The sequence below is a fragment of the Bombina bombina genome, chromosome 7 (genome assembly GCF_027579735.1).
Source record: "Bombina bombina isolate aBomBom1 chromosome 7, aBomBom1.pri, whole genome shotgun sequence".
Lineage (NCBI taxonomy): Eukaryota > Metazoa > Chordata > Amphibia > Anura > Bombinatoridae > Bombina > Bombina bombina.
The window spans coordinates 467,761,389-467,894,907 of record NC_069505.1 but is presented as its reverse complement, the minus strand read 5'-3'; the positions used below and the strand labels follow the sequence as shown (position 1 = coordinate 467,894,907).

The following is a 133,519-nucleotide window of genomic DNA, read 5'->3' as shown; positions in this document are numbered from 1 at the left end:
GATAAACACTGGCATATTGTCCGCAGGGATCCAATCTTAAAAACCATTTCGGGGGAATATCCAAAAATAGTGTATTCCAGAGCCCCAACACTTAGAAGCAAATTGGCACCCAGTAAAAAGGTAAAACATACTATTTCCAACTCTGAATCTTCAATAAAGAATTCTAAGACACATAGGTATTTTTAAATGTGGACAGAAGAAGTGCCACACATGCAAATTTATTACATCTGGGAAGAAAACCTTTCAATCTTTCACGACTGGTGAGGTCTTCAATATAACCAGGTTTTTCAATTGCAATTCGGCTTTTGTTGTATATGTTTTGGAGTGTTGTTGTGGGGTCCAGTAAGTAGGCCGTACCTCTAGGAAAGCCAAAGTACGTTGAGGTGAACATTGGCGCAATTGTAAGAACTGCCGATAGAAAAAGATCAAACACAGCATTCCAGAACATTGTTTAAGCAAACATAATGGAAACCCTGAAATATTCCCCATATATAATATATTTTACCCCATTGATTACATTCCTCCATCCACAGACTACAACAGACTTACCCAACTTAGTATACGTGAGACCTTTTGGATCCACAAACTCAACACTTTGTATCCATCTGGTCTCAACTTCAATTTAGATCTGGCAGCTTTTAATTAAAATTAGTACATGATGACACTAACAGACAACATTTGGGTTTAACCCCAATCTAGATTTGGTAGCTTGCAACTTTAATGTGCATATGATGACACTAGAGATGATATCCCTGTGCACCGGAACATTTATATAGATGTACATTTGTTTCTAACTAAAAACAGAATTTATGCTTACCTGATAAATTACTTTCTCTTACGGTGTATCCAGTCCACGGATTCATTCTTACTTGTGGCATATTCTCATTCCCTACAGGAAGTGGCAAAGAGAGTACACAGCAGAGCTGTCCATATAGCTCCCCCTCAGGCTCCGCCCCCCCAGTCATTCGACCAACGGTTAGGAGAAAAAGGAGAAACCATAGGGTGCAGTGGTGACTGTAGTTTTACAAAAATAAATTTGAACCTGACTTAATTGCCAGGGCGGCCGTGGACTGGATACACCGTAAGAGAAAGTAATTTATCAGGTAAGCATAAATTCTGTTTTCTCTTACATGGTGTATACAGTCCACGGATTCATCCTTACTTGTGGGATACCAATACCAAAGCTTTAGGACACGGATGAAGGGAGGGAACAAGTCAGGTAACCTAAACGGAAGGCACCACTGCTTGCAAAACCTTTCTCCCAAAAATAGCCTCCGAAGAAGCTAAAGTATCGAATTTGTAAAATTTGGCAAAAGTATGCAGTGAAGACCAAGTCGCTGCCTTACAAATCTGTTCAACAGAAGCCTCATTCTTGAAAGCCCATGTGGAAGCCACAGCTCTGGTAGAATGAGCGGTAATTCGTTCAGGAGGCTGCTGTCCAGCAGTCTCATAAGCCAATCGGATAATGCTTTTCAGCCAGAAGGAAAGAGAGGTAGTAGTCGCTTTCTGACCTCTCCTCTTACCAAAATAGACAACAAACAAGGATGATGTTTGTCTGAGATCTTTAGTTGCTTGTAAATAGAATTTTAAAGCACGAACCCCATCAAGATTATGTAACAGTCGTTCCTTCTTAGAAACTGGATTAGGGCACAGAGAAGGAACAATGATTTCCTGGTTAATATCCTTATTAGAAACCACTTTTGGAAGGAAACCAGGTTTGGTACGCAAAAAAACCTTATCTGCATGGAACACCAGATAGGGTGAATTACACTGCAAAGCAGACAATTCTGAAACTCTTCAAGCCGAAGAAATAGCTACCAAAAACAAAACTTTCCAAGATAATAACTTAATATCTATGGAATGTAAAGGTTCAAACGGAACCCCTTGAAGAACTGAAAGAACTAAATTTAGACTCCATGGAGGAGCCACAGGTTTATAGACAGGCTTGATTCTCACTAGAGCCTGTGCAAACGCCTGAACGTCTGGTACTGCTGCCAGACGCTTGTGTAACAGGATAGACAGAGCAGATATCTGTCCCTTTAAGGAACTAGCTGACAATCCTTTCTCCAATCCTTCTTGGAGAAAAGACAATATTCTTGGAATCCTAATCTTACTCCACGAGTAACCTTTGGATTCACACCAACAAAGATATTTCCGCCATATCTTATGGTAAATTTTCCTGGTGACAGGCTTTCTGGCCTGGATCAGAGTATCTATAACTGATTCAGAGAACCAACGCTTAGCAAGAATTAAGCGTTCAATCTCCAAGCAGTCAGTTGCAGAGAAACTAGATTTGGATGCTTGAATGGACCCTGTATTAGAGGATCCTGCCTCGATGGCAGCTTCCATGGTGGAACCGATGACATGTCCACTAGGTCTGCATACCAAGTCCTGCGTGGCCACGCAGGCGCTATCAGAATTACCGAAGCCTTCTCCTGTTTGATTCTGGCTACTAGCCGAGGGAGAAGGGGAAACGGTGGAAAGACAAAAGCTAGACTGAAGGACCAAGGCGCTACTAGAGCATCTATCAATGCTGCCTTGGGGTCCCTGGACCTGGATCCGTAAAGGGGAAGTTTGGTGTTCTGACGGGACGCCATCAGATCCAATTCTGGAATGCCCCATAGCTGGGTCAGCTGAGCAAAAACCTCCGGGTGGAGTTCCCACTCCCCCGGATGAAAAGTCTGACGACTCCGAAAATCTGCCTCCCAGTTGTCTACTCCTGGGATGTGAATGGCAGATAGGTGGCAGGAGTGATCCTCCGCTCATTTGATGATCTTGGTTACTTCCTTCATCGCTAGGGAAGTCTTTGTTCCCCCCTGATGATTGATGTACACTGCAGTCGTGATGTTGTCCGACTGAAATCTGATGAATTTGGCCTCCGCTAGTTGAGGCCATGCCTGGAGCGTATTGAATATCGCTCTCAGTTCCAAAATGTTTATCGGGAGAAGAGATTCTTCCCGAGACCATAGGCCCTGAGCTTTCAGGGAGTCCCAGACCGCACCCCAGCCTAACAGACTGCCATCGGTCGTGACAATGATCCACTCCGGTCTGCGGTAACACATTCCCTGAGACAGGTGATCCTGAGACAACCACCAGAGAAGAGAGTCTCTGGTTTTCTGGTCCATTTGTATTCGAGGAGACAAATCTGCATAATCCCCATTCCACTGTTTGAGCATGCACAGTTGCAGTGGTCTGAGATGAATTCGGGCAAAAGGGACAATCGTCCATTGCCGCAACCATTAATCCGATTACCTCCATGCACTGAGCCACAGAAGACCGAGGAATGGAATGAAGAACTCGGCAAGCAGTTAAAAGCTTTGACTTCCTGACCTCTGTCAGAAATATTTTCATTTCTACCGAGTCTATTAGTGTTCCCAGGTAGGGAACCCTTGTGAGCGGGGACAGAGAACTTTTTTTTTTTCTACGTTCACCTTCCACCCGTGATACCTTAGAAAGGCCAGAACAATGTCCGTATGAGCCTTGGCTCTGTGAAAAGACGACGCCTGTATTAAGATGTCATCTAGGTAAGGTGCTACTGCAATGCCCCGCGGTCTTAGTACCGCTAGAAGGGACCCTAGCACCTTTGTGAAAATTCTGGGAGCGGTGGCCAACCCGAAAGGAAGGGCCACGAACTGGTAATGCGTGTCCAGAAAGGCGAACCTTAGGAACTGATGATGATCTTTGTGGATAGGAATATGTAGGTACGCATCCTTTAGATCCATGGTAGTCATATATTGACCTTCCTGGATCATCGGTAAGATTGTCCGAATGGTTTCCATTTTGAATGATGGAACTCTGAGGAATTTGTTTAGAATTTTTAGATCCAGGATTGGCCTGAAAGTTCCTTCCTTTTTGGGAACTACGAACAGGTTTGATTAAAAACCTAGTCCTTGTTCTGCAATTGGAACTAAGTGTATCACTCCCATCTTTAGAAGATCTTCTACACAGCGTAAGAACGCCTGTTTCTTTGTCTGGTCTGAAGACAAACGAGAAATGTGGAACCTTCCCCTTGGAGGAGAGTCCTTGAATTCTAGAAGATACCCCTGAGCAACAATTTCTAATGCCCAGGGATCTGGAACATCTCTTGCCCAAGCCTGAGCAAAGAGAGAAAGTCTGCCCCCTACCAGATCCGGTCCCGGATCGGGGGCTACCCCTTCATGCTGTCTTAGTAGCAGCTGCAGGCTTCTTGGCCTGTTTACCCTTGTTCCAGCCCTGCAAAGGTTTCCAGGTTGCCTTGGGCTGTGAAGAGTTACCCTCTTGCTTTGCGGTCGCAGAGGTTGAAGCAGGACCGCTCCTGAAGTTGCGAAAGGAACGAAAATTAGGCTTGTTTTTAGCCTTAAAAGTCCTATCTTGCGGGAGGGCATGGCCCTTTCCCCCAGTGATATCCGAAATAATCTCTTTCAATTTGGGCCCGAAAAGGGTCTTTCCCTTGAAAGGAATATTCAGTAACTTTGTCTTAGACGACACATCGGCCGACCATGATTTAAGCCAAAGCGCTCTGCGCGCCATAATGGCAAAACCAGAATTTTTCGCCGCTAACTTAGCTAGTTGAAAAGCGGCATCTGTGATAAAAGCATTAGCCAGCTTTAACGCCTTAATTATATCCATAATTTCGTCATATGAGGTCTCCGTCTGGAGTGACTCCTCCAGCGCCTCAAACCAGAAAGCCGCTGCAGTAGTTACAGGAATAATGCAGGCAATAGGTTGGAGAAGGAAACCTTGTTGAACAAATATTTTCTTTAGTAAACCTTCTAATTTTTTATCCATAGGATCTTTGAACACACAACTGTCTTCAATTGGTATGGTTGTGCGCTTAGCTAGGGTTGAAACTGCCCCCTCTACCTTAGGGACCGTCTGCCATGCGTCCCGCCTGGGATCAGTAATGGGGAACATTTTCTTAAAGATAGGGGGGGAACAAAGGGTACACCTGGTCTCTCCCACTCCCTATCCACAATATCCGCCACCCTCTTCGGGATCGGAAACACATCAGTGTATACAGGGACTTCTAGATATTTGTCCATTTTACACAATTTCTCAGGGACCACCATGGGGTCACAATCATCCAGCGTAGCTAATACCTCCTTAAGCAGCACGCGGAAGTGTTCCAGCTTAAATTTAAACGCTAAGGAATCTGATTCCGCCCGCTGAGAAACCTTTCCAGTGTCAGAAATTTCTCCCTCGGACAGCACATCCCTCACCGACACTTCAGAGTGTTGTGAGGGTACAACAGATAAATCCTCCAAAGCTTCTGATGGCTCATCCTCAAAACTGAGCTATCACGCTTTTTAGGAAAAACTGGCAGTTTGGATAAAAATGCTGCAAGGGAATTATCCATGACTGCTGCTAATTGTTGTAAGGTAATAGGGGCCAAAGCGCTAGAGGTACTAGGCATCGCTTGCACGGGCAAAACTGGTGTCGACACATGGGGAGAGGAAGGAGGACTATCCTCATTACCTTCCGTTAAAGAATCATCTTGGGCTACATTTTTAAGTGTCACTGCATGGTCTTTAAAATGTTTAGATACCTTAGCACACTTTAAACGCAAATGTAGCCATGGCTATTAAACACATAGAACAAGGTCTATCTGTAGGCTCAGACATGTTAAACAGACGTAGACAGCACTCAAATACAGTAAAATACAATTTTTGAAAAAACGGTACTGTGCCTTTAAATAATAAAAAGTGCACACTTTTTTACTAAATCTCCAAAAATCATCCAATCTTTATGAAATTTTCACCATATGATCCTAATGCTTTGAAATGATTGCACAGTAAATTTCAAGTCAATTAACCCCTTACTGCCCAAACCGGAGCAAATTAAAGCTGGCAACCGGTTAGCAAACTACAGCACCATGCCACAGCCTCTGCTGTGGCCCTACCTTCCTTGGGGATTAGTTTTGATCGAAAATAAGCCTCTCTGAAGTCCTCAGATAATCTCTGGACTCTTCACATGGAGATGCATGAAGCTGTCTGTAAAATCAACTGCACAACTGAGGCGCGAATTTCAGGCCCCCTCCCTCTTCACTCTGGAGATGTGGGGCCTTCCCAAGCCAAAATAGGTGTCTAAATAGATGCCATGCGGAATAAACCCAAAAAAGTGTTACAAATGTAATATAAACTTGTATAAATATCAGATTTTTGTAAAAAAATAATCGATTGCCCCTGAACAGTGTCCACCAGTGTTTGAGCCCTTTCAAATAAGCCTTCCTTCTATACTAAGTCTCAGAATATGGCTTACCTTTCCCACATGGGGATTCTTGTGAGTCTTCTAGCATTACTAAGTCTTGACTAGAAAAAAATTACTGAAACATACCTTAAAGCCGTTAAGCCTGCAAACTGTTCCCCCCAACTGAAGTTTTCTGGTACTCAACAGTCCTGTGTGGGAACAGCAATGGATTTTAGTTACAACATGCTAAAATCATTTTCCTCTCAGCAGAAATCTTCATCACTTTCTGCCACAGAGTAAATAGTACAAACCGGCACTATTTTAAAATAACAAACTCTTGATTGAAGAAATAAAAACTACAAATCTAACACCACATTCACTTTACCCTCCCGTGGAGATGCTACTTGTTAGAGCGGCAAAGAGAATGACTGGGGGGCGGAGCCTGAGGGGGAGCTATATGGACAGCTCTGCTGTGTGCTCTCTTTGCTACTTCCTGTAGGGAATGAGAATATCCCACAAGTAAGGATGAATCCGTGGATACACCATGTAAGAGAAATCTTTCTTTATATACACAAGTATATCAATTTGTGCCTTTCATTCAGCAGCATTAGGTAGCTCTATTATCCCTATTTTTGGTGTTAGTCCAAATAAAAACAAAAATATTTATTTCTTATATATACTATAACTAATGATATCTGAATTATATAACTTCTATACATGGTTTTTATCAACTTTTATGTTTTTTCATTCATACATATTCCTTATCCCCTATTGGGGTAAATCGAAATTAAAAACAATTAAAATCAATTTTTATACACTTATTAATACATGATAGCAGAATTATCATTGATATATGGTCTTTCACCAAACCAGTTCAATATCCTGCATGACTGATTTTTCGAACTTTCCGTCACTTTATCATATTTTGAGTCACAGACATTATTTTACATATCTCCAGCAGTTAATCTCCCCTTTGTTACGGCTCTCTCGCAAGGAGCCATTGTGGTTTTCCAACATATTTTTTCAGCTATGTTATACAATTTAAACATTATTTTATGCTGATTGAGTTTGTAAATATGCTAATCAACATTACCAAGCTTTTTAACAGAAAATTAATAACTATCTTATCATATTTTGAGTCACAGACATTATTTTACATTTCTTCAGCAGTCAATCTCCCCTTTGTTACGGCTCTCTCGCAAGGAGCCATTGTGTTTTTCCAACATATTTTTTCAGCTTTGTTATACATTTTAGGTTGAAATACTTTTTTTAAAAGTTTCACAACAGAAATATCATGACAGCGTAGAATGCACACATACATTACTTCGGATTAGCCAAAATCATAAACCAAGATGTGACATAATAAACCATCTCCAGTCCCAATTTGTTTTTGTTTGTTATTTATATAAATTCCCTTTCCTTACCCCTTCCCCTCCCCCTCCTCCCAAATCCGTCTTTAACTCTTAAACTTCTGAACTTCATATAACTAAAAACCTTAAACCGTTCCCGTCAAGCAGTGCCCGTTAAAATATGCATTTTTTATTTATTTGTCGTGACCCTAAAGAGTGACCCAAGTCTCCCATTGCCTCAAAATTTGATTATACCCATAATTATTTATTCAAGGTCCAGTAGATCCAGATGTTATGAAAGCTTTCTACATTACCCTGCATCCATGCTGCCGATTCCGACATTTTGTAAATATCCTCTATCTTATCTAGTACTTCATTCCAATCCGGGGCTCCCACTATCCATTTCCTAGCTATGCATAATCTAGTAGCTGTGCATACTATATTAATCCATCTATTGGAGGCTGAATTTAGGGTATCTATGTGTGTATGCAGTAGGGCTTTTGAAATTGATAATGTAAATGAGTCAACCAATATTCTCCTAATTAACTGTTGCAATTTATCCCAAATTGGTTGTATCTTTGGGCACTCCCACCACATGTGTAGATAAGAACCCACCTCTGCACATCCCCTATAACATAATCTATTGCATTCAGGAGTGTAGTGTGAGGTCTTTAGCGGGGTCAGGTACCATCTGTAAGCTGTTTTAATTGAGTTTTCTATCAGATCTGCTCCTATCAGTCCTCTACTAAGCTCAGAGAAAATCTGTCTCCATTCATCCTCATTATGGGTTATGTCTAAGTCTTGTTCCCAACTATTATGAAGCCTCGGTTTTGTTGTGTTTTTCGCTGTTTGGATGGCTAGATATAAATGTGTGATCATTTTTTTGTGCCTGCCTGGAGTTATTATGAGTTGTTCCAAAACAGTATTCTTAGTGTTAGGGGAGCCCTGTCTGTACTTGTTTATGGCATGCGAGAGTTGGAAGTACATGAACCAATGTAAAGTGTCTGGGTAAATTTTGTCTTTCAATTGGTTAAACGTCAATATTTTCCCCCCGTCTATGAAATCTGCCACCTTTGTTATACATTTTAAACATTATTTTATGCTGATTTAGTTTGTAAATATGCTAATCAACATTACCAAGCCTTTTAAAAGAAAATTAATAACTATCTGCAACATACATCTCACAATGAATGGTTCTTTTGAGTCTCCGTAATTACCCGAATGCATTTACATTTATATGCAAGATTTTTACTCTTTTACATTCTAATGCCGTAACATAACTATGAGTATACAAGTACACCATCCGTTCTATTGACATAAGATTAGTTAGAGTATGAGACAACAGGTCCCTTTGAGTCTCCGGAATTGCCCGAATGCATTTATATTTATATGTAAGACTTTCACATTTATACGTTTCAACATAACCATTAGTATATAAGTACACTATCCGTTCTACTGACATATGATTAGCTAGAGCATAATACGACAGGTCCTTTTGAGTCTCCGGAATTGCCCAAATGCATTTATATTTATATGCAAGATTTTTACATTTATATGCCCTAACATAATCAATATATAAGTACACTACCCGTTTTACTGACACATGATCAGTTAAAGTATGATACAACAGGTCTTTTATTAATTTTATTAACGTTCAACAAGAGGACATTAGTTCTTTTTATTTTATTCAATTGTAATGAAACATCGCTGTTTAAATACATTTAGCTACTTTTGTCCGATGCTATATAGTATGTTATTTTATTAGTCCATTGTAAATTTTGTGTCCAATTGTTTTTAGAAGCGGTTTATTCAGTCATGACAATGTTTGTTTACAATATATACCAAGCCGTGATTTGTTCTAACCTGACCAATTGTATTGTATGACACCCTTTTTAAATTTGTCTGATTCTCACAGATGTAAATTAACTGAGGAAACGGCCAGGAGATTGCGGCCGAGAAACGTGTTTTTAAGCTTATTGTAATTAAAACATACTTTGTTTTTAACCATAACTGTTACGGTTTTTATCCAACTGTTTCTACATGCCTCGCAAGAGGTTCTTTTAACACACAAGTTGTTTGCACTGCATGCCGTGTTGCTCGACCCTGATACAAGAGGGTAAACTGTACTCTGACCTGGTGCTTACATTGAGGTTCCCGTGTGAGCTTGAAGGAGAGTCCACGGCTACATCACTAACTCTTTGGAAGATCGATCACTTAGCGTACTGACTGCTGTTAAAGGTCAGCCTGCACATTCGCACTTCTTTCCACAAGAGTGCCAGCTCCTTTGTGAGTATATTTTCATCCACTTTTCCAGTTTGACATCCACTTTTGAAGTTTGTCTGCACTATGAGGCGCTGTCTTTCTTTGTCTACTCTACAGATATACTGAAGGATCACTCAGTCACAAGATTAGCAGCCTAATGCCTTAACACTCTTACCATCTCATCAGAGACTTTATTAGAACCGTCATTTTTCAAGGTTCAGTTATACTGTTTGCACTTTTGGACTTGATCTGTTATATATAAAACTGAACTTTTAATCAGCCTTTTTTTTCCCCACTTATTTCACTATTCATTCAAATTAATTATTTGTTTGATTTTATTAACACAATACACAGTCATATTTTATGATCACTTGTTTTGTAGCTGGCGCACACTATTACTATATATTGCTGTATATAGTTTTTGCACACTTCATCCTAGTGGAATGAGCCTTAATTCTCTAAGGAGGCTGTTGTCCAGCTGTCTCATGTCAGGTTAGGAAAAGTCCAGAAGAAGACCCAAATGCTAGGGCGAACTTAAAAAACACCCTTGCACTCTGAGTTTAATCCAGGATGTGACCCCACGACAACCTCTAAAAAACAATGTACTCACGATATGGAGCAGGTTTAGCCTGAGTCCAAAGTAATTCAAGATATCAGCCAAATAGACTTCTGAGTAAGGAACTGGTTACAGGAAAAGTCTTCCACAGAATAGGGAGACAGGGATAGTCACTTATACTCAGACAGAGGAAGGGTAAACAAGAAACAGTTAATAATGCAGGAGTAGGTAACTTGTTATCAGGCAGTTTGAGGGTTAATACTGTGTAGTCAGTCCTTGAAGAGTTTGGCAACAGGTTATCAGGCAGTTTGTAGGTTTATACTGAATAGGCAGTACATGCAGAGTTAGATAACAGGATAACAGGTAGTTTGAGGGTTAATACAGATTAATCAGTACTTGCAAGGATTGGCAACAGGTTGTCATGCAGTTTGAGAGTTTCACAGAATAGACAGTCTTTGCAATGTTTGGCAACAGGATATCAAGCAGTTTGAAGGTTTACACTGAATTACCAGTACTTGCAGAGTTTTGGCAACAGGTAAACATGCAGATTGAGAGATTCACAGAATAAATAGTACTTGCAATGTTCGGCAACAGGTTATCAGGAAGTTAGAGGATTAACCCAGGATAGTCAGTCTTTGCAGAGTTTGGCAGTTAGAGAGATTCCACAGCGAAGTCCTCACAGGAGCCACAAAGAGAAACAAACAAACGGGCACTGAGGAAACAGGAAGCCCGGAATAAAAAGCCTGGTAGTGACATCATCAGGAAGGGGTGGCTCAGACTACCTGTCAATCAAGCACACAGAGAGGACAGCTGGCCGAGCGTGACAGTGCCCCCTCCTCAAGGACCCCTCCGGGGGACCCGACCGGGCCTGGCAGGGTATTTCTTGTGAAAAGACTTGACAAGAGCTGGAGCATGAACATGAGAGGCTGGTTCCCAAGATCGTTCAGAGATAGGATAGCCTTTCCAATGGACCAGGTAGTACAGCCGATTGCCCCGTAGCTTGGAATCCAAAATCTGGCTGACTTCAAACTCAGAAGTTCCCTCTACGGAAAGTGGAGGAGGTGGTCTACTCTTGATAGAGTACCGGTTGTAGATGACTGGCTTGAGTAAGGAGACATGAAACACTGGATGGATCTTGAGAGTCTTGGGTAAAGCCAGGCGGTATGCAGAAGAACAAACTTTAGAAACAATTCGAAAAGGTCCAATGTACCTAGGACCCAACTTAGTACAAGGTTGTTTTAGACGTATGAATCTGGTGGATAAAAATACTCTGTCTCCAGTACGAAGTAAAGGAGCCTTACACCTTCTGCGATCAGCATATCTCTTGTGTCTTAAGGAAGAGGAAAGTAGATTTTGACGAATGAGTTGCCAGTGGTTACTGAGATTTTTCACAATACGATCTGCTCCAGGGACTTCAGTAGAACTGGTAATCATAGGAAAGGTTCTAGGTTCAAAACCATAAGCTGCCTTAAAGGGAGAGGTCTGTAATGAGGCGTTATAGCGTGAGTTGTGAGCTAATTCCGCCAAAGGCAATAACTGAGACCAGTTGGAGTGGTGATGGTCTACATAATGTCTAAGAAAAGATTCTAAGGCTTGATTTACACGCTCAGTCTGTCTGTTGGATTGAGGATGATGTGCAGTAGAAAGAGATATGTTGATTCCGAAGTGCTTACAAAAAGACCTCCAAAACTTGGAAACAAATTGAACTCCGCGATCTGAGACTATGTCAGTGGGAAAACCATGTAAACGAGATATATGTAGAACAAAGAGTTCAGAAAGTCTTTGAGCTGAAGGCAAGCCTGGAAGTGAGCAGACTTGGAGAACCGATCCACCACTACCCAAATGGTCGTATTTCCAGCAGAAACAGGAAGATCTGTAACGAAGTCCATGGATAAGTGAGACCAAGGGTAATGAGGAATAGGAAGAGGGTGTAATAGACCAAACGGTCGATGAGAAGATTGTTTGTTCGAAGCAAAAGAACCACAAGCAGCAATATAATCCTTAACATCCCTCCTCATAGTGGACCACCAAACATGCTGCTTCAGTTTCCACAAAGTATTGGTTACTCCAGGATGACCTGCTGAAATGTTGTTGTGAGCCCAACGTAGAAGCTTAAGACGTAATCCTTTGGGTACATACAGGATACCAGAAGGTAGTTTGCAAGAAGATGGTACCTGGACTTGAGCAGCATGTAAAGCCTGTACTGGAAAAGAGGATACTTGAGCCAAAACTTTGACTGGACGTAGTATAGGTTCAGAATCCAAAGGAGAAGGCTCAGAAGATTGGAACTGCCTAGATAAAGCATCTGCCTTGGAATTTTTTGAACCAGGAACATAGGAAAGTACAAAATTAAACCTGGAGAAGAACAAGGCCCACCGAGCCAGCGAGGATTGAGACGAGTAGCTGTATGGAGGTATAAAAGATTCTTATGATCTGTCAGAATGAAAAAAGGTTGACTGGTACCCTCTAACCAATGCCTCCATTCCTCCAAAGCTAATTTTATAGCCAAAAGCTCCTTATTGCCCACATCATAATTTAACTTGGCAGGACTGAATTTTTTTCGAAAAGAATGCCACAGGATGTATCTCACGTTGGGAGAGAACAGCTCCAGCTGCTATAGAAGAAGCGTCAACCTCCAAAATAAACTGGAGATCAGGAATTGGATGACTGAGAAGAGGTGCTGAAGAAAATGCTGATTTTAGCGTTTCAAAAGCCTGTACTGCCGAAGTGGACCAGTTCTTACAATTTTGCCCTTTCTTAGTAAGAGAAGTGAGCGGAGACGTGATGTCAGCAAAGTTCTTAATAAACTTTCTATAGTAATTGGCAAAGCCAAGAAACCTCTGCAGGGATTTGAGAGTAGTTGGTCTGGGCCAGTCCTTGATAGTCGAAAGTTTAGCAGCATCCATCTCAAAACCTGATTCTGAAATGATATAACCCAAAAAGGGAATGGAGCATTTCTCCAATTTAGCGAAAAGAGAATTGTCTCGTAACCTCTGAAGTACCAGTCTTACATGATGTACATGTTCCTGTAATGTTTTGGAATAGATCAGAATGTCGTCAAGATAAATGATAACAAATTGATTTAGATAGTCTCTGAAGATTTTGTTAACAAAGTGCTGAAATACTGCTGGTGCATTGCACAATCCGAATGGCATTACTAGATACTCGTAATGACCAAATCTAGTGTTAAATGCCGTCTTCCATTCGTCTCCTTTACGGATTCTGACCAAATTGTAGGCCCCACGGAGATCTAACTTGGAAAAAATAGAAGCACCTTGAAGACGATCAAATAACTCAGGAATGAGCGGCAGAGGATAGCTGTTTTTGACAGTAATCTGATTCAAGGCCCGATAATCGATACAGGGACGGAGACCTCCATCTTTTTTCCCAATGAAGAAAAAACCTGCACCCACAGGTGATGAGGAAGGACGAATAAATCCTCTGGCTAAGTTGTCCTTTATGTATTCCTCAAGAGAGAAATTTTTTTGACGAGAGAGGGGATAGGTCCTTCCTTTAGGAAGAGGAGCCCCTGAAAACAATTCGATAGGACAGTCAAATATCCGGTGTGGAGGTAATGTCTCAGCCTCCTTCTTAGAAAACACATCACTAAAGGCATGATAGTAATTAGGCAATGAATCAGGAACTTCCACCATAGCTACGACAGGACCAGATGGTTTTGAGGGATTTTGCAGGCAATGTTTGAAACAGGTAGTTCCCCAGGAAATAAGTTCTCCTTTAGACCATGAGAAGACTGGATCATGAAGCTGCAACCAAGGTAACCCCAGAATCAACGGTATGTGGGGAGAAGTGATGACGTCAAAACGAATAACTTCAGAATGGAGTATACCCACAGACAAAAGAAGAGGAATGGTAGAATTTTGTATGATACCAGAACCTAAAGGCTGTCCACTAACAGTGGTTACCTTAATTAACTGTTTCTTGGCTTGAAGAGGAATCCTGAGAGAGTCAAAGTTTGAATCAATGAAAACTCCAGCAGCTCGAGAGTCAATGAGGGCTTGAGCTCGAAACTTGGTGTCTCCAAAAGAGATAGTTACAGGAACAAAAAGTTTAGAATTGAGGGAAGACATGGGATTCTGGCTTAACTCTGTCCCTCTATCAAAAGTTAAGCCTTGGCTTTTACTGGCCGGATAGGACAGTCCTTCAGTAAATGTCCTTTGGTACCACAATACAGACATAATCCAAAAGTACGCCTTCTATGGCGTTCAGCTTCCGACCATTTAATAGCTCCTACTTCCATGGGTTCCACAGACTCAGGAGATTGGGAATTATTATGAGACAGACTTCAGGTTCGAATAGGAGGACGAAAAGAAGATTTAACAAAGGATCTTCGATTCCTATCTCTCTCCTGAAGACGTTCAGAATGTCGGGCGTCAAGAGTAATACACAAATTGATAAGACCCTCCAATGAATCGGGGAGTTCCCGAAATACAAGTTCATCCTTAAGGCGTTTGCAAAGTCCCTTGCGAAAGGCTGCCCGTAAGGCTCCATGGTTCCAATCAGTTTCTGCGGCTAAAGTCCTGAATTCAATAGCATATTGAGCTACTGAAAGGGATCCCTGTCTCAGATCCAACAATCCTGCCTCTGCAGCTGCAGACCTCCCAGGCTTGTCAAAAACAGAAGAAAAAATGGACACAAATAATTCCACATCCTGTAGTAAAGGATCATTCTTCTCTAAAAGAGGAGACACCCGGGCTAGAGCCTTACCCTTCATGAGGGAAATAATAAAGGTGATCTTGGAAGTAGAATTGGAAAAAACTTGAGGATTGTTTCTGAAGTGTAAATGACATTGATTAAGGAATCCACAGCATTCTTCAGGATTACCGTCATATTTATCTGGAAGTGGGATTCGTGGTATATACTGTCCAACAGGTTGAGGTGGGTTAAAGACAGCATTGGAGCTAGTAGCAGCTGCAGTAGGAGTCACAGTAGCTAGAGAAGGAGCGGAGAGGTTATGTAGCAGAGCAGTAATCTGGTCAAGCTTGGAATCCAAAGATTGCAAATGAGCAGAATGATTTCCCAGAAGTTGCCCTTGTAGAGCCACAGCCTGGATAACTCATCAGGGTCCATATTATGGCCCGTTTGTACTGTCAGGTTAGGAAAAGTCCAGAAGAAGACCCAAATGCTAGGGCGAACTTAAAAAACACCCTTGCACTCTGAGTTTAATCCAGGACGTGACCCCACGACAACCTCTAAAAAACAATGTACTCACGATATGGAGCAGGGTTAGCCTGAGTCCAAAGTAATTCAAGAAATCATCCAAATAGACTTCTGAGTAAGGAACTGGTTACAGGAAAAGTCTTCCACAGAATCAGGAGAGCAGGGATAGTCACTTATACTCAGACAGAGGAAGGGTAAACAAGAAACAGTTAATAATGCAGGAGTAGGTAACTTGTTATCAGGCAGTTTGAGGGTTAATACTGTGTAGTCAGTCCTTGAAGAGTTTGGCAACAGGTAATCAGGCAGTTTGTAGGTTTATACTGAATAGGCAGTACATGCAGAGTTAGATAACAAATTTAAAACCAATAAGTGCACCGAGGTGCTTACTTTAGACACAAACGCGTTTCGGCTGTTTACTGCAGCCTTTTTCAATGTGGCGAGACAAGCCGAGGCCCGGGTGCCACCCCTTCTTATAGCACACTACTGCCGGTTCGCCAGCCAATCACAGGCGTTATACAGAACCGCCCTACTGAGCATCAATGACTCGGTTGTAAGTATGGGCTTGTGCGTTATAGGTAATTTGATTGGTTGATACATCTCGTGATGTCAGTGACTAACCCGTAATCATAACAATGTACACTTCAATGTTAATCCATTAATAACATTAGAGCTATGTATGTCTATCATGTTGTAAGTCATTGTTCACACCAAAGTATGGATACTGTTTGCCCTCTCTTGGTTAAAGGTGCTGGTTACTCATCGGTGTTAGAAAACTTTTCGATCAGCTGATATTAGAGCGAACCAATGTTTATACTCTGTGTGTTTAATTTTCTTTATTCACACTTGACTTTTTAAGTTTTTACAATATTTAGTGCGGTCTGATTGCACGTTGATCACTGTGTGTGCATGAACTTCAGATGGCCATAGTTATAGATCAAGAATTATTGTTCTTACGAATGTCACAGTTGTTTGTCAAAGTTAAGTTCGATCTGATTATAAGTTGATCACTATGTGAGCATGAACTTCAGATGGCCGTAATTATACATACAGAATTTAGTTCTTGCAACTGTCATTATTGTTCTACAGTTCTAAGTGTGATTCAGAGTAATACACTATATATAAAAACATCAGTTATTAAAAAATAAATAATACAAGGCACAGATTACTCATCTATATTAGAAAACTAATCGATAAGCTGATATTAGAGCGAACCAATGTTTATACTCTGTGTGTTTACTTTTCTTTTTTCACATTTGACTTGAAGTTATGTCAATATTTAATGCGGTCTGGTTACAAGTTGATCACAGTGTATGCATAAATTTCAGATGGCCATAAAGAAGTTTGTTCTTATAACTGTCACTGTTGTTTGTCAATATTTAGTGCGGTCTGATTATTTGTTGATCACTGTGTGTGCATGAACTTCAGATGATCATAATTATAAATAAAGAGTTTTGTACTTGCAACTGTCATTGTTGTTCTACAGTTCTAAGTGTGATTCAGAATAATACACTGTATATATATAAACATCAGTGAATAATAACCAGTACATTAGGGGGGCATGTACATTTTCATAACTGGTGAGCAAATTTAAATAGTGATGATAAGGTTAAGCCCATTTTGTTATATTTGTAAGTTGAAATCAAATGGAACTGTTGTTCTTCCCATCATTTTTAGTAAACCATTATTCAATGATACTTTCAACATGATTGTTGAGAATTACATTAGCTCATAAGCACTTTGCATACTTGTTGGTTAGGTCCTAAATTAAATCTTATAATGCTGATATATTTGTTCGTGGTCTTGGGTATAGCTAATTATTATACATGAACCATATTGGTACCACCAAATTAGTATGAAAATACATATCTGTGTGGTATATCATTAGGAACAATGTGTATAGTTCATATTTAGTAAAATAGGAAAATCCTAAGACCCATCTGGTTAGCATTATATGTGAAAGGCAGCTGGAGTAGTGTTAAATATGCTATGGGCGGCACAGAGACTATAATTCCATTTTGTGTGGGTATCAATAGAGTATCCATCATTCATCAAATCTCTTATAGTGTTTAATACAACAGCAGAAATTCCTCTTACAGGTGTAGTACAAGTAATATCACCTTAAGACTGGAATTGTACTCTCCTGAGGTTTGTATATGACTATAGTAATATGCGGATATCTATTTGTTTAATACCACAATAGAGTGGAAATATACTCAGATCTAAAAAGAATATATATCGTATCATTTACAGTGAGGGAGCCAAAAATATGACCTTACAGAAATACCCAATAATTATTGGCTTCATTCATTCCATGGGGGGTAACTGAATTTAGCCTAAAGATCCAACCTGTTTCTGTTTGTAATAGAACATTTTCAATGTTGCCACCTCTGATACCTGGTTTAACCCTTTCCAGGCCCCAGCACTTAAAAGAGGTGGTACTACCAGCATGTTGCAATAGAAAATGTTTAGCCACACTAGTAATCTGTTTGCCATCTTTTTGGTCTTTGTTGGCATTACGTATGTTACTTAAATGTTCTGTAATTCTGGTGCGTAGTTTGCGAGTGGTCATACCTGTGTAAATTAAATTACATGAGCAAGATAAACAATAGATTACATTGTCACTCTGACAATTTATGTGTGTTTTGATTATCCATTTTGTAATCCAGTAATGTAATCTTTTTTTGTCATGTATTGACATGTTTTACAGTGACCACAAAGGGTGGATCCTTAATAAATTGGTTTTTTATTTCTGTTTCTGTCAAAATGGTTTGTGGTGAGATTGTCCATTAGGTTTCTACCTCGTCTGAAAGTGAAAGAAGGTCTTTCTGGTAATAATTTTTTTAGACTCTCATCACTCTGTAGTATATGCCAATGTTTTTTGGGACAATTGAACTCACTTGCTCACTCTGTTTATTGTATGTCGATATAAATCTAATAGTATTAGATTCTGAGTCACATTTTTTGTTAGGTTTAAGTAGTTCTTGTCTATCTTTCTTTAGTGCTTTGTTATAGGCTTTGGCTAATAATCTCCTAGAGTAGCCTCTTTTTAGTAATCTTTCTTTTAATTCCAAAGCTGTCTTTTTAAAAGAGGAAATGTCTGTGCAATTTCTCCTTATTCTCAAATATTCTCCATAGGGGAGGCTATTTATTGTGGATGGATGGTGATTACTTTTTGCATGCAAGATGATATTCGTTGCAGTGGCTTTTCTGTATGTCTCTGTCACCAGTTTTTTATCACATTTAGAAATTGTTAGATCCAGCAATTCAACTTTCTCAGTACTCACATTGTATGTAAGATATAACCCAAAAAGATTTTCATTGAGTGACCTGAAAAACTCTCCCAATATTTCTATCGGACCTTCCCAAACAAGGAAAATATCATCTATATACCTGGACCAGTGGGAGATGTACTGTATATACTGGTTAAGATTGTCATTAAACACAATCATCTCTTCCCACCAGCCCAGGTATATGTTTGCATAAGTCGGTGCACAGGATGTGCCCATTGCGGTTCCACAAACTTGGAGACAGAAGTTATCATCAAACACAAAGTCTCAATTTGTTCCTCCTAGTCACATCTCACCTCAAGCTACTACGTTTTTGAATTTAGTCTGTAATGACATTTTGACTATTAAGGATAATGACTACTGTACTGGTAATATGAACAAACCTGAAATAGAGGCATTACAAGAAATGACTAAATGGACAGATGTTCAAATCAAAAATAGCGACAAAGGGAGTAACATAGTAATCTGGCCCACCTCAATGTATACAGAGGAAGCCATAAAACAACTATGTAATAAAACCAATTATAAAAAATGATTGGGTAATCCGACTGCAAACTTTCTTGAACTATATAAAAAACTTATTGATGCAGCTTTGGCTGACAAAATTATTGACCAAAAAGAACATAAATATCTAACTGTCAATAATCCTAGAGTAGCTACGATGTACCTATTGCCGAAGATCCATAAAAATATTTCCTGTCCACCAGGGAGACCCATTGTCTCTGGCATACGGTCACTCACTGAAAAGGCTAGTAAATATGTTGATGCCAGATTAAGAAATATAGTGGTTGCATTACCATCATATACAAGAGATACGATGCACATCCTAAACAAGATGCAAAATATTGAAATGACACAACATTCCATACTAGTAACTTGTGACGTTGAGTCCCTATATACGAGTATAAAAACCGAGTGGGGTATTAGAGCAGTAGCCCACTTTTTACAAAAGGAAAAAGATATGGACCAACAAACTAAAGACTTTATCATCAGACTACTTAAATTTGTATTAACACACAACTACTTCGTGTTTGATTATAACTTCTTTCTCCAAGTTTGCGGAACCGCAATGGGCACATCCTGTGCACCGACTTATGCAAACATATACCTGGGCTGGTGGGAAGAGATGATTGTGTTTAATGACAATCTTAACCAGTATATACAGTACATCTCCCACTGGTCCAGGTATATAGATGATATTTTCCTTGTTTGGGAAGGTCCGATAGAAATATTGGGAGAGTTTTTCAGGTCACTCAATGAAAATCCTTTTGGGTTATATCTTACATACAATGTGAGTACTGAGAAAGTCCAATTCCTGGATCTAACAATTTCTAAATATGATAAAAAACTGGTGACAGAGACATACAGAAAAGCCACTGCAACGAATATCATCTTGCATGCAAAAAGTAATCACCATCCATCCACAATAAATAGCCTCCCATATGGAGAATATTTGAGAATAAGGAGAAATTGCACAGACATTTCCTCTTTTAAAAAGACAGCTTTGGAACTAAAAGAAAGATTACTAAAAAGAGGCTACTCTAGGAGATTATTAGCCAAAGCCTATAACAAAGCAATAAAGAAAGATAGACAAGAACTACTTAAACCTAACAAAAAATGTGACTCAGAATCTAATACTATTAGATTTATATCGACATACAATAAACAGAGTGAGCAAGTGAGTTCAATTGTCCCAAAAAACATTGGCATATACTACAGAGTGATGAGAGTCTAAAAAAATTATTACCAGAAAGACCTTCTTTCACTTTCAGACGAGGTAGAAACCTAATGGACAATCTCACCACAAGCCATTTTGACAGAAACAGAAATAAAAAAACAATTTATCAAGGATCCACCCTTTGTGGTCACTGTAAAACATGTCAATACATGACAAAAAAAGATTACATTACTGACAGGTTCTCTAAAAAATGGATAATCAAAACACACATCAATTGTCAGAGCGACAATGTAATCTATTGTTTATCTTGCTCATGTAATTTAATTTACACAGGTATGACCACTCGCAAACTACGCACCAGAATTACAGAACATTTAAGTAACATACGTAATGCCGACAAAGACCAAAAAGATGGCAAACAGATTACTAGTGTGGCTAAACACTTTCTATTGCAACACGCTGGTAGTACCACCTCTTTTAAGTGCTGGGGCCTGGAAAGGGTTAAACCAGGTATCAGAGGTGGCAACATTGAAAATGTTCTATTACAAAAAGAAACAGGTTGGATCTTTAGGCTAAATTCAGTTACCCCCATGGAATGAATGAAGCCAATAATTATTGGGTATTTCTGTAAGGTCATATTTTTGGCTCCCTCACTGTAAATGATACGATATATATTCTTTTTAGATCTGAGTATATTTCCACTCTATTGTGGTATTAAACGAATAGATATCCGCATATTACTATAGTCATATACAAACCTCAGGAGAGCACACTTCCAGTCTTAAGGTGATATTACTTGTACTACACCTGTAAGAGGAATTTCTGCCGTTGTATTAAACACTATAAGAGATTTGATGAATGATGGTTAATCTATTGATACCTACACAGAATGGAATTATAGTCTCTGTGCCGCCCATAGCATATTTAACACTACTCCAGCTGCCTTTCACATATAATGCTAACCAGATGGGTCTTAGGATTTTTCTATTTTACTAAATATGAACTATACACATTGTTCCTAATGATATACCACACAGATATGTATTTTCATACTAATTTGGTGGTACCAATATGGTTCATGTATAATAATTAGCTATACCCAAGACCACGAACAAATATATCAGCATTATAAGATTTAATTTAGGACCTAACCAACAAGTATGCAAAGTGCTTATGAGCTAATGTAATTCTCAACAATCATGTTGAAATTATCATTGAATAATGGTTTACTAAAAATGATGGGAAGAACAACAGTTCCATTTGATTTCAACTTACAAATATAACAAAATGGGCTTAACCTTATCATCACTATTTAAATTTGCTCACCAGTTATGAAAATGTACATGCCCCCCTAATGTACTGGTTGTTATTCACTGATGTTTATATATTCAGTGTATTATTCTGAATCACACTTAGAACTGTAGAACAACAATGACAGTTGCAAGTACAAAACTCTTTATTTATAATTATGATCATCTGAAGTTCATGCACACACAGTGATCAACAAATAATCAGACTGCACTAAATATTGACAAACAACAGTGACAGTTATAAGAACAAACCTCTTTATGGCCATCTGAAATTTATGCATACACTGTGATCAACTTGTAACCAGACCGCATTAAATATTGACACAACTTCAAGTCAAATGTGAAAAAAGAAAAGTAAACACACAGAGTATAAACATTGGTTCGCTCTAATATCAGCTTATCGATTAGTTTTCTAATATAGATGAGTAATCTGCGCCTTGTATTATTTATTTTTAATAACTGATGTTTTTATATATAGTGTACTACTCTGAATCACACTTAGAACTGTAGAACAATAATGACAGTTGCAAGAACTAAATTCTGTATGTATAATTACGGCCATCTGAAGTTCATGCTCACATAGTGATCAACTTATAATCAGATCGAACTTAACTTTGACAAACAACTGTGACATTCGTAAGAACAATAATTCTTGATCTATAACTACGGCCATCTGAAGTTCATGCACACACAGTGATCAACGTGCAATCAGACCGCACTAAATATTGTAAAAACTTAAAAAGTCAAGTGTGAATAAAGAAAATTAAACACACAGAGTATAAACATTGGTTCGCTCTAATATCAGCTGATCGAAAAGTTTTCTAACACCGATGAGTAACCAGCACTTTTAACCAAGAGAGGGCAACAGTATCCATACTTTGGTGTGAACAATGACTTACAACATGATTGAAATACATAGCTCTAATGTTATTAATGGATTAACATTGAAGTGTACATCGTTATGATTACGGGTTAGTCACTGACATCACGAGATGTATCAACCAATCAAATTACCTATAACGCACAAGCCCATACTTACAACCGAGTCATTGATGCTCAGTAGGGCGGTTCTGTATAACGCCTGTGATTGGCTGGCAAACCGGTAGTAGTGTGCTATAAGAAGGGGAGGCACCAGGGCCTCGGCTTGTCTTGCCACATTGAAAAAGGCTGCAGTAAACAGCCGAAACGCATTTGTGTCTAAAGTAAGCACCTTGGTGCACTTATTGGTTTAAAATTATTAGTTGTCTCTTGTCTCTGTCCCCTGAAGCCGAGGGAGCAGTTATCGGCCAGGAAACAGGGGGACAAGGTATTATCTTTATATAAGGTCTTGTTGTTAAAATGTCCTTTTTTAACTAATACTTATTAAAAATTCAATTTTTTAATCTTTACTTATAGTAGGAATGAGTGCTGTCAAACCCCTTTCTTGACCTTTATCTATCTAGCTTATTATTTTTGTGGGGCTAGCACCGGATTGGTAATCCTTTTATTCCACTATCACACACTGTATCTAGTCCCAGTTTTCTACTCCTTAATATTACAAGTGCTGCGGTATCACATACTGTTTATGTTTATTACATGAGCTGCGGTATCACATACTGTATATGTTTATTACATGAGTTGTGGTATCACATACTGTATATGTTTATTACATGAGCTGTGGTATCACATACTGTTTATGTTTATTACATGAGCTGTGGTAGCACATACTGTACATGTTAATTACATGAGCTGCGGTATCACATACTGTATATGTTTATTACATGAGCTGTGGTATCACATACTGTATATGTTTATTACATGAGCTGCTGTATCACATACTGTATATGTTTATTACATGAGTTGTGGTATCACATACTGTATATGTTTATTACATGAGCTGCAGTATCACATACTGTATATGTTTATTACATGAGCTGTGGTATTACATACTGTATATGTTTATTACATGTGCTGCTGTATCACATACTGTATATGTTTATTACATGAGCTGTGGTATTACATACTGTATATGTTTATTACATGTGCTGCTGTATCACATACTGTATATGTTTATTACATGAGCTGTGGTATTACATACTGTATATGTTTATTACATGAGCTGTGGTATTACATACTGTATATGTTTATTACATGAGCTGCGGTATCACATACTGTATATGTTTATTACATGAGCTGCTGTATCACATACTGTATATGTTTATTACATGAGTTGTGGTATCACATACTGTATATGTTTATTACATGAGCTGTGGTATCACTTACTGTATATGTTTATTACATGAGCTGCGGTATCACATACTGTATATGTTTATTATACGAGCTGCGGTATCACATACTGTATATGTTTATTACATGAGCTGCGGTATCACATACTGTATATGTTTATTACATGAGCTGCGGTATCACATACTGTATATGTTTATTACATGAGCTGCGGTATCACATACTGTTTATGTTTATTACATGAGTTGTGGTATCACATACTGTATATGTTTATTACATGAGCTGCTGTATCACATACTGTATATGTTTATTACATGAGTTGTGGTTTCACACACTGTATATGTTTATTACATGAGCTGCAGTATCACATACTGTATATGTTTATTACATGAGCTGTTATATCACATACTGTATATGTTTATTACATGAGCTGCTGTATCACATACTGTTTATGTTTATTACATGAGCTGCGGTATCACATACTGTTTATGTTTATTACATGAGCTGTGGTATCACATACTGTACATGTTAATTACATGAGCTGCGGTATCACATACTGTATATGTTTATTACATGAGCTGCGGTATCACATACTGTATATGTTTATTACATGAGCTGCGGTATCACATACTGTATATGTTTATTACATGAGCTGCGGTATCACATACTGTATATGTTTATTACATGAGCTGCTGTATCACATACTGTATATGTTTATTACATGAGCTGTTATATCACATACTGTATATGTTTATTACATGAGCTGTGCTATCACATACTGTATATGTTTATTACATGAGCTGCGGTCTCACATACTGTATATGTTTATTACATGAGCTGCTGTATCACATACTGTATATGTTTATTACATGAGCTGCTGTATCACATACTGTATATGTTCATTACATGAGCTGTGGTATCACATACTGTATATGTTTATTATATGAGCTGCTGTATCACATACTGTATATGTTTATTACATGAGCTGCGGTATCACATACTGTATATGTTTATTACATGAGCTGCGGTATCACATACTGTTTATGTTTATTACATGAGCTGCGGTATCACATACTGTTTATGTTTATTACATGAGCTGTGGTATCACATACTGTATATGTTTATTACATGAGCTGCTGTATCACATACTGTATATGTTCATTACATGAGCTGCTGTATCACATACTGTATATGTTTATTACATGAGCTGCGGTATCACATACTGTATATGTTTATTACATGAGCTGCGGTATCACATACTGTTTATGTTTATTACATGAGCTGCGGTATCACATACTGTTTATGTTTATTACATGAGCTGTGGTATCACATACTGTATATGTTTATTACATGAGCTGCTGTATCACATACTGTATATGTTTATTACATGAGTTGTGGTATCACATACTGTATATGTTTATTACATGAGCTGTGGTATCACATACTGTATATGTTTATTACATGTGCTGTTGTATCACATACTGTATATGTTTATTACATGAGCTGTGGTATTACATACCGTATATGTTTATTACATGAGCTGTGGTATCACATACTGTATATGTTTATTACATGAGCTGTGGTATCACATACTGTACATGTTTATTACATGAGCTGCTGTATCACATACTGTATATGTTTATTACATGAGCTGTGGTATCACATACTGTATATGTTTATTACATGAGCTGCTGTATCACATACTGTATATGTTTATTACATGAGTTGTGGTATCACATACTGTATATGTTTATTACATGAGCTGTGGTATCACATACTGTATATGTTTATTACATGTGCTGTTGTATCACATACTGTATATGTTTATTACATGAGCTGTGGTATTACATACCGTATATGTTTATTACATGAGCTGTGGTATCACATACTGTATATGTTTATTACATGAGCTGTGGTATCACATACTGTACATGTTAATTACATGAGCTGCGGAATCACATACTGTATATGTTTGTTACATGAGCTGCAGTATCACATACTGTATATGTTTATTACATGAGCTGCGGTCTCACATACTGTATATGTTTATTACATGAGCTGTGGTATCACATACTGTATATGTTTATTACATGAGCTGCTGTATCACATACTGTATATGTTTATTACATGAGTTGTGGTATCACATACTGTATATGTTTATTACATGAGCTGTGGTATCACATACTGTATATGTTTATTACATGAGCTGTGGTATCACATATTGTATATGTTTATTATATGAGCTGCTGTATCACATACTGTATATGTTTATTACATGAGCTGCGGTATCACATACTGTATATGTTTATTACATGAGCTGCGGTATCACATACTGTATATGTTTATTATATGAGCTGCTTTATCACATACTGTATATGTTTATTACATGAGCTGTGCTATCACATACTGTATATGTTTATTACATGAGCTGCGGTCTCACATACTGTAGATGTTTGTTACATGAGCTGCAGTATCACATACTGTATATGTTTATTACATGTGCTGCTGTATCACATACTGTATATGTTTATTACATGAGCTGTGGTATTACATACTGTATATGTTTATTACATGAGCTGCTGTATCACATACTGTATATGTTTATTACATGAGCTGTGGTATTACATACTGTATATGTTTATTACATGAGCTGTGGTATTACATACTGTATATGTTTATTACATGAGCTGTGGTATTACATACTGTATATGTTTATTACATGAGCTGCGGTATCACATACTGTATATGTTTATTACATGTGCTGCTGTATCACATACTGTATATGTTTATTACATGAGCTGTGGTATTACATACTGTATATGTTTATTACATGAGCTGCGGTATCACATACTGTATATGTTTATCACATGAGCTGCTCTATCACATACTGTATATTTTTATTACATGAGCTGTTGTATCACATACTGTATATGCTTATTATATGAGCTGCGGTATCACATACTGTATATGTTTATTACATGAGCTGTGGTATCACATACTGTATATGTTTATTACATGAGCTGTGGTATCACATACTGTATATGTTTATTATATGAGCTGCTGTATCACATACTGTATATGTTTATTACATGAGCTGAGGTATCACACACTGTATATGTTTATTACATGAGCTGCTGTATCACATACTGTATATGTTTATTACATGTGCTGCGTTATCACATACTGTATATGTTTACTACATGAGCTGCGGTATTACATACTATATATATTTATTACATGAGCTGTGGTATCACATACTGTATATGTTTATTACATGAGCTGTGGTTTCACACACTGTATATGTTTATTACATGAGCTGCAGTATCACATACTGTATATGTTTATTACATGAGCTGTTATATCACATACTGTATATGTTTATTACATGAGCTGCGGTATCACATACTGTATATGTTTATTACATGAGCTGCGGTATCACATACTGTATATGTTTATTACATGAGCTGTGGTATCACATACTGTATATGTTTATTATATGAGCTGCTGTATCACATACTGTATATGTTCATTACATGAGCTGTGCTATCACATACTGTATATGTTTATTACATGAGCTGCGGTATCACATACTGTATATGTTTATTATACGAGCAGCGGTATCACATACTGTATATGTTTATTACACGAGCTGCGGTATCACATACTGTATATGTTTATTACATGAGCTGCGGTATAACATACTGTATATGTTTATTACATACTGTATATGTTTATTACATGAGCTGCTGTATCACATACTGTATATGTTTATTACATGAGCTGCCGTATCACATACTGTATATGTTTATTACATGAGCTGCTGTATCACATACTGTATATGTTTATTATATGAGCGGTGGTATCACATACTGAATATGTTTATTACATGAGCTGCGGTATCACATACTGTATATGTTTGTTACATGAGCTGTGGTATCACATACTGTATATGTTTATTACATGAGCTGTGGTATCACATACTGTATATGTTTATTACATGAGCTGTGATATCACATACTTTATATGTTTGTTACATGTGCTGTGGTATCACATACTGTATATATTTATTACATGAGCTGTGGTATCACATACTGTATATGTTTATTACATAAGCTGTGGTTTCACACACTGTATATGTTTATTACATGAGCTGTGGTATCACATACTGTATATGTTTGTTACATGAGATGCGGTATCACATACTGTATATGTTTATTACATGAGCTGCAGTATCACATACTGTATATGTTTATTACATGAGCTGTGGTATCACATACTGTATATGTTTATTACATGAGCTGCAGTATCACACACTGTATATGTTTATTACATGAGCTGAGGTATCACATACTGTATATGTTTATTACATGAGCTGTGATATCCCATATTTAAAATGTTTGTTACATGAGCTGCGGTATCACATACTGTATATATTTATTACATGAGCTGTGGTATCACATACTGTATATGTTTATTACATAAGCTGTGGTTTCACACACTGTATATGTTTATTACATGAGCTGTGGTATCACATACTGTATATGTTTGTTACATGAGATGCGGTATCACATACTGTATATGTTTATTACATGAGCTGCAGTATCACATACTGTATATGTTTATTACATGAGCTGTGGTATCACATACTGTATATGTTTATTACATGAGCTGCAGTATCACACACTGTATATGTTTATTACATGAGCTGAGGTATCACATACTGTATATGTTTATTACATGAGCTGTGATATCCCATATTTAAAATGTTTGTTACATGTGCTGTGGTATCAGATACTGTATATATTTACCTACCTTGGCTGGTACCTAATAGCATTTTACGTCTCGGAAAAACCAATATATTTGTGGCTCCTTGTACAGGAAGTTTGCCATGCTTCTGAATATCATGCCTTTCTTCACCTATATAAAACATTTAACTGTTTAGCGAGATAAAGAGAACGCCAATTAGCGATATAGAGAGAACGCCAATTAGCGAGATAGAGAGAACGCCAAATAGTGATATAGAGAGAACGGCAATTAGTGATATAGAGAGAATGCCAATTAGCAAGATAGAGAGAACGCAAATTAGCGAGATAGAGAGAACGCCAATTAGCGAGATAAAGAGAACGCCAATTAGCGAGATAGAGAGAACGCCAATTAGCGAGATAGAGAGAACGCCAATTAGCAAGATAGAGAGAACGCCAAATAGTGAGATAGAGAGAACACCAAATAGTGATATAGAGAGAACGGCAATATTAGTGATATAGAGAGAACGCCAATTAGTGAAATAGAGAAAATGCCCACAGATGAGACAGAAAGAATGTCAATTAGCAAGATAGAGAAAATGCCCATTAGTGAGACAGAGAGAATGTCAATTAGCGATATATAGAGAACGTCAAATAGCAATAGAGAGAGAGAAGTCCAATTAGATATCAAGAGAACGTCAATTAGCGAGATAGAGAGAAGGCCAATTAGAGAGATAGAGAGAATGCCAATTAGCGATATAGAGAGAACACCAATTAGAGAGATAGAGAACGCCAAATAGCAATATAGAGAGAACCCCATTCAGAGAGATAGAGAGAACGCCAATTAGCGAGATAGAGAGGCCAATTAGCAAAATAGAGAGAACACCAATTAGCGAGATAGAGAGAATGCCAATTAGTGAGCTAGAGAGAACACCAATTAGAGAGATAGAGAGAACACCAAAAAGCAAGATAGAGAACGCTAATTAGCGATATAGAGAGAATGCCATTAAGTGAAATAGAGAGAACACCAAATAGCGAGATAGAGAAAAAGCCAATTAGCGATATAGAGAGAACACCAATTAGCGATATAGAGAGAACTTCCTAGCCACTAGGAGGAGGCAAAGTTTATTAAAAAAAATAAAGAGAACTTTATTCCTCCTACCTCACTAGTATGTTAGATATACGTATAGCCAACCAAGGAGAGTACAAATAAAAAGGTAGGAAAGGACAAAGCAGGGAGAATAGGAACCATCAATAAAATACGTATTCTGTTAAAATTAGGTGGGGCTCGTGGGCTCTGACCACCATGAAAGATATGAATTTATAAAGGTAAGCATACATTTTGTTTTCTTTCATAAGGTGGTGAGAGTCCATGAACTATTACACATGGGAATTAATACAAACGATGTGGAGTCCACACGTAATCATGAGTGGGATAAAAAAATGATAATAAAAATAAAAATGGAACATATACATTTTCAAGACACTGTTGCCTGGAGGACTTTCCTACTAAAGGATGCTTCTGATGAATCAAAAACATCAAAATGGTACAAATTATTAAAAAGTGTGTTCCTGCCTTACAGATAGTTCAATTATCTTTTCCCCGGTTACATCTGCCTGTTTAATCAAAACTGTAAATGTATATTGTTCAGTAGCTGCCCAGAAGTTCTTTGATCAGACCAACAGCGTAAGTGTAATACTCTTTTAAGCATCAAGACCAAGTTTATAAAACGACGTCTCCTTCTGTACAAGGAAGATAACCTGATAAACGTTACTTTGTTCTAAGCCACTTAGTAATTTGATTCTAGCATGTGAATCCAATCAGGTGAATGAGAAGAGTATTTATTACATGAGTCTATCACCCCTGGTAGCCATTAGACCTAGGTGTGATGTATGCCTGGTGAAGTATCTGGTGAAGTATTTATTACATGAGTCTATCACCCCTGGTAGCCATTAGACCTAGGTGTGATGTATGCCTGGTGAAGTATTTATTACATGAGTCTGTCACCGCTGGTAGCCGTAAGACGTAGGTGTGATGTATGTCTGGTGAAGTATTTATTACATGAGTTTGTCACTGCTGATAGCCATTAGACCTAGTTGTTATTTATGCCTGGTGAAGTATTTATTACATGAGTCTATCACCCCTGGTAGCCATTAGACCTAGGTGTGATGTATGCCTGGTGAAGTATTTATTACATGAGTCTGTCACCGCTGGTAGCCATTAGATGTAGGTGTGATGTATGCCTGGTGAAGTATTTATTACATGAGTCTGTCACTGATGGTAGTAATTAGACCTAAGTGTGATGTATGCCTGGTGAAGTATTTATTACATGAGTCTGTCACCGCTGGTAGCCATTAGACCTAGGTGTGATGTATGCCTGTTGAGGTATTTATTACATGAGTCTGTCATCCCTGGTAGCCATTTAGACCTAGGTGTGTTGTATGCCTGGTGAAGTATTTATTTCATGAGTCTGTCACCCCTGGTAGCCATTTAGACCTAGGTGTGATGAATGCCTGATGAAGTATTCATTACATGAGTCTGTCCACCCTGGTAACCATTAAACCTAGGTGTGATGTATGCGTGGTGAAGTATGTATTACATGTGTCTGTCACCCCTGTTAGCCATTAGACCTAGGTGTAATGTATGCCTGGTGAAGTATGTATTACATGAGTCTGACACCCCTGGTAGCCATTAGACCTAAGTGTGATGTATGCCTGGTGAAGTATTTATTACATGAGTCTGTCACCCCTGGTAGCCATTAGACCTAGGTGTAATGTATGCCTGGTGAAGTATGTATTACATGAGTCTGACACCGCTGGTAGCCATTAGACCTAGGTGTGATGTATGCCTGGTGAAGTATGTATTACATGAGTCTGACACCGCTGGTAGCCATTAGACCTAGGTGTGATGTATGCCTGGTGAAGTATTTATTACATGAGTCTGTCACCCCTGGTAGCCATTAGACCTAGGTGTAATGTATGCCTGCTGAAGTATGTATTACATGAGTCTGACACCGCTGGTAGCCATTAGACCTAGGTGTGATGTATGCCTGGCGAAGAATTTATTACATGAGTCTGTCACCGCTGGTAGCCATTAGACCTAGGTGTGATGTATGCCTGGTGAGGTATTTATTACATGAGTCTGTCATCCCTGGTAGCCATTTAGACCTAGGTGTGTTGTATGACTGGTGAAGTATTTATTACATGAGTCTGTCACCCCTGGTAGCCATTAGACCTAGGTGTGATGTATGCGTGGTGAAGTATGTATTACATGAGTCTGACACCGCTGGAAGCCATTAAACCTAGGCGTGATGTATGCCTGGTGAGGTATTTGTTACATGAGTCTGTCACCCCTGGTAGCCATTAGACCTAGGTGTAATGTATGCCTGGTGAAGTATGTGTAACATGAGTCTGACACCGCTGGTAGCCATTAGACCTAGGTGTGATGTATGCCTGGTGAAGTATTTATTACATGAGTCTGTCACCGCTGGAAGCCATGAGACCTAGGTGTGATGTACGCCTGGTGAAGTATTTATTACATGAGTCTGTCACCCCTGGTAGCCATTAGACCTAGGTGTGATGTATGCCTGGTCAAGTATTTATTACATGAGTCTGTCACCGATGGTAGCCATTAGACCTAGTGTGATGTATGCCTGGTGAAGTATTTATTACATGAGTCTGTCACCCCTGGTAGCCATTAGACCTAGGTGTGATGTATGCCTGGTGAAGTATTTATAACATGAGTCTGTCACCGCTGGTAGCCATTAGACCTAGGTGTGATGTATGCCTGGTGAAGTATTTATTACATGAGTCTGTCACCGCTGGTAGCCATTAGACCTAGGTGTGATGTATGCCCGGTGAAGTATTTATTATATGAATATGTCCCCCTGATAATTATTTAGACCTAGGTATGATGTATGCCTGGTGAAGTATTTATTACATGAGTCTGTCACCCCTGGTAGCCATTTAGACCTAGGTGTGATGCATGCCTGGTGAAGTATTCATTACATGAGTCTGTCCACCCTGGTAACTATTAGACCTAGGTGTGATGTATGCGTGGTGAAGTATGCATTACATGAGTCTGACACCGTTGGTAGCCATTAGACCTAGGTGTGATGTATGCCTGGTAAAGTATGTATTACATGAGTCTGACACCACTGGTAGCCATTAGACCTAGGTGTGATGTATGCCTGGTGAAGTATTTATTACATGAGTCTGTCACCCCTGGTAGCCATTAGACCTAGGTGTAATGTATGCCTGGTGAAGTATGTATTGCATGAGTCTGACACTGCGTGTAGCCATTAGACCTAGGTGTGATGTATGCCTGGTGAAGTATTTATTACATGAGTCTGTCACCGCAGGTAGCTATTAGACCTAGGTGTGATGTATGCCTGGTCAAGTATTTATTACATGAGTCTGTCACCGATGGTAGCCATTAGACCTAGGTGTGATGTATGCCTGGTGAAGTATTTATTACATGAGTCTGACACCGCTGGTAGCCATTAGACCTAGGTGTGATGTATGCCTGGTGAAGTATGTATTACATGAGTCTGACACCGCTGGTAGCCATTAGACCTAGGTGTGATGTATGCCTGGTGAAGTATTTATTACATGAGTCTGTCACCCCTGGTAGCCATTAGACCTAGGTGTAATGTATGCCTGCTGAAGTATGTATTACATGAGTCTGACACCACTGGTAGCCATTAGACCTAGGTGTGATGTATGCCTGGCGAAGAATTTATTACATGAGTCTGTCACCGCTGGTAGCCATTAGACCTAGGTGTGATGTATGCCTGGTGAGGTATTTATTACATGAGTCTGTCATCCCTGGTAGCCATTTAGACCTAGGTGTGTTGTATGACTGGTGAAGTATTTATTACATGAGTCTGTCACCCCTGGTAGCCATTAGACCTAGGTGTGATGTATGCGTGGTGAAGTATGTATTACATGAGTCTGACACCGCTGGAAGCCATTAAACCTAGGCGTGATGTATGCCTGGTGAGGTATTTGTTACATGAGTCTGTCACCCCTGGTAGCCATTAGACCTAGGTGTAATGTATGCCTGGTGAAGTATGTGTAACATGAGTCTGACACCGCTGGTAGCCATTAGACCTAGGTGTGATGTATGCCTGGTGAAGTATTTATTACATGAGTCTGTCACCGCTGGAAGCCATGAGACCTAGGTGTGATGTACGCCTGGTGAAGTATTTATTACATGAGTCTGTCACCCCTGGTAGCCATTAGACCTAGGTGTGATGTATGCCTGGTCAAGTATTTATTACATGAGTCTGTCACCGATGGTAGCCATTAGACCTAGTGTGATGTATGCCTGGTGAAGTATTTATTACATGAGTCTGTCACCCCTGGTAGCCATTAGACCTAGGTGTGATGTATGCCTGGTGAAGTATTTATAACATGAGTCTGTCACCGCTGGTAGCCATTAGACCTAGGTGTGATGTATGCCTGGTGAAGTATTTATTACATGAGTCTGTCACCGCTGGTAGCCATTAGACCTAGGTGTGATGTATGCCCGGTGAAGTATTTATTATATGAATATGTCCCCCTGATAATTATTTAGACCTAGGTATGATGTATGCCTGGTGAAGTATTTATTACATGAGTCTGTCACCCCTGGTAGCCATTTAGACCTAGGTGTGATGCATGCCTGGTGAAGTATTCATTACATGAGTCTGTCCACCCTGGTAACTATTAGACCTAGGTGTGATGTATGCGTGGTGAAGTATGCATTACATGAGTCTGACACCGTTGGTAGCCATTAGACCTAGGTGTGATGCATGCCTGGTAAAGTATGTATTACATGAGTCTGACACCACTGGTAGCCATTAGACCTAGGTGTGATGTATGCCTGGTGAAGTATTTATTACATGAGTCTGTCACCCCTGGTAGCCATTAGACCTAGGTGTAATGTATGCCTGGTGAAGTATGTATTGCATGAGTCTGACACCGCGTGTAGCCATTAGACCTAGGTGTGATGTATGCCTGGTGAAGTATTTATTACATGAGTCTGTCACCGCAGGTAGCTATTAGACCTAGGTGTGATGTATGCCTGGTCAAGTATTTATTACATGAGTCTGTCACCGATGGTAGCCATTAGACCTAGGTGTGATGTATGCCTGGTGAAGTATTTATTACATGAGTCTGTCACCGTTGGTAGCCATTAGACCTAGGTGTGACATATGCCTGGTGAAGTATTTATTATATGAATATGTCCCCCTGATAATTATTTAGACCTAGGTGTGATATATGCCTAGTGAAGCATTTATTACATGAAACTGTCCCCCCTGGTAACCATTTAGACCTAGTTGTGATGTATGCCTGGTGAAGTATTTATTACATGAATCTGTCCCCCCTGGTAACTATTTAGACCTAGGTGTGTTGTATGCCTGGTGAAGTATTTATTACATGTGTCTGCCACCGCTGGTAGCCATTTAGACCTAGGTGTGATGTTTGCCTGGTAAAGTATTTATTACATGAATCGGTCCCCCCTGGTAACTATTTAGACCTAGGTGTGTTGTATGCCTGGTGAAGTATTTATTACATGAGTCTGTCACCCCTGGTAGCCATTTAGACCTAGGTGTGATGTATGCCTGGTGAAGTATTCATTACATGAGTCTGTCCACCCTGGTAACCATTAGACCTAGGTGTAATGTATGCCTGGTGAAGTATGTATTACATGAGTCTGTCACCCCTGGTAGCCATTTAAATCTAGGTGTGATGTATTCCTGGTGAAGTATTTACTACATGAGTCTGTCAGCGCTGGTAGACATTAGACCTAGGTGTGATGTATTCCTGGTGAAGTATTTATTACATGAATCGGTCCCCTGTGGTAGCCATTAGACCTAGGTGTGATGTATGCCTGGCGAAGTATGTATTACATGAATCTGTCCCCCCTGGTAGCCATTAGACCTAGGTGTGATGTATGCCTGGTGAAGTATTTATTACATGAATCAGTCCCCCCTGGTAAGTATTTAGACCTAGGTTTGATGCATGACTGGTGAAGTATTTTTGTGTGAGATTCTCTTAGGTTTGCACACAAATGACTAGATTAGAAGTGGCGCAGTAACTGTTGCACGTGAGCTAAAAGGGGTTTTATCGTGGCTCTTTGCATGCGCCGCAAGTAGTGCACGTTTTACAGGTTGAAAGTTAACACGTTTCTTCGAGTGCAATTGAAATTAACACTTGTTGGAATAGCACAAATTCAGAGCTCTGATGAACTGTTACGCAAGACAAAATAGTTGCACAAAAAGCATTAAAAGTACATTACAATGTAGAGTTAGTTATATTAACACTATCTAATAAATTGCAATAAAAAGTTATGAGGGCTCAAAGATATGAGGTCTTCAAAGGGCTTTAACATAGAGATACATACATATACATGTCTAAATATGTATATGTATGTGTCCATTGCCTGAAACTTACATGTTTACATACGAAGAGGCAGAGGAATTCCAGATTACTCCAGTGCTGGTATTGTGAGTCAGATCGGGGACGAGTATATCATAACATCAAATATATATATATATATATATATATATATATATATATATATATATATATATAGGGAGACTAGAGAGAAATGCACTCACAGGAACGAACAAACAGCTCAATATCATTGTTAGCCTGTTCTATGGTGATTCACCACCTGGGTGCAACTTCTTTTAGCCCAGTAATGCTTTTCACAGAGTAGAATTCTCCTCTAGTATATCAGTCTGACCCCGCCCATTATGGCCAGTCCAGCGCCAAAATACCAGGCAACTCCTCTCTGAACAAGGAACACAGCAACCCCAGACGATCGTTTCGGCCTTCATTGGGCCTCGTCAGTGAGGTGTAGCAGTATTCCTCTAAGCACACTGAGCAAGGGCTCCACGTCTGGGTTACCCTTTTTCACATAGGGAGACTAGGGAGAAATGCACTCACAGGAACGAACAACCAGCTCAATATCATTGTTAGCATGTTCTATGGTGATTCACCACCTGGGTGCAACTTCTTTTAGCCCAATAATGCTTTTCACAGAGTAGAATTCTCCTGTAGTATATCAGTCTGACCCCACCCATTATGGCCAGTCCAGCGCCGAAATACCAGGCAACCCCGAAATGATCGTCTGGGGTTGCTGTGTTCCTTGTTCAGAGAAGAATTGCCTGGTATTTCGACACTGGACTGACCATAATAGGCGGGATCAGACTGATATACTACAGGAAAGTTCTACTCTGTGAAAAGCATTACTGGGCTAAAAGAACTTGCACCCAGGTGGTAAATTGCCATAGAACAGGCTAACAATGGTATTGTGCGGGTTGTTCGTTCCTGTGAGTGCACTTCTCTCTGTGTGTATTTAGTCTCCCTATGGGATAAAGGGGCAACCAGACATGGATTCCTTGCTCAGTGTGCTTAGAGGAATATGGCTACACCTCACTGACGAGGCCCAATGAAGGCCGAAACGATCGTCTGGGGTTGCTGTGTTTCTTGTTCAGAGAAGAATTGCCTGGTATTTCGGCACTGGACTGACCATAATAGGCAGGATCAGACTGATATACTACAGGAAAGGTCTACTCTGTGAAAAGCATTACTGGGCTAAAAGAACTTGCACCCAGGTGGTAAATTGCCATAGAACAGGCTAACAATGGTATTGAGCTGGTTGTTCGTTCCTGTGAGTGCACTTCTCTCTGTGTGTATATATATATATATATATATATACATACATATATATGTGTACATAAGTATTTATATGTGTATATATGTATCTATATTGGAATGTGAAACATTTACAGTACATATACAATTTATTAAATATGAATATTGCATAAATACGCTTTTACATGTTTTCATCTACTTAACTGCAAAGGGCTCCAATGCACACACACACATACACATATAAATATATATACATAGATATACACACATATTTAGACATTTACATGTATGTATCTCTATGTTAAAGCATATACATATACACACTACTGTACTTTGTAATGTATTTTTGACGTGTTTTGTGACCATTTTTTGTTTTTTGCGAAACAATTAACCAGAGCTCTGAGTAATCATTCTAGCGTAAATCACGACTGCGCTCAAGCAATTGCATTTATTTTCAACTTGTAATACAATGGAAAAACCAAAGATGTGCAAGCAGCCACGATAAACCCCTTATCGCTCGTGCGTAACTGTTAACTCGTCCCTTGTAATCTAGCCCTAAGTATATGTAGCAATATGCATGATCACAATAATATATCTTCTGTGTCAATCTATATCAATGCTATAGAACAAAAAAAACAAGAGATTTGGGGGCAGATGTATCATGGCCTGAATGGGGCCAAATACATTTGTTACTTCTTAAGACCACTGCTCCTTAACTCGTACGCCTCCTCTGAGGTGGCGGACATCAATCCGCCTGATCGCATACAATCCGGTTGACTGACACCCCCTGCTAGCGGCCGATTGACCGTAAATCTGCAGGGGGTGGCATTGAACAAGCTGTTCACCAGAACTGCTTGTGCAATGATAAATGCCAACAGCGTATGTCTGACGGACATGATCTGCTGTAGATAAAGAGCCATTATGCTCTCAAGCGTAATACACAATAGTAGCATTAATAAAAAAAGAACGTCTATTAAAAACATAAATTATGCTTACCATCTGTATGAGGACAGTCCACGGCTTAATTCCTTACTTGTGGGAAATACTGAAACTGGCCACCAGGAGGAGGCAGACACCCCAGCCAAAGGCATAAATACCTCCTCCACTCCCCTCATCCCCCAGTCATTCTGCAGAGGGAACAAGGAACAGTAGTAGAAATATCAGGGTATAAATGGTGCTAGAAGAACAAACAAAAATGGGCGGTGGCCGTGGACTCTCCTTATACAGCTGGAAAGGAAATGATCTGGTAAGCATAATATATGTTTTCCATCTTAATATGAGAAGAGTCCACGGCTTCATTCCTTACTTGTGGGAAACATATACACAAGCTCTAGAGGACACTGAATGAAAAACGGGAGGGTAAAAGAGAATCAGACCCTATTCTGAGGGCACCACAGTCTGCAAAACCTTTCTCTGTCAGGTTCTATGCTGCCCCTTCAAGACTCTCATACAAGTCTATTTAAGGCTCCTCCTGTTCCTGTTCGGGGCTAAGTATTTTGTGTTCACAGGTCACTACCTTGCTGAAAACGTATCAGCTTAGCCCAGTTGCCAAAGGACGTCTAGTCTGAACTCTTTTTTCCTTTATCCAAACCCCTCTCAGGACTCAATACTTTCTTGGCAATTCATCTCTACAAAGTGTGTATCACGCTACCGCAACTTTGTTTCACTCTGAGCCATCTGGAGTGTGCTACGTCACGCAGTCTACGCTGCAAACGGATCCGGCTTCGGAACACAGACTGCAGAGCCGTGTAACTGTGACAAACCATCTGCTCACTCCATCAGCCTACGGAACGGCTCTCCCACACGCCGGACACTTACAGGCAAGGCTTTCCAACTACGGCTGTGTTAGGCAGCGTCACCACTTTCTGTGTCAGGCAAGTGCTCACGCCCTCTGCTCTCAGTTAAACACTGCACTGCTACAAAGTATCTACTATAAGCCTCCTCTTATGTTTGCCATCACAGCTTAAGCAAAGAATGTGTATTACCTTAAAGGGCTAGCTCACTTGGACATATTTACATCCATTTAGGATCTGATGTATATGTAATCTACGGGACTTTGTCAAATAACACTTATACCATAGGTATACTTTTCATAAGCTCTGCTTACTACTATTACGCAGTACACAGGTATCTGAGTCACATCCTATTATAATTGTACTCTATTTACATATATATATATATATATATATTACATTCTCCTGTCTCCTGTATACTACCTTTTACCTAACTCACTCTAACATCCTCTCTTTGACTGCTCTCAGTCCCCTCAGATCGATGAGCAAGAACTTGACTCTGATAAAACCTAGAGTCACAGGTTTGGTGTGAGACTGAGTGGGCCATTAGGCTGCATGCTTACATTTTTCTATACACTGGTTTAGCTCGAACCTTACACTCCCAAAAGCTGCTTCAGCTGAAGCAAAGACGTCAAATTTGTAAAACGTTGAAAAGGTATGTTAGGAGGACCAGGAAGCCACCCTGCAAATCTGCTACATAGAGGCCTCATTCTTGAAGGCCCAAGATGAAGCCATAGCCCTAGTGGAATGAGCAGTAATCATCTGAGGAGGCTTATGTACCGCTGTTTCATATGCCAATCGAATAATGCTCCTCAACCAAAAGGATAGGGAAGTGGAAGAAGCCTTCTGCCCTCTGCGCTTCCCAGAATAGACAACAAACAATGCCCAAGTCTGTCTAAAATCCTTCGTGGCCTGAAGATAGAATTTCAAAGCTCGAACCACATCCAGATTATGAAGTAATCATTCCTTCGAAGAAGAAAGATTAGGACACAAGGAAGGAACCACAATATCCTGATTGATGTTGCGATCAGACAAAACCTTAGGGAGAAAACCTAACTCAGTGCAAAGAATAGCCTTGTCAGCATGAAAAACTAGGTAAGGAGGCTCAAATTGCAAGGCCGCCATCTCAGAGAATCTACGAGCCGAAGCAATAGCCAATAGAAAAAGAACCTTCCAAGACAATAACTCAATGTTAACTGAATGCATGGGCTCAAACGGAGAGCTCTGCAAAACCTAAAGAACCAGATTTAAACTCTAGGGAGGAGCGGAATGTCTAAACGCAGGCCTTATTCTTGACAGAGCCTGAACAAAAGACTGTATATCCGGAAGCTCAGCGAGCCTCTTGTGCAATAATACAGATAGAGTCGAGATCTGTCCCTTCAAGGAACTAGCGGCAAGTCCCTTCTCCAAACCATCTTGGAGAAAGGAAAGAATCCTGGACACCCTGACCTTATGCCAGGGGAATCCATGCTCCTCACACCAGAATAAGTAGGTCCTCCACACCTTATAATAGATGGGATGAGTGACCGGCTTTCTAGCTTGAATGAGAGTATCAATTACTCTCTCACAAAAACCTCTCTTGGCTAGGACTAAGTGTTCAATCCCCACACAGTCAGCCTCAGAGAATCTAGATTCTGATGAACAAAAGGGCCCTAAATCCAGCAAATCTCTGCGACAAGGTAACCTCCACGGAGGAGATGAGGACATCCCAACCAGGTCCGCAAACCACATCCTTTGCTGCCACGATGGAGCAAATAGAATTGACGAAGCTTGCTCCTGCATGATGCGAGTCACTAGCTTGGAATTGAGTAGGGTCACCATGAGTACTGTCTTTGGCATCCCCCATCTGTTGCAAATCTCCACAAACACCTCGGGATGGAGACCATTCTCCCGGATTAAAGGATTGTCTGTTGAGGAAATCCGTTTCCCAGTTGTCCACATGCGGAATGTGGATCGCTGACAGCGAGTGGTTGTGGGCCTCAGCCCATTTCAGAATCCGAGATACTTCCCTCATTGCTAGGGAGCTCCTAGTTCTCCCCTGATGGTTGATGTAAGCCACCAAGGTAATGTTGTCCGATTGGAATCTGATAAACTGGGACGAACCCAGAAGAGGCCAAGCCTTCAGAGCATTGAAGATCGCTCGAAGTTCCAAAATGTTAATTGGGAGAAGAGATTCCGCTCGAGTCCACCGGCCCTGTGCCCTCCTGGCACCCCAAACGACTCCCCATCCTGAGAGACTTGCGTCCATAGTCACAATCTCCCAGGATGGTGTCAAGAAGGATGTCCCTCGGGACAAGCGATCTGGACAGAGCCACTAAGAGAGTGATTCTCGGTTGTCCAGAGAAATCTGTTGAGACAGATCCGAATGGTCACTGTTCCATTGCCTCAGCATGCACAGTTGAAGAGGTCTGAGGTGGAACTTGGCGAGTGGAATGATATCTATGCTGGACACCATGAGCCCAATTACCTCCATACATCGTGCCACAGATGGCCTTGAGGAGGTCTAGAGAAGCAGGCAGTGAAACTCGTCAACACTGATTGCTTAGGAGCTGTTAATACGAGTCTGAAGGGTTTCACAGAAAGACTCTCCCTGCATCTCCAGACCCAAACATTCGTCAATACTCTCACTGAGAGGCTGACAAGACTACTTAAAACTCCAGTCCCATATCGAAGAGTATACCCTCCATAAGAGACTACTCCGAATCTTCCAACACTTCTCTGCCATCCTCCTGTGACAAAAGGAAAAGAATGACTGGGGAGTGGGGGAGGTATTTAAGCCTTTGGCTGCGGTGTCTTTGCCTCCTCCTGGTGGCCATGTTCAGTATTTCCCACAAGTAAGGAATGAAGCCATGGACTCTCCTCATATTGAGATGGGAATAAGTCCAACCAGTAGTAACCATTGGAAATGAACAAATAACAAATATAATAATCAGTTATCACACTAGATTGTTTTAGAACGAAGGAAAAAATAAGTGTCATGAATACCTCATGATTTAGATGCTAAGGGGTTATTTTTCTTTAGCCTGTGTGCTAAAAAGATTTGTTTTTTTTGTTCAGAAGAATTTTGCTGTGTGTGTGTTTCCTTTAAAAAGCCAGAACCCCTAATAAATAGTTTCTAAGCTCCACTTCACCAAATGTTATTGTGTATGCATTGATGCATCAAGAAAAATAAAAGTGGACTGTCAGCTCAAGAGACAATAAGCAGTACACTCTCCCCAGAGCAGATATGACAACCATGTCATATTTGGTACCAAACTAATTCTCATGATGTCACTGGGAAATTGCTTATATAGGGGTATGCACTGAATATGCCTATCAGAAGTTATAAGGTGTTCTATAATTTCTGGTAATGGGGTATATTTATCATAGTGCGAGCAGACATGATACGATGTAGGGTATCATGTCTGCCACACATCAATAAATGCTGACAGCATACGCTGTTGGCATTTATCATTGCACCAACAGTTCTTGTGAACTGCTGGTGCAATGCCGCCCCCTGTAGATTTGCGGCCAATTGGCTGCTAGCAGGGGGTGTCAATCATCCTGGTCGTATTTGAGGCCTCAGAGCAGGCGGACGAGTTATGGAGCAGCAGTCTTTAGACCGCTGCTTCATAACTTCTGTTTCCAGCGAGCCTGAAGGCTTGCCGGAAATAATGGGCATCAAGGTCCATATGGAGCTTGATAAATAGGCCCCATAGACTCAGGACCTTATTGACTGTGGTAAAAAAAGAGTGGTTTCCTAGCCCTCTGGAAAGAGGGTGGGTCAAGCCATTTGATATCATGGTAAAAAGGTATAAAATTGTGTGTTTAACAATTCAAGTGGTTCATTCTACTTGGGAGGCTGCTACAGTGTGTGAGACCATTTCTCTTGCCCATATCACTGGGGCAGACTTATAAGCTAGGAAAGTATTAAGTCTGTTATTTCCTCTTTTTATTTTAAAACGGTTTTCTTGTGTATAATTCTATTTGTTAATATATTTTTATTATTAATGCACTGTGCATAATTTTTCACATAATAAATAATTCACTTACACCTAGATTACCAGTTTTGCGCTATAGAGGGTGCGAAACGAACGCAACAAAAGTTGCGTTATTTCACCCTCCATATCGCTCCCATTACGAGTTTTGAAAAAGCCGCCTTGTGCGTGCAATATGGTTGCATTGAGCTCCATACCGCACAAAATACAAGCGCTGCTTTGACCTGCTCGAGCACGCTTTCCCCATAGACATCAATGGGGAGAGCATGTTAGAAAAAACCTAACACCTGCAATCGTGGAATGAAAAGCTCTAGAACGCACCGTACTAGAAGTTATTAACTATTTACTAATTACCTAGTTAAAAGAAATACAATCTTACCTGTGAAATAAAAGTAAGACCTAAGCTGCCTTACACTAAAACCTAACATTACAAAAAACAAAACAAATAACATAACAAAAAATAAAAAAACACTAAAATTACAAAACAAAAAACTACCATTACAAAAGTAACAAACAAAATTATCCAAAACAATTAAATTATTCCTATTCTAATATCCTGTTTAAAAAAAAACCCCAAAAACACCCCAAAATAAAAAACCCTAATTTTGTAATTTAGTATTTAAATTTTTTTGTAATTGTAGATTTAGGGGGATAGTTATCAAAGCGTCAACTATGTTGCATTTGCGGGCGTCAATACGCTCGCCAAACATCACGGCCGCGGATCTGAATAAGATCTCCTTATTTATCAAAAAAGCCGTCAAAAACACGCACGTCAAGTAGGGTGCAAAGAGCATTGGACTGGTGTTAACTAGAAGTCATTGATTTTGCGTCTATTCGGGTTTTTCCAAACTTTATTTATACCATTTCATTACTGTCCACAAACAAGACATTTCTCTTTAGCACATTATTGTATATAGTGTAAATGTATTCTTTTTCTGAGCAGGACTTATTGCAAATATAGCAAGTAGCGACATATTTGGGGCAAAGTGGAGAGGGAATTATTAGAATTCTCTTTAAGATTGGACATACATATTTTATTATGTATATACACACACATACTGTATATATATATATATATATATATATATATATATATATATATGTTTTGTCGGAAATCTATTGCAAACATATTCACATGTCCCTAAGTTCCTTTTTTTGTTCTACACAATGTTGTCTGCCATATCTCTGTATTTATTTATACCTCTATATGTATAAAGTGTAAATGTATTATTTTTCTGAGCAGGAATAAATCAGGGTATTTATTTGCAAACAATGGATATTTTAAAGGGATAGGAAAGTAAACATTTAAGTTGCAGGATTCAGATAGAGCCGGTCATTTTAAAACATTTTCAATTTCACTTCTAGTTTCAAATGTGCTTTGTTCTCTTGGTATCCCTTGTTTGAAAAGAATATGCACATATCCTACACTAGTGGAAGCTAGCTGATAATTGGTGCCTGCACACATTTGTCTCTTGTGATTGGCTAACTAGATGTGTTCCGCTAGCTGTCAGTAGTGCAATGCTGTTCCTCCAGCAAAGGATAACAAGAAAATGAAGAAAATTTGACAATATAAGTCATTTTGAAATTTGTTTAAAATTGTATGTGGAGATCTATTTATTTTAATTCTTTTTTAATATTGTACATACACCCTTTCGGATGTACACATCCTATATTATAAAAGGCCAAGTGTTTGTCTGAAGCCGTCATGCGCAGTAGAGACAAACACTTGGCCTTGAGATAGGGAGCGCGAGATACACAGCATACAAGCAGCTGTGAGATAGGGAGCGCGAGGTACACAAACAGCTGTGAGGTCTGGGGAGCGCGAGGTAAGCTGATTGAAACAGCCTGTGGCAAGAGATATGGAGCGCGCTCCCCAGACCTCACAGCTGTTTGTGGCCGACGGGAGCGTTGCGATGGGGGTGTGGCCGGGCGTCGCGAGGGGCGTGGCCGGGCGGGTGTTGCCGCGATGGGGCGTGGCCGGGCGGGGTCCCGCGATGGGAAGACAGAGCCAGAGAGGGAGCAGGAGAGGGGGGGAGGAGGGCCAAATAGGGGGGGGAGAGAGCCAAAGAGGGGGGGGAGAGAGCCAAAGAGGGGGGAGAGAGAGCCAAAGGGGGGGAGAGAGAGCCAAAGGGGGGGGAGAGAGAGCCAAAGAGAAGGGGGGGGGAGAGCCAAAGAGAAGGGGGGGGGAGAGCCAAAGAGAAGGGGGGGAGACAAAGAGAAGGGGGGGAGAGCCAAAGAGAAGGGGGGGAGAGCCAAAGAGAAGGGGGGGGGGAGAGCCAAAGAGGGGGTAGAGAGAGCCAAAAAGGAAAAAGAGCCAAAGAGGGGGGAGAGAGAGCCAAAGAGGGGGGAGAGAGAGCCAAAGAGGGGGGGAGAGCGCCAAAGAGGGGGGAGAGAGCAAAAGAGGGGGGAGAGAGAGAGCAAAAGAGGGGGGGGAGAGCCAAAGAGGGAGGGGGGGGAGCCAAATGGGAGGGGAGAGCAAAAGAGGGGGGAGAGAGAGAGCCAAAGAGGAAAGAGAGCCAAAGAGGAGAGAGAGCAAAAGAGAGGAGAGAGCCAAAGAGGGGGGAGAGAGAGAGCAAAAGAGGGGGGGGGGAGCCAAAGGGGAGGGGAGAGCAAAAGAGGGGGGAGAGAGAGAGACAAAGAGGAAAGAGAGCCAAAGAGGAGAGAGAGCAAAAGAGAGGAGAGAGCCAAAGAGGGGGGAGAGAGAGCCAAAGGGGGGGGGGGGAGAGAGCCAAAGGGGGGGGGGGAGAGAGGGAGCCAAAGAGGAGAGAGAGCAAAAGAGGGGAGAGAGCCAAAGAGGGGGGGGGGAGAGCCAAAGAGGGGGGAGAGAGAGCAAAAGAAAGGAGGGAGAGAGCCAAAGAGGGGAGAGAGAGAGCAAAAGAGGGGAGAGAGAGAGCAAAAGAGGGGAGACAGAGAACAAAGGAGAGGGGGGAGAGAAAGCAAAAGAGAGGGGGGAAGAGAGAACAAAAGAGAGGGGGGAGAGAGCAAGGGGTGGGACCGCTGTACTGCAAAAAATGGCCCGTGTACACGGGCTTTAGTACTAGTATATATATATACAGGGAGTGCAGAATTATTAGGCAAATGAGTATTTTGACCACAGCATACTCTTTATGCATGTTGTCTTACTCCAAGCTGTATAGGCTCGAAAGCCTACTACCAATTAAGCATATTAGGTGATGTGCATCTCTGTAATGAGAAGGGGTGTGGTCTAATGACATCAACACCCTATATCAGGTGTGCATAATTATTAGGCAACTTCCTTTCCTTTGGCAAAATGGGTCAAAAGAAGGACTTGACAGGCTCATAAAAGTAAAAAATAGTGAGATATCTTGCAGAGGGATGCAGCACTCTTAAAATTGCAAAGCTTCTGAAGCGTGATCATCGAACAATCAAGCGTTTCATTCAAAATAGTCAACAGGGTCGCAAGAAGCGTGTGGAAAAACCAAGGCGCAAAATAACTGCCCATGAACTGAGAAAAGTCAAGCGTGCAGCTGCCAAGATGCCACTTGCCACCAGTTTGGCCATATTTCAGAGCTGCAACATCACTGGAGTGCCCAAAAGCACAAGGTGTGCAAGAAAGGCTGAAAGACTACCACCACTGAACAAGACACACAAGCTGAAACGTCAAGACTGGGCCAAGAAATATCTCAAGACTGATTTTTCTAAGGTTTTATGGACTGATGAAATGAGAGTGAGTCTTGATGGGCCAGATGGATGGGCCCGTGGCTGGATTGGTAAAAGGCAGAGAGCTCCAGTCCGACTCAGACGCCAGCAAGGTGGAGGTGGAGTACTGGTTTGGGCTGGTATCATCAAAGATGAGTTTGTGGGGCCTTTTCGGGTTGAGGATGGAGTCAAGCTCAACTCCCAGTCCTACTGCCAGTTTCTGGAAGACACCTTCTTCAAGCAGTGGTACAGGAAGAAGTCTGCATCCTTCAAGAAAAACATGATTTTCATGCAGGACAATGCTCCATCACACGCGTCCAAGTACTCCACAGCGTGGCTGGCAAGAAAGGATATAAAAGAAGAAAATCTAATGACATGGCCTCCTTGTTCACCCGATCTGAACCCCATTGAGAACCTGTGGTCCATCATCAAATGTGAGATTTACAAGGAGGGAAAACAGTACACCTCTCTGAACAGTGTCTGGGAGGCTGTGGTTGCTGCTGCACGCAATGTTGATGGTGAACAGATCAAAACACTGACAGAATCCATGGATGGCAGGCTTTTGAGTGTCCTTGCAAAGAAAGGTGGCTATATTGGTCACTGATTTGTTTTTGTTTTGTTTTTGGATGTCAGAAATGTATATTTGTGAATGTTGAGATGTTATATTGGTTTCACTGGTAAAAATAAATAATTGAAATGGGTATATATTTGTTTTTTGTTAAATTGCCTAATAATTATGCACAGTAATAGTCACCTGCACACACAGATATCCCCCTAAAATAGCTATAACTAAAAACAAACTAAAAAATACTTCCAAAACTATTCAGCTTTGATATTAATGAGTTTTTTTGGGTTCATTGAGAACATGGTTGTTGTTCAATAATAAAATTAATCCTCAAAAATACAACTTGCCTAATAAGAGTGCAGAATTATTAGGCAAGTTGTATTTTTGAGGATTAATTTTATTATTGAACAACAACCATGTTCTCAATGAACCCAAAAAACTCATTAATATCAAAGCTGAATATTTTTGGAAGTAGTTTTTAGTTTGTTTTTAGTTTTAGCTATTTTAGGGGGATATCTGTGTGTGCAGGTGACTATTACTGTGCATAATTATTAGGCAACTTAACAAAAAACAAATATATACCCATTTCAATTATTTATTTTTACCAGTGAAACCAATATAACATCTCAACATTCACAAATATACATTTCTGACATCCAAAAACAAAACAAAAACAAATCAGTGACCAATATAGCCACCTTTCTTTGCAAGGACACTCAAAAGCCTGCCATCCATGGATTCTGTCAGTGTTTTGATCTGTTCACCATCAACATTGCGTGCAGCAGCAACCACAGCCTCCCAGACACTGTTCAGAGAGGTGTACTGTTTTCCCTCCTTGTAAATCTCACATTTGATGATGGACCACAGGTTCTCAATGGGGTTCAGATCAGGTGAACAAGGAGGCCATGTCATTAGATTTTCTTCTTTTATACCCTTTCTTGCCAGCCACGCTGTGGAGTACTTGGACGCGTGTGATGGAGCATTGTCCTGCATGAAAATCATGTTTTTCTTGAAGGATGCAAACTTCTTCATGTACCACTGCTTGAAGAAGGTGTCTTCCAGAAACTGGCAGTAGGACTGGGAGTTGAGCTTGACTCCATCCTCAACCCGAAAAGGCCCCACAAGCTCATCTTTAATGATACCAGCCCAAACCAGTACTCCACCTCCACCTTGCTGGCGTCTGAGTCGGACTGGAGCTCTCTGCCTTTTACCAATCCAGCCATGGGCCCATCCATCTGGCCCATCAAGACTCACTCTCATTTCATCAGTCCATAAAACCTTAGAAAAATCAGTCTTGAGATATTTCTTGGCCCAGTCTTGACGTTTCAGCTTGTGTGTCTTGTTCAGTGGTGGTCGTCTTTCAGCCTTTCTTACCTTGGCCATGTCTCTGAGTATTGCACACCTTGTGCTTTTGGGCACTCCAGTGATGTTGCAGCTCTGAAATATGGCCAAACTGGTGGCAAGTGGCATCTTGGCAGCTGCACGCTTGACTTTTCTCAGTTCATGGGCAGTTATTTGCGCCTTGGTTTTTCAACACGCTTCTTGCGACCCTGTTGACTATTTTGAATGAAACGCTTGCTTGTTCGATGATCACGCTTCAGAAGCTTTGCAATTTTAAGAGTGCTGCATCCCTCTGCAAGATATCTCACTATTTTTTACTTTTCTGAGCCTGTCAAGTCCTTCTTTTGACCCATTTTGCCAAAGGAAAGGAAGTTGCCTAATAATTATGCACACCTGATATAGGGTGTTGATGTCATTAGACCACACCCCTTCTCATTACAGAGATGCACATCACCTAATATGCTTAATTGGTAGTAGGCTTTCGAGCCTATACAGCTTGGAGTAAGACAACATGCATAAAGAGGATGATGTGGTCAAAATACTCATTTGCCTAATAATTCTGTACTCCCTGTACAGTACATATACTGTATATGTTATGTCAGAAATCTTTTGCAAACATATTTACATGTATTGTAAATGTATTATTTTCCTGAGCAGGAATTGCGAATATAGCAATTAGCGACATATTTGGTGCAAAGTGAAGAGTGAATTATTCTAATTCTTTTTAATATTGGACATACAGTACATACTTTACTGTGTATATATACAGATACTCGTCGACTTACAACCTATGCGACTTATGACCATCCATACTTACGACCATGTGTCGTACTGCAGACAGCAGTGCTTGTGTGCAGGCCATACGAGAGTGACTGTCGTAAGCAGCAGCAGCAGCCTTCACATGTGTCGCAGCCTCTCACCATGTCGCAGTACAAAATACCTGTGATGTGTAGCGGCAGACCTATCTGCCTACACCCTACATTAGACCAATTTAGTAGCGGCAGACCTATCTGCCTACACCCTACATTAGACCAATTTATTAGACCTATCTGCCTACACCCTACATTAGACCAATTTATTTACATGCCGTAGATATATCGGCCGACTTACGTCCAAATCGTCTTACGACCGGACGGTCAGAACCTAATGCGGTCGTAAGTCGACGACTATCTGTATATATATATATTTATTCATTTATATATTTATATGTATGTATGTATATATGTATCTATATACATGTAAATATATATGTATTTGTGTATATATATATATATATATATATATATTTATTCTTCTTTCCAGTTTTTTTTTTAAATAATGTTATTTCCGATCTTATAGGGACATCAAAATCATATCAGAAATATTATTATGAAGATATAGACGACCATCTCAAGCAACATTACAACCCTTGGAGTTTTATTAAAGGAACACAAAACACAATTTTATTTCTTTCATGATTCAGATAGAGCATTCGATTTCAATAAACTTTCTAACTTACTCCTAGTAGCATTTTTTCTTTGTTCTCTTGTTCTCTTTATTTGAAAAAACATAATTTATGCTTACCTGATAAATTTATTTCTCTTGTAGCGTATTCAGTCCACGGGTCATCCATTACTTATGGGATATTCTCCTTCCCAACAGGAAGTTGCAAGAGGATCACCCAAGCAGAGCTGCTATATAGCTCCTCCCCTCACATGTCATATCCAGTCATTCGACCGAAACAAGACAAGAAAGGAGAAACCATAGGGTGCAGTGGTGACTGGAGTTTTAATTAAAATTTAGATCTGCCTTAAAAAGACAGGGCGGGCCGTGGACTGAATACACTACAAGAGAAATAAATTTATCAGGTAAGCATAAATTATGTTTTCTCTTGTTAAGTGTATTCAGTCCACGGGTCATCCATTACTTATGGGATACCAATACCAAAGCTAAAGTACACGGATGATGGGAGGGACAAGGCAGGAACTTTAAACGGAAGGAACCACTGCCTGTAGAACCTTTCTCCCAAAAACAGCCTCCGAAGAAGCAAAAGTGTCAAATTTGTAAAATTTTGAAAAGGTATGAAGCGCAGACCAAGTCGCAGCCTTGCAAATCTGTTCAACAGAGGCCTCATTTTTAAAGGCCCAGGTGGAAGCCACAGCTCTAGTGGAATGAGCTGTAATTCTTTCAGGGGGCTGCTGTCCAGCAGTCTCATAGGCTAAACGTATTATGCTACGAAGCCAAAAGGAGAGAGAGGTAGCCGAAGCTTTTTGACCTCTCCTCTGTCCAGAGTAAACGACAAACAGGGAAGAAGTTTGACGAAAATCTTTAGTTGCCTGTAAATAGAACTTCAGGGCACGGACTACGTCCAGATTATGCAAAAGTCGTTCCTTCTTTGAAGAAGGGTTAGGACACAATGATGGAACAACAATCTCTTGATTGATATTCCTGTTAGAAACTACCTTAGGTAAGAACCCAGGTTTAGTACGCAGAACTACCTTTTCTGAATGGAAAATCAGATAAGGAGAATCACAATGTAAGGCAGATAACTCAGAGAGTCTTCGAGCCGAGGAAATAGCCATCAAAAACAGAACTTTCCAAGATAACAGCTTAATATCAATGGAATGAAGGGGTTCAAACGGAACACCTTGAGGAACTTTAAGAACCAAGTTTAAGCTCCACGGCGGAGCAACAGTCTTAAACACAGGCTTAATCCTAGCCAAAGCCTGACAAAAAGCCTAAACGTCTGGAACTTCTGCCAGACGTTTGTGTAGAAGAATAGATAGAGCAGAAATCTGTCCCTTTAACAAACTAGCAGATAAGCCCTTTTCTAAACCCTCTTGTAGAAAAGACAATATCCTAGGAATCCTAACCTTACTCCATGAGTAACTCTTGGATTCGCACCAATATAAATATTTACACCATATCTTATGGTAAATTTTTCTGGTAACAGGTTTCCGAGCCTGTATTAAGGTATCAATAACCGACTCCGAGAAGCCACGCTTTGATAGAATCAAGCGTTCAATCTCCATGCAGTCAGCCTCAGAGAAATTAGGTTTGGATGGTTGAAAGGACCCTGAATTAGAAGGTCCTGCCTAAGAGGCAGAGACCATGGTGGACAGGACGACATACCGGGTCCTGCGTGGCCACGCAGGCGCTATCAGAATCACAGATGCTCTCTCCTGTTTGATCTTGGCAATCAGCCGAGGAAGCAGCGGAAATGGTGGAAACACATAAGCCATGTTGAAAACCCAAGGGGCTGCTAGAGCATCTATCAGCGCCGCTCCCGGGTCCCTGGACCTGGATCCGTAACAAGGAAGTTTGGCGTTCTGGCGAGACGCCATGAGATCCAGTTCTGGTTTGCCCCAACGATGAATCAGTTGAGCGAAGACCTCCGGATGAAGTTCCCACTCCCCCGGATGAAAAGTCTGGCGACTTAGAAAATCCGCCTGCCAGTTCTCCACGCCTGGGATATAGATCGCTGACAGGTGGCAAGAGTGAGACTCTGCCCAGCGAATTATCTTTGAGACTTCCAACATCGCTAGGGAACTCCTGGTTCCCCCTTGATGGTTGATGTAAGCCACAGTCGTGATGTTGTCCGACTGAAATCTGATGAACCCCAGTGTCGCTAACTGAGGCCAAGCTAGAAGAGCATTGAATATTGCTCTTAATTCCAGAATATTTATTGGGAGGAGTTTCTCCTCCTGAGTCCACAATCGCTAAGCCTTCAGGGAGTTCCAGACTGCGCCCCAACCTAGAAGGCTGGCATCTGTTGTTACAATCGTCCAATCTGGCCTGCGAAAGGTCATACCCCTGGACAGATGGACTCGAGAAAGCCACCAGAGAAGAGAATCTCTGGTCTCTTGATCCAGATTTAGTAGAGGGGACAAATCTGAGTAATCCCCATTCCACTGACTTAGCATGCATAATTGCAGCGGTCTGAGATGCAGGCGCGCAAATGGTACTATGTCCATTGCCGGTACCATTAAGCCGATTACTTCCATGCACTGAGCTACTGACGGGTGTGGAATGGAATGAAGGACACGGCAAGCATTTAGAAGTTTTGATAACCTGGACTTTGTCAGGTAAATTTTCATCTCTATAGAATCTATAAGAGTCCCTAGGAAGGGAACCCTTGTGAGTGGTAATAGAGAACTCTTTTCCACGTTCACCTTCCACCCATGCGACCTCAGAAATGCCAGAACTACCTCTGTATGAGACTTGGCAATTTGAAAACTTGACGCTTGTATCAGAATGTCGTCTAGGTACGGAGCCACCGCTATGCCTCGCGGTCTTAGCACCGCCAGAAGTGAGCCCAGAACCTTTGTAAAAATTCTCGGGGCCGTAGCTAACCCGAAGGGAAGAGCTACAAATTTGTAATGCCTGTCTAGAAAGGCAAATCTTAGGTACCGATAATGATCTTTGTGAATCGGTATGTGAAGGTAGGCATCCTTTAAGTCCACTGTGGTCATATACTGACCCTCTTGGATCATGGATAGGATGGTTCGAATAGTTTCCATTTTGAATGATGGAACCCTTAGGAATTTGTTTAAGATTTTTAGGTCCAAGATTGGTCTGAAGGTTCCCTCTTTCTTGGGAACCACAAACAGATTTGAGTAAAATCCTTGCCCTTGTTCCGTCCGCGGAACTGGGTGGATCACCCCCATTAGTAAGAGGTCTTGTACACAGCGTAGAAACGCCTCTTTCTTTATTTGGTTTGCTGATAACCTTGAAAGATGAAATCTCCCTTGTGGAGGAGAAGCTTTGAAGTCCAGAAGATATCCCTGAGATATGATCTCCAACGCCCAGGGATCCTGGACATCTCTTGCCCAAGCCTGGGCGAGAGAAAGTCTGCCCCCCACTAGATCCGTTTCCGGATTGGGGGCCCTCTCTTCATGCTGCCTTAGGGGTAGAAGCAGGTTTTCTGGCCTGCTTGCCCTTGTTCCAGGACTGGTTAGCTTTCCAGCCCTGTCTGTAACGAGCAACAGTTACTTCCTGTTTTGGGGCGGAGGAAGTTGATGCTGCTCCTGCCTTGAAGTTACGAAAGGCACGAAAATTAGACTGTTTGGCCTTTGATTTGGCCCTGTTCTGAGGAAGAGTATGAGCCTTACCTCCAGTAATGTCAGCAATAATTTCTTTCAAGCCGGGACCGAATAAGGTCTGCCCTTTGAAAGGAATATTAAGCAATTTAGATTTAGAAGTCACGTCAGCTGACCAGGATTTAAGCCATAGCGTTCTGCGCGCCTGGATGGCGAATCCGGAGTTCATAGCCGTTAGTTTGGTTAAATGTACGACGGCATCAGAAACAAATGCGTTAGCTAGCTTAAGTGCTTTAAGCTTGTCCATAATCTCATCCAATGGAGCTGTGCGAATGGCCTCTTCCAGAGACTCAAACCAGAATGCCGCAGCAGCAGTGACAGGCGCAATGCATGCAAGGGGCTGTAAGATAAAACCTTGTTGAACAAACATTTTCTTAAGGTAACCTTCTAATTTTTTATCCATTGGATCCGAAAAAGCACAACTATCCTCCACCGGCATAGTGGTACGCTTAGCTAAAGTAGAAACTGCTCCCTCCACCTTAGGGACCGTCTGCCATAAGTCTCGTGTGGTGGCGTCTATTGGAAACATTTTCATAAATATAGGAGGAGGGGAAAAGGGCACACCGGGTCTATCCCACTCCTTGCTAATAATCTCTGTAAGCCTTTTAGGTATAGGAAAAACGTCAGTACACACCGGCACCGCATAGTATCTATCCAGCCTACATCATTTCTCTGGAATTGCAACCGTGTTACAATCATTCAGATTAAAATTAGAAATCTCTGAATCCGGTCTCCCTGGATCAGATCCGTCACCCACAGAATGAAGCTCTCTGTCCTCATGTTCTGCAAATTGTGACGCAGTATCGGACATGGCTCTCACATCATCAGCGCGCTCTGTCCTTAACCCAGAGCTATCGCGCTTGCCTCTTAATTCTGGCAATTTAGATAATACTTCTGTCATAACAGTAGCCATGTCTTGCAAAGTGATTTGTATGGGCCTCTCTGATGTACTTGGCGCCACAATATCACGCGCCTCCTGAGCGGGAGGCGAAGGTACTGACACGCGAGGAGAGTTAGTCGGCATAACTTCCCCCTCGTTGTCTGGTGATAATTTCTTTACAGGTAAAGACTGACTTTTATTTAAAGTGACATCAATGCATTTAGTACACATATTTCTATGGGGCTCCACATTGGCCTTCAAACATAGTGAACAAACAGATTCATCTGTGTCAGACATGTTTAAACAGACTAGCAATGAGACTAGCAAGCTTGGAAAATACTTTCAAATAAATTTACAAGCAATATAAAAAACGCTACTGCGCCTTTAAGAAGCACAAAAAAACTGTCACAGTTGAAATAACAATGAACCAAATCAGTTATAGCAACCAAATTTTCACAGTAAATGTATTAAATTAGCAAAGGATTGCACCCACCAGCAAATGGATGATTAACCCCTTAATACCCAAAACGGATAATCAATTTAACAATTAACGTTTTTATCACAGTCAAACACACTGTCACAGGTCTGCTGTGACTGATTACCTCCCTCAAAATGAATTTTGAAGACCCCTGAGCTCTCTAGAGACGTCCTGGATCATGGAGGAAGAATCAGGAAGACTGTGACAACCTCAGTTAACTGTTTCTATGCAGAAATATACGTTAGCCATGTGGAAAAAATCATGCCCCAATAAGTTTTATCACCAAAGTACCTCACAAAAAACGATTAACATGCCAGTAAACGTTTTGACATCCATTTTAAAGGTTATGTATTGTTATTAATAAGCCTGCTACCAGTCGCTTCTACTGCAGTTAAGGCTCATACATTACTTCAGTATTAACAGCATTTTCTTAGTCAAATTCCATTCCTTAGAAAATTACTTTCCTGCACATACACTCATCAGCCTGATACCAGTCGCTACTACTGCATTTAAGGCTGTACTTACATTACATCGGTATCAGCAGTATTTTCTTAGTCAATTCCATTCCTTAGAAAAATATTTTACTGCACATACCTCGTTTGCAGGGGACCCCCTGCATGCTATTCCCTTTTCTGAAGTTACCCCAATCCTCAGAATGTGCGAGAACAGCCAGTGGATCTTAGTTACTTCTGCTAAGATCATAGAAAAACAGCACACTCCGGTGCCATTTAAAATAACAAACTTTTGATTGAAGAAATAATTAAGTATAAAAACTCCACACTCCTCTCACAGCCTTCCTACTATGTTGAGACTTGCAAGAGAATGACTGGATATGACATGTGAGGGGAGGAGCTATATAGCAACTCTGCTTGGGTGATCCTCTTGCAACTTCCTGTTGGGAAGTAGAATATCCCATAAGTAATGGATGACCCGTGGACTGAATACACTTAACAAGAGAAAAGAAGCCACCTAAGCTAAGGAGCCAGACAAATTCTGTTTCAGAACGATGGACAGCACTTATTTATTGTTGCTGTCCAATCAGCAAGGTCAACCCAGTTTGTACTTAAAAAATAGGCCTTCTTTTAAACTTACATTCTTGATTTTCAAATAAAGATACAAATAGAATGAAGAGATTTTGATAATAGGAGTAAAATAGAAAGTTGCTTAAAACTGCACGCTCTATCTGCAGCATGAAAGATACAATTAGGGTTCAGTTTCCCTTTAATCCTCAGATATCCTTTTTAATAGAAATAGCAATGCACATGTGCAAGCCAATCATATGAGGCATCTATGTGCAGTCATCAATCAGCAGCTATATAGTTTATCTAAATATGCTCTTCATCCAAGTATATTTAAAAGATCAAAAGAAATTAAATATAGATAAAAAATATATATATATAAATGTAAAAACTTACCACATTGCATGCTATTTATACATCATTCAACATATATTTTGTTTTCATGTCACTTTAAATAATATTTAAATGAACACAGCTACACTATCATTTAGATTAGATATGTATTTATTATAAAAAAATATTAATATTTAAATGAACACAGCTACACCATCATTTAGATTAGATATGTATTTATTATAAAAAAAATAATAATATTTAAATGAATACAGCTACACCATCATTTAGATTAGATATGTATTTATTATCAAAAATAATATTTAAATGAATACAGCTACACCATCATTTAGATTAAATATGTATTTCTTACAAAAAATAATATTTAAATGAATACAGCTACACCATCATTTAGATTAGATATGTATTTATTATTAAAAATAATAATATTTAAAAGAACACAGCTACACCATCATTTAGATTAAATATGTATTTATTATAAAAAAATAATATTTAAATGAACACAGCTACACCATCATTTAGATTAAATATGCATTTATTATAAAAAATAATATTTAAATGAATACAGCTACACCATCATTTAGATTAGATATGTATTTATTATAAAAAAATTATATTTAAATGAATACAGCTACACCATCATTTAGATTAGATATGTATTTATTATAAAAAAAATAATAATATTTCAATGAATACAGCTACACCATCATTTAGATTAGATATTTATTTATTATAAAAAAAATAATAATATTTAAATGAACACAGCTACACCATCATTTAGATTAGATATGTATTTATTATAAAAAAAATAATATTTAAATGAACACAGCTACACCATCATTTAGATTAGATATGTACTTATTATAAAAAATAATAAAATTTAAATGAATACAGCTACACCATCATTTAGATTAGATATGTATTTATTATAAAAAAATAATAATATTTAAATGAACACAGCTACACCATCATTTAGATTAGATATGTATTTATTATAAAAAAATAATAATATTTAAATAAACACAGCTACACTATCATTTAGATTAAATATGTATTTATTATAAAAAAATAATATTTATATGAATACAGCTACACCATCATTTAGATTAAATATGTATTTATTATTAAAAAATAATAATATTTAAATGAATACAGCTACACCATCATTTAGATTAAATATGTATTTATTATAAAAATAAAACTATTTAAAATAAAAAAATAAAATGTAACTAAAATTGCTCATGGCCTCCTGCAGGGCCTGCACCGTCCTGGATACAATGTCCAGCCCTTCCACCAGCTGCTGATAGATATCGGACAGGAAGGGCTCTGTCTGCGTCCCCTGATCAAGATCTATAAAAAGACAAAAATAAATATGTTATAAAAATTAATTATCATGATACAATTGTTAAAACCTAATATTAAGTTTCACAAGCCTCACAAGCAACTAACATCAGAATCCCAGATTTGCAAAGCGGTTTCACAAGCACTTGCCCACCATCCTTCCCTCCACCCCCCCCCCCTGGTTTTTATCTTAATATATAAACACCTCCTAACAGTAATTAGATGCAGCTTTCACTATTGATCCAGGATAGATAAACTACTTAATATTCACAGCCTCTGTACTGATGACACTCTACCACATTCTCTTAAACTTTTCCAAATCTCATTTACTCACCACAGTCACCACACACTTTATATTTCTTATTGTTTCCCTAGCCCTCACTAATTCTCAGTTCACCCTGCCTTATGTCAGAATAATTTCCCTTCTCCCTTTCCTTCTGTGTCCATTCCCTCTCCTTTAGATTGTAAGCTTGAGAGCCCCTCTACCTGTAGGCCACTTTGTATTTAAAGCATACTACTACTGTCTGTGCTCAAGGGCAGGGTATTCCTCTCCTTTTGTATAACTCAATTATTGCACCTACAACTGTAATGTACCCCTACTGTACTTGTTTGTTTGTTTGTGTATGTAATGCATCCCTGTAATGTTTTATTATTACTTGTATAGCTTGGGTAATCTGCTGGCGCTTTATAAATACCTGATAATAATAATTACATTTTCTTACATTCCACTCCAGCCACATCCTCATCTTGCAGCGCTGGCGAGAAGGCTGGGGCAGGATCTTCCCCCGGTACTTGGTCGTATGTCAGAGATGATGCACAAACAAAAATCATTGTTAGTATGAGGAATATGTGACACGGCCTATATTATACACATTATTGTTAGTATGAGGAATATGTGACAAGGCCTATATTATACACAAAAATGTTGTGGAAAAACTGGTACAACAATTTCAATTTTACAAATACAATCCATTACATTAACCTGCACCCTGAATCAACCTGTCTAAAAAAATTTTTTTTTAATGTGAAATACTGCAAACATACGGCTAGATTACGAGTTTTTGTCTGTAAGACTTGCGGTGTTAACGCTTCTTTTTTCTCACCGCTCACTTAAAACAACGCTGGTATTACGAGTTTTCTGAAAGGCTGCGTTAGCCGCAGAAAAGTGAGCATTGAGCAACATTTAGCTCCACATCTCACCTCAATACCAGCGCTGCTTACGGTAGCGGTGAGCTGGCTAAACGTGCTCGTGCACGATTTCCCCATAGGAAACAATGGGTCTGAGACGGCTGAAAAAACCCCTAACACCTGCAAAAAAGCAGCGTTCAGCTCCTAACACAGCCCCATTGATTTCTATGGGGAAATACCTTTTATGTTTACACCTAACACCCTAACATGAACCCTGAGTCTAAACACCCCTAATCTTACACTTTTTAACCCCTAATCTGCTGCCCCCGACATCGTCGCCACCTGCATTATATTATTAACCCCTAATCTGCCGCTCCGGACACCGCTGCCACCTACATTATACTTATGAACCCCTAATCTGCTGCCCCCAACATCGCTGAACCCTACATTTTATTTATTAACCCCTAATCTGCCGCCCCCAACGTCACGGCAACTATAATAAAGTTATTAACCCCTAAACCTAAGTCTAACCCTAACACCCCCCCGTAATTTAAATATAATGTAAAATAATCAAAATAAAATTACTACAATTAAATAAATTATTCCTATTTAAAACTAAATACTTACCTATAAAATAAAACCTAAGCTAGCTACAATATAACTAATAGTTGCATTGTAGCTATTTTAGGATTTATTTTTATTTTACAGGCAACTTTGTATTTATTTTAACTAGGTAGAATAGTTATTAAATAGTTATTAACTATTTAATAACTACCTAGCTAAAATAAGTACAAATTTACCTGTAAAATAAACCCTAACCTAAGTTACAATTACACCTAACACTACACTATAATTAAATTAATTACCTAAACTAACTACAATTAATTACAATTAAATTAAACTAAAGTACAGAAACCCCCCCACTAAATTACAGAAAATAATAAAATAATTAGAAGAATTTTAAACTAATTACACCTAATCTAATCCCCCTAATAAAATAACCCCCCCCCCAAATAATAAAAATCCCTACCCTATACTAAATTACAAATAGCCCTTAAAAGGGCCTTTTGCGGGGCATTGCCCCAAAGTAATCAGCTCTTCTACCTGTAAAAAAAATTACAATACCCCCCAACATTACAACCCACCACCCACACACCCAACCCTACTCTAACACCCACCCAATCCCCCCTTACTAAAACCTAACACTAACCCCCTGAAGATCACCCTACCTTGAGACGTCTTCACCCAACCGGGCAGAAGTGGTCCTCCAGACGGCCAGAAGTCTTCATCTGATCCGGGCAGAAGAGGACCTCCAGACGGGCAGAAGTCTTCATCCAGGCGGCATTTATTTTTGAATTATGATGATTATAAATCATGGCAGCCAGAGGATGTATCTGTAAGACTCTCCGCAAAGATATACTTTTGTAACTAAGATGTATGTTCATAATGTAAATTATGATAAAGTAAAGGAGATATGTAGTTCAGTGTAAATAGAGATGTGAAATATGGAATATGCCTAAAAATCTAATTACTGTGATGATAATAAACATAAAAGTTTTTGATATGATTATGATTCTATTAAAAGTATGGTGTGTGATAAAATTTGAAAAGTGTGGTGAAAGCGTACATATAAATTCCCTGTGAACCAATCAGCCAATCGGATTGAACTTGAATCTGATTGGCTGATTCAATCAGCCAATCAGATTTTTCTACCTTAATTCCGATTGGCTGATAGAATCCTATCAGCCAATCGGAATTTGACGGACGCCATCTTGGATGACGTCATTTAAAGGTACCTCATTCCTCGTTCAATCTTCGTGCCGGATGCATGCTCCGCGGCGGAGGAGCGAAGAAAGAAGATTGAAGATGCCGCTTTGCTTGAAGACATCGCCGGATGGAAGAAGACTTCTCTGCCGCTTGCTTGAAGACATCGCCCAGATGGAAGAAGACTTCTTTGCCGCTTGATTGAAGACATCGCCGGATGGAAGAAGACTTCTCTGCCGCTTGATTGAAGACATCGCCCGCATCGGAAGAAGAGTTCTGCCAGGCTGGGTGAAGACAAGGTAGGGAGATCTTCAGGGGGTAGTTTTAGGTTTTTTAAGGGGGGTTTGGGTGGGTTTAGAATAGGGGTATGTGGGTGGTGGGTTGTAATGTTGGGGGGTGGTATTGTGTTTTTTTTTTACAGGCAAAAGAGCTGTTTTCTTCTTTTAAGGGCTGATAAGGTTAAAGAGCTGTTAACTTTTTTAATTTAGAATAGGGTAGGGATTTTTTTTTATTTTGGGGGGCTTTATTATTTTATTAGGGGGCTTAGAATAGGTGTAATTAGCTTAAAAATCTTTTATTTCTTGTAATTTAGTGTTTTGTTTTTTGTAATTTAGTTTAGTTTATTTAATTGTATTTTAGTTTAGATATTTGTAGTTTATTTAATTTATTGATAGTGTAGGTATATTTGTTACTTACCTTAGGATTTATTTTACAGGTAAATTGGTAATTATTTTAACTAGGTAGCTATTAAATAGTTATTAACTATTTAATAGCTATTTTACCTAGTTAAAATAAATACCAAGTTACCTGTAAAATAAATATAAACCCTAAAATAGCTACAATGTAATTATTAATTATATTGTAGCTATCTTAAGGTTTATTTTATAGGTAAGTATTTAGATTTAAATAGGAATACAGGTAGCCCTCAGTTTACGCCGGGGTTAGGTTCCAGAAGGAATGGTTGTAAATTGAAACCATTGTAAACTGAAACCCAGTTTATAATGTAAGTCAATGGGAAGTGAGGGAGATAGGTTCCAGGCTCCTCTCAGAATTGTTATAAGTAACACCTAATACATTATTTTTAAAGCTTTGAAATGAAGACTTTAAATGCTAAATAACATTATAAACCTAATTAAATAATCACACAACACAGAATATATAATTAAACTAAGTTAAATGAACAAAAACATTTGCTAAACAGCATTATAAACCTAATAAAATAATCACACAACACAGACTTCACTTGCATTTTTCTGCAAACAGTTCTTTCTATGCATTCCAATCTGGACTAATTTATAGACAGGAAGATCTTGTTCCTTTTGAAATCTGCTCGATAGCTCAGGTCTGGTTAAACTGATTAATTTCAGCTTGCTCGGCTTTGCTGCAACACAAGCGGACAGCTCCACCTACTGGCTATTTTAATAAATGCACTGCTTCTCAATGCTTTTCAATAGCAGTCACATGACTGGAAAAAAAGGTTGTTATTCTGAAACGGTGTAAATTGAACCGTTGTAAAACGAGGGCCACCTGTATTTTAATTAATAATATTAATATTAATTAGATTTATTTTAATAAGAATTTAGTTAGGGATGTTAGAGTTAGATTGGGTTATTATACTTTATATAAATATATATATATATATATATATATATATATATAATATAATATAATAACGATATGAACTATATTAACCCTAATATAATTAGGGTTAATATAGTTAATATAGCTGGCGGCGGTGTAGGGGGATTAGATTAGGGGTTAATGTGTTTAATATAGGTGGCGGCGGTGTAGGGAATTAAATTAGGGGTTAATATTTTAAAAATAGATGGCGGCGGGGTAGGGGCTCACTTTAGGGGGTAGGTAAGGTAGATGGCGGCGGGGTAGGAGCTAACTTTAGGGGGCAGGTAAGGTAGATGGCGGCAGGGTAGGGGCTCACTTTAGGGGGTAGGTAAGGTAGATGGCGGCGGGGTAGGGGCTCACATTAGGGGGTTATAGATTTAATATAGCTGGCGGCGGGGTCCGGGAGCGGCGGTTTAGGGGTTAATACATTTTTTATTGTTAGGATAGTGAGGGGGGATAGCGGATAGAGGGTTAGACGTGTCGGGCTATGTTTGGGAGGCGTGTTAGACAGTACGGTGATTTCATAATCACAGTTTTGTAGGCGCCGGCAGTTTCTAAAGTGCCGTAAGTCACTGGCGACTCCAGAAATTTGTACTTACACAGATTTCTGGACATCGCTGGTTTGTCAGACTTACGGCACTTTAGCCTCTGACGGCGCCGTATATGGGATAGCTCGAGTTGCGAGCTGAAACTACGGGCGGCGGGGGTTCCCTCGCTTACGCCGCAAACTACGATCTTTATCGGATCGTGCCCCAGGGCTGCGGTATCACATTTATATATCAGAGCTGCGATATCACATTTATGTATCAGGGCTGCGGTATCACATTTATGTATCAGGGCTGCAGTATCACATTTATGTATCAGGGCTGCAGTATCACATTTAAGTATCAGGGCTGCGGTATCACATTTATATATCAGGGCTGCGGTATCACATTTATATATCAGAGCTGCGGTATCAAATTTATATATCAGAGCTGCGGTATCACATTTATGTATCAGGGCTGCAGTATCACATTTATATATCAGGGCTGCAGTATCACATTTATATATCAGGGCTGCGGTATCACATTTATATATCAGGGCTGCGGTATCACATTTATATATCAGGACTGCGGTATCACATTTATATATCAGAGCTGCGGTATCACATTTATGTATCAGGGCTGCGGTATCACATTTATATTTACTTACCTTGGCTGGCACTGAGGGGCACTTCCTGTCCGACAGCACCCACGTCACTAGTGCTACCCTGATCTGTATGTTCGTCATGTTGTATCTCACGTCTCTCTTCATCTGCACAAAACATGTAACACATATTACTGCTTAGAGAGATGCAGAGAGAGAATATGTATATTTGTTAGTTACCTAACTGTCAGGTAGATTACGAGTTTTTCACTAAACAGGGTGCGAAAATAATGCCAAAAAATTACGTTATTGCACTCTCCATAGAGCTGCCATTACGAGTTACTGAAAAGCCTCCTTGTGCTGTGCATTATGGTGCATTAAGCTCCATACCGCACAAAAGTCAAGGGTTGAGGTTATGTGCTTGTGCACGCTTTCCCCCATAGACATCAATGGGGAAAAAGTGTTGGGAAAAAAAATAAAACCTGCGATAGCCGTAATGCAACCCCATTGATGTCTATTTATATATCAGAGCTGCAGTATCACATTTATATATTAGAGCTGCGGTATTACATTTATATATCAGGGCTGCGGTATCACATTTAAATATCAGGGCTGCGGTATCACATTTATGTATAAGGGCTGCGGTATCACATTTATGTATCAGGGCTTCATTATCACATTTATATATCAGGGCTGCATTATCACATTTATATATTAGAGCTGCGGTATCACATTTATATATCAGGGCTGCGGTATCACATTTATGTATCAGGGCTGCGGTATCACATTTATATATCAGAGCTGCGGTATCACATTTATATATCAGGGCTGCGGTATCACATTTATGTATCAGGGCTGCGGTATCACATTTATATATCAGGGCTGCGGTATCACATTTATGTATAAGGGCTGCGGTATCACATTTATATATCAGGGCTGCGGTATCACATTTATGTATAAGGGCTGCGGTATCACATTTATATATCAGGGCTGAGGTATCACATTTATGTATCAGGGCTGCGGTATCACATTTATATATCAGGGCTGCGGTATCACATTTATGTATAAGGGCTGCGGTATCACATTTATATATCAGGGCTGCGGTATCACATTTATGTATAAGGGCTGCGGTATCATATTTATATATCAGGGCTGCGGTATCACATTTATATATCAGGGCTGCGGTATCACATTTATGTATCAGGGCTGCGGTATCACATTTATATATCAGGGCTGCGGTATCACATTTATGTATAAGGGCTGCGGTATCACATTTAAATATCAGGGCTGCGGTATCACATTTATGTATAAGGGCTGCGGTATCACATTTATATATCAGGGCTGCGGTATCACATTTATATATCAGGGCTGCGGTATCACATTTATGTATCAGGGCTGCAGTATCACATTTATGTATCAGGGCTGTAGTATCACATTTATATATCAGGGCTGCGGTATCACATTTAAGTATCAGGGCTGCGGTATCACATTTATGTAACAGGGCTGCGGTATCACATTTATCTATCAGGGCTACGGTATCACATTTATCTATCAGGGCTGCGGTATCACATTTATCTATCAGGGCTACAATATCACATTTATGTATCAGGGCTGCGCTATCACATTTATGTATCAGGGCTGTGGTATCACATTTATGCATCAGGGCTACAATATCACATTTATGTATCAGGGCTACAATATCACATTTATGTATCAGGGCTGCGGTATCACATTTATGTATCAAGGCTGCGGTATCACATTTATGTATCGGCTGCGTTATCATATTTATGTATCAGGGCTACAATATCACATTTAAGTATCAGGGCTGTGGTATCACATTTATGTATCAGGGCTACAATATAACATTTATGTATCAGAGCTACAATGTCACATTTATGTATCAGGGCTACAATATCACATTTATGTATCAGGGCTACAATATCACATTTATGTATCAGGGCTGCGGTATCACATTTATGTATCAGGGCTGCGGTATCACATTTATGTATCAGGGCTGCGGTATCACATTTATGTATCAGGGCTACAAAATCACATTTATGTATCAGGGCTGCGGTATCACATTTATGTATCAGGGTTACAATATCACATTTATGTATCAGGGATACGGTATCACATTTATGTATCAGGGCTGCGGTATCACATTTATGTATCAGGGCTGCGGTATCACATTTATATATCAGGGCTGCGGTATCACATTTAGATATCAGGGCTGCGGTATCACATTTATATATCAGGGCTGCGGTATCACATTTATATATCAGGGCTGCGGTATCACATTTATATATCAGGGCTGCGGTATCACATTTATGTATCAGGGCTGCGGTATCATAGCTATGTATCAGGGATACGGAATCACATTTATATATCAGGGCTGCGGTATCACATTTATATATCAGAGCTGCAGTATCACATTTATGTATCAGGGCTGCAGTATCACATTTAAGTATCAGGGCTGCGGTATCACTTACCTTGGCTGGCACTGAGGGGCACTTCCTGTCCGACAGCACCCACGTCACTAGTGCTACCCTGATCTGTATGTTCGTCATGCTGTATCTCACGTCTCTCTTCATCTGCACAAAACATGTAACACGTATTACTGCTTAGAGAGATGCAGAGAGATAATATATATATTTGTTAGTTACCTGTCAGGTAGATTACGAGTTTTGCACTAAACAGGGTGCGAAAGTAACGCCAAAAAATTACGTTATTGCACTCTCCATAGAGCTGCCATTACGAGTTACTGAAAAGCCTCCTTGTGCTGTGCATTATGGTGCATTAAGCTCCATACCGCACAAAAGTCAAGGGTTGAGGTTATGTGCTTGTGCACGTTTTCCCCCATAGACATCAATGGGGAAAAAGTGTTGGAAAAAAAAATAAAACCTGCGATCGCCGTAATGCAACCCCATTGATGTCTATTTATATATCAGAGCTGCAGTATCACATTTATATATTAGAGCTGCGGTATCACATTTATGTATCAGAGCTGCAGTATCACATTTATATATTAGAGCTGCAGTATCACATTTATATATTAGAGCTGCAGTATCACATTTATATATTAGAGCTGCGGTATCACATTTATGTATCAGAGCTGCAGTATCACATTTATATATTAGAGCTGCGGTATCACATTTATATTTCAGGGCTGCATTATCACATTTATATATCAGGGCTGTGGTATCATATTTATGTATCAGGGCTGCGGTATCACATTTATATATCAGGGCTGCATTATCACATTTATGTATCAGGGCTGCGGTATCACATTTATATATCAGAGCTGCGGTATCACATTTATGTATCAGGGCTGCGGTATCACATTTATGTATCAGGGCTGCTGTATCACATTTATGTATAAGGGCTGCGGTATCACATTTATGTATCAGGGCTGCAGTATCACATTTATGTATCAGGGCTGCTGTATCACATTTATATATCAGGGCTGCAGTATCACATTTATATATCAGGGCTGCGGTATCACATTTAGGTATCAGGGCTGCAGTATCACATTTATGTATAAGGGCTGCGGTATCACATTTAGGTATCAGGGCTGCGGTATCACATTTATATATCAGGGCTGCGGTATCACATTTATGTATAAGGGCTGCGGTATCACATTTAGGTATCAGGGCTGCAGTATCACATTTATGTATAAGGGCTGCGGTATCACATTTAGGTATCAGGGCTGCGGTATCACATTCATGTATCAGGGCTGCGGTATCACATTTATGTATAAGGGCTGCGGTATCACATTTATATATCAGGGCTGCGGTATCACATTTATGTATCAGGGCTGCGGTATCACATTTATATATCAGGGCTGCTGTATCACATTTATGTATAAGGGCTGCGGTATCACATTTATGTATCAGGGCTGCAGTATCACATTTATGTATCAGGGCTGCTGTATCACATTTATGTATCAGGGCTGCTGTATCACATTTATGTATCAGGGCTGCAGTATCACATTTATGTATCAGGGCTGCAGTATCACATTTATATATCAGGGCTGCATTATCACATTTATATATCAGGGCTGCATTATCACATTTATATATCAGGGCTACGGTATCACATTTATATATCAGGGCTGCGGTATCACATTTATGTATCAGGGCTGCGGTATAACATTTATGTATCAGGGCTACAATATCACATTTATGTATCAGAGCTGCGGTATCACATTTATGTATCAGGGCTGCGGTATCACATTTATGTATCAGGGCTGCAGTATCACATTTATATATCAGGGCTGCGGTATCACATTTATATATCAGGGCTGCGGTATCACATTTATATATCAGGGCTGCGGTATCACATTTATATATCAGGGCTGCGGTATCACATTTATATATCAGGGCTGCGGTATTACATTTATGTATCAGGGCTGCGGTATAACATTTATGTATCAGGGCTACAATATCACATTTATGTATCAGAGCTGCGGTATCACATTTATCTATCAGGGCTGCGGTATCACATTTATGTATCAGGGCTGCGGTATAACATTTATGTATCAGGGCTGCATTATCACATTTATATATCAGAGCTGCGGTATCACATTTATCTATCAGGGCTGCGGTATCACATTTATGTATCAGGGCTGCAGTATCACATTTATATATCAGGGCTGCGGTATCACATTTATGTATAAGGGCTGCGGTATCACATTTAAATATCAGGGCTGCGGTATCACATTTATGTATAAGGGCTTTCGGTATCACATTTATATATCAGGGCTGCGGTATCACATTTATGTATCAGGGCTGCGGTATCACATTTAAATATCAGGGCTGCGGTATCACATTTATGTATAAGGGCTTTCGGTATCACATTTATATATCAGGGCTGCGGTATCACATTTATATATCAGGGCTGCGGTATCACATTTATGTATAAGGGCTGCAGTATCACATTTATGTATCAGGGCTGCTGTATCACATTTATATATCAGGGCTGCGGTATCACATTTATATATCAGGGCTGAAGTATCACATTTATATATCAGGGCTGCGGTATCACATTTATATATCAGGGCTGCGGTATCACATTTATGTATCAGGGCTGCGGTATCACATTTATATATCAGAGCTGCGGTATCACATTTATGTATCAGGGCTGTGGTATCACATTTATATATCAGAGCTGCGGTATCACATTTATGTATCAGGGCTGCAGTATCACATTTATGTATCAGGGCTGCGGTATCACATTTATGTATCAGGGCTGCAGTATCACATTTATGTATCAGGGCTGCGGTATCACATTTAAGTATCAGGGCTGCAGTATCACATTTATGTATCAGGGCTGCAGTATCACATTTAAGTATCAGGGCTGCGGTATCACTTACCTTGGCTGGCACTGAGGGGCACTTCCTGTCCGACAGCACCCACGTCACTAGTGCTACCCTGATCTGTATGTTCGTCATGTTGTATCTCACGTCTCTCTTCATCTGCACAAAACATGTAACACGTATTACTGCTTAGAGAGATGCAGAGAGATAATATATATATTTGTTAGTTACCTAACTGTCAGGTAGATTACGAGTTTTGCACTAAACAGGGTGTGAAAATAACGGCAAAAAATTACGTTATTGCACTCTCCATAGAGCTGTCATTACGAGTTACTGAAAAGCCTCCTTGTGCTGTGCATTATGGTGCATTAAGCTCCATACCGCACAAAAGTCAAGGGTTGAGTTTATGTGCTTGTGCACGTTTTCCCCCATAGACATCAATGGGGAAAAAGTGTTGAAAAAAAAAATAAAACCTGCGATCGCCGTAATGCAACCCCATTGATGTCTATTTATATATCAGGGCTGCATTATCACATTTATATATCAGGGCTGCTGTATCACATTTATGTATAAGGGCTGCAGTATCACATTTATGTATCAGGGCTGCTGTATCACATTTATGTATCAGGGCTGCTGTATCACATTTATATATCAGGGCTGCGGTATCACATTTATGTATCAGGGCTGCGGTATCACATTTATATATCAGGGCTGCTGTATCACATTTATGTATCAGGGCTGCTGTATCACATTTATGTATCAGGGCTGCTGTATCACATTTATGTATCAGGGCTGCTGTATCACATTTATGTATCAGGGCTGCTGTATCACATTTATATATCAGGGCTGCGGTATCACATTTATGTATCAGGGCTGCGGTATCACATTTATATATCAGGGCTGCGGTATCACATTTATGTATCAGGGCTGCGGTATCACATTTATATATCAGGGCTGCGGTATCACATTTATGTATCAGGGCTGCGGTATCACATTTATATATCAGGGCTATGGTATCACATTTATGTATCAGGGCTGCGGTATCACATTTATATATCAGGGCTGCGGTATCACATTTATGTATCAGGGCTACAATATCACATTTATGTATAAGGGCTACAATATCACATTTATATATCAGGGCTGCAGTATCACATTTATGTATCAGGGCTGCAGTATCACATTAAGTATCAGGGCTGCGGTATCACATTTATGTATAAGGGCTGCCGTATCACATTTATGTATCAGGGCTACAATATCACATTTATGTATCAGGGCTGCGGTATCACATTTATCTATCAGAGCTGCGGTATCACATTTATGTATAAGGGCTGCCGTATCACATTTATGTATCAGGGCTGCGGTATCACATTTATGTATCAGGGCTGCGGTATCACATTTATGTATCAGGGCTGCCGTATCACATTTATGTATCAGGGCTGCAGTATCACATTTATGTATCAGGGCTGCGGTATCACATTTATGTATCAGGGCTGTGGTATCACATTTATGTATCAGGGCTACAATATCACATTTATGTATCAGGGCTGCGGTATCACATTTATGTATCAGGGCTACAATATCACATTTATGTATCAGGGCTGCGGTATCACATTTATCTATCAGAGCTGCGGTATCACATTTATGTATCAGGGCTGCAGTATCACATTAAGTATCAGGGCTGCGGTATCACATTTATGTATCAGGGCTGCGGTATCACATTTATGTATCAGGGCTCCGGTATCACATTTATGTATCAGGGCTGCAGTATCACATTTATGTATAAGGGCTGCGGTATCACATTTATGTATAAGGGCTGCCGTATCACATTTATGTATCAGGGCTGCGGTATCACATTTATGTATAAGGGCTGCGGTATCACATTTATGTATAAGGGCTGCGGTATCACATTTATGTATAAGGGCTGCCGTATAACATTTATGTATCAGGGCTGCGGTATCACATTTATGTATCAGGGCTACAATATCACATTTATGTATCAGGGCTGCGGTATCATATTTATGTATCAGGGCTACAATATCACATTTATGTATCAGGGCTGCGGTATCACATTTATGTATAAGGGCTGCAGTATCACATTTATGTATCAGGGCTGCGGTATCACATTTATCTATCAGGGCTGCGGTATCACATTTATGTATCAGGGCTGCGGTATCACATTTATGTATCAGGGCTGCGGTATCACATTTATGTATCAGGGCTGAGGTATCACATTTATGTATCAGGGCTGCGGTATCACATTTATGTATCAGGGCTGCGGTATCACATTTATGTATCAGGGCTGCGGTATCACATTTATGTATCAGGGCTGCAGTATCACATTAAGTATCAGGGCTGCAGTATCACATTTATGTATCAGGGCTGCGGTATCACATTTATGTATCAGGGCTGCAGTATCACATTTATATATCAGGGCTACAATATCACATTTATGTATCAGGGCTGCGGTATCACATTTATGTATCAGGGCTGTGGTATCACATTTATGTATCAGGGCTGCAGTATCACATTTATGTATCAGGGCTGCATTATCACATTTATGTATCAGGGCTGCATTATCACATTTATATATCAGGGCTGCTGTATCACATTTATGTATCAGGGCTGCAGTATCACATTTATGTATCAGGGCTGCGGTATCACATTTATGTATCAGGGCTGCGGTATCAAATTTATGTATCAGGGCTGCGGTATCACATTTATGTATCAGGGCTGCTGTATCACATTTATGTATCAGGGCTGCGGTATCACATTTATATATCAGGGCTGCGGTATCACATTTATGTATCAGGGCTGCAGTATCACATTAAGTATCAGGGCTGCAGTATCACATTTATGTATCAGGGCTGCGGTATCACATTTATATATCAGGGCTGCGGTATCACATTTATGTATCAGGGCAGCGGTATCACATTTATATATCAGGGCTGAAGTATCACATTTATATATCAGGGCTGCGGTATCACATTTATATATCAGGGCTGCGGTATCACATTTATGTATCAGGGCTGCGGTATCACATTTATATATCAGTGCTGCGGTATCACATTTATGTATCAGGGCTGCGGTATCACATTTATATACCAGAGCTGCGGTATCACATTTATGTATCAGGGCTGCGGTATCACATTTATATATCAGAGCTGCGGTATCACATTTATGTATAAGGGCTGCCGTATCACATTTATGTATCAGGGCTGCGGTATCACATTTATGTATCAGGGCTGCGGTATCACATTTATGTATCAGGGCTGCAGTATCACATTTATGTATCAGGGCTGCAGTATCACATTTAAGTATCAGGGCTGCGGTATCACTTACCTTGGCTGGCACTGAGGGGAACTTCCTGTCCTACAGCGCCCAGGTCACTAGTGCTACCCTGATCTGTATGTTCATCATGTTGTATCTCACGTCTCTCTTCATCTGCACAAAACATGTAACACGTATTACTGCTTAGAGAGATGCAGAGAGATAATATATATATTTGTTAGTTACCTAACTGTCAGGTAGTTTACGAGTTTTGCACTAAACAGGGTGCGAAAATAACGGCAAAAAATTACGTTATTGCACTCTCCATAGAGCTGTCATTACGAGTTACTGAAAAGCCTCCTTGTGCTGTGCATTATGGTGCATTAAGCTCCATACCGCACAAAAGTCAAGGGTTGAGTTTATGTGCTTGTGCACGTTTTCCCCCATAGACATCAATGGGGAAAAAGTGTTGAAAAAAAAAATAAAACCTGCGATCGCCGTAATGCAACCCCATTGATGTCTATTGGGAAAAAAATTAAGTTTAAACCTAACACCCTAACATAAACTCCAAGTCTAAACACCCCTAATTCGCCGCCCCCCAACATCGCCGACACTAATAAAAGTTATTAACCCCTAATCCGCAGCTCCCGAAATCACCAACACTAATAAAAGTTATTAACCCCCAATCCGCCGGCCCCGACATTGACAACACCTAAATAATATGATTAACCCCTAATCCGCTGCCCCGACACCTAAATAAAGTTATTAAACCCTAATCCGCCACTCCCGACATTGCCAACACTAAATAAAGCTATTAACCCCTAAATCGTCGGCCCACCACATCGCAACTAATAAACCTATTAACCCCTAAACCGTCTGATCCCCACATCGCAAAACACTAAATTAAAATATTAACCCCTAAATCTAACACCCCCTAACTTTAAATTAAAATTACAATATAACTATATTAAAAGAAATAAAAACTTACCTGTGAAATAAAAAACACCTAACATTAAACTATAAATTAACCTAACATAACTATTCTAATAACATAAAATAAACTAAAAATTAAAAACCTAAATTAAACATTTTAAAAAAACTTACACTACGAAAAAAATTAAAAAATCTAACATTACAAAAAATAATAAACACTAAATTACAAAAATTAAAAAAACACTAAGATTACAAAAATTAATAAACAAAATTATCAAAAATAAAAACAATTACACCTAATCTAATAGCCCTATAAAAAATAAAAAAGCCACCCAAAATAAAAAAAAACCTAGGCCTCTAGTTATCAAGCCGTCAACCTCAAATACGCTGTAATTCCGCAGCGTATTTGTGGCGAGGCTGATTTGCCTAAGTTATCAAGTCCTACACACCGGCAAAAGTAGAATTTTGTGACGTAAGCTTCGATCCGCCGGACTCGGTCCGACACAGATCGATTCCTACGTCACTCCAGATGTTCTGAACGCAAGTTCGGCACAATCTGACTGCTTTTAATAGTTATCAAATGCTCGGCACTTTTCCGGCCCAGCGTACCTGGTTTTCAATCCGCCGCCCTAGAGGCGGCGGATCCCATAGGAATCAATGGGAGTCTGACCATAGCGAAAGCTCATGTTTGCTGCTGCCCGACATCCCATTGATTCCTTTGGGAGCTGTCTACACCTAACACCCTAACATGTACCCCGAGTCTAAACCCCCCTAATCTGCCCCCCTACACTGACGCCACCTATATTAAACATGTTAACCCCTAAACTGCCGCTCCCGGAGCCCACCGCCATTCTAATAAACTTATTAACCCCTAAACCGCCTCTCCCGGACCCCGCCGCAACTATAATAATTATATTAACCCCTAAACCGCCGCTCCCGGACTCCGCCGCAACTATAATAATTATATTAACCCCTAAACCGCCGCTCCCGGACCCCGCCGCAAATATAATAATTATATTAACCCCTAAACCTACATAATACCTATTAACCCCTATCCTGCCCCCCCCTACACCGCCGCCACCTATAATAAATTTATTAACCCCTATCCTGCCCCCCCTACACCGCCGCAACCTATAATAAAATTATTAACCCCTAAACCTAAGTCTAACACTAACCCTAACACCCCCCTAACTTAAATATTAATTAAATAAATCTAAATAAATATTACTCTTATTAAATTAGTTATTCCTATTAAAAACTAAATACTTACCTATAAAATAAACCCAAATATAGCTACAATATTACTAATAATTATAATGTAGCTATTTTAGGATTTATTTTTATTTTACATGTAAAATAAACCCTAAGCTAGCTACAATGTAATTAATAATTACATTGTAGCTATCTTAGGATTTATATTTATTTTACAGGCAACTTTGTATTTATTTTAACTAGGTACAATAGCTATTAAATAGTTATTAACTATTTAATAACTACCTAGCTAAAATAAATACAAAATATATTTAAATTAAATTAATTAACTACAAGTAGCTACAATTAAATACAATTAAATAAACTAACTAAAGTACAAAAACAAACAAACACTAAATTACAGAAAATAAAAAAAGATTACAAGAATTTTAAACTAATTACACCTAATCTAAGCTCCCTAATAAAATTAAAAAAAACAAAATAATAAAAGTCCCTATCCTATACTACATTACAAAGTAACCAGCTCTTTTTGCGGGGCATGCCCCAAAGTAATCAGCTCTTTTGCCTGTAAAAAAAAATACAACCCCCCCCCCCAACATTAAAACCCACCACCCACATACCCCTACTCTAACCCACCCAAACCCCCCTTAAATAAACCTAACACTACCCCCTGAAGATCTCACTACCTTGAGTCGTGTTCACCCAGCCGTGCCGAAGTCATCATCCAAGGAGCTCTGAAGATGTCTTCCATCCGATAGAAGTCTTCATCCAAGGGGCGCTGAAGAGGTCTTCCATCCAATAGAAGTCTTCATCCAGGCGGCGTCTTCAATCTTCATCCATCCGGAGCGGAGCCATCTTCAAAGCAGCCGACGCGGAGCCATCCTCTTCCACCAACGCCTACTCGCTGAATGAATATACCTTTAAGTGATGTCATCCAAGATGGCGTCCCTCGAATTCCGATTGGCTGATAGGATTCTATTAGCCAATCGGAATTAAGGTAGGAAAAATCTGATTGGCTGATTCAATCAGCCAATCAGATTGAAGTTCAATCCAATTGGCTGATCCAATCAGCCAATCAGATTGAGCTCGCATTCTATTGGCTGTTCCGATCAGCCAATAGAATGCGAGCTCAATCAATAGCTATTGTACCTAGTTAAAATAAATTTAAATTTGCCTGTAAAATAAAAATAAATCCTAAAATAGCTACAATATAATTATTAGTAATATTGTAGCTATATTAGGGTTTATTTTATAGGTAAGTATTTAGTTTTAAATAGGAATAACTAATTTAATAAGAGTAATATTTATTTAGATTTATTTAATTAATATTTAAGTTAGGGGGGTGTTAGGGTTAGTGTTAGACTTAGGTTTAGAGGTTAATAATTTTATTATAGGTTGCGGCGGTATAGGGGGGGGCAGATTAGGGGTTAATAAATTTAATATAGGTGGCGACGGGGTCCGGGAGCGGCGGTTTAGGGGTTAAACAATTTATTTAGTTGCGGCGGGGTCCGGGATCCGCAGGATAGGGCTTAATAACTTTATTATAGGTGGCGGCTGTATAGGGGGGGCAGGATAGGGGTTAATAGGTATTATGTATATATTTATTATAGTTGCGGCGGGGTCTAGGAGCGGCGGTTTAGGGGTTAATAACTTTATTTAGTTGCGGGGGGCTCCGGGGGCGCCGGTATAGGTGGTAGAACAGTATAATATAGTGTGAGTGCTTAGTGACAGCTTATCAATACAGCTGTAAAAAAGCCGAAGAGCAGCGAGATCGGATGAGTGATAACTATCACAGTCCGCTGCTCATCGCCCCGTACTTGGTGTGCGGCTTTCTGACAGCTTTTTTGATAACTTTGGCAAACGTATTCAGGTCCGCGGCGGCGATGTGAGGCGAGCTTAGGCGAGCGTATTGGGGCCGGCGAAGGCAGGTACGTACGGAGCTTCATAACTAGAGGCCCTAGCCTACAATAAACTACCAATAGCCCTTAAAAGGGCTTTTTGTAAGGCATTGTCCTAAGTTAAACAGCTCTTTAACCTAGAAATAAATACAAAGTCCACAGAAAAGTAAAACCCACCACCCAACCAACCCCCCCCCCCCAAAAAAAACTTAAGTCTAAAAAAAACACCTAAGCTACCCTTTGCCCCTAAAGGGGCATTTGCATGGGCATTGCACGGTGCCCATCCCTAATCTAAAAAAAAGGCCACCTAAAAAAAAAAAAAAAAAAAAAAAAACCTAACACTAACCCCATAAAATCTATTTGCAGTTCCTGAAGTCCGGTCATCCATCCTCATCCAGGCGGTGACACCTTCATCCATCTCGGGGATGTCTTCTACATCTCGGGGATGTCTTCTACATGGACGGCGATGACATCCTGTGCAGAGCTTCCTCTTCATACGATCACCGCCGTACACTGAAGTTGAATGCAAGGTACATGTTTCAAAATAGCGTACCAGGAGACATACACGCCGGAACAGCATTGGAAAACACTACAGAAACTTTTCCAAAAAAGTCTCTTTTCTGCATTTTACCGGTACACACTGGTGTATTACTGTGACCACACACCACTTGGACCGTCGCCGGTGTAAATAAGGTACCTTATTAGAAAACGGAACTAAAAGAAATAAGATTGTGCCTTTTAAATTCGCATTACAAAAGACTGCTAAGTGTTGAAAATAACCAGAACTACACACTGTTCACCTAAATTACACAATAGAGACTATTGAATCTCGTGTGTATTGTCAGAAGTGTTAAAGAAAAAACCATAAGTGGTCTTAATTTACGTTTACCTTTTGTTTGTTGTACTCTAACAGATGGTTATTTTTTCTAAAGGTTAACACTAAATAGCAAACCTCTGCTGAAGCTTCGTTTGTATGATTCTTATGTTGATAGGATTTTGAATCGTGCAATTGTATTGTATTTTATCCACTATATACTTTTACAGACTTGAGAATATTTGTAATTCTTTAACTTTTTATTATTTTGGTTGGTACCAACTTCTTTATACATATATACACACTATTAGACAATCTTTTAAATTGTTTTATATGTGAACTCAATAAAACAAAATTTATGCTTACCTGATAAATTACTTTCTCCAACGGTGTGTCCGGTCCACGGCGTCATCCTTACTTGTGGGAATATCTCTTCCCCAACAGGAAATGGCAAAGAGTCCCAGCAAAGCTGGCCATATAGTCCCTCCTAGGCTCCGCCCACCCCAGTCATTCGACCGACGGACAGGAGGAAAAATATAGGAGAAACCATATGGTACCGTGGTGACTGTAGTTAGAGAAAATAATTCATCAGACCTGATTAAAAAACCAGGGCGGGCCGTGGACCGGACACACCGTTGGAGAAAGTAATTTATCAGGTAAGCATAAATTCTGTTTTCTCCAACATTGGTGTGTCCGGTCCACGGCATCATCCTTACTTGTGGGAACCAATACCAAAGCTTTAGGACACGGATGAAGGGAGGGAGCAAATCAGGTTACCTAAACGGAAGGCACCACGGCTTGCAAAACCTTTCTCCCAAAAATAGCCTCCGAAGAAGCAAAAGTATCAAATTTGTAAAATTTGGCAAAAGTGTGCAGTGAAGACCAAGTCGCTGCCTTACATATCTGATCAACAGAAGCCTCGTTCTTGAAGGCCCATGTGGAAGCCACAGCCCTAGTGGAGTGAGCTGTGATTCTTTCAGGAGGCTGCCGTCCGGCAGTCTCGTAAGCCAATCGGATGATGCTTTTAAGCCAAAAGGAAAGAGAGGTAGAAGTCGCTTTTTGACCTCTCCTTTTACCAGAATAGACGACAAACAGAGAAGATGTTTGTCTGAAATCTTTCGTAGCTTCTAAATAGAATTTTAGAGCACAGACTACGTCCAAATTGTGTAACAAACGTTCCTTCTTTGAAACTGGATTCGGACACAAAGAAGGTACAACTATCTCCTGGTTAATATTTTTGTTAGAAACAACCTTTGGAAGAAAACGAGGCTTAGTACGCAAAACCACCTTATCTGCATGGAACACCAGATAGGGCGGAGAACACTGCAGAGCAGATAACTCTGAAACTCTTCTAGCAGAAGAAATAGCAACCAAAAACAAAACTTTCCAAGATAGTAACTTAATATCTATGGAATGTAGAGGTTCAAACGGAACCCCTTGAAGAACTGAAAGAACTAGATTTAAACTCCAGGGAGGAGTCAAAGGTCTGTAAACAGGCTTGATCCTAACCAGAGCCTGAACAAATGCTTGAACATATGGCATAGCTGCCAGTCTTTTGTGTAGTAAGACAGATAAAGCAGAAATCTGTCCCTTTAGAGAACTCGCAGATAATCCTTTATCCAAACCTTCTTGCAGAAAGGAAAGAATCTTAGGAATTTTTATCTTATTCCAAGGGAATCCCTTGGATTCACACCAGCAGATATATCTTTTCCATATTTTATGGTAAATCTTTCTAGTTACCGGTTTTCTGGCCTGAACCAGAGTATCAATCACCGAATCTGAAAACCCACGCTTTGATAGAATCAAGCGTTCAATCTCCAAGCCGTCAGCTGGAGGGAGACCAGATTTGGTTGTTCGAATGGACCCTGAACAAGAAGGTCCTGTCTCAAAGGTAGCTTCCATGGTGGAACCGATGACATATTCACCAGGTCTGCATACCAAGTCCTGCGTGGCCACGCAGGAGCTATCAAGATCACCGAGGCCCTCTCCTGTTTGATCCTGGCTACCAGCCTGGGAATGAGAGGAAACGGTGGAAACACATAAGCTAGGTTGAAGGTCCAAGGCGCTACTAGTGCATCCACTAGAGTCGCCTTGGGATCCCTGGATCTGGACCCGTAGCAAGGAACCTTGAAGTTCTGACGAGACGCCATCAGATCCATGTCTGGAATGCCCCATAATTGAGTCAACTGGGCAAAAATCTCCGGGTGGAGTTCCCACTCCCCCGGATGGAATGTCTGACGACTCAGATAATCCGCTTCCCAGTTTTCCACACCTGGGATGTGGATCGCAGATAGATGGCAGGAGTGATTCTCCGCCCATTGTATTATTTTGGTTACTTCTTTCATTGCCAGCGAACTCCTTGTTCCCCCCTGATGATTGATATACGCAACAGTCGTCATGTTGTCTGATTGGAATCTTATGAATCTGGCCTTTGCAAGCTGAGGCCAAGCCCTGAGAGCATTGAATATCGCTCTTAGTTCCAGAATGTTTATCGGGAGAAGAGACTCTTCCCGAGACCATAGTCCCTGAGCTTTCAGGGATTCCCAGACCGCACCCCAGCCCACTAGACTGGCGTCGGTCGTGACAATGACCCACTCTGGTCTGCGGAAGCTCATTCCCTGGGATAGGTGGTCCAGGGATATCCACCAACGGAGTGAATCTCTGGTCTTCTGATCTACTTGAATCACTGGAGACAAGTCTGTATAGTCCCCATTCCACTGTTTCAGCATGCACAGTTGTAATGGTCTGAGATGAATTTGCGCAAAAGGAACTATGTCCATTGCTGCAACCATCTACCCTACTACTTCCATGCACTGAGCTATGGAAGGACGTGGAACAGAATGAAGAACTTGACAAGCGCTTAGAAGTTTTGACTTTCTGACATCTGTCAGAAAGATCCTCATTTCTAAGGAATCTATTATTGTTCCCAAGAAGGGAACTCTTGTTGACGGAGACAGAGAACTTTTTTCTATGTTCACCTTCCATCCGTGAGATCTGAGAAAGGCCAGAACGATGTCTGTATGAGCCTTTGCTTTTGAAAGGGACGACACTTGTATTAGAATGTCGTCCAAGTATGGTACTACTGCAATGCCCCTCGGTCTTAGAACCGCTAGAAGGGACCCGAGTACCTTTGTGAAAATCCTTGGAGCAGTGGCTAATCCGAATGGGAGGGCCACAAACTGGTAATGTTTGTCCAGAAAGGCGAACCTTAGGAACTGATGATGTTCTTTGTGGATAGGAATATGTAGGTACGCATCCTTTAGATCCACGGTAGTCATAAATTGACCTTTCTGGATAGTGGGTAGAATCGTTCGAATGGTTTCCATTTTGAACGATGGTACCCTGAGAAATTTGTTTAGGATCTTTAAATCCAGAATTGGTCTGAAGGTTCCCTCTTTTTTTGGGAACTACGAACAGATTTGAGTAAAATCCCATTCCTTGTTCCGTCATTGGAACTGGGTGTATCACTCCCATCTTTAACAGGTCTTCTACACAATGTAAGAACGCCTGTTTCTTTATTTGGTTTGAGGATAAGTGAGACATGTGGAACCTTCCCCTTGGGGGTAGTTCCTTGAATTCCAGAAGATAACCCTGAGAAACTATTTCTAGCGTCCAGGGATCCTGAACATCTCTTGCGCAAGCCTGAGCAAAGAGAGAGATTCTGCCCCCCACTAGATCCGGTCCCGGATCGGGGGCTACTCCTTCATGCTGTTTTGTTAGCAGCGGCAGTCTTCTTGGCCTATTTACCCTTGTTCCAGCCTTGCATCGGTTTCCAGGCTGGTTTGGTCTGTGAGGCATTACCCTCTTGCTTAGAGGATGCAGAATTAGAGGCCGGTCCGTTCCTGAAATTATGAAAGGAACGAAAATTAGACTTATTCTTGGCCTTGAAAGGCCTATCTTGTGGGAGGGCGTGACCCTTTCCCCCAGTGATGTCTGAGATAATCTCTTTCAATTCTGGTCCAAAGAGAGTTTTACCCTTGAAGGGGATGTTAAGCAATTTTGTCTTGGATGATACATCCGCTGACCAAGACTTTAGCCAAAGCACTCTGCGCGCCACAATTGCAAACCCTGAATTTTTCGCCACTAATCTAGCTAATTGCAAAGCGGCATCTAAAATAAAAGAGTTAGCCAACTTAAGTGCGTGAACTCTGTCCATAACCTCCTCATATGGAGTCTCTCTACTGAGCGACTTTTCTAGTTCCTCGAACCAGAACCACGCTGCTGTAGTGACAGGAACAATGCACGAAATAGGTTGTAGAAGGTAACCTTGCTGTACAAAAATCTTTTTAAGCAAACCTTCCAATTTTTTATCCATAGGATCTTTGAAAGCACAACTATCCTCGATAGGAATAGTAGTGCGCTTGTTTAGAGTAGAAACTGCCCCCTCGACCTTAGGGACTGTCTGCCATAAGTCCTTTCTGGGGTCGACCATAGGAAATAATTTCTTAAATATAGGAGGGGGAACAAAAGGTATGCCGGGCTTCTCCCACTCCTTATTCACTATATCCGCCACCCGCTTGGGTATAGGAAAAGCGTTGGGGTGCACCGGAACCTCTAGGAACTTGTCCATCTTGCATAATTTTTCTGGAATGACCAAGTTGTCACAATCATCCAGAGTAGATAACACCTCCTTAAGCAGTGCGCGAGATGTTCTAATTTAAATTTAAATGTTGAGAAATTTTTCCTGAATCTGAAATTTCCCCATCTGACAAAAGCTCCCTCATGGCCCCTTCAGATTGGTGTGAGGGTATGACAGAACAATTATCATCAGCGCCCTCCTGCTCTTCAGTGTTTAAAACAGAGCAATTGCGCTTTCTCTGATATGCAGGCATTTTGGATAAAATATTTGCTATGGAGTTATCCATTACAGCCGTCAATTGTTGCATGGTAATAAGCATTGGTGCGCTAGAAGTACTAGGGGCCTCCTGCGTGGGCAAAACTGGCGTAGACACAGAAGGAGATGATGTAGAACCATGTCTACTCCCTTCATCTGAGGAATCATCTTGGGCAATTTCATTATCTGTGGCAGTACTGTCCTTACTTTGTTTGGACGCTATGGCACAATTATCACACAATTTTGAAGGGGGAGACACATTGGCTTTCATACATATAGAACATAGCTTATCTGAAGGCACAGACATGTTAAACAGGCTTAAACTTGTCAATAAAGCACAAAAACCGTTTTAAAACAAAACCGTTACTGTCTCTTTAAATTTTAAACAGAGCACACTTTATTACTGAATATGTGAAAAAATATGAAGGAATTGTTCAAAATTTACTAAATTTCAACACAGTGTCTTAAAGCATTAAAAGTATTGCACACCAATTTTCAGAGCTTTAACCCTTAAAATCCCCAGCTACAGCCTTTGCTGTGACTTTACCAAGCCCAGAGGGGAATACGATACCAAATGACGCCTTCTAGGAACTTTTCCAACTACTTTCAGGTCCTCACACATGCATCTGCATGTCTTGCTCTCAAAAACAACTGTGCAGTAATGGCGCGAAAATGAGGCTCAGCCTACAACTGGGAAGGCCCTTCCTGACTGGAAAAGGTGTCTAACATAGTGCCTGACGTTAAAAAACGTTCCCCAAGTTTATAAGTGTGAATTATCAGCATAAACATGTATAAAATGTCCAAATAAAGCAATCGATTTAGCCCATAAAAGTGTCTACCAGTTTTATAGCCCATATTAAGCCCTTTATTCTGTTTGAGACTAAGAAAATGGCTTACCGGTCCCCATGAGGAGAAATGATAGCCTTCCAGCATTACACAGTCTTGTTAGAAATATGGCTAGTCATACCTTAAGCAGAAAAGTCTGCTAACTGTTTCCCCCAACTGAAGTTACTTCATCTCAACAGTCCTATGTGGAAACAGCAATCGATTTTAGTTACTGTCTGCTAAAATCATCTTCCTCTCACAAACAGAAATCTTCATCTTTTTCTGTTTCAGAGTAAATAGTACATACCAGCACTATTTTAAAATAACAAACTCTTGATAGTAGAATAAAAAAAACTACAACTAAACACCACATACTCTTAACCATCTCTGTGGAGATGTTGCCTGTGCAACGGCAAAGAGAATGACTGGGGTGGGCGGAACCTAGGAGGGACTATATGGCCAGCTTTGCTGGAACTCTTTGCCATTTCCTGTTGGGGAAGAGATATTCCCACAAGTAAGGATGACACCGTGGACCGGACACACCAATGTTGGAGAAATAGATATTATTTTTAACCAGTATTATTGGTAAAGTATTATTACAGTGATAATAACAAAAAAATTACTCTTTCAAAAGGTTTATTGACATCCTTTTTTAAGCATATATTTACATATACTCTTTTATTTATATATATATATTTTTTTATACCTAAATAATTTTCAAGACCATTGTTGTTTGGTAGATATTTAGCCAGTGTTTTTTACACAGGCGCACACATATTTGAAAAATAATTTTTTATAACTAGTAAATCATTCAGACGACTTGGGGTGTCTGATTTTTATGTGGAGCTCTATCTACCACCAGCGCATTGATTTTTAGTTGTCATTCTTATATTTATTCATCTGCAGTGTCATAGGCCGTTTATATTTATTCATCTGCAGTGTCATAGGCCATTTATATTTATTCATCTGCGGTGTGATAGGCCGTTTATATTTATTCATCTGCGGTGTGATAGGCCGTTTATATTTATTAATATATTTATTATATATTTATTCACATGCGGTGTGATAGGCCGTTGATATTTATTCACATGCGGTGTGATAGGCCGTTTATATTTATTCACATGCGGTGTGATAAGCCGTTTATATTTATTCACATGCGGTGTGATAGGCCGTTTATATTTATTCCCATGCGGTGTGATAGGCAGTTTATATTTATTCACATGCGGTATGATAGGCTGTTTATATTTATTCATTTGCGTGTGATAGGCCATTTATATTTATTAATCTGTATTGTGATAGGCCATTTATATTTACTCATATGGGTGTGATAGGTTGGTTATATTTCTTCACATGCAATGTCATAGGCCATTTATGTTTATTCATCTGTACTGTGATAGGCTGTTTATATTTATTGACCTGGTCTGTGATACAGGGCTGTAGTATCAAATTTATGTATCAGGGCTGTGGTATCACATTTATATATCAGGGCTGCGGTATCACATTTATGAATCAGGGTTGTGGTATCACATTTATGTATTAAGGCTACGGTATCACATTTATGTATAAGGGCTACGGTATCACATTTATATATCAGGGCTGCGGTATCACATTTATGAATCAGGGTTGTGGTATCACATTTATGTATTAAGGCTACGGTATCACATTTATGTATAAGGGCTACTGTATCACATTTATGTATTAGGGCTGCGGTAGCACATTTATGTATCAGGGCTGCGGTATCACATTTATATATCAGGGCTGTGGTATCATATTTATGTATTAGGGCTGCGGTAGCACATTTATATATCAGGGCTGTGGTATCACATTTATGTATCAGGGCTGCGGTATCACATTTATATATCAGGGCTGTGGTATCATATTTATGTATTAGGGCTGCGGTATCACATTTATATATCAGGGCTGTGGTATCACATTTATGTATCAGGGCTGCGGTATCACATTTATATATCAGGGCTGTGGTATCATATTTATGTATTAGGGCTGCGGTAGCACATTTATATATCAGGGCTGTGGTATCACATTTATGTATCAGGGCTGCGGTATCACATTTATATTTACTTACCATGGCTGGCACTGAGGGGCACTTCCTGTCCTTCAGCGCCCAGGTCACTAGTGCTACCCTGATCTGTATGTTCATCATGTTGTGTCTCAGGTCTCTCTTCATCTGGACAAAACATTCAACACATATTACTGTTTAGAGAGATACAGAGAGAAAACATGTATATTTGTTAGTTGTTAGTGCTGGGGTGTCCCTCTTTCAAATTTTGAAATATTGGGAGGTATGTGACAGGCTCATCATTATGATTGTTTGTAAATGAATGTCAATATGTCATGTATAGTTTGTAGGAGGCATGGCATGACAGCATAGTACAGTGTATATATATATATATACATATACATATAATATATATATATATATATAGAAATGTCCAGCAAAGTGCACTCCAGATCTTGCATATATGCGCCTTGGGTGCTAGAGCCAAAATATTAATACATCAAGAACAAGCAGCACTCCAAAGATCTTATATCCATATGTCACCTTTATTTACGTGAACGTTTTCGGGCTACAAAGAACCCGTCCTCAGACTTACAAGGCACTTGTAAGTCTGAGGACGGGTTCTTTGTAGCCCGAAAACGTTCACGTAAATAAAGGTGACATATGGATATAAGACCTTTGGAGTGCTGCTTGTTCTTGATGTATATATATATATATATATATATACTGTATTAGGCTACATATGTAAAAAAGTGTGCCATGGCAAAAAAAAGGTTGAAAATCACTGGTCTATACCACTGTGATCCATTACGCTATCTGAGACCAGTAGTTATGGATTTTACAAAACAAAAATGTTTCACAAAACTCATAACTAAAATTTTACAAAGTACACTAACATCCATAAACTACCTATTAGCCCCTAAACCGCCACCCGGCATCGCAAATACTATATTACACCTATTAACCCCTAAACCACCGACCCCCCCACATCGCAAATACTATAATAAACCTATTAAACCTTAATCCGCCGGCCCCCTAAGAGCCCTATACAAACAAAAAAGCCCCCCCAATACAAACACCCCCTAACCCAACAATAAATTACCAATAGCCCTTAAAATGGCCTTTTGTAGGTAAGTTAAACAGCTCTATTACATTTAAAAAAGTCCACCCTAAAAGTAAAACCCCCACACAATTAACCCCCAAAATAAAAAAACCTAAGTTACCCATTGCCTCTAAATGGCATTCAGCTATTTTACTGCCCATTAAAATAAAAAAGCCCTAATCTAAAAATAAAACCCACCCATTTAAAAAAAAACTAACACTAACCCCAGGACATCTACTCACAGTTCCTGAAGTCCGGACATCCATCTTTATCCAGGCAGCGAGAAGTCTTCATCCAGGCGCCGACATCTTCATCTATCACAGGGGCTTCTTCTATCTTCATCCCGGTGGCACGGAGCTGTGGTGGCGCGGAGCTGTCCAGGACCAGCGGCAACATCCAGTGCGGAACGTCCTCTTCATGTGATTAACCGCCGCACACTGAAGTTTGAATCCAAGGTACCCCTTTTATTTTGGGGTTCCGTTGCATTCCTATTGGCTGAAAAATACAAATCAGCGAATAGGATTTAAGCAGCTCTCATCCTATTGGCTGATCTAAAATTTTTAGCCAATAGGAATGCAACGGTACCCCAATATAAAAGGGGTACCTTGCATTCAATCCTTAGTGTGCGTCGATGATTACATGGTCCTGTTCCGCGGTCACCTACGTGCCGCCTTCGTACTGGATGACGACAGAAGAGGTCCCCGCGCTGGATGAAGATGTTGCCGCCTGGAAGAAGACCTCCGCCAGACTTCAGGAACGGTAAGTACCTATTTGGGGGTTAGACTTGGGTTTTTTTTGGGTGTTTTTTTTTTTTAATGGGCAGTAAAAGAGCTGAATGCCCATTCAAATGCCCCCATGGGGCAATGGATAGCTTAGGTCTTTTTTAGACTTAGTTTTTTTTATTTTGGTGGGTTTTACTGTTAGGGGGACTTTGTAATTTTTTTAATGTAAAAAGAAAATTTATGCTTACCTGATAAATTTGTTTCTTTTTAGACACGATGAGTCCACGGATCATCATCCTTACTTATGGGATATTCACCTCCTGGTCAGCAGGAGGAGGCAAAGAGCACCACAGCAAAGCTGTTAAATAGCTCCTCCCTTCCCACCCACTCCAGTCATTCAACCGAAGTTAGGAAGAGAAAGGAAAAGCCAAGGTGCAGAGGTGTCTGAAGTTTATAATAAAAAATAACCTGTCTAAAAGAACAGGGCGGGCCATGGACTCATGGTGTCTAAAAAGAAATTTATCAGGTAAGCATAAATTTTCTTTTCTTTTTAAAGACACGATGAGTCCACGGATCATCATCCTTACTTATGGGATACAATACCAAAGCTAGAGTACACGGATGATAAGGGAGGGACAAGACAGGGAACCTAAACGGAAGGCACCACTGCTTGAAAAACCTTTCTCCCAAAAGCAGCCTTGGCCGAGACAAAAGTATAAAATTTATAAAAAGTGTGAAGAGAAGGCCAAGTAGCAGCCTTGCAAATCTGTTCTACAGAAGCTTCATTTTTGAATGCCCATGAGGAAGCAACAGCCCTAGTGGAATGAGCCATATCTCTTTCAGGAGGCTGCTGTCCAGCAGTCTCATATGCAAAACGGATGATATTCTTCAGCCAAAAAGAAAGAGAGGTATCCGTAACTTTCTGACCCTTACGTTTTCCAGAGAAAATTACAAACAGAGAAGAAGACTGACGAAAGTCCTTAGTCGCTTGTAAGTATAATTTTAAAGCACGGACTACGTCCAAATTGTGCAGAAGACGTTTGAGAAGAAGGATTAGGACACAAGGAAGGAACAACAATCTCCTGATTAATGTTCCTGTCTGAAACAACCTTAGGAAGAAACCCACAGTTTAGTACGTAAAACTACCTTATCTGAATGAAAAATAAGGTAAGGCAAATTGTATTGCAACGCCGAGAGCTCAGACACTCTTCGAGCTGAAGAAATAGCAACAAGACATAACACTTTCCAAGATAACAACTTTATATCTAAGGAATGCTTAGGCTCAAACGGAGCCCCTTGAAGAACTTTAAGAACTAAATTCAGACTCCATGGAGGAGTAACTGGTTTGAACACAGGCCTGATCCGAACCAAGGCCTGACAAAAAGATTGTACATCTGGGACACCTGCCAGACGTTTGTGTAACAAAATAGATAAGGCAGAGATCTGACCCTTTAGGGAACTTGTCGATAAACCTTTCTCCAAACCTTCTTGGAGAAAAGACAAAATTCTGGGAATCCTAACTCTACTCCATGAGTAGCCCTTGGACTCACACCAATAGAGATATTTACCCCATATCTTATGGTAAATATTTTTAGTTACAGGCTTACGCGCCTGAATCAAGGTCTCTATGACCGAGTCAGAAAACCCCCGCTTGGATAGGATTAAGCGTTCAAACTCCAAGCAGTCAGCTTCAGAGGAACTAGATTTGGGTGAAGGAAGGGCCCCTGAATGAGATGGTTCTTCCTCAACGGAAGTCTCCAAGGTGGCAGGGATGACATGTCCACCAGATCAGCATACCAAATCCTGCGAGGCCAAGCAGGGGCAATGAGAATCACCGATGCCTTCTCCTGATTCGAGCAATGGCACGAGGAAGAAGTGCAAACTGGGGAAATAGGTATGCTAGGCTGAAGGACCAAGGAAATGCCAGAGCATCTATCAGTTCCGCCTGAGGATCCCTGGATCTCGACCCGTATCTCAGGAGCTTGGCATTCTGACGAGATGCTATGAGATCTAACTCCGGCCGACCCCATTTGAGAATCAGGTTGGAGAATACTTCCGGATGGAGTTCCCACTCTCCCGGATGAAAAGTCTGCCTGCTCAGAAAGTCCCCCTCCCAGTTGTCCAACCCTGGGATGTGAATCTCTGACAAATGGCAAGAATGGGCCTCCGACCACCGGATTATCTTGGCTACCTCGGTCATCGCTAAGGAACTCCTCGTTCCTCCCTGATGATTGATGTAAGCCACTGTCGTTATGTTGTCCGACTGGAATCTAATGAACTGGGCCGAAGCCAACTGAGGCCAGGCCAGAAGAGCATTGAAGATCACTCTTAGTTCCAGGATGTTTATAGGAAGAACAGACTCCCATCCTAAAAGGCTGGTGTCTGTTGTCACAATCACCCAGGAAGGTCTGCGAAAGCAGATTCCCTGGGATAGATGATCCAGAGACAACCACCATTGAAGAGAGTTCCTCGTCTCCTGTTCCAGGGTTATTCGAGGAGACAAATCTGCATAATCTCCAATCCACTGCATGAGCATGTTTAACTGCAGAGGCCTGAAGTGAAACCAAGCAAACGGTATGATGTCCATTGCCGCCACCATCAGTCCGATTACTTCCATGCACTGAGCCACTGATGGCTGAGGATTGGACTGAAGGGCTCGACAAGTATCTAGAATCTTTAATTTCCTGACCTCTGTCAGAAAAATCCTCATAGATATAGAATCGATTAGAGTTCCCAAGAAAGTCACCCTTGTCTTCGGGATTAAGGAACTCTTTTCCAGATTTACCTTCCATCCGTGAGTTCTCAGGAAGGATAGCACAACATCGGTGTGAGATCTTGCTTGTTGACAAGATGGCGCCTGGATTAGAATATCATCCAGATAAGGCGCCACCGCAATGCCCCGCGGTCTTAGAACGGCCAGCAGAGACTCCAGAACCTTTGTGAAAATTCTGGGTGCCGTGGCCAGACCGAAAGGAAGAGCCACAAACTGGAAGTGTTTGTCTAGAAGGGCAAACCTCAGGAACCTGTGATGATCTCTGTGGATAGGAACATGTAGATATGCATTCTTTAAATCCACTGTCGTCATAAATTGACCCTCCTGGATCAATGGAAGAATGGTACGAATAATTTCCATCTTGAATGACGGAACTCTGAGAAACTTGTTTAGACTCTTGAGGTCTAAGATAGGTCTGAAGGTTCCCTCCTTTTTGGGAATCACAAACATATTTGAATAAAAATCCTGCCCCTGTTCCTGTACTGGAACGGGAACAATCACTCCCATGGAGGTGAGGTTTCTTACACAATGTGAGAACGCCTCTTTTTTTATCTGGTTTGCAGATAATCTTGAAAGAAGAAACCTGCCTCTGGGAGGAAAATTTATGAACTCCAATTTGTATCCCTGAGACACTATTTCTACTGCCCAGGGATCCTTAACGTCCCGAACCCAAGCCTGAATGAAGAAGGAAAGTCTGCACCCTACCAGATCCGGTCCCGGATCGGGGGCATGCCCTTCATGCTGTTTTGGATTCAGCAGCAGGCTTCTTGGATTGTTTACCCTTGTTCCAAGACTGGTTGGGTCTCCAAGTAGACTTAGATTGCAAATAGTTCCCTTCCTGTTTAGAGGAGGAAGAGAAAGAATTTCCCTTGAAATTTCGAAAGGAACGAAAATGACTTTGTCGTCCTTTTTGTTTACTTCTCTTATCCTGAGGAAGGAGATGACCCTTACCTCCCATGATGTCAGAGATAATTTCTTTCAGGCCAGGTCCAAACAAGGTCTTCCCCTTGTAAGGAATTGCTAGATGCTTAGACTTGGATGACACGTCCGCAGACCAAGGTTTCAACCATAAGGCTCTGCGACTAGGATAGAGAACCCTGAACTTTTAGCTGCCAATTTAGTAATTTGCAGAGAAGCATCCGTAATAAAAGCATTGGCTAATTTCAGAGCTTTAATCCTATCTTGGATCTCCTCTAAAGAAGTCTCAGTCTTAAGAGACTTGGACAGAGCATCAAACCAATAAGCTGCTACACTAGTGAGAGTAGCAATGCACGCAGCCGGCTGCAATAGCGGACCCTGGTGAACATAAATCTTTTTAAGTAGACCCTCCAACTTCTTGTCCATGGGATCTTTAAAAGCACAACTATCCTCAATGAGAATAGTAGTTCGCTTGTGTAAGGATTCCAGTTTTACATTTTCCAAGTCTCCTCTTATGGATTCCAGTTCACTTTTTCCAGCTCTCCTCATCACCTGTTCTCTCCCTACCTGCATTTAAGTCATCACATGACTGCAGACAGGTGCTTAGTTATTGCACTTGTAGCAGCTACCTGCAACCCTGCTAACCTATGCTACTGTGTGAATGTCCAAGCTTCAAATACAATTTCATTCTGAATAATTGTTTCATTAAGTTTTCTACTTCCTCTGAATTCCAATAGATTATAGTAGAAGGCTCTGATTTACTTCTGCAACTTACTCCATTTTATCCTGGAACTGTTTCCTACGGATCTGTTTTTTCACTGCACCTCCGCAGCGGATTACAAATGCTTTCCTCTTATTAACAGCCTACTGTCCCCAGAGACTCCCTTCTCAAAGGATTACTTCCCAGGTCTGTTTAACAAAGATTTCCACTGCCTACGATAAGAACTCACTGCCTTTCACATCGCTGTTATTTTATTTACTTACAGCGTCTCCCGCTGTCAATCATCTGGTCCGCTCCACCCTCTAAACCAGAAGTCAGCTCCGCTCATCTGCGCTCACAGCGCTCAGCTGACAATATCATCTGCTGTGTCTCTCCTCTTCCAAACATATTAAGGGGATAAACTACGAACTTATATTACTGCAGTGGCTTCTTTGTTCTGTTATCAGATCCTCACCTACCGCAGCATCCTGTAAGTTTCTCTTGCTGAAACTTCTATATTCCTGTTACAAGTGAAAACACCTTGCACCTTGTACTATATAAATAACCTTGCTGCTGTGATTGGGGACATCATATTTTCCCATTTACTTCTTACTTCAAAGTAATCATTTCACCTTATTCCAAAGAGTCTATGCTATTTAATAGCCTGTTATATAAGGTGATACATTTCAATCATTTATAAGTCTGCAGTTGCGATCCTCTTCCTTCTTTACAAGGCAACAAATATACAGGCCTCACAGAATAACTAAGCCACAGTTATGGATCCAGCAGACCTGCCCAATATAGTTTACAACCTATCTCATAGAGTGGATGAACTCACTCAGGGTATGAGGGAGTTAAAGGCTGAAAATGACGGTTTAAAGAAAACAATTAATGACATAACCTCTGCTAAAACACAATCTACTGATTCAACTGTGGAACCACATATATCATCTCCAGAGCCGTTTAATGGGGATAGATCATTATACCGTCAGTACAGAAATGCTTGCCTCTTAACTTTTAATCTAAAACCTATCACTTACCCTAATGACAGAGTGAAGGTACTAACTATGATTTCTTACCTACGCGGGGAACCCCGCATTTGGGCTGACACCCTTTTCGAGACTAATAGTCCTATTCTATCATCATTGCAATCCTTTCTCGCTGTTATGGATGAGTTGTACTCAGACTCAAATGTACAGCTCACAGCTGAAACTAAGCTCAGGAAATTAAAACAAGGCAACCGGCCTGTTGAGTGTTATATAACTGACTTTAAACAGTACACCACTGATAGCCAGTGGAACACCATAGCATTGAAAAACCAATTTCGCCTTGGCTTGTCGGATCAAGTGAAAGACGAACTTGCTCGCATGGAGCTCCCAGATTCATTGGAAGGCCTCATTAGACTCTCTATGCAGATTGATCGCAGGCTGAGAGAAAGAAAGTCTGAACGTCATTACGGAGATACCGTACATAGAAGGCCTGCTAGCTCAGGACAACCACCTCATTCATCCACTTCGAGCCACCCTGAGCCCATGGAAATAGGAGTCTTCAGAGGCCCTCTTTCCTCAGAAGAGAGATTCAGAAGAAAGTCTAGAGGCTTATGTATGTACTGTGGTTCTCCTTCTCACTCGATCCGCGAGTGCACCTCTCTACACAAGAATAGAAACAGTAAGTCTTGCCCTTCTCTGACTTCTTTGATTGTGCATGATCAGCCAGCTCATTGTCTTTTACCTCTCTCTTTGCAGTGGGACAACAGGCATATGAAGACAGAGGCAATAATTGACACTGGAGCACAAGCAAATTATATTGATGCTTCCCTTGTATCTAAAAATAAAATTCCTTTGAGCAAAAAATTGTGTCCCGTCTCTATTAAGGTAGTTGATGGTTCTGAAATCTCATCGGGTCCTATTACTCACCACACCATTCCCATCCTCGTTACAACTGTTGGTTTACATCAAGAATACATCACCTTTGATGTTATTACTTCACCTCTTTTTTACATAGTTTTAGGGATACGTTGGCTTCAGTTACATGAACCTGTTATCACCTGGAGCAGTCTAAAGCTGTAATTCAACTCATCCTACTGTAAACAGACCTGTTACCAACATCACTCCTTGCTTCATCTGTCAGAAACCACTCAAATTCCAAAAGTTTATTTGAAGTTTTCGGATGTATTCAGCAAAAAAAAGCGGAAACTCTCCCACCTCATCGCTCTTACGACTGCCCTATTGATTTAAAACCCGGCACTTCACCACCTTTTGGTCATCTCTATCCACTGTCACAACCAGAATTGGATCACCTTAAGTCCTACCTGGATGATAATCTAAAGAAGGGTTTCATCCGTCCTTCTGTCTCTTCTGCAGCATCTGGATTTTTCTTCATCAGAAAAAAGGATAATTCTCTACGCCCTATTATTGACTTTAGAGAATTAAACAAAATAACCATAAAGAACCGCTATCCGTTGCCACTTATACTGGAATTGATTGAAAGACTTCAACATGCTAAACTCTTCACTAAACTGGACTTAAGAGGGGCTTATAACCTTGTTAGGATAAGGGAGGGCGACGAGTGGCTGACAGCCTTTCGAACTCGCTACCGCCTTTTCGAATATCTGTCATGCCATTTGGCCTCACCAACGCGCCCGCAACCTTCCAGTTTTTTGTGAACGATATCTTCCACGATTTACTTGATCTTTGTGTAATAGTGTACCTGGACGACATTCTGATATATTCCAACACCCTGGAAGATCACATAAAACATGTCAGCTGGATACTCTCTCGACTTCAAGTTCATCGACTTTACGCTAAGTTGGAGAAATGTGTATTCCATACAACCCAGATTGACTTCCTTGGATACACTATTGGACCACTTGGCATACAAATGCAAGAGAATAAAGTAGATTCCGTCAGAAACTGGCCTCAACCTAAGAATAGGAAGGATTTGCAGCGCTTCCTTGGTTTCAGCAATTATTACAGGAAGTTTATTAGAAATTTCTCTCATAAGGTTAAACCTCTGACATCACTCACTAGTGTTTGTGTTCCTTTCCATTGGAACGATGCGGCAACCAAAGCTTTTCAATCCCTAAAAAATTATTTTACCTCTGCTCCAATTCTGCAGTTTCCTGATCCCTCTCTACAGTTCACTCTTGAAGTGGATTCCTCGGACTATGCGGTTGGTGCCATACTCTCACAACGTAAAGGTCTCAAGGAACCCCTTCATCCTGTAGCTTTTTACTCAAAGCTGCTCTCATCTACAGAGATGAATTACTCCATCAGTGACAAGGAGTTACTTGCCATTAAAAGGGCTTTCGAGAACTGGAGACACTTGTTAGAAAGCATGTCTTTTCCTATCCTAATTTATACTGATCATCGCAATCTTGAATTTTTACAAAAAAACAAAACACTCTCAGGCAGACAAGTCCGTTGGAGTTTATACTTCAGCAGATTTAACTTTCAAATCATTTACAGACCTGGCGCAAGAAACGGTAAGGCTGATGCGCTTTCCAGAAGGGATCCAAGACCAGTAAACTCCCAGGAACCCACCTCGATTATTCCAGCTGAAAGATTCCTCGGTCTCTTGTCCACTATTGAATCACAAGTGCAACATTCTCTACTCACCGATACAGAAATACCTTACCACCAACTCACCCTCCGCAATAACTTGTACTTCCATGGAGAGAAGTTATACATACCAAAATATCTTAGGAATGATGTGATCAGACAACATCATAACCCACCACTTGTTGGTCATCCTGGCATTAAGGAAACTAAATCTCTTCTTGACCGATATTACTGGTGGCCAGACATGGTTTCTACAGTTAAAACTTATATACAAGACTGCACCATCTGCACTACTTCTAAAAAGGATAGGAATAAACCTTATGGTCAACTCATACCCATTGCAATACCCAACAGACCTTGGCTTCACATAGGTATGGACTTCCTAGTGGAACTGCCCTTAAGTACTGGTAACAATACCATTCTTGTTGTCACAGACATACTGACTAAAATGGCCATTTTCATTCCTTTCCACAAACTGCCGACTTCCAGTGAAACAGCCCAACTGTTTCTGAACTCTGTTGTCAGACACCACGGACTTCCAACTACTATAACAACTGACAGAGGTACTCAGTTTACCTCTAAATTTTGGAAACATCTCTCTCAACATTTGCAAATTGATCATCGTTTAAGTTCAGATTTTCATCCCCAGACTAACGGGCAAACCGAGAAGCTAAACCAATGGCTCGAGCAATATCTCCGCTGTTACTGTTCATATCACCAAACCAACTGGGCTCATTATCTGTACATGGCTGAGTTTGCTTATAACGATTCCAACAACAGTTCTACTAACGTCTCACCATTCTTTGCAAATTATGCTTTTCACCCCAATTTCAGTATACATGATAGTCAACCAGTTAACTCTCCAAAGGTTGATGACCTTTTGCAAACCATTGCTGAGAATTTCCATTTCCTTAAAAGGAATATACAAAACGCTCAAGCCTCACAGAAGAAGTACTACGATTTAAGGAGGAGACCTGCTCCCGCTTATGCTGTTGGAGATAGGGGTTGGCTCTCCACCAAAAACATCAAAATACCAGTTCCTTGTAAGAAACTTTCTGGTTTGTACATTGGTCCATTCCCTGTTATCCGAGTGGTCAACCAGAATGCTGTCACTTTGTATCTGCTGCCCAGCATGTCAGTTCACCCGACTTTTCATGTGTCGCTCCTGAAACCAGCCGCTGATTCTACACCTACCTCTAGTGTCCTGCTTCCTCTGGATTCCCCCTTGGACTCTGAGACTTTTGAGGTTCTGGATATTCTTGATTCTAGAATCTACAATGGACAATTACAATACCTAGTCCGCTGGAAGGGATTCTCCCCGGATGACAACACCTGGGAACCTCACACTCACATTGATGCTTCACGTCTTCTTTCTCGCTTTCATAGGCGTTACCCTCAACGCCCTAAGCATCAAGCCGAGGATCGGCTTCCTTGAGGGGGGGCGTATGTAAGGATTCCAGTTCACATTTTCCAAGTCTCCTCTTATGGATTCCAGTTCACTTTTTCCAGCTCTCCTCATCACCTGTTCTCTCCCTACCTGCATTTAAGTCATCACATGACTGCAGACAGGTGCTTAGTTATTGCACTTGTAGCAGCTACCTGCAACCCTGCTAACCTATGCTACTGTGTGAATGTCCAAGCTTCAAATACAATTTCATTCTGAATAATTGTTTCATTAAGTTTTCTACTTCCTCTGAATTCCAATGGATTATAGTAGAAGGCTCTGATTTACTTCTGCAACTTACTCCATTTTATCCTGGAACTGTTTCCTACCGATCTGTTTTTTCACTGCACCTCCGCAGCGGATTACAAATGCTTTCTTCTTATTAACAGCCTACTGTCCCCAGAGACTCCCTTCTCAAAGGATTACTTCCCAGGTCTGTTTAACAAAGATTTCCACTGTCTACGATAAGAACTCACTGCCTTTCACAGCGCTGTTATTTTATTTACTTACAGCGTCTCCCGCTGTCAATCATCTGGTCCGCTCCACCCTCTAAGCCAGAAGTCAGCTCCGCTCATCTGCGCTCACAGCGCTCAGCTGACAATATCATCTGCTGTGTCTCTCCTCTTCCAAACATATTAAGGGGATAAACTACGAACTTATATTACTGCAGTGGCTTCTTTGTTCTGTTATCAGATCCTCACCTACCGCAGCATCCTGTAAGTCTCTCTTGCTGAAACTTCTATATTCCTGTTACAAGTGAAAACACCTTGCACCTTGTACTATATAAATAACCTTGCTGCTGTGATTGGGGACATCATATTTTCCCATTTACTTCTTACTTCAAAGTAATCATTTCACCTTATTCCAAACAGTCTATGCTATTTAATAGCCTGTTATATAAGGTGATACATTTCAATCATTTATAAGTCTGCAGTTGCGATCCTCTTCCTTCTTTACAAGGCAACAAATATGCAGGCCTCACAGCTTGGCTAAGGTGGAAATAGCCCCTTCCACCTTAGGGACCGTCTGCTAGGCTTCCCTGACAGCTATAGGAAACATCTTTTTGAAAATAGGAGACGGAGAGAAGGGAATACCTGGTCTCTCCCATTCCTTAGAAACAATCTCCGAAGCTCGATTAGGAACTGGAAAAACATCTGAGAAAGAAGGAACTTCAAAGTATCCTACCAATTTACTCGACTTCGCAGGAGTGACCACTACTGTGGAATTGCAGTCCTCTAAGGTAACCAAAACCTCCCTGAGTAACAGACGGAGGTGTTCTAGTTTAAATCTGAAAGAAACAACCTCTGAATCAGTCAAAGGAAATGATGAATCTGAAATTTCGCCTTCTGATAGAACCTCTACACCCTCCATCTCAGATCCCTGGGAGGGTACATCCGAGATTGCCACCATGGCATCAGAAACCTCACTGATAACATGGTTGTCTTTCCTCTTACGTTTACCTTGTAGCATAAGAAAAGCAGACAACGCATAAGAAATTGTGGAAGACATAAGCGCAGCTATGTCCTATAAAGAAACTCCAGCAGTCACTAGAATAGAAGTATAGGGCACTGCTTGAGCGGGTGCAAAAGTTTGGGACGCTTGGGGAGAAAGCTGCGGCATACTCTGAATCTCGTCATTAGACTCCTGAGAAGCATCCGCTTTAGAAAAATCTTGATCATGATTTTTTTTTTCTCTATAAGCCCTCTCAATACACGAGGGACAAAAAGGAATTGGTGGTTCCACATTGGCATCCAAACACATGGAGCAAGTAACATTTTCCATGGCTCCAATGTCCATACTGAATCCAATAAAATGACAATGTAAAAAAAAATTAACTCTTAAATTTTTTTTTACAAAAAAACGTTACTGTCACTTTAAGATTTAAAAGGGAACTTTCTTACTTGCAGGAAGAAAAAAAAAACACGTCTCCCAAATCAAACTTCTAAGTAACTTCCAATATCATTATAAAATAAATGTTACTGTAGCTTTAAATTTTAAAATGTCCACTATTTTACTGCTACCAAATAAAAAGACGTATTGACAGGAAAATTAATAAAATTAAGACCCCCCTACACCTCAGCAGCTCTGCTGAGGCGCCTACCTGACAACCAGACTCCCTGCTATGTACTGAAGCGATCCGGATACAAAGGGCTGTATAGTGCACTAATCGCTTGCTTAATATTTTGCAAAAACCATGCGGTTCAAGTGCGACGTAGCTCAGCACTTGAACCGCTGAGTGTTGCGCAGTTCAGAGACACACGCAAAAACAGTAACCCGCCCATCGTGGGCGTCATTAAACATACCTCAACTGGCTTCATAGAAAAAAACAAGCCGTTAATACAAACAACCACCGAAACAAATATGCAGCTTATCTCCCAGCCCCAGTGCTCCTGTACTTGTGCTGTCTGTAATAAAAACTCTCCAACATAAAGAGTGTCATGTCCCAACATAAAGCGTCCCAGCCTCTGAGCCTTATGTGAATACCTTCATTTAAAGTGCCCACTTTTCTCTGTATATTTTCTGTTTGTTAATCTCCAGAATAAAGAAAAAGTCAGCACTTACCTTAATGCTGTCCGACAGTAAGACAGTCAGCAGGTTTAAGAGGTCCTCTCCCTCACATAGCCCTGTGGAAGATGATAAAGCCTGAGTAATCTTGCTTAGGCTATCAGGATTAGGGCAGAATAAATGTATGGGAGGCGCAGTGAGAATTATGTCCCACCAGTTCCCATTGCTCTAAAGACACCAAAAGCTCTACTGTAGAGACTGATATGGACTATGGCTACACCCTAGAACAAAGCATCACAATCTTGCACTACTTTAAAAATAATAAACTCTTGATTGAAGAATCTAATCTAACACCTCACTTTACCTCTTCCTAGAACTAACGTAGGTAAAGAGAATGACTGGAGTGGGAGGGAAGGGAGGAGCTATTTAACAGCTCTGCTGTGGTGCTCTTTGCCTCCTCCTGCTGACCAGGAGGTGAATATCCCATAAGTAAGGATGATGATCAGTGGACTCATTGTGCCTTTAAAAATAAAGAGGTGTTTAACTTAGGGCAATGCCCTACAAAAGGCCCTTTAAAGGGCTATTAGTAGGTTATTGTTAGGTAAGGTGTAGGGCTGCAACTAACGATTATTTTCATAAACAATTAATCGGCCGATTATTTTTTCAATTAATCAACTAATCGGATAAAAAAAGAATTAATAATGGTTTCCTGTATTTTAAATAGAATCCACATACTGAGTGTTACAAATATAAACTTCAGACTAAAACTTTACATTAACACAACTGTTTGTCCAAGTTTTAAGCAGCAGAGCACAGTTTTATAATTAAACAAAACCCAAAACAGTTTGAAAAGAGGTAGAACTTCCCCCTTGGCAAGGGGCCTCTCAATAAAGTAACCCTTGACTTCATTCTAACATAAAAAATATCTTGAATATCTATATGCAATGGTAAATAACCAGCTATAAGGCTAGGGGAAAATATCTAGCCCGCTCTAAAAATAACGGATATATACTTATAAAGTTTGAATCTGGTACATTTTTTCACAATTGATTAAAAATATAAAACAACAATAAAAAAAACAAATCAAAAGTGCTAATGACTATACAGTATATCAATAACAGGACAAAGCCTTACACATTTATTTATACAGTACATATAATCAGCAATAGCAAGCAATCCGCTAATAATTGTGCAAACTGATAAAAGTGCATATTAATTCAAATAACTCCCATCAATCTAGGGGCTAGGTATAAATAACAAGCATAGTCCCAAATCACATGATTTAATATAAACAATCCAAATGATAGCTATTATATCTGGGTTACACATAAGCCAGGGGTAGTTGTAAACTTATACTGTTCTGAAAAAGTGAAAAGTAGACGTCTGTAGACGTCCTTTAGGCTAAGGACATAACCATAAAACACAATACCATGTGCAGGAGCTCAGTGGAGTGAAGCAGCTGGTGTTGTGCACAGACCAACTAATTGCAATCAACTAATCGGTTATGAGATTCATTGACAACTATTTTTATAATCGATTATTATTGATTATGACAATTAGTTGTTGCAGCTCTAGTTAGGTGGTGTTTTTATTTTGGGGTGGCTTTTTTGTTTTTATAGGGCTATTAGATTAGGTTTAATTTTTATTATTTTGGATAATTTTGTTTATTATTTTTTGTAATCTTAGACCTAGATTTGGAGTTTGGCGTTAGCTGTGAAAACCAGCGTTAGAGGCTCCTAACGCTGGTTTTAGGCTACCGCCGGTATTTGGAGTCACTCAAAATAGGGTCTAACGCTCACTTTTCATCCGCGACTTTTCCATACCGCAGATCCCCTTACGTAAATTGCGTATCCTATCTTTTCAATGGGATCTTTCTAACTCCGGTATTTAGAGTCGTTTCTGAAGTGAGCGTTAGACATCTAACGACAAAACTCCAGCCGCAGGAAAAAAGTCAGTAGTTAAGAGCTTTCTGGGCTAACGCCGGTTTATAAAGCTCTTAACTACTGTACTCTAAAGTACACTAACACCCATAAACTACCTATGTACCCCTAAACCGAGGTCCCCCCACATCGCCGACACTCAAATACATTTTTTAACCCCTAATCTGCCAACCGCCACCTACGTTATCCTTATGTACCCCTAAACTGCTGCCCCTAACACCGCCGACCCCTATATTATATTTATTAACCCCTAATCTGCCCCCCACAACGTCGCAGCCAGCTACCTACAATAATTAACCCCTAATCTGCTGACCGCAAAGCGCCGCCACCTACGTTATCCTTATGTACCCCTAATCTGCTGCCCCTAACACCGCCGACCCCTATATTATATTTATTAACCCCTAATCTGCCCCCCACAACGTCGCAGCCAGCTACCTACAATAATTAACCCCTAATATGCCGACCGCAAAGCGCCGCCACCTACGTTATCCTTATGTACCCCTAATCTGCTGCCCCTAACACCGCTGACCCCTGTATTATATTTATTAACCCCTAATCTGCACCCCACAACGTCGCCTCCACCTGCCTACACTTATTAACCCCTAATCTGCCGACCGGAGCTCACCGCTATTCTAATAAATGTATTAACCCCTAAAGCTAAGTCTAACCCTAACACTAACACCCCCCTAAGTTAAATATAATTTACATCTAACGAAATTAATTAACTCTTATTAAATAAATTATTCCTATTTAAAGATAAATACTTACCTGTAAAATAAATCCTAATATAGCTACAATATAAATTATAATTATATTATAGCTATTTTAGGATTTATATTTATTTTACAGGTAACTGTATTTATTTTAACCAGGTACAATAGCTATTAAATAGTTAAGAACTATTTAATAGCTAAAATAGTTAAAATAATTACAAATTTACCTGTAAAATAAATCCTAACCTAAGTTACAATTAAACCTAACACTACACTATCAATAAATTAATTAAATAAACTACCTACAATTACCTACAATTAACCTAACACTACACTATCAATAAATTAATTAAATACAATTCCTACAAATAAATACAATTAAATAAACTAGCTAAAGTACAAAAAATAAAAAAGAACTAAGTTACAAAAAATAAAAAAATATTTACAAACATAAGAAAAATATTACAACAATTTTAAACTAATTACACCTACTCTAAGCCCCCTAATAAAATAACAAAGACCCCCAAAATAACAAAATGCCCTACCCTATTCTAAATTACTAAAGTTCAAAGCTCTTTTTCCTTACCAGCCCTGAACAGGGCCCTTTGCGGGGCATGCCCCAAGAAGTTCAGCTCTTTTGCCTGTAAAAAAAACATACAATACCCCCCCCCAACATTACAACCCACCACCCACATACCCCTAATCTAACCCAAACCCCCCTTAAATAAACCTAACACTAAGCCCCTGAAGATCATCCTACCTTGTCTTCACCTCACCAGGTATCACCGATCCGTCCTGGCTCCAAAATCTTCATCCAACCCAAGCGGGGGCTGGCGATCCATCATCCGGTGGCTGAAGAGGTCCAGAAGAGGCTCCAAAGTCTTCATCCTATCCGGGAAGAAGAGTAGATCCGGACCGGCAACCATCCTCTTCCAAGCGGCATCTTCTATCTTAATCCGATGAGGACCGGCTCCATCCTGAAGACCTCCGACGCGGACCCATCTTCATCCGGCGACGTCCAACTGAAGAATGAAGGTTCCTTTAAGGGACGTTATCCAAGATGGCGTCCCTCGAATTCCGATTGGCTGATAGGATTCTATCAGCCAATCGGAATTAAGGTAGGAATATTCTGATTGGTTGATGGAATCAGCCAATCAGAATCAAGTTCAATCCGATTGGCTGATCCAATCAGCCAATCAGATTGAGCTCGCATTCTATTGGGGCAGCAGTTTAGGGGTTAATAACTTTATTTAGTGTTGGCGATGTCAGGGGAGGCGGATTAGGAGTATTTAGACTAGGGGTTTATGTTAGGGTGTTAGGTTTTAACATAACATTCTTTCCCCCCTAGACATAACATTCTTTCCCCCCTCTAGGGGGAAAACGTACACGAGCACGTCAAGTCAGGCCTTGGGTTTTGTGCGGTATGTAAAAAGAATGCAAAGAAGACCATGTTGTCGCCTTGCAAATCTGTTCCACAGAAGCTTCATTTTAAAAGTCCAAGGAGAGGAGACAGTCCTAGTGGAATGAGCCGTAATTCTCTCAGGAGGCTGCTGTCCAGCAGTCTCATAAGCCAAACGAATCATACTTCCTAACCTGAGGCAAAGAGTAGTAGAAGTGGCCTCCTGACCCTTATGTTTTTTCAGAGAAAAACAAACAAACAGGGCAGAAGATTGCCAAAATCTTTAGTAGTAGATGGCAGATAGAAGACAATTGTGAGCTTCGCCCACTGCAGAATGTGAGTCACCTCCTTCATAGCCAAGGAACTCCGAGTTCCTCCCTGATGGTTGATGTAAGCCACTGAGGTGATGTTGTCCAACTGTAATCTGATAAACCAGTCTAAAGTTAATTGAGGCCAAGTTACCAAGACATTGAAGATCGCTCTCAACTCCAAGATGTTTATGGGGAGAGAAGACTCCTCCCGAGTCCACAGGCCCTGAGCTTTAGAGAGCCCCAAACTGCTCCCTAGCCTAATAGGCTGGCATCTGTAGTCACAATCACCCAGGAGGGTCTCAGGAAGCAAGTGCCCCGAGCCAGATTTTCCTGTGAAATCCATCACGAGAGAAAGTCCCTTGGCAGTGGATCCAGATCTATCCTCTGCAATAAATCTGTATGGATTCCGTTCCACTAACTGAGCATGCATAGTTGCAGAGGTCTCAGATGGAACCAAGCAAAAAACTTAAATTATGCTTACATTTATTTTCTTCTGATGGGAAGAGTCCACAGCTGCATTCATTACTTTTGGGAAATACAGAACCTGGCCACCAGGAGGAGGCAAAGACACCCAATCCAAAGGCTTAAATAAATCCCCCACTTCCCTCATCCCCCAGTGATTCTGCCGAGGGAACAAGGAACAGTAGGAGAAATATCAGGGTGAAAAAGGTGCCAGAAGAATAAAAAACAAAATTTACGGCCGCCCCAAAGAAAAAACGCGGGCAGGGAGCTGTGGACTCTCCCCGTCAGAAGAAAAAAAAATTATCAGGTAAGTATAATTTGTTTTTCTTCTTAAACGGAGAGAGTCCACAGCTGCATTCATTACTTTTGGAAAAACAATACCCAAGCTATAGAGGACAGAGGCGGCCCATTCTGAGGGCACCACAGCCTGAAATCACCCAAACACCCAACAAAAAAACTGCTTCACCAGAAGCAAAAAGAACTAAAATTGGAATGGACCAAGTAACTGCTCATCAGTTAAAACCAGCAAGGCCCTTGCAAACACCCACTCAGATCACTAGACTCAACCGAGCACAAAGGCCTCTGAGGAGACAAAGTCCTGCAGGCTCCAAGCCCACACTTAAACTTATATAAGAGAGTCCGAAAGGATCACCAGACAAACAACTAAGGCAAAAAGGAACCCCAAGTATAGCTCCAAAAGCACAAACCAAGGTTGCAACGGGAGAAAGCCGCATAGAGAACAAACCCTACCGACCGAGCAGAGTAAAGGGAGGAAAAATCCCAGATCCCTAACTGCATGGAGTCCAAGGGACCAAATGAAAACGCCCCAACCCTGGCAATCTAGAAGGACAAAGGAAGACCCCCTCACTTACACAGAATGCAACCCCACACTCAGGATAAGGCAATTGAGGGATAAAAACCATAACATCGTGTTATGCTCCAGAGGAAGCCACAGGCTTCCCTCAAAAGGACTAAGCGGATGCAAGCCGCCAACACTAGCTAAACAAAGGCTAGTAAACTGCAGCAGGACACCAGGAGAAAAAAATCCTAAGAAGTGCAGAACCCAAAAGCCAGCAGATGAAAGCAACCTGCTGAGGAAGGAAACCCGTGAAGCCTCCCACCCAAGGGAGACCCAAAAAACCTATTGATGATATGCGGTCAAGGCTCAACAGAGCAGTCGGAACCACTCCGAGGCAAACAGACCCAGCAACAAGTGACTGGCAATGTCCGAAAGGACAAGGTAAATAAAAAATCCTCAAACCACCCTCAGGAAGGAAAAGGATGGGATCCTCAACCAGCTCCCTTCCCGAAGAGAAGTGACACTTCCAAAAATGAGACCCTATACTGAAACCAGAAAAGTCATGACACCAGAAATCCCACTGATATCTTGCACCGAGGCAGGGAAGACCCCACAGAACAGAGGAAGGAAATACCTCCGGGGCACCAGGTGGATACTATGGTATGCCCTATCCTCACCAAAGGGAGGGGAAACACGAATATAAAAGGGTAAGGGAAAAAAAAGGCCAAAGGACCAAGCTTCCAGAAACAGATGACCAGAAAACCAGCCCCAAGAAAGGGACAAAAAGAGACACAAACAACCTCGACCCTTTAAGGAAGAGGTACCGTCACCAATGGATTCAAAAAGGACAATCCAAGAAAAAAATACCAACAGAGGAGACAAGCAATTGCCACCTAAACTTGGTACCACAGATTTTCAAAGATTCATCTTCAAGACATCCGACGTGGAGCATCCTCTTCCTTCCGATGAATGAAGGTTCCTTTAAATGACGTCATCCGAGATGGCATCCCTTAGATTCCGATTGGCTGATAGAATTTTATCAGCCAATCGGAATTAAGGTTGAAAAAATCCTATTGGCTGTTGCAATCAGCCGATAGGATTGAGCTTTCATCCTATTGGCTGATCCAATCAGCCAATAGGATTGAGCTTACATTCTATTGGCTATTCCAATCAGCCAATAGAATGCAAGCTCAATCCTATTGGCTGATTGCAACAGCCAATAGGAGTTTTTCAACCTTAATTCCGATTGGCTGAATTGTATCAGCCAATCGGAATCTAAGGGACGCCATCTTGGATGACGTCATTTAAAGGAACCTTCATTCCTCAGTAGTCGTCGGAAGGAAGAGGATGTTCTGCTTCGGATGTCTTGAAGATGGAACCGCTCCGCGCCGGATGGATGAAGATAGAAGATGCCGTTTGGATGAAGACTTATGCAGGCTTGGATGAAGACTTCGGCCGCTTCGTTGAGGACTTCTCCCGGATGTCGAATCTTCAAAACTGTAAGTAAATCTTCTGGGGTTAGTGTTAGGTTTTTTAAGGGTTTATTGGGTGGCTTTTAGATTTAGATTAGGACTTGGGCCTGCAAAAGAGCTAAATGCCCTTTTAAGGGCAATGCCCATCCAAATGCTCTTTTCAGGGCAATGGGGAGCTTAGGTTTTTATTAGATTAGGTTTTAATTTGGGGGGTTGGTTGTGTGGGTGGTGGGTTTTACTGTTGGGGGTTGTTTGTATTTTTTTTTACAGGTAAAAGAGCTGAATTCTTTGGGGCAATGCCCCACAAAAGGCCCTTTTAAGGGCTATTTGTAGTGTATTGTAGGCTAGGTTTTTTTTATTTTGGGGGGCTTTTTTATTTTCATAGGGCCCTTAGATTAGGTGTAATTAGTTTAAAGCTTTGATAATTTCTTTTTTATTTTTTGTAACTTAGTGTTTATTTTTTTGTGTAACTTAGTGTTTGCTATTTTTTGTAATTTAGTTAGTTTTTTGTAACTTTGTAATTTTTTAGTATAGATTTAAATTATTTGAGTAGGGTTAGGTGTTTAAATATATAATATAGTTCTTTTAATTTGTAATTTTATGTAATTTTAGTATACAAGTTAGGTTAGATTAATATAGTTTAATGTAATTTTATTATAACAGTTAGGGTAGGTTAATTATTAATTTAATATAGTTTAATGTAATTTTATTGTAAAAGTTAGGGTAGGTTAATTATAAGTTTAATATAGTTTAATGTAATTTTATTATAACAGTTAGGGTAGGTTAATTAATAGTTTAATATAGTTTAATGTAATTTTATTATAATAGTTAGAATAGGGTAATTATTAGTTTAATATAGTTTAATTTAAATCTAAAGATAAGTTTAAATTTATTATAAGATAGGAATGAGTTAATATTTAATATAAAGTTAGCGGGTTGTTAGGTTTAGGGATTAATAGGTTAATTTAGTTTATGGCGATGTGGGGGGCTGGCAGTTTAGGGGTTAATACATTTATTTAGTTGCGGTGGGCTCCGGGAGCAGCAGGATAGGGGTTAATAACTTTATGTAGGTGGCAGCGGTATAGGGGGCGGCAGATTAGGGGTTAATAAGTATAATGTAGGTGGTGGTGGGCTCTGGGAGCAGCGGTTTAGGGGTTAATAACTTTATGTAGGTGGCGGCGGGGTCGGGGAGTGGCGGTATAGGGGTTAAACAGTTTAGTATAGTGTGGGTGTTTAGTGACAGTATACAAATAAAGCTGTGAAAAAGCCAAAAAGCAGCAAGATCGATGACTGTTAGTTATCAACAGTCCGCTGCTCATCGCCCCGTACTTGGTGCGCAGCTTTTTGACAGCTTTTTTGCTAAATATGGAGAACATATTCAGGTCCGCGGCAGCGATGTTAGGCGAGCGTATTGGTGCCGGTGAATGCAGCACAGTTGACGGCTTGATAAGTAGGCGTCATAGTAGCATCTCTTCTGACATGAACTTGAGTGAAAAAAGCAGGCAGCGAAACTCGTCAACACTGATTGCCTATGGAGTTGTTAATATGAGTCTGGATGGTTTCGCAGAAAGACTCTTCCTGCATCTCTGCACTCTAACTTTCATCCATGCTATCACTGAGAGGCTGACAGGACTACTTAAAACTCCAATCCCATTCCGAAGAGTACTACCCTCCATAAGAGATTATTGAATCTTCTGACACTTCTCTGCCAACCTCCTGTGACGAAAGGCAAAGAATGACTGGGGGATGAGGAGGAGGTATTTAAGCCTTTGGCTGGGGTGTCTTTGCCTCCTCCTGGTGGCCAGGTTCTGTATTTCCCAAAAGTAATGAATGCAGCTGTGAACTCTCCCGTTTAAGAAGAAAACGTTAAAATTTCCTCTTGCGCTACCCCAGCATGGTAAAAGCAGATAAAGCCGCAGATATCGCAGAAGATATCTGTGCTGCAAATTCTGATGGCACATAAACTCCTCCTGGAGGCTGAGAGGAAATGCAGGACACTATATGTGTAGCCATTAAGGCTTGGGACATTTGAGGAGAAAGCTGTGGCAATGCCTAAACAGCATCATCTTGAGAGACATGAGGCTCAGAAACAAAAAGAAAATCTTATTTTTTAAAATCTTATATAAACACATGAGGGACAGAATTGCCTAGTAAAACAATTTGGGCCTCAGGACACGATAAACATTTATTCTTAGAAACAGACCCCTGTACTCAGATCATGATAAAAATGCTCCCAATTCACTTAATGTATTAGTCTTTTCTAGACCAATAAATATGCACTTTCACTTTAAATATTCTATGATCGTTTTTACTAAGCTCTCTATAGTAAACGATGCAAAACTGTACATTAAGCAAAGTTTCACTTGTAAAGGTGTACCCAGTCCACGGGTTCATCCATTACTTGTGGGATATTCTCCTTCCCAACAGGAAGTTGCAAGAGGACACCCACAGCAGAGCTGTCTATAAAGCTCCTCCCCTAACTGCCACCCCCAGTCATTCTCTTGCAACTCTCGACAAGAAAGGAAGTATCAAGAGATATGTGGTGACTTAGTGTAGTTTTTACCTTCAATCAAGAGTTTGTTATTTTTAAACGGTACCGGCGTTGTACTGTTTTACTCTCAGGCAGAAATTGGAAGAAGAATCTGCCTGGAGGTTGATGATCTTAGCGGTTTGTAACTAAGGTCCATTGCTGTTCTCACACATAACTGAAGAGTATGGAAAGAAAACTTCAGTTGGGGGGACGGTTTGCAGATCACCTGCTTTGAGGTATGTTCAGTATATTTTTTTCTAGAGAGATGATAAAGTCTAGAAAATGCTGACAATGCCTGGTATATTTGAGGTAAGCCTGATACAGTGATTTAACAACGACTGGGATCATGCTTACAAGATAAGGGTAATATTCATGTTAACTCTCATATTACTTAGTGTAAAAACGTTTGCATAACTTACAGAAAAAACGTTTTTTCTCTGAAGGTGAAAAATCTTTATTTGGGGCCTAGTTTTCCACATGGCTTGTTAGATCACTCCTAGGAGTACTTTTTTAAGGCCCTCTGACATTGAGTGCATGGTGGGAGGGGCCTATTTTTGTGCACTTTATGCGCAGTTGATATTCAGACTGAGACATCCAGCTTCCCTAAAGGAGTCCTCTGGCATCTAGGACCACTATAGAGGGGGTTTTTTTAAGGGCAGGTAGAAGCCACAGAAGAGCTGTGGCAGTGTGTTTGACTGTTTTTTAACAGTTTTACCGTTTTTCTAATCCGGTTTGGGGCCTAAGGGGTTAATCATCCATTTGCAAGTGGGTGCAATGCTGCTTTAGTCTCTTATACACACTGTAAAAATTTCGTAGCGTTGACTACTTTTTAACAGTGTTTTGCAGTTTATGTGGTAGTTTTTTTCTCTTAAAGGCACAGTACCGTTTTTGTTTAATTGCTTTTTCACATTTATTAAAGTGTTTTCCAAGCTTGCTGGTCTCATTACTAGTCTGTTAAACATGTCTGACATAGAGGAAACTCCTTGTTCATTATGTTTAGAAGCCATTGTGGAACCCCCTCTTAGAATGTGTACCAAATGCACTGACCTTTCTATAAGTTATAAAGACCATATTATGGGTTTTAAAGATTTATCACCAGAGGTTTCTCAGACTGACAAAAGGGAGGTTAAACCACCTAGCTCTCCCAATGTGTCAAAACCTATATCTCCCGCGCAAGTGACGCCAAGTACATCTGGCGCGTCCAATGCGTTTACCTTACAAGACATGGCGGCAGTTATGAATCATACCCTCACAGAGGTATTGTCCAAACTGCCAGGGTTACAAGGAAAGCGAGACAGCTCTGGGGCTAGAACAGATACAGAGCTTTCTGACGCTTTAGTAGCTATGTCTGATATACCCTCGCAATGTACAGAAGCTGAAGCAGGAGAGCTTCTATCTGTGGGTGACATTTCTGATTCAGGGAAGGCGTTACTTCAGTCTGACTCTGAAATAACAGCATTTAAATTTAAGCTTGAACACCTCCGCTTGTTGCTCAGGGAGGTTTTAGCAACTCTGGATGACTGTGACACCATTGTAGTCCCAGAGAAATTGTGTAAAATGGACAAATACTTTGCAGTGCCTGTTTACACTGATGTTTTTCCAATCCCTAAGAGGTTTTCAGAAATTATTACAAAGGAATGGGATAGACCAGGTGTACCGTTCTCTCCCCCTCCTGCTTTTAAAAAGATGTTTCCCATAGATGCCGCTACACGGGACTCGTGGCAGACGGTCCCTAAGGTGGAGGGAGCAGTCTCTACCCTAGCTAAGCGTACAACTATCCCCGTCGAGGACAGTTGTGCTTTCCTAGATCCAATGGATAAAAAAATTAGAGGGTTTCCTTGAGAAGATCTTTATACAACAAGGTTTTATTCTCCAGCCTCTTGCATGCATTGCCCCAGTCACTGCTGTAGCGGCTTTCTGGTTCGAGTCTCTTGAAGAGGCTCTACAGGTGGAGACCCCGTTGGATGATATCCTGACGCCGTTTTTCATTTAACAAAGCTAACGGCTAAGAATTCAGGTTTTGCCATTCAGGCGCGTAGGGCGCTATGGCTTAAATCCTGGTCAGCTGACGTTACTTCAAAGTCTAAGCTTCTCAACATCCCCTTCAAAGGGCAGACCCTATTCAGGCCTGGACTGAAGGAGATCATTTCTGATATTACTGGAGGAAAAGGCCACGCCCTTCCCCAGGATAGGTCCAACAAATTAAGGACCAAACAGACTAATTTTCGTTCCTTTCGAAACTTCAAGAGTGGCGCAGCTTCAACTTCCTCTACTGCAAAACAAGAAGGAAATTTTGCCCAGTCCAAGCCAGTCTGGAGACCTAACCAGGCTTGGAACAAGGGAAAGCAGGCCAAAAAAACCTGCTGCTGCCTCTAAGACAGCATGAAGGAGTAGCCCCCGATCCGGGACCGGATCTAGTTGGGGGCAGACTTTCTCTCTTCGCCCAGGCTTGGGCAAGAGACGTCCAGGATCCCTGGGCTCTGGAGATTGTTTCCCAGGGATATCTTCTGGATTTCAAAGCCTCATCTCCAAAGGGGAGATTTCATCTCTCACAATTATCTGCAAACCAGATAAAGAGAGAGGCATTCTTACGTTGTGTTCAAGACCTTCTGGTTATGGGAGTGATCCACCCAGTTCCAAGGGAGGAACAGGGGCAATGATTCTATTCAAATCTGTTTATAGTTCCCAAAAAAGAGGGAACTTTCAGACCAATCTTGGATCTCAAGACCCTAAACAAATTTCTCAGGGTCCCATCCTTCTAGATGGAGACTATTCGAACCATCCTACCTATGATCCAGGAGGGTCAATATATGACTACCGTGGACTTAAAGGATGCTTATCTCCACATTCCGATACACAGAGATCATCATCGGTTTCTCAGGTTTGCCTTCCTAGACAGGCATTACCAGTTTGTGGCTCTTCCCTTCGGGTTAGCCACGGCACCAATAATCTTTACGAAGGTTCTAGGGTCCCTACTGGCGGTTCTAAGGCCACGAGGCATAGCGGTGGCTCCTTACCTAGACGACATTCTGATACAGGCGTCGAATTTTCAAATCGCCAAGTCGCATACGGACATTGTTCTGGCATTCCTGAGGTCTCATGGGTGGAAGGTGAACAAAGAAAAGAGTTCTCTCTCCCCTCTCAAAAGAGTTTCCTTCCTAGGAACTCTGATAGATTCAGTAGAAATTAAGATTTTTCTGACAGAGGTCAGGTTGTCAAAGCTTCTAACTTCCTGCCGTGCTCTTTATTCCACTTCTCAGCCGTCAGTGGCTCAGTGTATGGAAGTTATCGGCTTAATGGTAGCGGCAATGGACATAGACCATCTCAGACCACTGCAACTTTGCATGCTCAATCAGTGGAACGGGGATTACACAGATTTGTCCCCTCTGCTAAATCTGGATCAAGAGACCAGGGATTTTCTTCTCTGGTGGCTATCTTGGGTATGTCTATTCTTTTGCACAAACGTCTGGCTAAGGTTCCAGACGTTCAGGCGTTTTGTCAGGCTTTAGTTAGAATTAAGCCTGTGTTTAAACCTGTTGCTCCGCCATGGAGTTTAAATTTAGTTCTTAAAGTTCTTCAAGGGGTTCCGTTTGAACCTTTGCATTCCATAGAGATTAAATCTTGGAAAGTTCTGTTTCTAGTAGCTATCTCCTCAGCTTGAAGAGTTTCGGAGTTATCTGCTTTACAGTGTGATTCCCCTTATCTGATTTTCCATGCAGATAAGGTAGTTTTGCGTACCAAACCTGGGTTTCTTCCTACGGTAGTATCTAATAAGAACATTAATCAGGAGATTGTTGTTCCTTCATTATGTCCTAATCCTTCCTCAAAGAAGGAACGTATTTTACACAATCTTGATGTGGTTCGTGCTTTAAAGTTTTATTTACAAGCTACGAAGGATTTTCGTCAAACATCTGGTTTGTTTGTTGTCTACTCTGGACAGAGGAGAGACCAAAAGGCTTCGGCAACTTCTCCTTCTTTTTGGCTGAGAAGCATAATCCGCTTAGCTTATGAGACTGCTGACCAGCAGCCTCCTGTAAGAATTACAGCTCATTCCACTAGAGCGGTAGCTTCCACATGGGCTTTTAAAAATGAGGCCTCTGTTGAACAGATTTGTAAGGCGGCGACTTGGTCTTCGCTTCACACTTTTTCTAAATTCTACAAATTCGGTACTTTTGCTTCTTCGGAGGCTATTTTTGGGAGAAAGGTCTTACAGGCAGTGGTGCCTTCCATTTAAGTTCCTGCCTTGTCCCTCCCTTCATCCGTGTCCTAAAGCTTTGGTATTGGTATCCCACAAGTAATCGATGAACCCGTGGACTGGATACACCTTTACAAGAGAAAACAAAATTTATGCTTACCTGATAAATTTATTTCTCTTGTGGTGTATCCAGTCCACGGCCCGCCCTGTCATTTTAAGGCAGGTGTTTTTTATTTTTAAACTACAGTCACCACTGCACCCTATAGTTTCTCCTTTTTTCTTGCTTGTCTTCGGTCGAATGACTGGGGGTGGCAGTTAGGGGAGGAGCTATATAGACAGCTCTGCTGTGGGTGTCCTCTTGCAACTTCCTGTTGGGAAGGAGAATATCCCACAAGTAATGGATGAACCCGTGGACTGGATACACCACAAGAGAAATAAATTTATCAGGTAAGCATAAATTTTGTTTTTCTTCCAGGTTGAAGAAAAGATAACTACACTTAGACGATAAAAGATCCATTAAAAAACCAACGCCTAGATTACGAGTTTTGCATTAGAGACTATGCAGTGCAGTTTATGCTCACCGCTCACTTACAGACAGCGCTGGTATTATGGGTTTTTATAAACCCGGCGTTAACCACAAAAAAAGTGAGCATAGAGCAAAATTTTGCTCCACATCTCACTCCAATACCAGCGCTGCTTAAGTCAGCTGTGAGCTGGTGTAACGTGCTCGTGCACGATTTCCCCATAGGAATCAACGGGGAGAGCTGGCTGAAAAAAATTCTAACACCTGCAAAAAAGCAGCGTTTAGCTCCTAACGCAGCCCCATTGATTCCTATGGGGAAATAAAATGTATATCTAAACCTAACACCCCAACATGAACCCCGAGTCTAAACACCCCTAATCTTACACTTATTAACACCTTAATCTGCCGCCACCGCCTACGCCGCCACCTACCCCTAATCTGCTGCCCCCAATGTCGCCGCCACCTAACTACACTTATTAACCCCTAATCTGCCGCCCCCAACGTCGCCGCCACTATTCTAAATTTATTAATCCCTAAACCTAATTCTAACCCTACCCCCCTAATTTAAATATAATTTAAATAAATCTAAATAAAAATTCCTATCATTAACTAAATTATTCCTATTTAAAACGAAATACTTACCTGTAAAATAAACCCTAAGCTAGCTACAATATAACTAAGAATTACATTGTAGCTATCTTAGGGTTTATTTTTATTTTACAGGCAAGTTTGTATTTATTTTAACTAGGTAGAATAGTTACTAAATAGTTATTAACTATTTATTAAACTACCTAGTTAAAATAAATACAAAAGTACCTGTAAAATAAAACCTAACCTAAGTTACAATAACACCTAACACTACACTATAATTAAATAAATTAAATTCAATTAAATACAATTAAATTAAATGAGCTAAAGTACAAAAAAAACAAACACTAAATTACAGAAAATAATAAACAAATTAAATTGTGGTCCTCCAGACGGGCAGAAGTCTTCATACAGATGGCATCTTCTATTTTCATCCATCCGGCGCGGAGCGGGTCCATCTTCAAGACATCCGACGCGAAGCATCTTCTTCATCCGGAGTCTTCTTACTGAATAAAGGTACCGTTAAGTGACGTCATCATTCAATTCCGATTGGCTGATATGAAAAATGCCAATAGGTTGGATGAAGACTTCTCCCGGCTTCGTTGAGGACTTCGCCCGACTTGGATGAAGACGTCTCCCGGTAAGGTGATCTTCAAGGGGTTAGTGTTAGGTTTTTTTAAGGGGATATTGGGTGGGTTTTAGAGTAGGGTTGGTTGTGTGAGTGGTGGGTTTTAATGTTGGGGGGATTTGTAATTTTTTTACAGGTAAAAGAGCTGATTACTTTGGGGCAATGCCCCGCAAAAGGCCATTTTAAGGGCTATTTGTAATTTAGTGTAGGGTAGGGCTTTTTTTATTTTGGGGGGGCTTTTTTATTTTGTTAGGGGGATTAGATTAGGTGTAATTAGTTTAAAGATCTTGTAATTTGTTTATTATTTTCTGTAATTTAGTGGGGGTTTTTTTGTACCTTAGCTAATTTAATTGTATTTAATTTATTACATTTATTTAATTATAGTGTAGTGTTAGGTGTTAGTGTAACTTAGGTTAGGTTTTATTTTACAGGTACTTTTGTATTTATTTTAACTAGGTAGTTTATTAAATAGTTAATAACTATTTATTAACTAATCTACCTAGTTAAAATAAATACAAACTTGCCTGTAAAATAAAAATAAACCCTGAGATAGCTACAATGTAATTATTACTTATATTGTAGCTAGATTAGGGTTTATTTTACAGGTAAGTATTTAGTTTTAAATAGGAATAATTTAGTTAATGATAGTAATTTTATTTAGATTTATTTAAATTATATTTAAGTTAGGGGGGGTTAGGGTTAGACTTAGGTTTAGGGGTTAATAAATTTAGAATAGTGGCTGCGACGTTGGGGGCAGCAGATTAGGGGTTAATAAATTAAATGTAGGTGGCGGCAATGTTAGGGCCAGCAGATTAGGGGTTAATAATATTTAACTAATGTTTGCGAGACGGGAGTGCCGCGGTTTAGGGGTTAATATATTTATTATAGTGGCGGCGATGTCCGGTTCGGCAGATTAGGGGTTAAAAATTTTATTATAGTGTTTGCGATGTGAGAGGTCCTCGGTTTAGGGGTTAACAGGTAGTTTATGGGTGTTAGTGTACTTTTTAGCACTTTAGTTAAGAGTTTTATATTACGGCGTTGTAGTGTAAAACTCTTAACTACTGACTTTAAAATGAGGTACCAGTCTTGACAGGAGAGGGTGTACCGCTCACTTTTTGTCAGACTCGTAATACCGGCGCTATGCAAGTCCCATTGAAAAATAGGATACGGAATTTACGTAAGTGGATTTGCGGTATTTCCAAGTCTGGCCGAAAAAGTGAGCAGTGTACCTGTACCTGCAAGACTCGTAATATTAGCGGGCGTTAAAAAGCAGCACTAGGACCGGCCAACGCTGCTTTTTAACCCTAACGCACAACTCGTAATCTAGGTGCAAGTCTCTTGACACTCAGTCGGATAAGGCGGGGTCACAAGATCGTGCTCAGAATCAGCTCAGAATCAGCTGAAAATGGTGCCGCTCCGTTCTCAGCCAGAGAAGGAGGCAGAGTCACATGATCAGCAAAGAAATGAAGTGCGCAGCTAGAATTAATAGCGCCCTCATTTTCACACAAGCCAAATCATTTTAACATAAATGACAGTCAGCTCAATCTACTAAAGAACGATCTAGCCCCTACACATACAAGTAAAAAACTCACCCAGTGAATTCCGGATCTCCCACCCCCCAAACTGGTCACTTACCACTGTACTACAGTGGGATTTTCCATAACTGCAGTTTAGTGGAATAAAAAACAACGGAATAAAGGGGAAAATTAACTTAACAAAAACACAGCCTCTGGGGAAGATTCCCATAATATAAGGAAAAAGCCCCCACATGTCTCACACTTATAAGTGCCTGCCACTGCCAAATAAAATCCTTCCCAAAGGATTAATATGTCCCAATAAAACTGGAGTAAAACTTATCTTAGTGCAAGTCTCCAAACCTAGAAGACAAAAGCACTTATCTGCAGTCTAGCCGTCCGGCAGGAGGACAGCTAACAAGGCGTGAAAGGACACTTGGGGGTCAATTTATCAAGCTCCGTATGGAGCTTAATGCCCCTTGTTTCAGAAGTTATGAAGCATCAGTCCATAACTTGTCCGCAAGCTCTGAGGCGGCGGACAGAAATCAACCCGAACGAATACGATCGGGTTGATTGACACCCCCTGCTAGCTTGCCGCAAATCTGCACGGGGCGGCAGGGCACCAGCAGTTCACAAGAACTGCTGGTGCAATGATAAATGCAGACAGCGTATGCTGTCGGCATTTATCGATGTGCGGCGGACATGATACGCTACATCATATCATGTCAGCTCGCACATTAATACATTTACCCCATACTTCTTACAGAGACCTGTAGAAAAAGAAAGAACAGAGTAAACCTACTTTATACCATGGGCAGCAAATATGTCAGAAAACCAAGCAAGGACTACCTCACAACTTTCTAACTGCTTTAAAACCAAGCAAGGATTACCTCACAATTTTCTGCTTTAAAGCCACCACTACTCTACTAAAGAGATTGACGTGGACTAAAGCTATACCCAAAAATCTTGCTTTTAGCGAAAAGAAAACCAATTTTCTTCAGACACCAAACTTCACCTCCTCCATTGACAGAGACAAAGAGAACGACTGGGGATTATGGGTAGGGGAGTGACACTTAAATGGACATTATACTCATATGCTAAATCACTTGAAAGTGGTGCAGTGTAACTAAAAAGCTGACAGGAAAATATCACCTGAGCATCTCTATGTAAAAAAGGAAGATATTTTACCTCACAATTTTCTCAGCTCACTAGAGTAAGTTCTGTGTAAAAAGTTATACTTCAGCTGTTGCCCAGCTGCAGGTAAAACAACAACAACAAAAAACAAAGAAATGAACAGCAGTCAATCAGCATAAGCAGTGCTAAGGTCATGAACTCTTTTACTGTGATCTCATGAGATTTCACTTAACTATCATGAGATTTCATAGCAAACTTCCTTAAACTAAATAGGGAAATAATATGAGTGTGCACGATGCTCACTGCCTTGCCTGTCCTGGGACAGGCATACTGATTTTCTGCTTAAAGTCCTTTGCAATGGGGTTTGAATACTTAGGACATTTTAAGGTAAAATATCTTTCATTTTTACATTTTCTAATCAGCTTTTTACAACTACGCTGCATGACTTTTAAGTGTTTCAACATTTGGGTATCATGGCCCATTAACAGCTGTGGTGCTCTTTGCCTCCACCTGCTGGCCAGGAGTGATATTCCCACTAGTAATTGATAACGTCGTAGACTCTCCATATCTTAGAAAAGAAAATATAAATACCCCTAATAGATCCATATGAAGCACTAGAGTAAATGAGTGCGCCGGAGACAAACTCCATGTAGAAGCTGATCTTTACACAGTCCGGCGGATAAGCTACCGCTTATGAAAAATTTGTAACATTATGCCCTGTCGATATAGACACTGGTACTCCATTAGAGAGCACCGCCGCAGACACTGGTGGCAGGGTGATGTGATAATCTCTACAGAAATAAGCCGTGAAAGTCAGGCCTGAGAGAAGAGGGGCTCAAATGCAGCCGTATGAAAAAGCTGCTTCTATTCACTCTTAGGGGTCAATTTATTAATGTGTGAGAGAACATGATACAATGCAGCGTATCATGTCCGCTACACATCAATAAATGCCTTATCATTGCACCAGCAGTTCTTGTGAACTGCTGGTGCAATGCCGCCCCGTACAGATTTGCGGCCAATCGGCCGCTAGCAGGGGGTGTCAATCAACCTCAGAGCAGGTGGACAGGTTATGGAGCAGCGGTCCATAACACCGGGGCATCAAGCTCTGTACGGAGCTTGATAAATTGACCCCTTAGGTCTTCTAAAAAGTGATCAAGCAGTTTGTATCATGTAGGATAGACAAACGGCCATTAGCGTGGCAGGTACAATTTACCCTCAAAATGTATCACAGTAAAAGAAAAACTAATACTGATACAGGTTTGAAGACGTAAAACATGCGTCTCCTCTCATCGATGGTAGACGAAGGTGCAACAGCTGAAGATCTCTCTCTAGTAAGACGCTGCATACTCTCACGCAGCAGAAAGTGACGAAGTGGGAAAAATCACAGCGTATCTGTGACTTAAAATGGTGCCACCATCACTGAGAGATTAAAGTGCGCACTTATAGCAGTAAAACAAAAATCACAGCTGTCCTAGATGTATGTACAGTTTATTTAAAGTTGTACCACAACACCTTTCTTTCTAATAAAAAACACGGAATAATTTGTGACAAAGGTTCCCATTTATCAAGCTCCATAAGGCGGACAGGAATCGCCGGAATTCGTACTCGATCGGGTTGATTGACACCTCCCTGCTGGCAGCCCATTGGCCGCGAGTCTGCAGGGGGGCGGCGTTGCACCAGCAGCTCTTGTGAGCTGCTGGTGCAATGCTGAATACGGAGAGCGTATTGCTCTCCGCATTCAGCGATGTCTGTCGGACCTGATCCGCACTGTCGGATCAGGGCCGACAGACATTTGATAAATAGGCCTCAATATCTCTGTTACCAGATATAATAAAAATGGAAGATTAGAGGTCCAATAGAACGCCCTATAAGAGCTCACAGAAAAAGCATGCAAAAACCTCCACTTTTAACAGAGGTGCTTGATGACCCTTGTTTCCGGCAAGTCTTCAGGCTCTCCGGAAACAGAAGTTATAGAGCGGCGCATAACTTGTAATCTGGGTGTGTGTTATTTGTATTGTTATATGGTGTATACGTTTATTTACCTGTGCTGTGATAGGCCGTTTGTATTTATTCATCTGCGGTGTAATAGAGGCATATTTAACAAGGGTCTGTCGGACCTGATCCGACAGTGCGGATCAGGTCCTACAGACCTCGCTAAATGCGGAGAGCAATACGCTCTCCGCATTTAACATTGCACCAGCAGCTCTTGTGAGCTGCTGGTGCAATGCCGCCCCCTGCAGATTCGCGGCCAATGAGCCGTACTCGATCGGGTTGATTTGTGGCGATTCCCGTCCGCCTGCTCAGAGCAGGCGGACAGGGTTATGGAGCAGCGGTCTTTAGACCGCTGCTTCATAACTTGTATTTCTGGCAAACCTGCAGGCTCGCCAGAAACACGGGGCGCCAAGCTCCATACGGAGCTTGATAGATAGGCCCCATAGGCCGTTTATATTTATTCATCTGCAGTGTCATAGGCCGTTTATGTTTATTCATCTGCAGTGTCATAGGCCGTTTATATTTATTCATCTGCAGTGAGATAGGCCGTTTATGTTTATTCATCTGCAGTGTCATAGGCCGTTTATGTTTATTCATCTGCAGTGTTATAGGCCGTTTATGTTTATTCATCTGCGGTGTGATAGGCCGTTTATATTTATTCATCTGCAGTGTGATAGGCCGTTTATGTTTATTCATCTGCAGTGTCATAGGCCGTTTATATTTATTAATCTGCAGTGTGATAGGCTGTTTATGTTTATTCATCTGCGGTGTGATAGGGCGTTTATATTTATTCATCTGCGGTGTGATAGGCCGTTTATGTTTATTCATCTGCAGTGTCATAGGCCATTTATGTTTATTCATCTGCAGTGTCATAGGCCGTTTATGTTTATTCATCTGCGGTGTGATAGGCCGTTTATATTTATTCATCTGCAGTGTGATAGGCCGTTTATGTTTATTCATCTGCAGTGTCATAGGCCGTTTATATTTATTCATCTACAGTGTCATAGGCCATTTATGTTTATTCATCTGCGGTGTGATAGGCCGTTTATGTTTATTCATCTGCAGTGTCATAGGCCGTTTATGTTTATTCATCTGCAGTGTCATAGGACGTTTATGTTTATTCATCTGCAGTGCCGTTTATGTTTATTCATCTGCAGTGTCATAGGCCGTTTATATTTATTTATCTGAAGTGTCATAGGCCGTTTATATTTATTCATCTTCAGTGTGATAGGCCGTTTATATTTATTCATCTGCAGTGTGATAGGACATTTATATTTATTCATCTGCGGCTGTTCATATTTATTCATCTGTGGTGTCATAAGACGTTAATCGTTATTCTTCTGCACGTGATAGGCCGTTTATATTTATTCATCTGCGGTGTGATAGGCCGTTTATGTTTATTCATCTGCAGTGTGATAGGCCGTTCATGTTTATTCATCTGCGGTGTGATAGGCCGTTTATGTTTATTCATCTGCAGTGTCATAGGCCGTTTATGTTTATTCATCTGCAGTGTCATAGGACGTTTATGTTTATTCATCTGCAGTGCCGTTTATGTTTATTCATCTGCAGTGTCATAGGCCGTTTATGTTTATTCATCTGCAGTGTCATAGGCCGTTTATGTTTATTCATCTGCAGTGTCATAGGCCGTTTATGTTTATTCATCTGCAGTGTCATAGGCCGTTTATGTTTATTCATCTGTGGTGTGATAAGCCGTTTATATTTATTCATCTGCAGTGTGATAGGCTGTTTATATTTAATCATCTGCAGTGTGATAGGCCATTTATGTTTATTCATCTGCAGTGTGATAGTCCTTTTATGTTTATTCATCTGCAGTGTGATAGGCCATTTATGTTTATTCATCTGCTGTGTAATAGGCCGTTTATATTTATTTATCTGAAGTGTCATAGGCCGTTTATATTTATTCATCTTCAGTGTGATAGGCCGTTTATATTTATTCATCTGCAGTGTGATAGGCTGTTCATATTTATTCATCTGTGGTGTCATAAGACGTTAATCTTTATTCTTCTGCACGTGATAGGCCGTTTATATTTATTCATCTGCGGTGTGATAGGCCGTTTATGTTTATTCATCTGAAGTGTGATAGGCCGTTCATGTTTATTCATCTGCGGTGTGATAGGCCGTTTATATTTATTCATCTGCAGTGTGATAGGCCGTTTATGTTTATTCATTTGCAGTGTCATAGGTCGTTTATGTTTATTCATCTGCAGTGTCATAGGCCGTTTATTTTTATTCATCTGCGGTGTTATAGGCCGTTAATGTTTATTCATCTGTGGTGTGATAGGCCGTTTATGTTTATTCATCTGCGGTGTGATAGGCTCTTTTTATTTATTCATCTGCGGTGTGATAGGTCGTTTATATTTATTCATCTGTGGTGTGATAGGCTGTTTATATTTATTCATCTGTGGTGTGATAGGCCGTTTATATTTATTCATTCGCGGTGTGATAGGCTGTTTATATTTATTCATCTGTGGTGTGATAGGCCGTTTAAATGTATTCATCTGCGATATGATAGGCCATTTATATTTATGAATCTGTACTGTGTTAGACCGTTTATATTTATGAATCTGCGGTGTAATAGGCCATTTATATTTATTTACCTGGGTGTGATAGGTTGTTTATATTTATTCACATGCAATGTGATAGGCCGTTTATATATATTCATCTGCATGTGATAGGCTGTTTATATTTATTTATCTGCGGTGTGATAGGCCGTTATATGTTTATTCATCTGTATTGTGATAGGCTGTTTATATTCATTGACATGCGGTGTGATAAGCTGTTTAGGTTTATTCATCTGGGTGTGAAAGGCTATTTATGTTTATCGACCAGGTCTGTGATACGGTGTATAAGTTTATGTATCAGGGCTGCAGTATCACATTTATATATCAGGGCTGCGGTATCACATTTATGTATTAGGGCTGTGGTATCACATTTATGTATCAGGGCTGCGGTATCACATTTATGTATCAGGGCTGCGGTATCACATTTATCTATCAGGGCTGCAGTATCACATTTATACTGTATATCAGGGCTGCGGTATCACATTTATCTATCAGGGCTGCGGTATCACATTTATGTATCAGGGCTGCGGTATCACATTTATGTATCAGGGCTGCGGTATCACATTTATAATGTATATCAGGGCTGTGGTATCACATTTATATATCAGAGCTGCGGTATCACATTTATGTATCAGGGCTGCGCTATCACATTTACGTATCAGGGCTGCAGTATCACATTTATACTGTATATCAGGGCTGCGGTATCACATTTATATATCAGGGCTGCAGTATCACATTTATGTATCAGGGCTGCGGTATCACATTTATGTATCAGGGTTGCGGTATCACATTTATGTATCAAGGCTATGGTATCACATTTATATATAAGGGCTGCGGTATCACATTTATGTATCAAGGCTATGGTATCACATTTATGTATAAGGGCTGTGGTATCACATTTATGTATCAGGGCTGCGGTATCAAATTTATAATGTATATCAGGGCTGTGGTATCACATTTATATATCAGAGCTGCGGTATCACATTTATGTATCAGGGCTGCGCTATCAAATTTACGTATCAGGGCTGTGGTATCACATTTATACTGTATATCAGGGCTGCGGTATCACATTTATATATCAGGGCTGCGGTATCACATTTATATATCAGGGCTGTGGTATCACATTTATGTATCAGGGCTGTGGTATCACATTTATGTATCAAGGCTATGGTATCACATTTATGTATAAGGGCTGTGGTATCACATTTATGTATCAGGGCTGCGGTATCACATTTATAATGTATATCAGGGCTGTGGTATCACATTTATATATCAGAGCTGCGGTATCACATTTATGTATCAGGGCTGCGCTATCAAATTTACGTATCAGGGCTGTGGTATCACATTTATACTGTATATCAGGGCTGCGGTATCACATTTATATATCAGGGCTGCGGTATCACATTTATCTATCAGAGCTGCGGTATCACATATATGTATCAGGGCTGCAGGGACATAATACTCATATGCTAAATCACTTGAAACTGATGCAGTATAACTGTAAAAAGCTGACAGGAAAATATCACCTGAGCATCTCTATGTAAAAAAGGAAGATATTTTACCTCACAATCTCCTCAGCTCAGCAGAGTAAGTTCTGTGTGAAAAGTTATACTTCACCTGCTCCCAGCTGCAGGTAAAAATAAAAAAAAATGAAGAAATGAACAGCAGCCAATCAGCATCAGTAGTGCTGAGGTCATGAACTCTTACTGTGAACTCATGAGATTTGACTTAACTCTCATGAGATTTCATAGTAAGCTTCCTTTACCTGATTGGTGAAATAATATGAGCGTTCACGAGGCTCATCCTTTCAGTTGTCCCAGGACAGACACACTAAAATGCTGCTTAGAAATCCTTTACAATGGGAGGTGGCTACTGAGGAACTTTTGAGGTAAAATATCTTTCTTTTTTACATAGAGATGTTCAGGAGATATTTTCTAGTCAGCTTTTTACAGCTATGCTGCATCACTTTCAAGTGTTTAAACATTTGGGTATTATGGCCCTTTAAGTATCAGGGCTGCAGTATCACATTTATGCATCAGGGCTGCAGTATCACATTTATGTATCAGGGCTGCGGTATCACATTTATGTATCAGGGCTGCAGTATCACATTTATGTATCAGGGCTGCGGTATCACATTTATGCATCAGGGCTGCAGTATCACATTAAGTATCAGGGCTTCGGTATCACATTTATGTATCAGGGCTGCAGTATCACATTTATGTATCAGGGCTGCGGTATCACATTTATGCATCAGAGCTGTGGTATCACATTTAAGTATCAGGGCTGCGGTATCACATTTATGTATAAGGGCTTTCGGTATCACATTTATGTATCAGGGCTGCGGTATCACATTTATGTATCAGGGCTGCAGTATCATATTTATGTATCAGGGATACGGAATCACATTTATGTATCAGGGCTACAATATCACATTTATGTATCAGGGCTGCGGTATCACATTTATGTATCAGGGCTACGGTATCACATTTATGTATCAGGGCTACGGTATCACATTTATGTATCAGGGCTGCAGTATCATATTTATGTATCAGGGCTGCGGTATCACATTTATGTATCAGGGCTGCGGTATCACATTTATGTATCAGGGCTGCGTTATCATATTTATGTATCAGGGCTGCGGTATCACATTTATGTATCAGAGCTGCGGTATCACATTTATGTATCAGGGCTGCAGTATCACATTTATGTATCAGAGCTGCGGTATCACATTTATGTATCAGAGCTGCGGTATCACATTTATGTATCAGGGCTGCGGTATCACATTTATATTTACTTACCTTGGCTGGCACTGAGGGGAACTTCCTGTCCTACAGCGCCCAGGTCACTAGTGCTACCCTGATCTGTATGTTCGTCATGTTGTATCTCACGTCTCTCTTCATCTGCACAAAACATGTAACACATATTACTGTTTAGAGAGATGCAGAGAGAGAATATTTGTTAGTTACCTGTCAGGTAGATTACGAATTTTGCGTTCGTGTTTTAACGCTGAAAAAATGGCCATTTCAGATTTAAAACAGCACCACAGCCATTACAAGTCTTGTTGGTATAGCAGTACCGCAAGCCTTTTAGCCTGTAACGCAACGTCAGTCCCGCACTCGACAATATTACGTTTTTTTATGGGATTTCCATAGCGCTGCCATTACAAGTTTTGCGGTGAGGCTAAAAAGCTTGCGTTACACCCTATACCAACACGATCCGTACCGCCATCTGAGAGCAGTAGTTATGAGTTTTACGCAACAAAACTGTTACACAAAACTCATAACTAAAGTGTTACAAAGTACACTAAACACCCATAAACTACCTATTAACCCCTATTCCGCCGCCCTCCTGCATCGTGGACACTATATTAAAGTTATTAACCTCTAATCTGCCACTCCCGACATCGCCACCAAAAATAAAATGTATTAACCACTATTCCGCTGCTCCCTGACATTGCCCACACAATAATAAAAATATTAACCCCTACTCCAACGCTCTGCGACATCGCCGTCACTAAATAAAGTTATTAACCCATAAACCTCTGACCTCCCACATCACTGCCACTAAATAAACCACATCGCCAAAAACTAAATTAAACTATTAACCCCTAAACCTAACAACCCAACTTTACATTAAAATGACAAGATCCCTATCTTAAAATAAATAAAAACTTACCTGGGAAATTAAAAAAACTAAGTTTAAACTATAAATTAAACTAAAAATACTATTATACTAAAATTAAAATAACTGTCAATTAAATCAATTAAATTACTCATAAAAAAAAATCTAACACTACTAAAATAATGTAATCTACCCCCCAAAATAAAAAAAACCTAATCTACCCATTGCCCTGAAAAGGGCATTTGTATGGGCATTGCCCTTAAAACGGCATTCAGCTTTTTTTCTTGCCCTTAAAAGGGCATTCAGCTCTTTTGGAATTGCCCAAACCCTAATCTAAAAAAAAACCCACCCCAAAAAACCTTAAAAAAAACAGAATTTATGTTTACCTGATAAATTACTTTCTCCAACGGTGTGTCCGGTCCACGGCGTCATCCTTACTTGTGGGATATTCTCTTCCCCAACCGGAAATGGCAAAGAGCCCAGCAAAGCTGGTCACATGATCCCTCCTAGGCTTCGCCTTCCCCAGTCATTCGACCGACGTAAAGGAGGAATATTTGCATAGGAGAAATCATATGATACCGTGGTGACTGTAGTTAAAGAAAATAAATTATCAGACCTGATTAAAAAACCAGGGCGGGCCGTGGACCGGACACACCGTTGGAGAAAGTAATTTATCAGGTAAACATAAATTCTGTTTTCTCCAACATAGGTGTGTCCGGTCCACGGCGTCATCCTTACTTGTGGGAACCAATACCAAAGCTTTAGGACACGGATGAAGGGAGGGAGCAAATCAGGTCACCTAGATGGAAGGCACCACGGCTTGCAAAACCTTTCTCCCAAAAATAGCCTCAGAAGAAGCAAAAGTATCAAATTTGTAAAATTTAGTAAAAGTGTGCAGTGAAGACCAAGTCGCTGCCTTACATATCTGATCAACAGAAGCCTCGTTCTTGAAGGCCCATGTGGAAGCCACAGCCCTAGTGGAATGAGCTGTGATTCTTTCAGGAGGCTGCCGTCCGGCAGTCTCGTAAGCCAATCTGATGATGCTTTTAAGCCAAAAAGAGAGAGAGGTAGAAGTTGCTTTTTGACCTCTCCTTTTACCAGAATAAACAACCAACAAGGAAGATGTTTGTCTAAAATCCTTTGTAGCATCTAAATAGAATTTTAGAGCACGAACTACATCCAAATTGTGCAACAAACGTTCCTTCTTTGAAACTGGATTCGGACACAAAGAAGGCACGACTATCTCCTGGTTAATGTTTTTGTTAGAAACAACTTTCGGAAGAAAACCAGGTTTAGTACGCAAAACCACCTTATCTGCATGGAACACCAGATAAGGAGGAGAACACTGCAGAGCAGATAACTCTGAAACTCTTCTAGCAGAAGAAATTGCAACCAAAAACAAAACTTTCCAAGATAATAACTTAATATCAACGGAATGTAAGGGTTCAAACGGAACCCCCTGAAGAACTGAAAGAACTAAATTGAGACTCCAAGGAGGAGTCAAAGGTTTGTAAACAGGCTTGATTCTAACCAGAGCCTGAACAAAGGCTTGAACATCTGGCAAAGCTGCCAGCTTTTTGTGAAGTAACACAGACAAGGCAGAAATCTGTCCCTTCAAAGAACTTGCAGATAATCCTTTCTCCAAACCTTCTTGAAGAAAGGATAGAATCTTAGGAATTTTTATCTTGTCCCAAGGGAATCCTTTAGATTCACACCAACAGATATATTTTTTCCATATTTTGTGGTAGATTTTTCTAGTTACAGGCTTTCTGGCCTGAACAAGGGTATCAATGACAGAATCTGAGAACCCTCGCTTTGATAAGATCAAGCGTTCAATCTCCAAGCAGTCAGTTGGAGTGAGACTAGATTCGGATGTTCGAACGGACCTTGAACAAGAAGGTCTCGTCTCAAAGGTAGCTTCCATGGTGGAGCCGATGACATATTCACCAAGTCTGCATACCAAGTCCTGCGTGGCCACGCAGGAGCTATCAAGATCACCGATGCCCTCTCCTGATTGATCCTGGCTACCAGCCTGGGGATGAGAGGAAACGGCGGGAATACATAAGCTAGTTTGAAGGTCCAAGGTGCTACTAGTGCATCTACTAGAGTCGCCTTGGGATCCCTGGATCTGAACCCGTAGCAAGGAACCTTGAAGTTCTGACGAGAGGCCATCAGATCCATGTCTGGAATGCCCCACAATTGAGTAATTTGGGCAAAGATTTCCGGATGGAGTTCCCACTCCCCCGGATGAAATGTCTGACGACTCAGAAAATCCGCTTCCCAATTTTCCACTCCTGGGATGTGGATTGCAGACAAGTGGCAGGAGTGAGTCTCCGCCCATTGAATGATTTTGGTCACTTCTTCCATCGCCAGGGAACTCCTTGTTCCCCCCTGATGGTTGATGTACGCAACAGTCGTCATGTTGTCTGATTGAAACCGTATGAATTTGGCCTTTGCTATCTGAGGCCAAGCCTTGAGAGCATTGAATATCGCTCTCAGTTCCAGAATATTTATCGGGAGAAGAGATTCTTCCCGAGACCAAAGACCCTGAGCTTTCAGGGGTCCCCAGACCGCGCCCCAGCCCACCAGACTGGCGTCGGTCGTGACAATGACCCACTCTGGTCTGCGGAAGCTCATCCCCTGTGACAGGTTGTCCAGGGACAGCCACCAACGGAGTGAATCTCTGGTCCTCTGATCTACTTGTATCGTCGGAGACAAGTCTGTATAATCCCCATTCCACTGACTGAGCATGCACAGTTGTAATGGTCTTAGATGAATTCGCGCAAAAGGAACTATGTCCATTGCCGCTACCATCAAACCTATTACTTCCATGCACTGCGCTATGGAAGGAAGAGGAACAGAATGAAGTATTTGACAAGAGTTTAGAAGTTTTGATTTTCTGGCCTCTGTCAGAAAAATCCTCATTTCTAAGGAGTCTATTATTGTTCCCAAGAAGGGAACCCTTGTTGACGGAGATAGAGAACTTTTTTCTACGTTCACTTTCCACCCGTGAGATCTGAGAAAGGTCAGGACAATGTCCGTGTGAGCCTTTGCTTGTGGAAGGGACGACGCTTGAATCAGTATGTCGTCCAAGTAAGGTACTACTGCAATGCCCCTTGGTCTTAGCACCGCTAGAAGGGACCCTAGTACCTTTGTGAAAATTCTTGGAGCAGTGGCTAATCCGAACGGAAGTGCCACAAACTGGTAATGCTTGTCCAGAAATGCGAACCTTAGGAACCGATGATGTTCCTTGTGGATAGGAATATGTAGATAAGCATCCTTTAAATCCACCGTGGTCATGAATTGACCTTCCTGGATGGAAGGAAGAATTGTTCGAATGGTTTCCATTTTGAACGATGGAACCTTGAGAAACTTGTTTAGGATCTTGAGATCTAAGATTGGTCTGAATGTTCCCTCTTTTTTGGGAACTACGAACAGATTGGAGTAGAACCCCATCCCTTGTTCTCCTAATGGAACAGGATGAATCACTCCCATTTTTAACAGGTCTTCTACACAATGTAAGAATGCCTGTTTTTTTATGTGGTCTGAAGACAATTGAGACCTGTGGAACCTCCCCCTTGGGGGAAGCCCCTTGAATTCCAGAAGATAACCTTGGGAGACTATTTCTAGTGCCCAAGGATCCAGAACATCTCTTGCCCAAGCCTGAGCGAAGAGAGAGAGTCTGCCCCCCACCAGATCCGGTCCCGGATCGGGGGCCAACATCTCATGCTGTCTTGGTAGCAGTGGCAGGTTTCTTGGCCTGCTTACCTTTGTTCCAGCCTTGCATTGGCCTCCAGGCTGGCTTGGCTTGAGAAGTATTACCCTCTTGCTTAGAGGACGTAGCACTTGGGGCTGGTCCGTTTCTGCGAAAGGGACGAAAATTAGGTTTATTTTTGGCCTTGAAAGACCTATCCTGAGGAAGGGCGTGGCCCTTGCCCCCAGTGATATCAGAAATAATCTCTTTCAAGTCAGGGCCAAACAGCGTTTTCCCCTTGAAAGGAATGTTAAGCAATTTGTTCTTGGAAGACGCATCCGCTGACCAAGATTTTAGCCAAAGCGCTCTGCGCGCCACAATAGCAAACCCAGAATTTTTCGCCGCTAATCTAGCCAATTGCAAAGTGGCGTCTAGGGTGAAAGAGTTAGCCAATTTGAGAGCATGAATTCTGTCCAAAATCTCCTCATAAGAAGAATCTTTATTGAGCGCCTTTTCTAGTTCATCGAACCAGAAACACGCTGCTGTAGTGACAGGAACAATGCATGAAATTGGTTGTAGAAGGTAACCTTGCTGAACAAACATCTTTTTAAGCAAACCCTCTAATTTTTTATCCATAGGATCTTTGAAAGCACAACTATCTTCTATGGGTATAGTGGTGCGTTTGTTTAGAGTAGAAACCGCCCCCCTCGACCTTGGGGACTGTCTGCCATAAGTCCTTTCTGGGGTCGACCATAGGAAACAATTTCTTAAATATAGGGGGAGGGACGAAAGGTATGCCGGGCCTTTCCCATTCTTTATTTACAATGTCCGCCACCCGCTTGGGTATAGGAAAAGCTTCGGGGGGCCCCGGGACCTCTAGGAACTTGTCCATCTTACATAATTTCTCTGGAATGACCAAATTCTCACAATCATCCAGAGTAGATAACACCTCCTTAAGCAGGGCGCGGAGATGTTCCAATTTAAATTTAAATGTAATCACATCAGGTTCAGCTTGTTGAGAAATTTTCCCTGAATCTGAAATTTCTCCCTCAGACAAAACCTCCCTGGCCCCCTCAGACTGGTGTAGGGGCACTTCAGAACCAATATCATCAGCGTCCTCATGCTCTTCAGTATTTTCTAAAACAGAGCAGTCGCGCTTTCGCTGATAAGTGGGCATTTTGGCTAAAATGTTTTTGATAGAATTATCCATTACAGCCGTTAATTGTTGCATAGTAAGGAGTATTGGCGCACTAGATGTACTAGGGGCCTCCTGTGTGGGCAAGACTGGTGTAGACGAAGGAGGGGATGATGCAGTACCATGCTTACTCCCCTCACTTGAGGAATCATCTTGGGCATCATTTTCTCTAAATTTTGTGTCACATAAATCACATCTATTTAAATGAGAAGGAACCTTGGCTTCCCCACATACAGAACACAGTCTATCTGGTAGTTCAGACATGTTAAACAGGCATAAACTTGATAACAAAGTACAAAAAACGTTTTAAAATAAAACCGTTACTGTCACTTTAAATTTTAAACTGAACACACTTTATTACTGTAAATGTGAAAAAGTATGAAGGAATTGTTCAAAATTCACCAAAATTTCACCACAGTGTCTTAAAGCCTTAAAAGTATTGCACACCAAATTTGAAAGCTTTAACTCTTAAAATAACGGAACCGGAGCCGTTTTTATAATTAACCCCTTTACAGTCCCTGGTATCTGCTTTGCTGAGACCCAACCAAGCCCAAAGGGGAATACGATACCAAATGACGCCTTCAGAAAGTCTTTTCTATGTATCAGAGCTCCTCACACATGCATCTGCATGTCATGCTTCCCAAAAACAAGTGCGCAATAGAGGCGCGAAAATGAGGCTCTGCCTATGATTAGGGAAAGCCCCTAGAGAATAAGGTGTCCAATACAGTGCCTGCCGGTTATTTTACATAATTCCCAAGAATAAAATAATTCCTCCAAGCTATGAAGTATAAAATATGCTTATATATCAATCGTTTTAGCCCATAAAATGTCTACAGTCTTGAAAGCCCTTGTGAAGCCCTTTTTTTCTTATGTAATAAAAATGGCTTACCGGATCCCATAGGGAAAATGACAGCTTCCAGCATTACATCGTCTTGTTAGAAATGTGTCATACCTAAAGCAGCAAAAGTCTGCTCACTGTTTCCCCCAACTGAAGTTAATTCCTCTCAACAGTCCTGTGTGGAAACAGCCATCGATTTTAGTAACGGTTGCTAAAATCATTTTCCTCTTACAAACAGAAATCTTCATCTCTTTTCTGTTTCAGAGTAAATAGTACATACCAGCACTATTTTAAAATAACAAACTCTTGATTGAATAATAAAAACTACAGTTAAACACCAAAAAACTCTAAGCCATCTCCGTGGAGATGTTGCCTGTACAACGGCAAAGAGAATGACTGGGGAAGGCGGAGCCTAGGAGGGATCATGTGACCAGCTTTGCTGGGCTCTTTGCCATTTCCTGTTGGGGAAGAGAATATCCCACAAGTAAGGATGACGCCGTGGACCGGACACACCTATGTTGGAGAAACTAACACTAACCCCTCTTTAGGTACTCACAGTTGCTGAAGTACCCCTTTAATACTGGGAGTACCATTGCATTTCTATTGGCTGAAACACTTAACTCAGACAATAGGAATTAGAGCTCCTAAAATCAATAGGATTTAAGCAGCTCTCATTCCTATTGGCTGATTCGAATCAGCCAATAGGAATGAGAGCTGCCTAAATCCTATTGGATGATTTGAACAGCCAATAGGAATGAGAGCTGCTTAAATCCTATTGGCAAATTTGAACGGCCAATAGGATTTTAGCAGCTCTAATTCCTATCGGCTGATTTCAATTTTTCAGCCAATAGGAATGCAATGGTACCCCCAGTATAAAAGCGGTACCTTGCATTTGAATCCTCAGTGTGCGGCGGGCGATCGCATGAAGAGGACCTCCACATCAGATCGATGAACCTCCACCTGGACTTCCGCCTTGCACCTTCGTCTGGACCTCCACCTCCGTGCATCGACCGCTCCACCTCCGCAGGGATGAAGAAGATGCCGGTCCCTCGATGTATGAAGATGGAGCCGCCTGGATGAAGATGGAGCTGCTGGGATGAAAATCATTCAAGCCGGACTTCAGCAACTGTGAGTACTAAAGAGGGGTTAGTGTTAGTACAAAAGACTAAAGTGGCGCTAAATGCTGATTCCCAATAGAAATAGTAAATAGTGAAGTAAAAGTGTAAATACACTCAGTGATATTAAGCTTATATTGCTTATAGAATGCAATAGTATGAGGTGGTCATGATACTAGAATAATGCACAGAACTAAAGTGACAGAATATAATACATTAAATATTTATTAAATATAATAAGTAATATACAAAGCAATTATTGCGCATAAAATGGCTAATACCACTAATGACACCGGTGTCTCAAAAAAGTATATACTGGCCAGACTAAAATAAGAATGCTATATAAAAGCTATATAGAACTAAATAATTAGAAAACTAAAAAACTAAAAACAATCGGTTCTGTGACTGATTTAACCCCTTAATGACCACAGCACTTTTCCATTTTCTGTCCGTTTGGGACCAAGGCTATTTTTAAATTTTTGAGGTGTTTGTGTTTAGCTGTAATTTTCCTCTTACTCATTTACTGTACCCACACATATTATATACCGTTTTTCTCGCCATTAAATGGACTTTCTAAAGATACCATTATTTTCATCATATCTTATAATTTACTATAAAAAAAATTATAAAATATGAGGAAAAAATGGAAAAAAACACACTTTTTCTAACTTTGACCCCCAAAATCTGTTATACATCTACAACCACCAAAAAACACCCATGCTAAATAGTTTCTAAATTTTGTCCTGAGTTTAGAAATACCCAATGTTTACATGTTCTTTGCTTTTTTTGTAAGTTATAGGGCCATAAATACAAGTAGCACTTTGCTATTTCCAAACCATTTCTTTTCAAAATTAGCGCTAGTTACATTAGAGCACTGATATCTTTCAGGAATCTCTGAATATCCATTGACATGTATATATTTTTTTTTAGTAGACAACCCAAAGTATTGATCTAGGCCCATTTTGGTATATTTCATGCCACCATTTCACCGCCAAATGCAATCAAATAGAAAAAATCGTTCACTTTTCACAAATTTTTTCACAAACTTTTGGTTTCTAACTTAAATTATTTACAAACAGCTTGTGCAATTATGGCATAAATGGTTGTAAATTCTTCTCTGGGATCCCCTTTGTTCAGAAATAGCAGACATATATGACTTTGGTGTTGCTTTTTGGTAATTAGAAGGCCGCTAAATGCCACTGCGCACCACACGTGTATTATGCCCAGCAGTGAAGGGGTTAATTAGGGAGCATGTAGGGAGCTTTTTGGGGTAGTTTTAGCTTTAGTGTAGTGTAGTAGACAACCCCAAGTATTGATCTAGGCCAATTTTGGTATATTTCATGCCACCATTTCACCGCTAAATGCGATCAAATTAAAAAAAACGTTAATTTTTTCTCAATTTTAGGTTTCTCACTGAAATTATTTACAAACAGCTTCTGCAATTATGGCACAAATGGTTGTAAATGCTTCTCTGGGATCCCCTTTGTTCAGAAATAGCAGACATATATGGCTTTGGCATTGCTTTTTGGTAATTAGAAGGCCTCTAAATGCCGCTGCGCATCACACGTGTATTATGGCTAGCAGTGAAGGGGTTAATTATGTAGCTTGTAGGGAGCTTGCAGGGTTAATTTTAGCTTTAGTGTAGAGCTCAGCCTCCCACCTGAAATATCAGACCCCCTGATCCCTCCCAAACAGCTCTCTTCCCTCCCCCACCCCACAATTGTCCCCGCCATCTTAAGTACTGGCAGAAACTCTGCCAGTACTAAAATAAAAGGTATTTGGCCCTTTTTAAAAAAAAAAAAAAAAAAAAAAGCATATTTACATATGCTGATGTGTAGGATCCCCCCTTAGACCCCAACCTCACTGATCCCCCACCAAACTGCTCTCTAACCCTTCCCCTCTGCAATAATG

At 40.5% G+C, this 133,519-nt stretch overlaps 1 long non-coding RNA gene across 1 annotated transcript; it reads left to right on the top strand.

Annotated features, from left to right (window-relative positions):
* The first annotated feature begins 22,930 nt into the window (after positions 1–22,930).
* On the top strand, positions 22,931–76,587 carry LOC128635994 (uncharacterized). The gene is made up of 3 exons (XR_008398643.1): positions 22,931–22,987; positions 58,620–58,717; positions 76,516–76,587. It is a non-coding gene; the product is annotated as an uncharacterized LOC128635994 (long non-coding RNA).
* The last annotated feature ends 56,932 nt before the right edge of the window (positions 76,588–133,519 follow it).